At 41.4% G+C, this 144,179-nt stretch overlaps 3 protein-coding genes and 2 long non-coding RNA genes across 9 annotated transcripts in view; 3 read left to right on the forward strand and 2 right to left on the reverse strand.

The window, feature by feature from the left end:
• Nucleotides 1–21,289: 21,289 nt before the first annotated feature.
• NDUFA9 (NADH:ubiquinone oxidoreductase subunit A9) lies at nt 21,290–39,341 on the forward strand. 2 transcript variants are annotated; one of them, XM_068654252.1, is made up of 11 exons: nt 21,290–21,446; nt 24,511–24,681; nt 25,442–25,539; nt 25,727–25,818; nt 28,707–28,848; nt 29,975–30,077; nt 30,626–30,693; nt 30,840–30,916; nt 34,841–34,936; nt 36,894–36,960; nt 39,069–39,341. In XM_068654252.1, exons 1-11 carry the CDS (start codon nt 21,389–21,391, stop codon nt 39,237–39,239), a joined length of 1,143 nt encoding a protein of 380 aa, XP_068510353.1. In that variant the 5' UTR covers nt 21,290–21,388; the 3' UTR covers nt 39,240–39,341. The 2 variants fall into 2 exon arrangements, with proteins under 2 accessions (XP_068510353.1, XP_068510354.1); XM_068654253.1 differs by lacking the exon at nt 21,290–21,446 and adding an exon at nt 23,535–23,571.
• Nucleotides 39,342–45,589: 6,248 nt separating this feature from the next.
• On the reverse strand, nt 45,590–76,372 carry LOC137841398 (uncharacterized). Of its 2 annotated transcripts, none has more exons than XR_011088603.1 (2): nt 75,851–76,372; nt 45,590–47,488 (listed from the first exon to the last, which is right to left on the reverse strand). It is a non-coding gene; the product is annotated as an uncharacterized lncRNA (long non-coding RNA). The 2 variants fall into 2 exon arrangements; XR_011088604.1 differs by having other exon boundaries at nt 75,799–76,372.
• On the forward strand, nt 47,484–86,116 carry GALNT8 (polypeptide N-acetylgalactosaminyltransferase 8). The gene is made up of 11 exons (XM_068654251.1): nt 47,484–50,779; nt 61,304–61,592; nt 63,180–63,346; nt 64,460–64,643; nt 66,186–66,383; nt 70,517–70,631; nt 77,912–78,097; nt 79,402–79,539; nt 80,444–80,539; nt 81,119–81,286; nt 84,314–86,116. The coding sequence occupies exons 1-11, from the start codon at nt 50,587–50,589 to the stop codon at nt 84,482–84,484; spliced, it is 1,905 nt and encodes a 634-aa protein (XP_068510352.1). The 5' UTR covers nt 47,484–50,586; the 3' UTR covers nt 84,485–86,116.
• A 44,795-nt stretch (nt 86,117–130,911) lies between these two features.
• On the reverse strand, nt 130,912–134,792 carry LOC137841470 (uncharacterized). Its single transcript, XR_011088625.1, has 2 exons — nt 134,654–134,792; nt 130,912–134,459 (listed from the first exon to the last, which is right to left on the reverse strand). It is a non-coding gene; the product is annotated as an uncharacterized lncRNA (long non-coding RNA).
• A 295-nt stretch (nt 134,793–135,087) lies between these two features.
• KCNA6 (potassium voltage-gated channel subfamily A member 6) overlaps nt 135,088–144,179 on the forward strand; it is a 25,817-nt gene continuing 16,725 nt past the window's right edge. For 2 of the 3 annotated variants that reach the window (XM_068654387.1, XM_068654379.1), the window contains exons 1-4: nt 135,088–137,143; nt 140,807–141,687; nt 142,019–142,103; nt 143,670–143,834. In XM_068654387.1, the coding sequence (XP_068510488.1) occupies nt 135,088–136,641 (1,554 nt within the window). In that variant the 3' untranslated portion in view covers nt 136,642–137,143; nt 140,807–141,687; nt 142,019–142,103; nt 143,670–143,834. Of the gene's footprint in view, nt 137,144–140,806; nt 141,688–142,018; nt 142,104–143,648; nt 143,835–144,179 lie in introns of all 3 variants that reach the window. The other variant, XM_068654396.1, reaches the window with a different exon arrangement.

Genomic DNA, 144,179 nt, shown 5'->3' on the forward strand with positions numbered 1-144,179 from the left:
TCAGGATTTTCTGTGGAGAGGAAACAGTCCATAGAGATTCTTTCTTAATTTTATGCCTTCTGTTTGCCACTCAAACTTGCTGGGTTTGGGGGTTTTCTTTGTTTTGCTTTCTTAGACACTAATACAGCCCAGACTGAGTTTGACAAAGTTACTGATTATAAATTCAGCATTCTTGCCACAGGGCTGGAAAAGGACCATTTAAACAGGCACTTGTTCAAGTAACTAAAAATCCAAGCTTTTACATAGTGACTTGAAAAGATCTTTCTTCCTAAGGTTTAGATCTTTAGTAGGAGAATACGTAGAAAAAAGGAGAAGGGAGAGGGGGAAAATCTCTCAGGACTAGTCTTGCAAAGGTGTTTTTCTGCATAGGCCTTCCTGGTTATTTCACAGCATGAGCTCATGAAAAAAACTCTTCAGTGGAGAGTTTCCACTAAAAGTTGAGGTGGCAGAGCTGGCAAAGGCCAGGCAAAAGAGGTGAAGAGGATAACTTCATCTATCCCTCATTCTCAAAGAAAAATGCAGCTCTGAAACAATGTATTCTAGAAATATGTTAGTTGCCGAGTTTTCCCAGCTGCCGTAGTGAAGCGGAGGGATGACTGATGTTATAGCTGTATTGTGAAGTGAGAAGGAAGGTTAAGCAGGCCAGGCTGAGTAACTTTCTATCCAGACAACTGGTTGTAATGAGGACTCCCCAGGTGTCTACTCTGCAGTTAAGCAAGCTGATCCCAAGATATGTAAATGGTATGGGTTGTGTTCTTTCACCTTATCCCCATGTTATCTGCCTTACGTAAAAGAGTTACAAGACATCTTGAGGAGAAGAAAGCATTCAGACTTTCCTCCTCCAGAGAGTGCCAAAAGATTATGAGGATGCCTGAAAAGTGGTGGACAAATCTGGCTTTGAGAAAAGACTCAGCCTTCACATACAGTGCACCAAATATTTCAAAACTTTGGAGAAAAGGTGGACGGAATTTCAGACACAGCATAGCATTTTTATTTGCAAATCCCATGAGGTGTCACAGCTCCCTCAGCCTTTCCTAATAAGAGAGATGCTCCAGTCTGCTAATTAACTCTGTAGCCCTCCACTGTACTCTATTCAGGAGCTCCATATCTTGTGCTGGTAAGCCCAGAACTGGACACAATATTCCAGGTGTGGCCTCACCAAGGCTGAGTAGAGGGGGTGGATCACCTTGCTCCACCTGCTGGCAACACTTTTCCTAATGCACCTCAGGATATCATTGGCCTTCTTGGCCACAAGGGCACATTGCTGGCTTGTGGTTAACCTGATGTCCAACAGGACTCTGAGGTCCTTCTCCACACAGTTGCTTTCCAGCAGATCAGCCCTCAACCTGTAATGGTGCTTGGGGTTATTCCTCCCAAGGTGCAGGACCCTTCATTTGCCTTTGCTGAACTTCATGAGGTTCCTTTCCATCCAACTCTCTGGCATGTCCAGGTCTCTCTGAATGGCAGTGCATTCTTGTGGTGTATCAGTCATTTCTCCTTGTTTTGTGTTATCGGCAAACTTGCTGGGGTGCACTCTGTTCCTTCATCCAAGTCATTGATGAGTGAGTTGAACAGGACTGGACCCAACACTGACCCCTGGGGGAAAGCACTAGCTACAGATCTCCAACTAGACTGCACCACTGCTCACAGGCCTCTAAGTTCTGCCATCCAGACAGTTCTCAGTCCACCTCGCTGTCCACACATCCCGCACTTCTGAGCTTATTTCTGAGGATGTTGTGGGAGACAGTGTCAAAAGCCTTGCTCAAGGAATACAACATCCACCGCTCTCACCTCATCTACTGAGCCAGTCATTCATCACATAAGGTTATCAGATTGGTTAAGCATGATTTTCCCTTGGTGAATCCATGCTGACTATTCCTCATCACCTTCTTCTCCTACACATGCTTAGAGATGACCTCCAGGAAGAGCTGTTCCATCACCTTTCCAGGGATGGAGGTGAGACTGTCTGGGTCCTTCCTCTTGAAGTTTTTGAAGATGGAGTGACATTGTCTTTCTTCCAGTCCTCACACACCCCTCCTGTTCTCCATGACCTTTCAAAGATGATGGAGAGTGGCTTAGTAGTAAGGTCCACCATCTCTCTCAGTACTCATGGGTGCATCCCATCCAGGTGCATGGATTTGTAAGTATCATGTTTGCTTAAATTATCTCTAAACTCATTCTCCTCAACCAAGGAAAGTCTTCCTTTCTCTAGACTTTCTCTCTCATCTCAAGGGTTTGGGATTACTGAGAGTGGCAGTAAAGACTGAAGCAAGCATTCTATAAATCTACCTTCTCTGTATACTTCATCACAAGGGCACCCACCCCATTCAGCAGTAGGCCCACATTTTACCTCATCTTCCTCTTGCTACTGACGTATTTGAGGAAGTCCTTGTTGTTCTTGACATCCCTGTACGCTCTGATAACATTCCTACATTCCTCCCAAGTGGCCTGTCCCTTTTTCCACATTCCACATACTTCCTTCTTGTGTCTGAGTTTTGCCAGGGGCTCCTTGCCATCCATACAGGTCTCCTATCCTTTTTTTGCTTGACTTCTTACTCATAGGGATCTTGAGAGTGGAGGAAGTGATGCTTAAATACTGACCCCTCTTGGACACCTCTTCCGTCTAGGTCCCTAACTTGGATTTCTCCAAGTAGGTCCCCAAAGAGGCCTACGTTTGCTCTCCTGAAGTCCAGAGTTGTAATCCTGTTTATTGCCCTGCTTTCTCCACTCAGGATCCTGAACTCCACTATCTCATAGTCATTGCAGCCAAGGCTTCCATCAACCTGTCTCCAACCAGTCCTAGTTTGTTTGTTCACACAAGGTCCATCAGCACAACTCTCCTCATTGACTTATCCACTACATGTCAAAAAGTTGTTGTCAGTGCTCTGAAGAAACCTCCTGGACTGTTTGTGACTAGCAGTGTTTTCTTTCCAGCAGATATCAGGGTGGAGAAAGTCCCCCATGAGAACCAGGGCCTGTTGTCATGTGGCTCCTTCTAGATGTCTACAGATCTTGGCAACTCCTCTTCCTGCTCAGGTGGCCTGACCCGCAACAGTGTCACTCATGTTAGCCAGCCCTTTTATAAGCTCTCAGTTCACTTATCATCCACCCTGAGGCAGAGCTCTATACATTCCAGTTCCTCTTTCACATAAAGAACAACTCCACCACCTTGTCTTCTTGGCCTGTAGCCATCCATGAGAGCATTCTGGACATACAGTCTATCCTACTACGTTTCTGTAATTGCAATGACACCATGGGGTCAGTCCTTCAGGAGTGGACTGATCCAGCACAGATCCCCAACAGGTGGCAGCTCCCCCCAGACCCCCTGCTCCTGTGTGGGCTCCTCTCCACAGGCTGCAGCTCCGGCCCGGAGCTTTCTCCTGCGGGGGCTCTTCATGGGCCACAGCCTCCTCCAGGTCACATTCACCTGCTCCACCGGGGGCTCCTCCATGGGCTGCAGCGTGGAGATCTGCTCCATGTGGGACCCATGGGCTGCAGGGGGACAGCCTGCTCCACCACGGGCCTCTCCACAGACTGCAGGGGAGCTTCAGCTCCGGTGCCTTCTGCCCTCCTTCTGCACTGGTCTTGGGGTCTACAGAGCTGGTTCTCTCACATTATCTCAGTCCTCTCTCACAGCTGCTGTTGCACAGCAGTATTTTCCCTTTCTTAAACATGCTCTTACAGAACATCGCTCATTGGCTCAGCTCTGGCAAGCAGCAGGTCCCTTTTGGAGCTGGCTGAAACTGGCTTTTATTTCACATGGGGCAGCTTCTGGACTCTTCTCACAGAGACTCCCCCCTGCCGGCCCCCTGTGAGAAAAGCGAGAAAAGGAAGTAAACAAGCGGTAGAAGAGAAACTGAATCCAGGCGGGCAGTCCTCATTTTGAGATCAGCTGATGCAGTTTCCCACTGCCCATTCCACCAACCCAAACAGAGAAATGGGTGAACTTGCTAAGCAAAATTTTCCCTTGAGCCCAGCAAGAGAACTAGTGCTAATACTATCGTGCCTTTCACTGGGTCTCTGTTAAGCCTGGTTCCTTGTTTCTGAAATCTTATGAAGCATTTAGAAATCCGAAACTGTAAGGGACTCTGTTAAAGGTGGTGTTAAATCTTCCTTTAAAGACCCAGCACAACTGTAACCCCAGCACACTGGTATGCCATCATTCACTAGTCCTTGAGGTGTCATCTTTGACCCACACTAATGAAATTCTGCTAAAACCATCTGGTATGTCTGGGGTGCAACTGCCTTCAGCAGTACACCGGAGTGAAATACTTATGCATTAAGATAAAATTAAAATACAATTTTCGGGCATGTTTAGAGGAAGTCTTCAGCTTCAGATGTGGCAAAATGATAGATAAACTTTAAAACTTACATGTAACAGTTAAATGGCTTAAAATATTGTGACAGAACGTGAAGCCTATGGAGACAGCCCAAACTCGTGCTTTTTAAAGTCGATGGAAAGATTTCTCTGTCTCTCAGAGTGTTGAATCGGTCTGTGAGAGACTGGATGAGATCCAATTGAGGCCCATAGTTACCAGAAGTTGCTACCAACCAATGGCTATTCAGTGAGTCAGTCATATTAAGTGAAAAGATGGTTGCAGTAACATGCTTAGTGACCAATGGCTGCAGACACAAAATATTTTTCTTTCTGCATAGAGGTCTGGGGTCAGAAGACCAGGAGGGGAAGGGCATGAAAGCAATAATTAATTTATCAGTCCATGTATGCCCCCCACAGAGGGATCTGGAAGAACAGCCAGACGAATGCAAACCTGTCAGTGTTTTCTGTAAGGTATTTATTTGATCCAGAGGGCTGCAGGCTGAAGTCACTATGTCTCTCAGGCTGACTCCTTTCACCAGCACTGAACTGCTGCTTTAAAATAAAAATCCAAGAATTGACCTACAACTGCTACATTGCCAAATAAAACTGAGATTTCTTAGAAACTGCTTTCACTGTGCCATTTGTGTAAAATATTTCCTAAGATGTCTTTATGTGGCTATTAGCTATTGTACTTGCTGCACTGTTAAATTTTTTAATGTCAAGTCAAAATGTTTCCTTAAGATCTCTTCTGAGATCTTTTGTTATGGACCACTCTCAAGGTAAACCTGAAAGCAACAAGCAAAGGAACAAACAACAACAACAACAAAACCAACCAAACAAAAAGTAATGAGACTGTTAAAGAATGGGTAACAGTAACATCCCTTTTTTTCACACTCATTGCAAATTACTCAGAAGTATATCTTTGAGGGGGCATGGATTTCAGGTGAACCTGAAAGATGACATTGGAATTAAAAATAATTCAAAAAAGAAGATATATTGGTTAAAATGAAGCACCGAAGTAATGATTATTCATCCACTTCAAATATCTCAGGGAATGGTTAAACTAAACACTGCAACATTTTTTTTAATAGGTAAGTCTGGTTAAGAGAACTGGACAATGTTACCTACAAGAATCATAGAATCTTTAATTTAAGAGACTTTTAAGCGGAGACCAGGTAGATATTTGCTAGGAACAATTTAGGTAGTGCTGATCCTATTGTAGAACAGAGGAATACACCATGAAACCTCTTTGGGTCTCCTGTAAACTGTAAATTTATTTTCTATGGTTCTGTGCCGACAAACAGAAAGGAGTGTTAGCCAAGAACTTGGGAAGACATATAGTAATGTTTTAAATCCATTTATATACAAACTAATGTTTAAGAAAATATACATACGAGATGAAGAACTGCAAATGAAAGATGACAGAAAAATAACACACAGGCATTTGAAATGTAGGCCGAAAATAAAACAGGATTTAGTTTGGAAAATGTATGCTAACATACTTGGGGAAATATAATCTGAATGAATATTCTCAGTGGGAAAGGAAAACCTGGAAATCATTTATGTTACAGAAGAGTCTTCTGGCTGATTAAGGACAGCGAATTAGATTGATGTGTTTGGAGTACCACTGTAATGGCTGGAGCTCAGCTGGGACTTTCAAATTTAAGTTTGCTGCTGCTACAACTGAGGCCCACAAATAAATCCTCTAGTACTCATGGTAACCTTCTGCAAGTTGATTTATACTTCCATTGAAAAATTGACTAGAAGCACTTAGGACTTCATACTGTTTTGCAATGTGAAATTAAACTGATCACCTGCAATGGGAAACAGTGTTGGTGTGAGCCCCTGAAGCTTCACCTGGAGACCAACAGCCAGCTCCAGATATATAGTCTGTGGCGATCTGTCTGCATGCTGTTTTTCAACAGAGCGACTAAGATAACTAGGGTAATTTCCTTAAAGTTCAGAAGCAACAATTTTGTTTTAGATGCTTTCCTTAATGCAAAGTTTTCCATTCTGTCAGTAGCACTCTCAGCAGCTCCTGACATAAACACAAGCCCAAGCACAGCATTACATCAGTTGATGGCAGCAACAGGGATGTCTCTGCTTACTTTGTGTGGTATCTACGGACTCCCATAGTGAACCTATTTGTACTTACATGCAGGAGTGAGTTAGTTAGTCATCTTTATCAGGTACAAAGATTAGCTTGGCTCTTTCTGCCTCTAATACTCACTTAGTGCTGTTTCTTTTTCTAACTATTCCAATAGGATGTTTCCTGTTGGCTCCTGACAGCTCTTGTTCATTTGGTAGGAAATAGAAGGTAATGTTTCCAAAGGAAGCAACCTACAATCTGAGGAGCCTGTCTCCCATCTCTGTTACAGATGATAGCCACAGAGTAAAACAATCTCTTCATTTCTCCCTGCCGCTGATACTATTTCTCCACCCAAAACAAGCTTTAATTAGACCTTCCTGTTTTAACTATGTCCTTTAGTTAAGATGTCTGAGATGACATCTAAGATGAGATCATCGGCTATAATCCGGCAAATGAAGTTGATCTGTGTGGTCCTCCAGCTGCACAGAGTGCTTTTTGCCATGAAACTTTTTTCTGCAAAAGGGATTTTGTTATCTGACATTTTTTCTTTCTCTCACTATATTTTATGAACACGTGGAAAGGATCTGATGGTGGGCTTCAGCAGAATAAACACAGAGAAGCTGTGTTGTGCAAGATCATTTATGTGGTTAATTGTGGAGGATTTTTACTGTGGGCCTTCAGTGGTGAAAAATACAGCACCACTACTGGCACAAGCAGTGCCAGATTTCTGCTGAGAAATATTGGATTGGCAAAGTCTGTCCAGTAAGGGGGCTGAGCCATCTTGCAAAATACAGCACAGATCACCCAAGAGTCATGCAGTCTCCACATCATGGTCCTAGTTCTGCCACAGAAGCCCATTAAGGTGCAGAGGGCCAACTCATTTACTGACTTCTTCCAGATTTAACACTAGTGCAAATGAGGTCAAACTGGGGCAAAATGCATGCAATGTCCTGCAAGGAATGGAAACATGTGAAAGCTCAATTCACTGACCTTCTTTGTAACATTAATGTATATACAATGTCTGTGTAAAGCAACACAAATGGCTGGCCAGGATCAGCTGTGAAATACACAGTTGTAAATCTTGGTGAAGTGTAGTGATTACTTACTCAATTACTTCACCTCTGTTATTTCAGTTGTCCTTTCTAGTATATTTCTAAATAATTTCCCTTCTTGCTCTAATATTTACAGATCTCTTGCACATGCAGACCTTATATATCTGTTCATATGTCATCTTGTAACCCAAGTAGATATACCTAATTATTCAAAAAAGTCACATCTTGTAGCCCATTAGCAATTTTCTGTCTGCTAAGTATGCTCCATTGTTTCAGTATTTTTCTGCTAGAGCAGTTTCTTGGACTTCATTTGATGTTTGAAGAGCAATCATAAGGGGATGCACAGTGGAGAACTATGGTATCCTTGCACTTTAACACTTTAACATATTTCTTTATATCTTTATTTCTCACAGCTTCTGTATAACAGTGTATTGAAAACACATCTCACATGATCTTCACTGTCATTCTGTGGTCTCCTTCAGAGTTGTTTTCCTGGCTTCTGCTTTCTATTGCATATTTGTATTTATTTTTTGTCACCTGCCTAGCATTTTCACAAATTCTGTCTTTCCTGGTATTATACATTATATTATAAATATTATATTATTCTGTCTTTTCTGATATGGTACACAGTCTCTACAGATAATATAAAACTATTTTTTCTGGGTCATATTCTATACTGTCAGTGGTAATTTTTGTCTCATTGGTATTATCTGGAATTTTCAATAATTTACTATTTTGTATTTTCCACATTATTTGAAATCCCTCTTAATATCCAGTCCCTAAATTTATGTCACAATGTTCTTTCCCTGGATCTCTGTGATTGTTATGATACCACTATACATCTAAATAAGGAACAGATTATGCATTAAAGAACAAAAAAACCTCGGTTGTTTAGACATTGATCTCAAACTCGCAAATGCTTCCAAGTGGATAAAGCACTAAGTCTGACAACTGCTAAAACCATAGTGCTTGCTAGGGAAAAAGGACTGGCCAGAGCGCATGAGTGATGGGCTGGTTTGTTGCAACCCCTGGGTCACTCCAGAGAGCAAGGGGTTTGTCTTTCCTCGGATGTTTTCACTTTCTCATGCTTTTCATGGGAAATTATCTGACAAATTGAGAAAGAATCAAGCTGTATTGCATTTGGTGTGTACAGCACAGTAAAAACTCAAGGAAAGGAGCTTAGTTCCCTGTGCACTAGGCTAAGCTTTGCCTGAAGAAAGTTACACAGGACGGACAGGAACTCTGTGGTGGATGCATCAATGAAGAGCATGTAAAATTTGTTTTGAGGAGGCAGACAAACAGCAGTATTTATGAGCAACTTTTTTTTTTTTTTTTTCCCAGATAGATTTTCCAAGGTATTTTGTATACTCTTTTTACTCATATGTTTGCCAGTCAGGAGCAGTAAAACTACTGGTTTGTAGTCATCTCCTACAAACCAGTGGTATACATGTATAAATGAGTCTGAAGTGATGGAGTTCTGCTAAATGCTTGGCTGGCATCAGCACTCTGCATCTTGCTGGCCACCATCATGCTGCTGGTGAGGACATGAGGCAATGGCCCTGCTCACAAGGTATTAACCATACAGTTCAAGACTGGCAATTGACCAAAGTCCCCTGAGCCTTCACTAGATCACCCATATTTCAGCATTGCTCACAAAATTTCTCCTACTTTGGAAAAACACAACACAACAGATGATGTATCGTGATGTACCAGATGCAGTCCTCTACTTATATTATGCTTATATCCTGCTTTTGCAGGCTGGACCTTCTCCATGTCTGGAGTCTGTAAGCAGCAGCCAAAGTGGGAATTATTGCAAGACGTGTAGAGCTGCAGTCTGCTAGGTGATCAGTACAGGGGAAAAGTCTACAAACACAACCCAGACAGCTCTTCATTGTCAAACTTTAAAATATATGTATATAATAAATACAGAGTGAAAAGTAATCTGGGATTCTGAATTATTTTGATATTCAAAGTCCATAGCAATTCAGCAACATGGGTAAAAATGTTTGTGAACACCTCATAATGTTTGTAAGGTAAATATTTCTTTATTAAATGTCATTGCCGTTAGAACAATTCTGAATGTAAAAATCTTTATATAATGTGCTGAAAGCAAATGTATTTTTTACCTTCAAAATTAGACCCCACTGAATTTCTGAGAAATACAGCATACAACATAATTTTGTATCGTTCTTTGTGCAGAGCTAAAGGTGCACATTTTTATATATATCTTTAATTCCCATAAGTTTACTACTTTGTAAGAAGTCAGTAGATTTTATATTACCACATTGCTAATCTGGGCACTAGAAAAGAGAAATGTCTAGAAAACATTTTCTTGAGAAAAAGTTTTTTGTTTTGCATCAGACTGGGGGATGGGGCAGAAACAGATAAACAGTCCAAGCACGTTCTAACTTCTGCTCACCAATTCTGATTCACCACTACCACCTGGTGTCCCAATACACTATCTTTACTGCATCCAAGGAGCACTTCCCATGCCCTTAGAAACTACTGATCCAGTGACATCTTCCCTGCTCCTTGACTCTGCCAGAAGGGACTCAAGGTTGCTGTATCTTAGCTCTCATAAGGCAAAGCTTTACCACTGTACCCACCAGCCTCTCAATAAATTGCGCACTGCTTCTGTCTTTTCTGCTCAGATTGAGTTGGTCAGTAAGCATTTTAGTCAGTCCAGGTATTACCTTTTCACAGGATTGCTCAATTTCTGAAAGGCCAGTGTATCCTTTTGCCAGCATTTTGGGTTGTTCCATTGATGAATGGATTTCCAGGCTGACCTTGTAGTTTACAAGCAGTTATTATTATTATTTTTTTTATTAACTTTCAGATTAGCTTTAATATAGCATTGGAAATGTCATTTTCAGGCTTCTGCCTGTCTGACCTCTGTGAATCTGACTCATTTTTTTTTTTCATAGATCCTGATACTTTTCTAACAACATTTGAAAAGTGGGTCCATAGGGCTCCCATAATAAGAATTTAAATGGGGATTTTCTTTGCTAGTATTGCCAACTTCTTTTATCTTCCTGTTGGTGGTCTCCTGCTAGACTAGATGATAAAGCATGAGCAATAATGCAGTCAAAATCAAGTCCATGAATCTCATGACATTCTGGCTATATGCTGAATTTCTGAACTCCAGAGCACATTATTTGGTGAATTTGTTTCAGTTTCCCTTCTTTGTTGTGATTTTGAGCATTGGCTATATCGGTTTTGGTTTTCATGCCAGAGGGTAAACCCTAATTTAATGATGTTTCACCACTGTGTCTGCACAGGTAATTTATTTTTCTTTCAGCAGTGTTTCTGTCCTTGCTGCAAACCTCAGCACCTGAGCCTTTGCATCTGTTCTCAAACCTGTCTTCATAGAAGCATATACTAGACTTTATCTCCTCCAGGTTTTTGCACTATCAGGGTAGAATACAAATTATTCAACATTGCTTGTACAGTTCCTGAGGCTTTTATGATTGCTGCACAAAGTCTGCTTCACTGAAGAAGAAAAAACTGAATTAATCAACAATTTGCCTGCTATGTCATGTAAGCTTTTCATACAGGAGTCTACTAATTAAGTCTGAAACGACTGCCTTAGAGTGCTTCAGCAACAAGTATTTGGCATGATACGAGATATATTTGAATAATTTGCTCAACCTTCTGTGGTTTTCATTACTGAGACCACCATGCCTGAAATCACAGTATTGCATAAATTAGTATTCTTTGCTTAAATTATTTGTAAATTTTTCTTGGCCAAAAATATTTTTGTGATGTCCTTTTCCTTTTCCTGTGTTCCTACCCTTCTCTTCCATTAAAGTTCTTTTCTACCAGAAGATTGGCTTATTTCTTTATTACAAACATCTTCTTGGAAGGTGGATTCTCTTTATATGTATCTTCTTTCAAGTTGACATGAGTGGCATTTTCTGAGAGATGATTTTTATCTGTATTTGTACAACAGATTTATGACTAGACTTCCAAAGAACAGCAAAATATGTCTTGTATATACATGGGCCAGAAGCATCTGACTTTTCATTAATCTCTTAATCTGTGCCATTGCAATGACAGGGTTAGAAATCTTACTTGCTTTCAAGTAGTGGCCTTGTCCTCTGTGGCTTTTGACTTCTTTGGATTTGGGGTGGCTTTCATCTTCAAGTGAAAATCTGGTGGTGTTGAATCTGATGAATGGTGTTGAATCTGATGTCCAAATTAGTATCTTCACCATAGAAATTGAATCCTCAAGGTGATACACTGCTGTGTTGGAAGCTCTGCCCTCCAGTAGATAGTTATCTTGAATTTTGAATATTTTTGTGACTTTCACCATATCCTCAACACTGGGTGTACAGCCTTCACACTAATGACTATTATCCATTACTGTTGTTTCATGTGGGGGCCAGTGATGCAGCCAGGAGCAGTCTGAAGATTATCAAGAGGGATTACAGAGCCCTGGGAGCAGCAGTAAGGGACTCAGTCATGGGCTTGGCAAGCTGGTGAAGAGGGCTTTAAACTAGAGTTGCCAGGGAAGAGGAATCTCAGTCTGTCACACTCCTCCCAGTTTGACGCCAGTGTCAATGATTGAGCATGGAGAAGGGTCACAGTTCAGCAGGAGAGCACCTGAAGAGCAGCACAAAGGTATTCCAGCCTCTCCAGCCAGTAACTTAGCTTCATCACGGGCCCAGCTCAAATGTCTCTGTGCTAACACATGTAGCATGGGGAATAAACAAGAAGAGTTAGAGATATACGCACGCCTGCAGGGCTATGACCTCATTGTAACTACAATCACTACCTGCAGGGCTATGACCTCATTGTAACTACAATCACTGTAACTACATCAGTGATAAAAGGAAGACTAGGGAAACTGTGGGTTCTCTCCAGAATGAAACAGGAGACCTGGTTACCCAGGCTATGGAGAAGGCTGAGGTACTTAATTACTTTTTTGCCTCAGTCTTCATTGGCAAGAGCTCTAGTCACATACCCAAAAAGTTGCTGTCAACACTTCAGTCTCCAAGTGGAAATCCCTGACAAGTCGTCTTCAGGAATTGGTGTAGGGACCGACAGTGTTTAAGGTTTTTGTCACTGACACAAACAGTGGGGTTGACTGCACCCTCAGCAGGTTTTCTGATGACACTAAGCTGAGTGGTGCAGTCAAGGGAGGTGATTCTTCTCTTTAGAGAAGTGATTCTTCTTCTCTACTCTGCTCTCATTAGATTCCACCTGGAGTCCTGTGTTCAGCTCCAGGGCCCCAAGCACAAGAAGGAAATGGACATATTTGATTGAGTCCATGGGAGGGCCATGAAGATGATCAAGGGGCTGGAGCACCTCTCCTGTGAAGACAGGCTGAAGAAATTGGGGTTGTTCGGCCTGGAGAAGAGAAATCTCCAGGGAGACCTTATAGTGGCCTTCCAGTATCTAAAGGGGGCCTAAAGGGAAGATGACGAGGGACTCTTTATCAGCTATCTCCTATAGTGACAGGAGAAGGAGTAATGGCTTTAAACTAAAATAAAGTAGATACTGTACTGGGGAGAAATTGTACTGGGGAGAAATTCTTTCCTATGAGGGAGGTGAGGCACTGGAACGGGTTGCCCAGAGAAGCTGTAGATGCCCCATTCCTGGAAGAGTTCAAGGCCAGATTGGATGGAGCTTTGAGTCACCTGGTCTAGTAGAAGGTGTCCCCGTCCATGTCTGGGGGGGTTCCAACCCAAACCAATCTATGATTCTGTACAGAGGAACCAGTATGTATACTGATGTCAGTGGAATGTTGTCAATGCAACTGGCAATGATATCAACTAGCACCACTACTGACATAAACCATGTGAATATTGATATGGACAAAGACTAGGTGTTTATGACATCATGCCATTAAACTTGTCTGATGGTTTCTATTGAGAGTGACTGTTGCTCCACTGGTGATGACAACCACTGTCTGACTGCAGATTACAGGCCTTATTGCAGACTCATTATTAAGGACACTTCTAATTTTAGGTTAAATTAAAAATATAGACTCTAAGCCCCTACTACTGTGTTTTTTTGTTTTGTTTGTTTGGTTGATTTTTTTTTCTTTTTTCTTACAATCAGTGTACAGTCAGACTGCTACTCTTACTGTGTATCTTTCCAAAGAATTAAGGACAACACATGGAAAAAAAAAAAACAACAAACAGTGAGTGATAGGAGAAGCCCAGAATACTGAGGGTATTTATGGACAGGCATGGCAGAATATTTTCTGTTTTCTGAACCTGTCTGGGGACTTGAAACAACTAGTCTTTTGCCTAGCTTACTGACCTTCAAGGTCAGTATCTGCAGTAAGCTTGCATGAAAAATTGTATACATGTCAGTATAAGCAGTGCAGCAAGTACTGGCATAAATGGGGGGATACAGCACATGGCTACATATGTTCACTCTTTGTTCCATTTCAGCATACAGCACTAATCCTAGTGGCAGAATTTCCTAGGCTCATCCTCTCTGAATGCTTATGAAGGACTCGTATCTGGAGAATGTATTCTACACTCAGTACTGACACAAGCATAAGTTTGCAGTAGACATCAAGATTGTGGGCATAGATACGGGCGTGCTCATCAAGATAGGCATGAGCTTATTTATGTAACTGTAGTTCCGTTTGGTAACAACAGAATGGCAGGGACTTGTTTTAGCCTGCTAGAATTTAGGATAAGCCATTTTAAAAATGGCACCTTCATCAGCACAGTATTTCCATTGCCATAGTACAAATGTGAAGCAGACACAGATTACAGCTGTGACACTCCTAAATGTCTGAAAGCTTCATTTTTTTTTTTTTTTTTCGCATTGGCATAAAACAATATTTAGGTCATTCTGACCACACTTAATGGCCCCCTCTTCTAGCTGGAACAGTCGATATGTTTGGCATCCCTTTCAATAAACAGTTGTGTCTTCAGCTAGACATATTCCAGCCTGTGGTTGTGCCACAAATGATGGCATTTTCCTTATGTTTCTAGGTCATACCTGGTTGTTTAAATGTAGTAGATCTGTGATTTACTCATACACTGGGGAACATAGAATAAAGAACTGCAGTCTTCAACTATGTTTTATTTTATTTTCTCACCGCTCCTTTTATAGTTACCCTTTGAAAGCTGTGTCCTTTCTCCTATCTTCCTCAAACAAGTTCCTTTCAAGCTCCACCATCTTTTCATCATTTGTGAAAGTTTTATGCATTGCAAGCTGAAATACCAGTGATTATCATAAAGATTTGGTGGAAAAAAAGAATTATTTGTCCATGGCTTCTTCTTTTCCTTTAACTTCCTTTTTTATCTCACTTGTTATTTCTTCTTTAATTTCTACTTAAAAATGGCATTGTCCGGTTATCCTGTATCTAGTCTATCTCTAAAACCATCTCAAACAATCCACAACGCAAAGAGCTTTGTGAATTTTTCCTATCATTCTTTGTCTTTATCAGTATTTGGAAGGTAAACAAACCTCAAACCTTTGGTTAAACCAAGTGTATGTCGCCACATGAAATTAAAGAGAGAGAAGATTGGTACTGTCACCAGTACCAGAAGATTGGTATCACAACTAAAAAGAATGCTCAGTTAAAATTTTAAATACGTGGTGGCTACACAGAGATGCAGACTGAACTATACATGCTGCTGGAAATATTCACCTTTGACATCCAAGCCCTTGCGTACAGGAAATTAACTTTTGTAGTTACTTTGGTAAGAAACCAGGGCAACTTTGTTCATGGGCTTAAGTCTTTACCCAGGCCTAGCTTCAAATTGAAATTACTTAGTTTGGATTTGCAGACTAAATCTTTATTAAAACTGTCCTGGCTTTTGTAAAGGATAATGTTATTAAGCACTGAGGAACATAGTCTGAAAAAAAGTACGCAGTGATTTATTTTGGCTGATAAGAAACATACATATATCAGATAAGGAATTCTATGCCTCAGTTCTCTGCATGTCTTTACCCAATTTGCAGTACAAGAAACTGAAGAATTTTGCTCTCCTTTATTTAGTCAACAATTTCCTTACTGCAAAGCAGCAAGAACTATAGTATGTAAGCAACAGATATATTTCTGTACTGATGGGATGGTAGATCTAGAATTAAGCTGTGAGAAGAACCCAAAGTTGTGTTGTGCAATCTGGTATTAAGTAGCAAAGAGCATTATTATTATTTTTTTTATTAGCAAATTTACCAAGGTAAATAGGTGTAACTTTCTTTAAAATATTTAACAAGACACAATCCTCTTTCTTGATTTCTGGTATTTTTTTTTTTTCTACATGCAGGTGCACATACAAAATCATCATAATAATAAAAAAACACCATACATTTTTTACTATCCCATTTTCTTCTTTCTTGCCTTCAGGAATATAACAATTTATTTTACAGGGTTTTCTGCTCTGTAACCAGACTGTATTACCAGATATTGGTGAATATCATAATAAAAATACAAGAAAGGAATGGATATGAAAATAAAATAATTGTTGACAGTGTGTAGTAGATTATGGAAATATGGGATTTACAATTTTTCACCAGAGAAAAGTAAGAATTTAATTTGGTAGCTTTACACTTTGATGTGCTTATAGACAGACTCACACTGAAATTGGGATTTTTCAAAGAAAATGAAATTCTTCCAAAAAATCTCTGTCTCAGTGAAAATATAAGCATAAAAATATAGGATGTTTCTGTAGGGAGAGCCTGCACTATTTTTTTTTTTTTAATTCATTCAGCTGAAAATATTACACTTACATTTATAAAGGATCGGGAAATCCTGATTCAATGTTTTAACTCCAAAAAATGCCTCTTTCAAATATGAGTTCTAATTAAGTTTTTGAAATAACTTAGTTTTGATGTTCATCTTTTTCCAGAGGAATTTTCTGGTTTGTTTGTTTTATTTTGTTTTTCATTTTCAATATAAATTATCCTGTAACAATTGCAATTATTACAAAATATATGCATATTATATATATATATATATATATATATATATATATATATATATATATATAATATATGCAATTATTATAAAATATAATTAACTGAGCAGACATTATATTAGTATTATTCAATAGTGTTGAGAAAGAGAATGCAAATTTTTAATGCTCCAAATCCTGCAAAGTTTTATGCAGGTGGTTAATTTTACAGTTCAGGATTTCTCTGTTGATTTCAGTGAACCTGTCTATGAAGTGCACTTCAGTAAATGTTCATGTTCAAAAGAGAATGCTATACACCACATGCTGTCTTATCCTATTGCATTTATTAAATCTTACATTTGTTTTTGGAGTATCACAAAAGGCTACAGAATTTCTAGTCCACAGCACTACTGCTGCAGAATGTTGATTAATATTCCTATGAAGGCTTGGCTACAGATGCAGTGAAATACAAGACTGTTGTCAACTACATAGATGTTCACTTTTCCATGAATGTTTTTTGTTTATTTATGTTACAAAACCCACATAAGATTACAACAGTAGCCACGAGGGGAATTTGAATTTTCTATTATGCATTTTGTATTCTTGACATATATTTTTATATCTTTTTCAATCACTTAATCTTCTTGTCCAATTTCCTAATTTGGTTGTTCCATATTGCTAGAAGTGGGAGAAAATGCTTCCAACTTGATGTACAAAATGCTAAGACTCAAGAACAGATATGGTACCTGTCATTCTTTTTATTTAATTTACTTTGAAAATTATTAATTTTCAAGTTGACTGTGTTTCTTTAAATCCGAAAAAAAAGCAGCTCAATTAATTCCACCAAGAGTGAGGTGCCTTGAAGCCTACCTTGCTGGAGAGCAAAGGGGACCAAGAAAAATAGTTCTGTCAGTACAATTCAGCAAGAGGATACATGGAAACGGAAGCCCCAGAGATGTTTTGTTGTCATTGGGCCAAACTGTAAAGGAATATTCATTCATCCCAGCCTACCCAGAGAGTCAGTCTCTTACCAGATCAGGTCATTGGAAGAGTTACTGGAAATTAAGATTTATGTATCAGAGATGAAATATATAAAGGGGGACTTCAATCATTCTGATATTTGTTGGATAAGCAACATTGCAAGGTCCATGAGGTTCCTGAAGATACCTTTCTGATGCAGGTGGTGGAGAAGCCAATGAGAAGTGTGCTGCTGGACCTTGTTCTTACTAACAATGAAGGACTGGTTGAGGATGTGAAGGTTGGAGACAGCCTGGAATGCAGAGATCATGAGATAATGGAGGTCAGGATCTGGATGTGGATCTGTTAGAGCGGGTCCAGAGGAGGGCCATGAATTTGATCAGAGGGCTGAAGCAATTCTCCTATGAAGGAAGGCTGAGAGAGCTGGGGATGTTCGGCCTGGTGAAGAGAAGGCTCTGGGGTGACCTCATTGCTGCTTCTCAATACATAAAGGCAGCTTATAAAAAAGATGGGGAGCAACATTTTTGCTTGACCAGACAGTGACAGGAGAAGGGGGAGTGGCTTTAAACTAAAGAAGGGTAGATTTAGATTCTACGTTATGAGGAAATTCTTCACTCAGAGGGGATGGTGAGACACTGGAACAGGTTGCCCAGAGAAGTTGTGGATGGCTCATCCCTGGAGGTGTTCAACACCTAGTTGGATAAGGCCCTGGGCAACCTGACAGCGGGGGGTGTGTGTGTGTGTGGGGGTGGGTGGAACTAGAAGGTCTTTAAGGGCCCTTAAAACCCAAGCCATTCTATGAGTCTATGATTCTATGAACTGACGATGCCCACCACTATGATGGTGAGCGTACTGTAGAGAGCCTTATTAAGAATCAGGTTTCTATTGTGATTCAGCTCTGTATCGCAAATATAATTTCTACTTGTATTGTGATTTAAGTACAAGGCTGTATCATTCTGCTAAACGAAAACCCTATGTAACTTCATATAACTTCAGCTAACTAAATCTGTTATTAAGCATGAAAACCTACACATGTGGAACATCTAAAAGCAACTAATTAGAGACTATTGGACTCAGGCACTGTGTCAAATATGCTGAGGGGGGTCCAGGCCAGTGCAAGTTTCAGCTATCTGCTAGCTTACATCCCATTTTTAGTTGAAGGACCGCAGGCTAAAAGATGTTCACTGTTTTCCCTGGGGTTATCACTGGAGCAAAGGAGCCGCAGATCCACATCCATGATGCAGGCATCCCATAGTCCCTCCACACCTTCTACCCAGCTCCAGAAGATGTGATTGCTGTGTGCCCTCACATTCCTCTTCCCCTTTCTGTCTCAGAGGCCCCACATCTAGATCTAACATCAATTTCAACTGAGGCCAAACTTAATATGCTGTATCTTTCAATTTATCTAAAAGCAGGCCTTTATGTCAACGCTAAAATATTTTGTTTATCTGTATCTTAATGTGAGATGGTCACATTTTTTTCTTAGTTATTTATTGTTGTATATTATGAGAAAAATTACCTCTAGGGAGCCTGGAGTAACTTAGGCTACCACTCTTCCAAAAAAAAAAAAAAAGCTCAAAATCATTCTAAAAGTTATAATTCTATATAAACAGAGGATGCTGTAGGACTGGGATATTAACCTCAAAAAATATGCTATCTACAGGAAATAAAATCAACAAATAACAACATAAATACTTTGTTCTAATATAGTGCTTTTCATTAGTCTACTTCTAAGTGTTTCCTTAATTAGATAGCATTATTAGACTTAATGGATGAGAAAGCTGAGATATGAGAATGCGACACCACTTCCATATGTCACAGAGCAGAGCAGCAGCAAGACTGGGAGCACACCCTAGGTCTCCAGTGTGCTAACCCTGCACTGGTTCCACTGGCAATGCTCTGATCCCCTTCTGCCATCTACAGTATATAGTCTAGCTTCCTCTCAGTCAAATTTATGTGCAGCATCACAGGAAACAACCTATTACACAAAGATCTCAACAGCATGTGTATGTTTACTTGCATACAGAAATGTAATGACATTTCTGACATTCACTCCTACGTATGGAGTGCAAGAGAAATTAACACCTTGGGGAAATTATGTAACATCTTACAAATCAAACAATTTCCAATGGAGTTAACAAATGAAACATTGAGCATTCAAAGGATAGTTTTATAGCTAAGGTGTTGGATTGTTCCCACCACACAGGCACTTTGGTCTCCCTTTTACCTTGCTCCAGCCAGAAGTCAAAGTGATAATAGTATTTCCCTAACCGCAGTAAGGCCACAAGGAGATCGAGGGTGCAGGTTTGTATAAAAATGGTGGCGTGCTATTTACACCTGCCAGCCCTTAAAGTCAGCACTTGCAGCTAGCCTGCCTTTTGGTGATGTGGGAGATTGCTGAGAGACACCAGACACTCAGTATGGGACTCTGAAAAAATCCTCACACATTTTAGGCGATCAGTAGCCCCGAGGCTACTTTTAGATGTTTGGCTCTAACCTCCCTGGGATTCAAATACAGTAAGATAGTCCTTAATCAGCAATATGATGTTCCACATATTTTTTATTAAATCAAATTCAGCTCTCTGTAAATTGCACATTTAACCTAGTTAACTTGTAACTGGAGATGTAACAAGTAGGATGTGTCCATTACCTTAGTGCTTTTTTTTTTTTTTTTTTTAAATTACATAATTGTAACACATGAGCATCTCTGCTCAACTGGCACATCTTATCCCTACAATAGCACTGCTAAGATAGGAAAATGTTCCTTCAAAAATGGAGAGTAGAAACCACAGAGCTCTGGTTCATCTCATCTCTCCTAAAATCAGAGCCAAAGGCAGTAGTAAGTCTGGAGTGGAAGACATCTCCTGATTTGTACTCCATTGCTTTAGCCTTAATTCATCCTTCTTTTTCTAGTCCTATCTTTGAATTTGTTATAAACTTACTTTCTGTGGAAGTGATTTATGTCACTGTACACAACAAGCAGGGGTCAAGTCTCCACAGCAAGAGTCTCTGAGTTATGTCAAGAATAACATGCCTGGGTGACATGCAGAAAGTAAATTCCCACTGCTTTCCATGGGCAAGAACTGCATTTGCAGATTGACAGTAGGCTTTTCTGTACCACAGCACTACAAATGAGATTTCCCAAAGGAGAAGAGGCAGGCTGGGCCACTCAGAAAAGCTGTGGTGAGACTGTCATACATGATGAAGGGGAAGAGGGCATAGTTTGGGGATAGGAGGCAGTCAGGACCTGCACTGTAATTCCCAGCTACCAGCAAAAGATGCACACACTCAGTTTGGTATGCACCTGGCTACTTGCTAGACATAAAAGTGCACTGTGGCTGAGAACTGGAGATGGCCAGTGTGTGCAGAGCATCCAGGTTTTTGCCCCAAAGCCCCAGTCACTTGCTACGCGCCATCTCTGGCAGAACTGGTACTTTGGATTTGTGTCAGTAGTTTGGAATCTGCATCAAATAATCTCCAGAAATAATCTCCACTCTTCCTTTTACTTTGTTGATGTTTTAAAACCATTTTAGTGAGTAGGCGCAGCGGTTACAGCGGCATAAGCCAGTTGTCGCAGTAACAGCCATTTGTATTCCATGCAGACTAAAAAGCAATGGGAGCTCCTGGGAAAAACGAAGCTATAATAGTGCAGGTGGCAGATTTAGAGTGCCCTGCGTGTGACTACGATGCAAGCTACACAGCGGCACTTGTTTAGGGGGGAAAATCCCTCAGTGCAACACTGAGGCGAGAGGAGGAGCTGGGAACTGCAGGGTGGTTGACTCTAATCACGTCATAGCTTAATCCCCGTTGAAGGCCAATATGAGGAGGCCAGGTAACTGAAGGTGTGAGTGATTATCACTGAGAATGTTTTCAACCGGCCAGCTCAGCGGCGACCGAAGTTACAACGGCTCAGCTGCTGCCCTGCCTCATTTCCCCCCTCGCGGGCTCCCCGCCCCGCCGCCATGACAGAGCCCTGCGCATGCTCACAGGGCACCGCGCAGCCATTTCTCCCCCCCTCCCATACGGAGCGCTTGGCCCTGCCCGCCCGCCGTCGGCCGCGGGGGGTTGTGGGCTGAGCGGCAAGATGGCGGCGGCGGCGCTGCGCCCTCGGTCGGCCCGCGGCCTGTGGCTGCCAAGGGCAGGTGAGCGCGGCCGGCGGTGGGGTATTACTGCATTACGTTTTTGTAATGTGGTAGTAATTGGGCGTGTGGCCATAGGTTATGATATGTTATGATGGATCCTGAATAATTACGGAACAAGAAAAGGTGTAGGCTGCTAAAGAGCTTACAGTGTAAGGCAAGCACCAACAAGTGGGAGAATACAAGACGATAAGGGGATATTATTTACAAATATGACAGTGATAGTACCGTGAAGAGCCTGTCGGCACGTATTTTTGCAGAAATAACAGCAAAGAACCCATAAAAACGTTGGAAGACACGCAGAAATTTTTCAGATTGTAAGAAGGAAAAAAAGACGTGGGTAGAACTATTTAATAATATTCGGTTTGAAAGGTACTCGTAGTAGACTAGAATACTGTTGGGTTTAGGTTTTATGTTTTAAGGACTGAACTGTTCCTAGTGAACCATAACAGAGAGAGTGTTGGTTAATTTTGTAACTAGAATACTGTGCTCTTTTTTTTTTGTTTTTCCACTTAAGCCTTTGGAAAGAGGAGTGTGTGTGAACAGGGTATTGAGAAGGATGGTTGCTCATCAAGCTTTCTATTTTACAATCTCAGCAGGCTGTGCAGCTTTTTGGAGCTAAAGGAATCTGTTTTTGAAGAACCCATTCATTTTTATGTAGGTTTGCTTATCCTATAAATAAGTATCAAGAAGTTATTGCAACACTACAAGAATGAATGCAACATGTTCATCCAATGATCTGCCTCAGTATTATCCTTTATACTTGCACTTGTACTGGGCTTAGCTGGTCTCCACTTCTAGCCACCTGTTACTTTACATACGGGTTTTATTCTGTACAGAGTATTCAATACACACTCCTGTTTACATATGCAGATTTACTTTGTTGTTTAAAAGATTTTTTTTTTTTTTAAAGTCCCCTCCCCAAGTATCCGAAGTATTTTTGAGCATAAAAATGTGGGTAAATTTTTAGGCTGAGAGTTCAGTTGTTGCAGTTATCATCAAAAAAAAACACAGAATAACTGTATAACAAAACACTTTTGAAAATTAGTGACACCGTATTTTATACAGCTTTTCTTTGTGTACCAAGGAACCTATATAGGTTGCCTATTGGTGTATTTTGTGCCAGGTGACATTGTGTTGACAGCTTGGTAATTTGTTTATGATATGCTGTATTGGAAATTCACTGAAATGACTGCCTTCACCATCACTGTACTTCTCCAGAAGTGAAAACAGAGACTTTAGAGGGCAGTGTTGAATTAACTGTATAGTAGAAAAAGCAGAGAGTGAAGATAAGTGGGAATATGGCAGTGATGAATTGGTATGTTTCTTAGAAGTCAATTTGAGGCATTGCAAAGTTTAATATGAACCTACCATCACGTTAAGAACCTGAAATGAAGTAGCATATATGCTACTTTGAGCCAGGTACCATGCTGTTTAAGTGTTCCTGAGATCGGGCCTTTTTTTGTGTAGGAGAGTTGCTTTTCAAAAAGTCATAAACGTGAGTTTTATGTAGGTAATACATTATTTTGTCCTGTTTCTGTCAGCCAGTTGGGTTACAGTTTATAAGCATATTAGATTAATTTGAAAAGTCCAAATGAATGTTTGTGCTTTGTTTGTTTGTTTGTCAAACTGCCTTTCAGGACAAAGTTGTAGATGTTTGTGGCATCTTTATTTTTTTTTTCCAGTTTGTACAGTGTGAAGAGAGGAGGGATAGACAAACCTTTGGGCACAGGTCTTGCTGGATTTTTCGCAAGTCTTGAGCACTGAAGTCTTGCTGGATTTTCTGGTTTGAATGTTATCATCTGACCTAATAAAATATAATTCATCTCCAAGCATACCTTGTACTTTTTATCTTGTTAACATTGTGGCTGTGGCATCAGTGCCACTGTCTCAACTGGCAGTACCTAACTATATCTGATTAAAATTGCCTCCTTCAGTGTACAAGTGGATTTTTTGCCTCCTTCAGTGTACAAGTGGATTTTTTAAAATCCCATAATCATCTGATTCTGGTATCAACTACTAGTCTTACTGTTTTTACTGTGGTTCTTTTTGCATAGTTTTATGTGGGGAAGATGAAACTTGCTTACCCATGAAGTGCTTGTGGTCATGATTTATTTGAAGTTGGAAGGTCAGTTATTGTTTTTTTTTTTTTCTTTTCTCATTGACAGCTGCTGCAGTCTGCTATTGTTAACAGCAGGATGTCTGTGGTGTTCTTATATGCTCTACATTTCATCCGTTCCTTTCTTTTTATGAGCAGAGCCATGTAGTAGCACAACACGCTTCCAATTTCAAAAATCTTCTATGAGTAGATAGATTTCTTGTTTCTTTTGGCTAACCTGATTGAAGAGAATGAATGTATGTCCTCTCCAAACTTCCTTTTTGAGGTATCTTGTCAATTTATATCAATATTCTAGTGATCTGATGTTTCTGTGGTTTCAACTCTTTGTAGCTCCTTGAGAAAAGACTTTGAGTCAATATCCTATGCATCGTGGAACTGCCTCTTTGTATCTCTTCATTTCCTTGCACTCTAGAGCTGTGTTACAGCAGGACTGCTGCCTCTTCCAACGTTTGAGTCTGCTATATTTAGACTGAGATAAAAAGTCTGGTTTAAGCACATCTAGAATGAGCTTGACATCTTTGTCTCATAGATCTCAAGTCTAGGAGCAGGACGTGGATGTACTCAGAATGGACCTGCCTGTAGCAAGTAGTTTTTATTTGCTTAACCTCTGTTTCACCTCATACATCAAATACTAGTGCTAGCAAGTTAAGCTTTACTTGCTGTTTAGGAACCGATAGCCCTAGTCTGCTCCTTCTGTGTCTTAGTTTGGACTTCAGTTTTTATCCACGCCTCCCTCATGCTCCTTGTCCTCTGACCTATCCAGCTGTCTCTGAAATATCCTGGCATGGGAAACCTTTCAAACAGAGAAAGAGGGGAAAAAAACAAAAACAAAACCTAAAAATAATTAAAAAAAAATAGGTCTGTAATGAGAAAAAGTATTTTTAACTATGGTTTGACACTGATAAATTTTAGCTTGTATCACATGCTCTTTCCCATTTTGTGTTTCAGGCCCTGGGATTTCTGCCTTAGCTGCAGCTCCATCTGCATTGCAGCAGCACCGCCACGTTCATCATGCAGTGATACCTCATGGAAAAAGTGGACGATCCTCTGTTAGTGGCATTGTGGCCACTGTCTTTGGGGCTACAGGTTTCTTAGGACGCTATGTTGTCAATCGTTTAGGTAATGTTCTCCAGGAGTACTAATTAAAAGTTTAAGTGCTTAACCAAGCTCAATTTTTTCATTAGGTTACAGATTAATCTAGAAGGCTTTAGCATTTTGGATCTTAAAAATGCAGCAGTACAAAAGTGTTTTGCATCATTCCTTCATAGTATTTGGTTTAGTAAAGCGCCAAGATGCATCAATCAGTAAGAAGCATTTGAAGATAGTTATAGACATTAAGACCAGTCATTCTCATTCACATAGTGTTTTTCCACTGTAGAATACAGCTCTGAGAAGACGTACAGCATGCATTTGATTCTTCTGATTTTGGCATTGTTAGCACACCATAGTAAATAGCTTGCAGAAGTTTGATTGGAGTTCTTTAGAGTTGTCCTTTTGATTTTGAGTTCCAGAAAATAACTCTTGCATTTTGTTTTTCCGTCTCTCCGTCCGCCTTCTAAAAATGCAAATATCCTTAGGTGTGACACATTTTTACATATTGTACTGTGTTTATAGTATGCACTGCGTTTTTTATTTTCTGTCTTACTACATCATTAATTCACTCAAGTATTCAAGTATCTACCTGCTTAAGAATCGAAATTATGTGTTAAGTTCAATAGCTTCTTTCTTTGCTACTTTCAGTTTTGCAGATATTTGAGATAGTTATGTGTATGTGTTGTTCTTTAATGCCAGGGACAAAGAAAAAAATCTGTACGTTCCTAGGTTCATCTACTTAGGTATGTAGTAGTTTAAAATAAATTAAATTTTTTTGAATGCTTAGGTCGCATTGGATCTCAAGTAATCATACCCTATCGCTGTGATCAGTACGACCTCATGTATCTGCGACCAATGGGTGACCTGGGGCAACTTCTCTTCTTAGTAAGTCTTTTACTTTGGCTTCAGATCAAATATAATACCATTGCTATACAAGGAAGTCTGTTAATCATTCTCAAAGTCAGAACTCCTGCTATTGTTTAGCCTGTAAATGGAAATGATGGGAAAGAGCTTTCTTTGTGCCTTTTTACACATTATCTCATCTCTTTCCCATTTGATGTTCTGGTTACAGGAGTGGGACTGTAAGGACAAAGACTCTATCCGAAGAGCCGTGGAACACAGCAATGTGGTCATTAATCTTGTTGGAAAAGAATGGGAAACAAAGTAAATTTTTTTCACCTATATGCATAGATTTGCAACAGGTATTGGATATTGTAGCCACTTTTTACAGCACATGTACAGTATGCAGTGACACCTTATTTTTGCCTTACATGAAAAGGCAAAACTGAAATCCTGCATATAAAACTTCTTCCACTTTAAATGTTTAATGTTTTAAAATGTGGTTATGATCTGCTCCTGAGAAGTAAATTATTTCTGTAATTTTCTAGTGTACAGTTTTTGTTTTGCTTGAGTGTTAAACTTCTTTTGCACACCTTACTGATGTTTGGTGGGTCCCTTTCTGTATCTCGTGGAGGCTTCCAGTTTCTGTGGACTCATTTACTTTATTAAAGAAGTTGGCTTACATCCTGCCACTTTGTGGTAATAATGGATTGTAGCCTACTATAATAAGCTATGATCAAGGTTTTCCTATTCTCTGGTAAATGTTAATGAACAGGAATAGCTATGGAGAGTCCCTATTATGATTAACAGTTCTTTGACAGTTTGGCACAGATGCTTTTAGCTACATAAGCATTTTTGGTAATAATTTTTTAAGTAGCTCCTTTTTGAAATCCATTTAAAAAAACACCTCACATAATTCAGGTTGAAAATGCACATAATAGCCTGTTTCTGTGTTTTGTTGGTGGTTCTTTTTTTTTTTCTTTTGCATGCATGCAGTTTTCCAACTTTAAATAAAGCCTTGTTACAGCAGCACTGCCAGACAAAAACTCATTAACTATGTGGTTTCTTTTAACATGATCTTGCTGTCATGGCAGACAGAATCAATTGTAGATCTTGATTTCACCTATACTTAAAAGACTAATGCTTCTGTTGCACTATTTTTGGTTAATAGTCACTTGTCGGTGTTGCCCTAAGTTCTACAATTACTTTTCCTAAAATAGTGTGTCTCTTGGCAAGCACCAATTTCAGCTGTTTGTTGTCTGGTCAAGTATTATACATAACTTCTGGGAGACTCTTTGATTTTGTATTCAAACTCTTAGAGGTGCTTTTTTTTCTTTTTCCTGATAGTCACTTAGCTCCTTATCCCACTCTTGGAGTCCATAAAACAGTTTAGTTGGGGAAAAAAATCTAAACTAACTTAACTTCATGTATCTGACAAGGTTTTTTTTTTTTTTGTCTTCTTCAGACTTTGGGGTGTAGGTAAAAACATACAAAAACAACCTAAGACTATTACGTATTGTTTATTGTTGCTGTTCTAACAGCAACAATTTCTTCATAATGTGGAAGCAAAGGAAGAAAAAGTCTGTGCAGTTGGCCAAAGGACAATGTAATCTCCATTTATCATTCAGAAATGTTCTTTCTCCCTTAACATTTCTGGACTCATAAAAAGTATGGTTTGTGTATGGGAGAGTTCCTTTTTTAGTGAAAGTAAGTGAAACAACGACAAATAGTTTCATTCTAGTTTAAAAAAACAATCAAAACCAAATAAAAATTGTGTTGCTGTGGTCAATTTCAGCATTGTCAAAAGCAGAGGAGTCAGTACACCTTAAAGACTTCTGAGTGTTTCCAAATTTGCTACTGTGTTTCTCAGAGGTCCTTATGTCTTTATCTGCTATGTTGATATCAGTGGTGGTGCTGGAACCCTGTGAAAAATTCTGTGGCCTGTTAAACATGAGGTCACACTAACCATTGTAATCATCCCAAAGTCTGTGAGAAACATGAGCAGGAAAAAAAAAGAAAATTAAGATTAGAAGTGGAGATTGGAGTGGGAAGGGAGGAGGGAGAAGTAAAGCCTGCCATTAAATACTTTCCTCCTTGCCTTGTATTAGTATACAGTATGATCTGTGTATATTATGTTGTTTGAAAACTCCATAGTTACAGGAGGGATGTTGGTCATTCTTCTGTGTTTCTAAAATCTATTTTTGTGAGTAGAACAGGAGTAATGGTTCCCAGGATCAGATTAGCTATTGAGGGGTCAAAAATAACTTTTTATTTTTAAGGCTTTCTTTAGACTCCAGTGGGATCTGAAGAGCTGTGAGAGTAGATAAGGATAGAGGGAGAGGCATTTGAGAGAGGCATTCAGAGTAACAAAAATGTTTTTTACTCAGAATCAAATGGAAAAGATGGAGTGGGGTGCTTACAAGGACAATATAAAGACATGAGAAGCCAATTCTCTTCCTTGCAGTTTTGGTATAGTTGGAAGGAATTTTGGGATTGTTGCCAGGCTCTAGTGTCAGTTCTGCTTGGAGACTGAGCTTCTGTATTGTTCTTGATCAAATGCCAAACTAGATTACAGTTGAACCCCACTAACTTTGGCCCCTTGAATGCTATGAAGTGAGTAGAGTATATATTTTTTTCTTCCTTCACCCTTCCTTTTGAAGTCCTCTGTCAGCTGCAATGATGGAATACTCGTAACTGTTCTGTCAATGTAAAATTTTCCATTTGCATAAGCACCTGTGAGTTCTTTGGTCTGTTTTCATCCACTTTCTTAATGCCTAGCATCTATCCTAACTTAGGCTACTCAGAATTTGTGTTCCTTTTTAATACAATTGAGTGCATCAAACAAAGTCAGTTTTTGAACAGGTGTTGTAAAAAGACAGTTTTGCTCAGATTTTGAAATGCAGCAATTTTTCAAACAAAAGAACATGTTTTGTCTTGGGAAGGGTTTTCTACTTGTCCCAGATGAGTGGGCAAGAGTTTTTCATACTGATTTGATTTTACCAGATGAAGAAGGCAGTACTATTGCTGTAATTAAAGCTCACTGTTGCATTTCACTTCTTATGAGAAGAATATCTCACAAACTTAAACTTTCTAATGAGGAGCATTGATAGGTTTTTGAAATATATTCAAGTAATATGTAATGATTGCTCGTGGTCGGTAGGCAACCACTATTGGTCACTCTTAAATTAAAATTTGTTTTTGGCTTGTTCCAGAAACTTCAGTTTTGAAGATGAATTTGTAAATATTCCTAAAAGTATTGCCCAGATAACTAGGGAAGCTGGTGTGGAAACACTCGTTCATATCTCTCACCTGAATGCGAGCTTGAAGAGTCCTTCCAAATACCTGAGGAATAAAGTAAGTCTAGAATAATTTTGAAGATTTTTTCAGAAAGCCTACTTTTTGTCTTTTTTCCAACTGAGTCTGTTTGAAGGAAATCACTGTATGAAATTCATTCTTCTATGGAATTTCGTCTTCATCTGAGAAATTATGTTACTGTGCTTACTGGGGCTAGAAATCTTCCTAAGTTTTGCATGTACTTTGAAGGGAAATAGATCTTGTATTCCTGCAAACTACTCCTTTCTTCTGTCCTTGGGTATCTTTGCATCTACAATTATTGTTGTTAGGAAGGAGTTTGGTGGTGGTTTGGGATCTGATATTATGTTTTACATCTAAGGCTGACCTAGTAAATGGAAGTAAGTAGATGATGCCGAAATGAATTTTGCAAAAACAAAAAATCAGTTACAGACCCTTGTGCAAGAACAGATAATAATTCTACTGCTACGAAAAAAATCTGTTTTTGGTATCCTTTTGTTTTATCCTGTGCGCTGGACTCTGTTGCCTTGCTTATAATAGATGCTTTTTAAACACAGTTAAAATTTGGTAGCTCTCAGTGTGTAATGAGTTTATAGGGGATATATATATATATATATATATATATATGTATATGTATATATATATATATGTATATATATATATATATATATATGTATATGTGTATATATATATATATATATACAGGCCTTATTGTGTTGACCAGTCTCATGGGGAAAGCAGCTGCTTCTGAAGTTTTTTTTCAGTCTACTTAAGCAATTCTTTGAGTGTTTTAATAATACAGTAGGGGTTATTTAAACATTATGTTGTTTTTTGTTTTGTTTTCAATCTCTGTTCTGACATAAGATAGAGAAGTACTTAGATTAGGCTTCTTTGTTTTTGAACTTCATCGCTTTTAACATGCATTACTTCACTAATGAGACTGTTGTATCTCAAATGGAATAAGTTATCTACGTTTCTATGGGACTTCTGGGACAGTCTTTGAGAACTTAGCATCTCAAAAATAAATGACTCAGATACAAATAATTTTGTACTGCTGCTGATGAGTTCCTGAGTGCTATAGTCAGGATGCTGTAAATTCTGAAAAGGTATCATCTTTTGGTCTATCTGGAAGGGATCTAATTCATGTGATCACTTTAATTAATGACAGGCTGTTGGAGAGAAAGCAGTGAGGGAAGAATTTCCAGATGCTATAATTTTGAAGCCTGCTGAGATGTTTGGGAGGGAAGACCGTTTTCTCAATCATTATGCGAGTATGTATTCTTGAAATAATAAAACCATGTCAGGTATGTATACATATTTGTGGAGAACAGAGGGAAAATGCATTTTACTTTTGGGGAGTGGAGAGTTGATTTTTTTTTTTTTTTAAGTCAGAAATTTACTGTATTTTACTTTATTGAAGATGTGTAACAGAAGAATAATAATTTTTCAACCTATGGTGAAATGGTAGATCCTGGATTCTTCCTCAGTCTAATTAGACTTTGCTGTTTGATTTTATATGCTACTACATTTTTTTTTTTCTATTTAGATTGTCCTGACAATCTAGACAGCAGAGAGTAGAAGCTGTTTCTGGCTTGCAAAGTTGAGATATCTCTGAACCACTTTAGGTGAACAGCAAGCATAGCCTTCCCATGGTTGTTGATAAGACAGTTGAATGTGGGGGATAATTATTTCCAATTTTTTTAATCAATATTTTTCAGAAGAGATCCACACTCAGTGTTGTGCAACATGTATTGGTTATTTGCCTGCTGAAATGATTCACAGATCTTATTCTCAAGTTATATTTGTTTCTGTCCGTCAGATATGCGCTGGTTTGGTGGTGTGCCTCTTATTTCGATGGGCAAAAAAACAGCTAAACAACCAATATATGTAAGTTTTCCTAAAAGCAAGACAATCCCAAATCCTGTGTGTCTTTTTCTATTTTCCTTTCTCCCCATAAATCACTGTTGAAGAAGAGTGTGTGCATGCATTCATGTTTTCTGTTGGTAATTATCTGTTGTTATTGTTTCTCACAGGTGGTTGATGTAGCAAAGGCAATTATTAATGCAATTAAGGATCCTGACGCTAAAGGAAAAACATACGCCTTGGCTGGGTAGGTTACTTTTCTGATTTTAATTATCCGAAGTACTTCTTTTTGGTGTCATTTTTTGGCATGCTGCACAGTACATTTAATTTCTCTATCCATGCACACAGTTTGAGCTGCAATAAATTCCACCTCCTTTTTGGGAGGAAAAATGACTCAAGCTGTTGTTGTGAGTACTCTGAAAATCCTAGTTTGGGCCCCGTTGCATTTAATGTTATGTATGTGCACACACACAAAAAAATAACCCAGTCTTTTTAAAATGCACCAGACAAAACAACGTTAGAGAAAATGCTACTGAAACTATGTGGAAATCACCTTGAATAAGAATGGATAAAGCCAGTGGATCCCTTGGAATATTTATTTATAAAAGCTCCAAGTCAGAATAGGTCATTAGTAATAAGGAAAGATGACCTGCTAAATGCCAAGGTAATGGGTCCGTGTTTCAGTATGTGGCACTGAAATCAGTCGTACGGTTATTCCTGAAAACATACTGGACTTTGCAGAAGGCGTATCTGAGACTTTATTGTTCTTTCCATATTCATTTTGTGATGCTGTCACTGTAGAGCAGAGATTATTACTAGTTTATCTTTCACTGTTGTGATGTAACTGAGCTATTGAGGAAGATGCTGTTCTAGTAGCCAGTTTAGGTGTGTAGTATGCTGATGTTCTTGAAAAGGCAGCAGCTTTTTTTTTTTTAAATCAGGCTGAAGAACTTCTGTTTGAAAACTAGCAAAATAATTTTCAGCTTCACCCCTGTCTCAGCAGAAGTAACTACTCTAGCAGCAGGAGAAACTGAGAACTGCACACTAAATGGAACAATATTTGTAACAAAATGCAAGGGCAGTTGGCTAAACTTTGTATTCTTGCGGTTTCAAAGTCTCATTTTTTGGCAATTTGGAGAAGGCCAGGGGTTCAACACCTAGGTTTCAGAGGCAGGAATTTAAGCAAGGATGCCAGGCTATTGCTGCAAGGAATACAGAGTTTCAGGCACCTAACAGTGACTGAAAAGCTTTTGAATAAGTGATAGTCTAAACTGAAGACTCAAATCAGTGTTGGAAAACCAAAGGAACTCTGCAACACAACCCTTGATTAAAGCTGTGTGAAGCACTTTTTTTTTTTTACGGGAGTTAACAGCTTGAGTTTAAAATATTAATTTACATGTAGTAAAAGAATGCTTCTCCCTCTCCTACTATATGGTGGAATAGAGTTTCAACTATGGCAGCTGGTGGTAGCATTGCTACGCCTGAACAACTGAAGATTTTATATGTTTTTTTCTCTGTTCTGTTCTTCTCTGTTCCGTTCTTCTTAAATGTCACTGTTTTTTCTTCATCCATTTATTCAATCTTTTGTCTTGGATGGTAACAGCTTGCTGTCAGCTGGTTTTGTGGTTGGTGTAATGACACTTGTAGTAACTTTTTTCTTGGTAAAGTTGCATTGTTGATGTTTGGGAATTTATAAAGGAACAAAAGCGCTAGGCTTTATTTTTGCATTTTATTATATAGAGCTACTTTACGCATATCTGTGGATTTTAACTATCAAGACTGAAGTAAATTTGACTTATTTTACTAGCTTTGGATAGGCATTAGGATGTTTAAGTATAAAGCGAAAACTTGGTGTCTGGTACTCCTGTTTAACTTCATATAGCCTGATAAAGATCTGGATTTATAATTCATCCACCTGGATGAAGTCAACAAGGAGTTTGGAGCGTTGAATTCATTTGAATTCTCCCAAATATGCTGGCCTACCTTTAAGGTATATACAGTAGATTGTTTTGCCCTAATTTGCCTTCAGAAACTATAGTAGTAGTAATTTAGCATTTTTCTCTTTTCTAACACCTAACAACAAATTTTGTTTATTTGCATTTGTATTCTCTCCAAAGAACATTGCAGGCTGTTGAGCCTGAGCTATTGAAGGCTCAGTTTTCATTCATGCAGCCTCAAACATTGATATCCTTGAGATACTTGGTTTATCAGAGTGAAATTGATGTTTTTCATATCGTAGCCAAGGGTTTCTGGAGTTTTACATAGTCTTACTCTAGCTGTTACTTACTCTTCATTTATATGGGATTTTAGATTGCAGCAGTAATTCATTTTCAGATGAAAAGCTACAGAGTCTTATTTTTAGGATGATTCTACCTGTGAAGGAGTCAGTCTCAAGATGGTTGTCATTTCACTGAAGTCTCTGCCTTATCTGAAAAATACAGCAAAACATTAGGAGACTCACAATTCTGTTTGTTCATTATTTCTTTGAATCATCATCTGCACCATGTAATTTTGAAGGCTGAAACACAAAATGATACATCAGAGCTTAGTAGTATGTACTTATGAAGATTTTTCAAAATGTATACTGGCAAGTTGCCTTGAAAGCCAAGGTAGGTAATTGTTTCAGTCCAAGGCATCTAGAAAAATGGAGTATTTAAATGCCAAGGTGAAGTCTGAACAAGAAAAGAATAGGAACTCCCAGTGGTATGTGTTTCTCTTAAACGACTGCAGGTGTACAAGAGCCTGACTGTTTCTATCCCTCCATTTTGAGAGGGCAAATGCATTCTTTTGGGGAATTTACCTTGGTTTCTTCCTCTTGCTCTCGAAGAGAACAACATGTTCTTAGTCTCTCAAAGGCAAGCGAATTAGTTTCCTTGCAGCTATTTGCTACCTAAGAAACCTTTATTAATTTTTGGTGTTTGCTTTCTAGCTTTTTGGCTTTCTTCTGTTACAAAGTGTTAACTGGGCTTCTACAGATTCAATCTTATCCAAGTGCTTAGTGTATTGCAATCAGAATTTGAGTCACTTGTTACATGGAGGAGGCGCGTTAAGAGTGTGATTTAGAAGCACACAGCATACATTTTATTCAGTACGAATGGTGGGCTAGCCTAGTCCTGCAACCAGATACCCGTATACCTGGCCACTTACTCTTCCTCTTGCTCAACAGGACAAGGGAAAACAATAAAATGAAAAACCTTGTGGGTTGAGATAAAGACAGGGAGACAGTTTACCCAGTTACTGTCATAAGCAAAACAGATTTTACTTGTGGAAAATTCATTTATTGATAATTAAAATAAATTTGGGCATTGTGAAATAAAGACAAAACAAACAAAAGAAACCCCATCTACCCTTTTCCCTGGCTCTGCTTCACTTCTGACTCCTCTATTGCATCTCCCTGAGTGGTACAGAGGGTTGGGGAATGCCATATGGGTTCAGTCTGTAGCAGCTCCTTTCTGCCATTCCTTCATCTACACATTTTTCTCCTCCTTTATGATGATCTTCCCCATTGGTTGTTGAGTAATCTCTGCTCCAGTGCCTAGAGCCGCCACCACCTTTGATATTGGTGTTCTCTCTGCTGTTTCAGACACACTTCTTCCCTTCACAGATCAAACGTGTGTTTGTGCTTGGGACTGCCCTGACCCAGATGTAGGACCTTGTGCCTTGTTGAATCTCTTGAGGTTCACACAGGCCCATCTCTCAAGTCTGTCAAGGTCCTTCTTTAATATATTTTCACAGAGGCACCACCAACTTGTCTCATGGGCTTATCTGTGACCTACAGTGGGTCTGTTAGAGATGAGTGTCTGGGCATGGGGCAACGCCTGAACTCTTTACACAGAGGCCGCTTCAGCATTTCCCTGCTACCATCACCTTGGTAGGGACATCCAAAACTATGATAAAACAGTTTTGTAATTCATGATGTGTATAGTTACCATCGCTGACATCTGATTATATGTATTTCTAAATTAATCTGCTTATTTCAAACAATATGGAATTTTAAGAACAAAAATTTTTTCACTTCTTGTGAGGTAACTGACAAACCTGACAAATAACTTGTGCTGAAGAATATAGGCCATTGGTAGGCTTAATGTATGTGTAACTTGCTAATTTTTCTCTTACTGCAAATGTTTAAGTACACCTAATTTAACTATAATGTTATTGCTCTTTCTTTCAGACCTAATCGCTACCTTCTTCATGACCTGGTAGAATATGTATACGCAGTTTCCTTCCGAACCTTTTTTCCATATCCACTTCCACGTCCTCTGTATCAGTAAGTGGAACCCTTCCTTTCCTAAGAACTTTTCAAGCAGCATAGAAGTGTAAATAACTGTTGCCTTGGTCATTTACTATTAGTACTGTTAATTGCTACTTAACATTGTAGGATTGTAGAAACTGGCTTTCCCCAAGTACACATTTGTTAATTTTGAGTCTTCTGCTCAGGCACAGGCTTGACCTTGATGAGCTACTGAATAAAAAGTGGAGTTGTAGTAAACTTAACTATTTATCCAGAGTTATTGAATGGCCTTGCTTTTTCTGAGCCACAGATTAGTAAAAGGTCCAAAGTGGAGACACTCAGCAGCAAATTGAACAAACTTCTAATAGTACCACAGGGAAAAACTGTGTATGCTGCTGACCATAGCCCTGACAGATGCTTTGTACAGCACAGCTACTGTCAGCTGTCCCTCCAGTCTGTTGAGCACTGCCACACTGGAAATAGAATTAAGATAGGGGTGTCTATTGGTATTGACTTGACTTTCTAGTTCAGCCCTTGGTATTCATTTCAACAAGTGATGGAGGTAGGTTTTTGTTGAGTTGATGGCCTGGGAATTTAAGCAGTGCATTCGAGCAAGCTTTTTTTTTTTTTAATATGAGGAAAGGAACATCTTTTAGAAGATAGTAACAAATAGGAAAATAGTAAAAGAAAGCTGTAGCATGACTTCAGTTGACTACAGTGGATGAGTTGTAAAGATTCTGCTTGCATGCACAGAACAACCTGTGTAGCTGTGTGTTTTGTCTCTTTAGAGCACTCAGGAGAGAAGCTGATCTGCAGAATCATATCTACAGAGTAATAGTGCATGAAAAAGTTTAGTCCTTAAGGTATAATTGGCCATCCTTTTACAGAGCTACCTGCAAACAGGAAATTCCATTTCAGAATATAATCCTCTGCTTGGTAGATGTGTCAGTGTTTGGGTGCTGATCCTCCCTCATTTTAGTGCAATACAAGCTAAATAGCTGAAGAGAAGTCTAGAACCCTTTTATCAATCTGCTAATGAACTATTAGGTTCATGTAGCAGATGATGAATAATTCTAGAACATCTTCAGCCAATTCAGAAATAGATGCAACAGTTGTAGAGTCCTCTAGTTAACATGGCTTAGATGACATGGAGAAGCTTGTTAAAAAGTAGCTATGTTGGTGTGTGTTATTCTTATTAGCTCACATTAGCTGCAGTCCATGTTATACGTTTTTCTTTATGGGCTAAACTAAGTGGTATTTCATATTTTTGAGAAAAGAGCATGTCTGTAAGGCAGATAAGCCTAGTTATGTTGGTGTAGTAACTTTATACTATCCTGGTCTGCAAGCTGAGAGTTTCAGTAAGAGGTTCTACCTTGGAATACTCTTGGTCCTGAATCATCAAGCAAGAACTGTAGTATTTTTTTTTCTCTGCCAGATTCACTTGCTTTCAAGGGAAATTTGATTTCTGGAAACTGCAAATACTCTAATACTCATCCTTTTTATAGATGTAGATTGTTCCAGATTCCGTCATCTTGTTTATGTGGCTGTTAAATCATTTAGTTGTCAGCAAGCATGTTTTCCCATGGAGGCATTGAATCAAACTTTGTGACTAATTGGATTACTGCCTAAACTATTAGGGAAAAGAGTTTGGAGGAAAGGCAGGGGAAGGACTGAACCCTCTGGTGTGTAACAAATTGGATGTGTTTACTTTCTCCACCTACTAACAACACTCAGTTTTACTTCTAGATATCTACTCTTCCATCCCCTTATGAAGTAGAAAAGTAGGAGGTTGAATAATTCAGTAGCAAACAGTTAAAGTTACCAGAAACACAGCTAAGAAATAGTTTGCTGACATGTTCATTGCGTTAATGATTTTGTAGCTTTGCACAAGCAGAGCACACTATAAAGTGTGTAATATTCTTCCGAGATCTTGGTTTTTTTCTTCTGTGTATTGGCATAATGACTATAATTTTGCAACTCTTCCTGATTACAGTTTAGTTGCAAGGTTCTTTGAGCTCAGTCCATTTGAACCATGGTTAACACGAGACAAAGTAGACCGGGTAAGTGAAGAACAACTTTCAAATTTTTTGGGGGGAATGTTTGTATTTGTAACTTCCACTTTGTAGTTCTATGTTCAAGGAGTGCTGAAATGTGTGTACATCGTGTGGTACAGTATTTCAGTCAGTTCTCTAGCTAGAGTTTGATTGTGAAGAATTAACTTCAGGCTGTTTGAATGGTATACAACAATTTAATACTTGTAGTTTTAAAAAGGCTAAGTGAGAGAGAGAGAGAGACTAGCTGGATTTTTTTTAAAGGTGTCACTAGGATGTATTTTTTTCTGATAGTATTGGTGGAGAAAGAATAGTTAACATTTTTCTTTAAATAGGTTTAAGAAAGTGGTCAAAACAACTGGCAAAGAGTTATATAATCAGTGGTAGTAACATGGTAATGTGGTGAAAAGTGAATGCCCAACATTCATATGTGTTAAATGATCAGGGCTGCATGCATTACCTCTCCTCTTCTTTGCCCAGCAAACACTATTAAAATTAGGTAACAGTGAGTTTATGTTCCTATATCTGCATTAAAATCACTTACACCACCTAGACAGTGTCATTTTTTTAAAAACTCAAGTTGAACTACACTAAATACAGACAAAATTCTTGCTTAATATTTGAATGCATTTCTAGTGGAGGTGTTGAAACTTTGTGTTTATTCTTAAGTTCTGAGATTATTAATATTCCTAATTCTCAGAGTATGTGAATGGGGTTGGACAAAAAGCTTAACAGTAGCCTATTATAACCTGATAGTACACTGGGACAACTAAGAATCTGGAAGAGTTTGGTCTTGTCATTAGAGCTGCTTATTGAATAGCTGTCAGGAATTAACTTTCCTCTTTGCATTTCTCCATCTGTAAAATAAACAGTAATTTTCTATTCCCGATGGAAATTAATTGTGAAAAAACGTGGACAGTGTATATAATTGAGGAAATAAGCTTATTCATGGTATAGATAAAAGCTTTTTTCCACTTTCCAAGCCACTAACACAATCCCTGTGTCAGAGGGAGTTGGCACTGTAGTTGTATTGACCATATTGACACAGGAGGTAGACATACTACCTCATGAAAACTTTAATTCTAGCTGCTTTCATAGTTCATAGTTAAATTTTTGTGAAATAAGCCTGTACCAGTTGACTCAAAATACTGCAATTCAGCTGTAGTATGGGTAATATAAAAGGTTCTCTGTTTCCCGTGTCTGATCGTTCCCCTCTTTTCCAGCTTTTCACCTGTAAGTGATCTGTACACAAAAATAGATGATTGACTTAGACCTTTTAAGAAATAGCACTGTAAAAGAAATCTCACTTTTCTAAGGTACAGGTCATTTGCATTGAAAGTAAGTTAATAGAATTAAATATTTGTCCTGTATAGGACCCTGTTCTAACCATAAGCAGAGAAAAGCAGATACTAAAGACAGTAATTCAACACGCATTTTCTTGAGAAAGCAGAATGCATACTTGCAGTTCAAATATACGTTTACATACAAGTTTGGCCTAATTTCATGGTTTCAATTCAGTAATCTTACTGGTATGGAGAGAGAATGAAAAACCTTTCTGCATATCTCATTTATCCCTGAATCTAAATCTGAAGTCTGAAGGATTTATTTTTTTTTGGCAGCAGTACAGAGCATCTGTATCTCCTAGCTAAGTACAATAGGTACTTCATACATTATATGATTAGGCCATAGTTTTGTAGGGCCATGTTGATTCTTTTCATCCTCCCAAGAAAAAAATTGTGCCAAAATTACAGTTGGTGAGCAGGGAATGACACAGAGGTGGCTGAGTCCACATTTCTTTAAATAGTTCTTCAGATCTACTGCAAGATGTGGGAATGTATTGTAATGAAGTCTTCTTTCTTAGGGGAAATAGCCCTTTATCAACAGCCTCAGAACTGCAGTTGAATCTCTGAAGAGCTGTCGTGTAGAAATTTGTTTTGAGAGGTATTAAAATGTTTCTAGTACTAGAGATTCATGCTAGTATGTGTTTAGAAAAGAAAAACGGTAACCTCAGGTGTGAATACACAATACTTCTCTTCTGCATGTTAAAAATTGCATTGGGTGTTAACGCTATTCATTCTGTTAATTCCCACTCTTTTTTCCCTTTTCATTTCTTAAAGTTTCACATAACAGACATGACATTTCCTGACCTTCCTGGTTTGGAAGACCTGGGTATTCAACCAACACCTCTAGAACAAAAAGCAATTGAAGTTCTGCGCCGTCACCGCAGATACCGCTGGTTGGATGCTGAGCTGGAGGAGGCAAAACCAGCAAAGACATACAACATGTAAACAGTTGCTTAGGTGGTTACTTAACACTACCTAAACTGTCTTTCTATGACCTAATTTGTTTGGAGACCTGTGTATATACCAAGTAAAATATGGTAATCATAAGCTGTATTTTGCCAGTGTTTTCTTTTTAATTATGGAAGACTGTAGCACAATTCTTATCTTTAAAATGTCATGGTAGCAAATTTGCATATCATTTCTTAGATAGTGAGCACTGAAGTATTTTAGCTGGGATAAGTTGAAATTGGTGGGGAAACTGAGTGGGATTGAGAACAGGGATATAACAAGTGACAGCACCTTGTATTTTCACCTCAATGCTTGCTTCCTACTATTTGCCTTTGTTGGGTGTGGCAATAGGAGAGAAGGAACTGGGACAAGTTGGACAAATAATCACGGCATCAAAGGTAGAAGCCTAATGGTGGAGGAGAAATTTGAGGTGGAGATTGGGACTGAATAGTTTAAAAAAAAAAAAAAAGGAGAATAGAAAAAGAATGGACAAATTGAAAAGAAAACAAAGGTCAAGGTTAGGAAAAGCATTTAAAAAGTCTCTTGATTAACTCATAATGATTGCTGGACCCAAAGATCAGAATCTTGGTGTTTGTGTTGTTGCTGAAGTACTGTCAAATTCCTGGACAAAGCGTTTCTTTAATTTCAACAGCTGCTGCATTTTGCTCTTCCACGACAACCTACTGCTGCTAATGTTTACTTTGTTAGGAAGAGTTAAATTCTTGTAATAATATCTACTGATTCTGCCTACCACATGTTTGATTTGGCTCTCATGCGTAGTTTACTTTTTCTTTTGATAACGTAAATTCATTCACTTGAAAATAAACCTGCCAATTAAAACATTCAAAAGGTAGACAAAGTGGAAGTGCATGTTGTTAATAATTTGATCCTTATATTATTTTTATTTACTTGAGTAAATCCTTTTTTCCATAACACCCTAGCTTTAAATAAATAGCCTTGTTTGTGCTCATTTAATATGTATGGCTTATGCTTTATTTATGCATGTTATTCACATCCTGCTGGGAAAACTAGTATTTCAGAGCTGTTTCACAGAAGCCATGTAGAGTACAGACAGAGATATGCAATTATCATGATAGTCCTGCACAGATAATTAGCAGTTTCCATTTTCAGATGGCAAACAGGCATAAAATGTTCTCAAAGGTACTGCTGTAATGATAGATGCCAGTTCTGAGAATGGGGGGGGGAAAAAAATAAACATTACAGTAAGCATTTTAAGTACAGCTTTTCCAGTGGCTTCAGTTGCACCAAAGACCACTCCTACAGGATCTTAACTCGGATACACATTAAATAGAGAACATGCACCTGATCCATGAAAAGTTTGTTTTAAGCAGCATATTCCACATCAGGTAAGAATACCAGAGAAGAGGAGCATCATAGAAGTGCTCAGCTATTGCTGCTGCAAGTTTCTGTAGGACACATAGTTTCTGAATGTATTAAAAACAGCAACAACAAATAAAAACTGACCAAAAAGAGGGGGGGGGGGAACTAATACAGATCAGAACACAACATGGAAGGGGAACAAATTAAGATAGTGTATGAAGCCTTAATTCTGACACTTTTCATTTCTGAGAGTCTGATATTGCAGCCTCAGTCACTATTATTTTCTTCCATTTATAAGGAAAAACTGGATAGGAGCTTCCAGTAGTTCCCCAGTTGTGGACTTCAGTTAGCTATATATCTCTTGTTGTGAATGAATGCCACTAGGTGGCCTCATACCTATGGTTTCAGGCTGTGTGAGCAAGCCACACCTGTAAATTTAATAGTATTAATCTCTTCCATGCTTTGTATTATGCAGCGTATCTCTCTTCCACTACTTCCACTTCTTCAATAATTTTTAATCTGGTCAATTTTTTTCCCAGTCTCTGTATGGCTTTTTGGCTGTCACTTGAATTTAGAGTAATGTTTCTTGCCAAGGACTATAGTGCAGAACTACTAAGTACCTTTTAAAGACAGGGAATCATTAGCATTTGCTTCTTCTTATGTTTTTGCTAGAATATGACTAATTCCCCGGTTTCAGATCCCCATCAAGGGATCTGTTCTAAGAAATGCCCTTGCTTTGATATACAAGCACTACGGGTTAGAAAATCTCAGCTCTTTTTATGGTGTTTCTTAGACAAAGTTCTTGAAATTTTTTTTTTCCTCCCCTCTGAAGTGAACCTATGTGAGAAGGGGGTGATTGCAGAATAAACATGAAAGTATTGAAGTTTTTTTTCTAGTCTTCCTCAGAATAAATCATATCCTACACAATACTTAGGTGGTAGGTAGCTTTCATTGATTTCAGTGGAAGCTGACTAAGAAGATTCCTGTGAAAAATGGAGAGGGCACACCTTAGGTTCTTTTGCTACTAAATCTCATGTAGGCGAGCAATGGACTAATCGCACTCTGAATTTCCTGTCTGTTTTAGCTGCATATCCTGTGGTAGAAAGGCTGATGACATGAACAGATCTATTTCTGTGTTGGGTGAGACAGTGAGATAGAGCCTAACTCAATATTTAGTCACTGTTAATAGTATATACATAGAGCAACATATTCAAACAGAAAAACGAGAGTGATAACTTGGGTACTCTCCCATCTTCTAGTAATCTACATGTATAATTTGGAAGTTTTCCTGAGGTAGATCTCAGTGCACGATCACTCCATTAATTGGCCTAATTATTTTCTAAATCTTAGGAAAACTTGTGTCACCTATAAAACCTTATGGTTCTGCAAGTTCAAGGGCATACAGCAGGATGAAACATTTCCTTGTTTTTGATTGTCTCATTTGATTTGATTAAATTTTGTGATCCCTTTCTCTTACATTCTCATACTCAAGGAAATACTGGCTCCCTACTAAGTTTCCCTTCAACTGCTGAGAATTTACGAACTTTTGTAGTCTTTGCCGCTTTTGAAGTTCTGTTATTTTGTTGGTCTGTAGCAGCTGCTGTGTACCTTTTTGCCTTTTGCAATCTCTTGACCCGTTGTATTCTTTCTGTTTGGTGGTGGATAAGAGTAACTGCATATACAGCCATCAAGGGTTAGGCTTATTGTGGCTTTCCGGAGTCCTTCAGTGGTGCTTGCCTGTTTAGTTTTGTATTCCTTTTTTTTTTTTCCTAATAATTCCAAACATCTGATTTTTTTTTGTTTGTTTTGATGTCTGTTGTATAATGATATTAGATGATATCATGGTATGATTCAATTTCATCTGTGATTTTTATCCCTGCTCATTTATCAGTGAGAGAGTCTTCCTTCGTATCCCATCTCTACTGTCTCTGCTTCTGCAATAGTTTTTTTCCTGCTAATCTTCAGTTTGCAGGTACTGGAGGTTCTTTACGTACCTAGAATCTAGAGGCACAACTTTTAACACCGTTGTGAAGGGGAGCTTTTCGAAGCAGTATGAAGAGGGACGTGTTATTTGCCACTGTGTCCACAAGAGGTCACTGGTAGAGCAGAAAGCGGCAACGGTCTTCAAAAGCATGCAGCTTGCCTCTATTTGCATCTGGCTCTTGCTCTGGCCTTTTCTTTTCTGGTCTCTGCTCTGGACGGAAGATCTTTTCACTGGGGCCACAGGGCTGGATGCTGTAGTTCTAGACGGGGGTCTTATGAGGGTAGAGAGGGAGAATCATGACCTTCAACCTGCTGGCAACACTTGTGTTTGTGCAGCCCGAGGTGTGATTTGCCTTCTGAACTGCAAGTGCACGCTGTTGGCTCGTGTCCAAATTTCCACCAGCTGGTATCCTGCTGTTCCTGGCACGGCTACTCCCAATCAAATTAGCGCCCCATCTGTACCGATACTGGGGATTGCTCCAACACAGGTGCAGGACTTTGCACTTGTCCTTGTATTTCATGAGGTTCACCTGGGCCCATTTTTCTAGCCTGTGAAGATTTGGGCTTTAGATTTCTTCAGAGACTATGTCTCCTAAGCAATAAAGATTCTGGTTTGGATTTGCTGCTAATTGCACGTGTATTTATGCAGAAAATGTGGTAACTCTTAAATTACAGTGTAGTGCTCCACGTTGGAACAGGTGACTTGTATAGAATTAAATGTTCCCATCTGCTTCTTTTTTCTCACCTCTTCCGTTCCATCTCACTAAGTGATGTGTAGTCCAGTAAAGGTACTAGAAGAGATCAGTTCTATATGGAAATAGGAGATCAAAGAACTGCTATATTTAAAATAATTGGAAGTTCTGTATATACAAGTAATCTGTGGCAATGTTATTGCAGCCTTTCTGAGGTATGGAGGCAGAAGATGAAGGACACTAAAAACAAAGGAAATCTGGTGGGAGAACTGATAATTTAGTGGACAGCATCCTGCTGTGGCTTCCTTCTTTCTTTTAATGACTAGTTATAGCATGAAAGTCACTCTAAACAACATTCTTTCCTGAAAGAGCTTACAACGTTGGTAACATTGAAATTTTTATAATAAAGAAATGAGACCTTTTGAAGAAAGTTCTCAATGAAGGTAGTGCTCTCTTCCTGTGTGTCTCTATTTATTTATTTTTTCTTAGGCCTGTTTTGACACACATTTCTATTTTGGCTTTTATATAAATCAAAAACCATAAATCACAGCTGATCTTCTAAGACTGCAGAATTCTGGAAATTAAGTCTTTCTCGTTGTCCCTAAGGAATCTCATTTAGATTCCAGGGATTTTGTTGCTGGAATTCTGAGTTGGAGCAGGGCATAGAGCTCAGCTGAGTGCCCATTTGAGGAGAACACATAGCAATACATGTCTGTTGGTTTACCCCTTGTGTTGCAAGTGCCTTGGTTAGAATTTAGTCAGCCAGTAGTCAGTGCTACTGCTTCGCAAATGCTTTTGTAGGTTTCCCACCTTCACTGTAACTTTCTTGGCCAGTAGGTATCTTTGGGGGGCTGATAAGACTGATTGAAATGACCTTAAATAATTTCCTTCAAAGTTTTCTGATTTGTGATTCTGTGTGTGTGTATGAGAGAGGGCGTGTTTGCTTTTTATTTATTTTAAATATATTCTTCAGTATGACCTACAAGGAGGAAGGGAGGAGACAGATTAGTGTCTTCTGCAAAGCAGTTAGAAAAATAGGAAATAAATTGTTTTGGACAAGGTTTATCATGGCTGTATTTGTGTTCTGTTGTTCATCTTCCTATGCCACTATTTCTTCCTCTGCCTGGAGGGAGAAAAATACACAAGATATGGGGAGGTTAAGGAAATCTTGGGCACCCAAACATTTCTATTTCAGTTGAAAGGTTCCTTCATAAAAGTAGCTAAAAGTTTTGGATCAGCTCTGAGGAACTGGGAGTTGGGAGTGTGCAGGAAACAATATTGCTCAATTTTTATTTACTGAGACTAACCACGTCAATTTTGAGCAACTATCAGATTATGAGTGCTGCTTTAAAACCTGGGTGGACAAATACAGATAATTGGGGGTGGGGGGGAGAAGCCACCAGATAAAAGAACCTCATTGAGTACAGAACATATGGAGAACACACATGATAATATCCTCTATTTTAATTACAAAATGAGTGAATCCTGGCAGTGTTCAATCACCTTGTCAGCAGAACTTCTACATGTCTTCCTTCTGAGAGGAAAACGTGATTCATACTGATGGAAGTTTCAGTGCTAATATGGATTTAAATGCATATTTAAATGCTGGAGAACCTTAAGGCTTGTAAACCAAATACTGTGATGATAAGTGTGTCCATTGATAGTGTGGGGGCTTAGAGAAGTAACGCCTCGCTGATTTTTGGCTTAATGCAGTTTTTTCCTGGCTATTGGAGGACTGTGGTGTCAGAGAACTTGAAATCGTGCCTATTTCTCACAAATACAACATGGAACACCATTTGATGGACAACGGTAATTAGTGCTGAGTTGTGTCCTTTGTGACAGAACTGTAAAGTGTTAAAAACCTCAACCAGGAAACAAACTCCGTAGCTTCTTGGAACTGTTTGTCCTTTATCCCTCACCGTTTTCTTCCCCATAGTTTTGTGAGTTTGAAAGTAATTACATTCTACATGTGAGCAGTTGCATTTTTAACAGCAATACCCCATTGATATTTCAGAGGCAACAGAAGAATCAAAATAGAGCTCCTTTGGTAAAGTGTGACTCAACTTGTTCAGAACTTTCGAAATAGCCCTGCTTTTTCTTCCCCAGTTTCACATTCCTGCATTACTGTGCTGTTGTATGTATCCTAAAGCCTTATGTAAGTCAGACGCTTATAACCTCTTCCTTTTAACAGAATTTTAATATTTCCAGAAGTGTCCAAGTGGTGTGAGAACCCAATTCCAATAGGAACTTCACTTATGTTGTAGGTGTTCTTGAAGTAGTGCAAAGATACTGTCTTTGAAGAGCTGAAAAATATAGAAAAGGTACAAAGTGTTTTTCTACATAGTATTTAAATCATATTTATTGAATGAAAGGAGACTTACGCTCCATGATACAGAATTACCTTCTTATGTTTGAAGTACACAGAAGGATGTATGACTCAGTTCTTACGTTTTGTGATAAACTAGGAAGTGGTTGATGCAAGTACTGGTAAATAAGGAATTTTTTAACACCATATTGGTATGGGATCTGTAAAAGATTATGGTGGGATTTCTACTCTGTTGTACTGGAGAGAAATTCTGGTGGTTTTGCTGAAGAAAAACTCACTGGTAAGTAGTCTGGGGAATGGAATGTGCAGTTTGTTTAGATAAGAGTGCTGTATAGCACATATATACGTAGAGAGTGTGTAGAATGATATAAAAGATGAAATAATGCAATGTATGCAGTGCAACTAGGTAAATGATGTGATATCAACCTCTAATCCAATTGAAAACAATTTCAGTGCCTAATTTAAAGGAAGTAGGTTTGTAAAGTGTCATTACACTGTTTAAAATTAAATAAGGAAAATCAAATAAACCAACTGATAGAAATATATTAGCACACACTTGAACATTTATATGGAAAGATATAATTTGCTGTTATGAATGTTATCATTATGCAGTCTGAATATGAAGGTGAGCTTACTAGTTAGGCGTTCTCCAGCTAATTCAGCCACGTAATTCAAATGCAACATGCAAAATGGTGCTCTCTGAGGCTGCAGAGGCTGTCTAGTGGTAGCAAAGTTCTTGTAGAAAAGCAGTAGTTATTGATGGCTTTCCAAAGACATATGGAAAAATCTTTCCTGTCCCACACTGTTACATCGGATCTTAGAAACTATGACAGCTCACTGCTCCAGGACATTGAGAGACTTCTGGGAAGTTTTCTAGGCCTGAAACAAGCTGTTTTCAGCCAATGGATGGACTCAAAGTAGCTCATAGAATTATATATCTGAGTTGGAAGAGACCTACAAGGATCATTGAGTCCAAGTCCTGGGTTCCTAAAGTCTGTCCATATATCCAGGGTTGCCACTTCCCAGGTGTAGAATCCAGCACTTGCTCTTGTTAAACTCCGTATTGTTGCTGATTGCCAAGCTCTCTAATTTGTACAGATCTCTCTGCAAGGCCTCATCATCCTTGATGGAGTCAACAGCTCCACCCAATTTGGTATCATCCATGAACTTGCTCAAGCAAACTTCTTCATCCAAATTGTTTATGAAAACACTGAAGAGTATTGAAGTGGGAACCCCATTAGTTCCAGCCTGATGTAACCCCGTTTACAAGAACCCTCTGGGCCTGACCCGCCAGCCAATTGTTCACCCATCTTATTATGCGTTTATGTAACTGCATTCTTGTCATTTTGTCTTGAAGGACACTGTGAGAGACAGTATTGAAAGCTTTGCTGAAAATCAGAAAGATTAGGCTGATTGGCTTCCTTTGGTCAACTAGTTGGGTAATCTTGTAAAAGGAAATTAAGTTTGTTAGACATAACCTTCCCCTAGTGAACCCATGTTGGCTCTGACCAATGACTGTGTTGTCCTTCAGGTGTTTTTCAGTAACTCCCAGAATAATCTCCTCCATAATTTTACTAGGCACCAAAGTGAGATGGACAGGCCTATAATTGCCAGGATCTTCTTTCTTGCCCTTCTTGAAAACTGGGACCACATTTGCCGGCTTCCAGTCAACTGGGACCTCTCTGGATTCCCAAGACCATTGAAAAATAGTTGAGAGGAGTCCTGTGATGACATCAGACAGCTCTCTGAGTACTCTGAGATGAATTCCATCAGGCGCCATGGACTTATATGCATCCAGATGGAGCAGCAAATCCCGCACAAGTCTGGGGTTAACTGGGAGTTTATCATTTTCACAGTCATGCTGCTCCAACTCAGGGCAGGTGGGGTCCCAGGGCCCATCGCTCCTGTTGAAGACAGAGGTGAAAAATGCATTAAATGTCTCTGCTTTGTATATGGCCCTGTTTAGGTGACCATCCTCATCAAATATTGGACCAATGTTTGCTCTGGTCCTCCTTTTCCCACTACCATACTTTAAAAAGCTTTTTTTTTTTTTTTTTTTTAATTTTTTTATTTTTATTGTCCCCCCACACTGCTGGCCAGCTTTAGCTGTAATTGGGCGATGCTTGACCATGTCCTTGAAGGAGGGCCTCAACGCACGTAGCCATTGTTCAGGAGGAGAGATGTTTTCGCAACAAGAGCCCACCTCTCTCCTCTTCTTCCTTTTTCCACCTTTTATTGCTGAGTGTGACATCAGATGGTATGGAATATCCCTTTGGTTGGTTTAGGTCAGCTATCCTGGTGATGTTTCTCTTCTCACTTTTTGCCCACCCCCTAGCAGGGTTAGAGACAGTTGTGATGCTGTGCCAGCACTGCTCAGCAGCAGACACAACACTGGTGTGATACCACTGCTGTTCCAGCTACAAGTGCAGAGCACAGCACTGTATGGGCTGCTGCAGGGAAAGTTAACATCCCAGCCAGACCCAGTACACCATGTTGCCCAACCTCATTTCCAGTGGCCATCCACTTTCTTTTTTATAAGCTCATGAAGAAGACCCCTGCTCAGCCAAGCCAGCCTTCTGTATCTCCAGGTTGACTTCCGACATTTTGGAATTGCCTGTTCCTATGCTCTTAGGAGGTGGTGCTTAAAAGCCAACCAGCACTGATGGACCCCTTTATTTTCATGTCCCTTGTTCCTTATCCAGAGTCTCTCAACCCCACTGTCACAGACTGTAAGCTCTGTACGGTCCAGTGCCTACCTTATATTGAGTGCCATCCCCCTGCCTCACCTGCCCTGCCTTTCCCTTCTGAAGAGCCTGTAACCATCCATCAAAACACACCAGCCACAGGCTTCTTCCCACTGTGTCTTGCTTATGCCAATGATGTTGTAGCTCTGGGACTGGGCCAAGGCTTCTAGCTCCTCTTGCTTTTTTTTCTCATGCTTTGTGCATTTATATAGAAACGTTTAAGATCTGCTTCACTGGACCCAGCTCCTCATGGGGCAGACTGAGGGGTCTTACTAGCACACGGTCCCTCAATTTTTGGCATGCGGTCCCACAGTTTATCACTGGAGGGGCCTGTTTTTGTCCCTTTCCCCCTTCAAATCTAGTTTAAAGCCCTATCAATCAGCCCTGCTAACTCCTGGGCAAAAATCCTTTTTTCCCCTCTGAGAAAGGTGCTCCCTATCAGGAGCCAGTATGCTCGGTGTCATGTAGATCCTCCCATGCTCAAGAAACCCAAAACTGCATCGGTGGCACCAGCCTCAGAAACACATCTTCTGGGTCTGCCATTTCCTTTCAGTATTGATCCCGACTACTGGAAGGATAGAGGAAAATATTACCTGTGCATCTGATATTTCAACCAAAAGACCCAAAGCCCAGAAGTCCCTTTTGATCACTGCTAGACTTTTCTTTGCTATCTCATCACTGCCAACATGAAATAAACAATAAGGGGTAATAATCAGAGGGCCGTACCAAGCAAGTGACTTTCCCAGTGATGTCTCTTACCTGAGCCCCAGGGAGTCAGCAGAGTTCCCTATCCCTATGGGTAGGGTCTGGACAACAAATTGGGCCCTCTGTTACCTTCAGAAGGGAATCCCCTATGACTATTTCTTCATGGGAGTTGTTGTGGTGTAGGGCATATGTTGACTTTCCCTGGGCAACTTCCCTAACGTGAATGGACTTTTGTCCACATCACTTGCCTGCCCATCCAGTTCCCAGTTCCAGAGCCTCATAACTGTTGTGTAGGGGCACCTGGGAAGGTGACATATGCAGCAGGGGGGTTTGCCTGCTGTGCCGAACAGGAACCTGCATTTGACTTCCCCCTGTCTCTTAGATCCCCTTCCTCTGCCTGGTGGTGAGGTGATATGGGAAACTTAATTTCTTGTGTAGTGGCTGGCTGAGGAGCCTGTCTCAAGGAAAGCAGAGCTCTACCCTACCAGTCAATCTCCTTCTCTGACTTCCTGATGCTCCTCAGTCTGCCCACCTCCTCACAAAGCTCTGCCACCTGGCAAAGCAGTTCTTCAACCTGGCCACACCTCCCACAGATGTGCTCACTGCTGCCATCCTGTACTGACCATAAGGGCACACTTGGCAGCCTGACACCTTGGTGGCAGTGTGTTTCCCCCCCCAGCTCTGTCTAGGATGCTGCATTGGATGTGGTGGGTGCCAAAATCCAAGAGGCCACTGCCTTCTGCTGGGTGGATACCATCTCCCCCTGGTTGGGCTGGCCTAGGTTCAGCACCTTCCCTGCCCATCCTGCCTGTGCCAGCTGCTGTGCCAACTGCCATGCCACACCCTGTTTGCCTGTTCTGTTCACATGGAGTCGGTCACCTCTCCTTGCTTGGAAGACAGTCACAAAAGCAGCTGCTTGCATTTCTGATGGATCTCAGAGGATTATTGCTTTTTTTTTTTTTTTTTTTTTTTTTCTGTAGAGAAGAGAGCAAGCTAGAGCTAATGTCCTGAACTGATTCCTCTGCTGAAAATCATCTATTTTTTGGTGAATTGGCTACCTATGAAAAAATTCAACTGGAGAAGTTGTATGCCATCCAGGTGTACACATGCTAATCTCATAGCGTTCTTTAATTACACATAATATACAACATTTCTAGATGATAACAACGAGGAAATATTGAAGTGGCTCATATTTTTTTCCAGACTTCCTTGTGTGATCATGTGCTTTGTTGCACGATAGACTTTGACATATATGCAACAGCCCTGTTCGGACAGCATCCTTTCTGGTAAGCGCTCAGTGAACTGCATTCTCTCTCTGACAGTGATTATGTGTACAGTTGCCTAACAGCATGAACAAGAGAACGCCCTTAAGCTATACTTTATTGTTATTAGTTCTGTGACTCATTAGACTTGGTTAATTACTTCTCAGCAGTCCTTGTTTTTATTTGACTCAGAGGCATTTGAAACAGGAAATTTAAGAGGAAGACTCTCTGCAGACCCAGAACCAGGTACAAACTTCCACCAGCAGAACTCAGAGTTTCTCTACACTTACAATGGCACCATGGAGAAGACCGCATAAAGTTGCACTGTTAATCATGAATGCAGGTTTTGTGTGTTATCTTGTGCACTTACTGCAAGATCAAAGACAGGGAAGACATGATTCTTTGGAAGTTAATCCTCGATCTCTAAATGGAAATCTCATCCTTGAGAGACTAGATCGTTTGGACTGGAACATTTATAACCTATGTAAGTAAAATGCTATGCTGCTTAACTTTGTTAGAGTTAGGTAGCTAGATTTTCTGAAGGACAGAAAAATAGGTAACATAGAAAATATTTATCTGGATTTCCCTGGATGTTTAAATTTTTCTTTCTTGCAGTCTTGAAAAAGATGTGATAGTTTCTCAATTTACATGCAACACATTAATGTCTTTCACAGTCATCACTGTGTTCTTTATTTTTGCATATTAGACAGCTTCTTGCCCTGAAGTGTTAATCAGTTTTAAAGCAATTCTACCAGTATACTAATCTCGAGTGACGAACCAGGAAGATGAACTTTACATCACCTGGTCAATTAGATTATATTTCAAAGCAGCATTTGCTAAAATTTGTGGTCAGGGTTATTTCTCGCTTATAGTATTACAGTACAAGACCAACAGCATCCCAGCTGATGTACTTATACATGAGGGATATTAATTGATGATGGCCTCTTCTTTCTCACAGAACGGTTTGTGAATTTTGAAGAACTGTGTTTTCAGATATTTGTTGTTGGACTGCTGGGAGGTGGGCACAACAGAGCCATCTGAATGACAGCTTGTAGTAGGTTAAGTTTGTCTGGCTTCTATGTGCCCACTCAGCTGCTCTCACTCCACCTTGGAAAGACATGGAAGGAAAAAGCTCATGAATCAAGACAAGAACAGTGAGATAACTCACTAATTACTGTCATGGGCAAAACACACTCAGCAAAAGGGAGATTAATGTATTGCCTACCAACAACAGTGAGAAACTAAAAGCAAACAAAAAAACAACTCTCATCCATCCTCATCCGCCCGAGTGGTGCAGGGAAATGGCGAAGGGGGGCTGCGGTCAGTCCCCGATACTTTGTATCCACTGCTCCTTCATGGTCACTCTCTTCTGCTCCAATGTGGGATCCCACTGGAGGCCATCTATCTCAAACTGATCCTGTGTGGGCTTCCCACAGGCAGCAGCTCTTCAATAACTGCTACAATATGCCTCCATACCACAGGGTCTATCCCCCAGGAGCAAACTGCTCCAGCATGGGTCCCCCATGGGTGGCAGCTCTCCCCAAGCCTCCTGCAAGTGCCGGGTCCTGCACCTGGGGCACAACAACCCCAAGCAGCGCTACAGGATGGGAAATGAGTGGTTGGAAAGCTGCCTGGCAGAGAAGGACCTGGGAGTATTGGTTGATAGTCAGCTGAATATGAGCCAGCAGTGTGCTCAGGTGGCCAAGAAGGCCAACAGCATCCTGGCTTGTATAAGAAACAGTGTGGCCAGCAGGGCTAGGGAAGTGATTGTCCCCCTGTACTCGGCTCTGGTGAGGCCGCACCTTGAGTACTGTGTTCAGTTTTGGGCCCCTCGCTACAAGAAGGACATCGAGGTGCTCGAGCGAGTCCAGAGAAGGGCGACGAAGCTGGTGAGGGGCCTGGAGAACAAGTCCTACGAGGAGCGGCTGAGGGAGCTGGAATTGCTCAGCCCGGAGAAAAGGAGGCTCAGGGGCGACCTTATTGCTCTTTACAGATACCTTGAAGGAGGCTGTAGCGAGGTGGGGGTTGGTTTATTCTTCCACGTGCCTGGTGACAGGATGAGGGGGAATGGGCTAAAGTTGCGCCAGGGAAGGTTTAGGTTGGATATTAGGAAGAACTTCTTAACTGAGAGGGTTGTGAGGCATTGGAATGGGCTGTCCAGGGAAGTGGTGGAGTCACCATCCCTGGAGGTCTTTAAAAGATGTTTAGATGTTGAGCTTAGTTATATGGTTTAGTGGAGGACTGGTTAGTGTTAGGTCAGAGGTTGGACTAGGTGATTTTGGAGGTCTCTTCCGACCTAGATCATGATGGTTCTGTGATTCTGTGTGATTCTGCTCCTGTGTGGGCTCTTCTCCACGGGCTGCAGCTCCGGCCTGGAGCCTGCTCCTTCGGGGGCTCTCCATGGGCTGCAGCCTCCTCCAGGCCACATCCACCTGCTCCACTGGGGGCTCCTCCATGGGCTGCAGCATGGAGATCTGCTCCATGTGGGACCCATGGGCTACAGGGGGACAGCCTGCTCCACCAGGGGCCTCTCCACAGGCCGCAGGGGAACTTCGAACCATAAGCATCTTCTCCAGGCACCTCCTCCCTCTCCTTCCTCACTGACCTTGGGGGTCTCCCGAGTTGTTTCTCCTGAATTTTCTCACTCTTCTCTCCCAGCTGCTGCTTTGCAGCATTTTTCCCTTTATTAACTATGCTTTCACTGAGGTGCAACCAGCATTTATTTGCTGATCTTTGGCCAGTAGCAGGCCCCTTTCTAGCTCAGCTAGAACCAGATGACATGGTGCCAGCTCCTGGTCTCGTCACAGAAGCTTCCCTTATAGCCTCCTCCACTACCAAAACCTTGTCAAGTTCACCCAATTCAGGGCTGAAGATTTCAGATCTCTATTTTGTTTGGACTGCTTTTGATTTCCTACTTTTTTTTTTTTTTTTTAATTTAATTTGAATCTCGTTGTAGTCTTAAGCTGAAGAAAACAAGGAAACCTTGGAGAATACAGGGAAACTGGTAGCCTTTAGCAAGCAGAAGTACGAGAGAGAAGAGATGAAAGCTAGAAAACAGGAAGGAGGAAAACAACTAAAGGAAGATTCCAGACTGACCTATGGTAACCTTTTGTCCATTACAGGGCATACATTAATAACTGCCATACATTATTTGAGTAGTCGACGCCAGCTGCCTTGGAGTTACTGCAGCCACAGTGCCCAACATTGCGCCACAGGGGTACCTCAGGCCCTTGCTTCACCAGGGGAGGCCTGGGACAGCAGTGTGACCAGGCTGTACCCACCGGCTCTCAGGGAGAGGCTAACAGGGAGCAGATGCTGCCAGGGCAACAGCAGCTGCACCCCCGCCCTCTGCCCAGTGATGAGGGCAATGGCTGCAGGTGCACACTGTGAGCAGAGTGGGCTGGCAGTGGCGTGGTGCGCACTGGTGTGCCACTGGTGCGGCAGGGCGCAGGGCTCAGCACCAACTTTTCGGCAGTCTGTGAGATCATCCAGCTACCATGGTGTCCACTAGGCAGAGAGCTCTCTCCAAAAAGGCTGTGGTGACCCAGACAGAGGGCCTGCCCAGAGACGTGGCTGCTCAGGTCTCTGGCTGCAGGGACTGCCTGAGCCTGCCACTGCCAGGGGAGCAGAGCAGCAGGGAGACCTGTTCTCAGGTGGAAGGTCCGCTCACCATGGTGGCTGAGCTCAAGGAGGAGGTAGAAAGACTAAGGAGCATCAGGGCGTGTGACCAGGAGATTGACTGGGGGAGTAACTCCCTGGTGCGAGAAGGGTGCCGGGGGGATGCCCCCCGGAGGGTGATGAAGCCCCTGTGCTGTCACTGTCAGACAGAGGGAGGGAACCAAGAAGACAAGGAGGATTGGAAGCGAGTCCCAGTTCAGCGCTGCAGGTAACCCCCCTCTCTCCCTACCTCGATTCCCCAGGTGCCCCTCCACAATAAGTCTGTAGGCCCTGGATCTTGAAGGAGAGATAGGCAAGGATGTGGCGGAAGGCCTGCCTACAAGGTCACACAGGAAGAGGCAGTTGACACCACACCTCAAGACTACCTCCGAAAAGAAAGAAAGAAGGGTAATTGTAGTAGAAGACTCCCTTCTGAGAGGAACAGAGGGCCTGATATGCAAAGCTGACCCTCATTGAAGGGAAGCCTGCAGTCTACCTGGAGCCCGGCTCAGGGATATCACCAGGACACTCCCCAACCTGGTGTGCTCAACAGACTACAACCTGCTACTGATCTTCCAGATAGGTGGGGAGGAATCTGCATCCTGTCATCTGAGGGGAACGAAGAAAGATTTTCAAGACCTTAGGACAGTTGGTGAGAGAGTCTGGAGCACAAGTCATTTTCTCTTCCCTCCTTCCGTTCCGGGGTGATGATGTGGGATGGAATAGAAGGATCCAGTCCATAAATGGTTGTCTGTGTGACTGGTGCTACAGGCAGGGCTTTGGGTTCTTTGATAATGTCTGGTTTTATAAGACACCAGGCCTGGCAATAATACATGGGAAAGGTTTATCTCACAGGGGCAAAAGAGTTCCGGGACAGGAATTAGCAGGGCTCATTTGGAAAGCTTTAAACCAGATCCAAAGCAGGAGAGGGTTGTAGCTGGGCTTGCACCAGTGGGGCAGTGCTCTAGCAGTGGTGAAGACTGGTAGACCTTCCACCCCCTAGGGTGAAATTGGCATGCTCAGCTCGCTCTCTGAAGTGTCTGTACACCAGTGCATGTAGCATGGGGAATAAGCAGGAGGAGTTAGAAATCCATGTTCAGTCAGGAGACTATCATCTAGTGGCAATTACAGAGACATAGTGGGTCAACTCACATGACTGGAATGTGGTCATGGACAGGTATGTCTTTCTCAGGAAAGACAGGCCAGCAAAGCGAGGTGGCAGAGTTGCTCTTTACGTGAAAGAGCAACTACATTGTATTGAGTACTGTCCAGGGGCAGATGAGGAGTAAGTTGAGAGTCTGTGGGTGAGAATTAAGGGGTAGGCTGGCATGGGGGATACTCTTGTGGGTGTCTGTTACAGGCCACGAGATCAGGATGAGGAAGTTGATGAGGCCTTCTACAGGCAGCTGATAGCAGCATCGCGATCACAGGCCCTGGTGATCATGGGGGCTTTTAACTACCCTAACATTTGCTGGAAGGCCTACTCAGCCATCCATCCGCAGTCCAGGAGGTTTCTTGATTGTATTGAAGTGGTGAAGATTGAGGGCAGCCTTCGTTGCAGTGACCATGAGATGGTGGAATTTGGGATCTCATGTGGCAGGAACAGAGTACTGAGCAGAATTGCATCCCTGGACTTCAGTAGGGCTGACTTTGGCCTTTTCAAGCATATGCTAGGGGAAATAGGGAAATCCCATGGGACAAGGTACTTGAAGGAAAAGCCCAAGACAGCTGGTTAGCATTCAAGGACTGCTTCTTCCAAGCTCCAGAACAGAGCATCCCAACAGGTAGGAAGTAGGAAAGAGAACCATGAGACCTGCATGGTTAAACAGGGAATTGCTGGGCAAACTCAAGTGGACAAGGAGAGTCTATAGATTTTGGAAGGAGGGTCTGGCCACTTGGGAAGAATATAAGGCTGTTGTCAGAGAATGTAAGGAAGCAACTAGGAAAGCTAAGGGCTCCTTAGAATTAAACCTTGAAAGAGGCATCTGGGACAACAGAAAGGGCTTCTTCAAACACATTGTGGATAAAACTAACACTAGAGGCAATGTAGGCCCACTAATGAGTGAGGTGAGTGCCCTGGAGACAGAATAAAGAGAAGGCAGAGTTACTGAATGCCTTCTTTATCTATAATGCCAGAGGCTCTTCTAAGGAGCCCCATAACCCTGAAATCCCAGATAAAATCAGAATAAAGGAGGAGTTTGCCTTGGTTGATGAGGGCTGTGTTAAGGACCGATTAAGCAAGCTGGACATCCGTAAGTTCGTGGGTCCTGATGAGATGCATGTGCGGGAGCTGGTGGAAGTCATTGCTAGACTACTCTCCATCATCTTTGGTAAGTCATGGGCACTGGGAGAAGTGCCTGAGGACTGAAGGAAAGCAAATGTCACTCCAGTCTTCATAAAGGGCAAGAAGGAGGACTCGGGTAACTATAGACTGGTCAGCCTCACCTCCATCCCTGAAAAGGTGATGGAACAACTTATCCTTGGCATTGTCTCTAGACATATCAAGGATAAAAGGGTTGTTAGGGGCAGTCAACATGGATTCACCAAGAGGAAGTGATGCTGGACCAACCTGATAGCCTTTTATGAGGATATAACTGGGTGGATACATGATGGAAAGGTAGTGGACGTGGTGTATCTTGATTTCAGTAAAGCCTTTGACACTGTCTCTCACAGCATCCTCTCAGCTAAACTGAGGAAGTGTGGTCTAGATAATGAGGTGGACTGTAGACTGGCTGGAGGGAGGAAGCCAGAGGGTTGTGGTTAATGGGATGGAGTTGAATTGGAGTCCTGTATCTAGTGGAGTCCCTCAAGGGTTGGTACTGGGACCAGTGTTGTTCAATATATTCATCAATGACTTGAATGAGGGAATGGAGTGTGTCGCCAGCAAGTTTACTGATGACACTAAACTGGGAGGAATGGCTGACGTGCCAGAAGGCTGTGCTGCCATCCAGTGGGACTAGACAGGTGGGAGACTTGGTCAGGAAGAATTTAATGAAATATAATAAGGGCAAATGTAGAGTCCTGCATCTGGGCAAGAACAACCCCAGACACCAGTATAAGTTGAGGACTGCTCTGCTGAAGAGCAGTGAAGGGGAGAGGGACCTGGGGGTCCTGGTGGACAACGGGATGACCATGAGCCAGCACTGTGCCCGTGTGGCCAAGAAGGCCAATGGCATCCTGGGGTGTATCAGAAGGGGTGTGGTTACTAGGTTGAGAGAGGTTCTCCTCCCCCTCTACTCTGCCCTAGTGAGACCACATCTAGAATATTGTGTCCAGTTCTGGGCCCCTCAGTTCAAGAAGGACAGGGAACTGCTTGTGAGAGTCCAGCGCAGAGCCACAAGGACGATTAAGGGAGTGGAGGATCTCCCTTACGAGGAAAGGCTGAGGGAGTTGGGTCTCTAGCTTGGAGAAGAGGAGACTGAGGGTTGACCTCATTAACGTTTTTAAATATGTAAAGGGTGAGTGTCAGGAGTAAGGAACCAGGCTCTTCTCGGTGACAGCCAATGATAGGACAAGGGGCAGTGGGTGCAAGCTGGAACATAGGAGGTTCTGCTTAAATATGAGACAAAACTTTTTTACAGTGAGAGTGACAGAGCACTGGAATAGGCTGCCCAGGGGGATTTTGGAGTTTCCTTCTCTGGAGACTTTCAAAACCCACCTGGATGTGTTCCTGTGTGACATGATTTTGGTGTTCCTGATCCAGCAGGGGGATTGGACTAGATGATCTTTCAAAGTCCCTTCCAATCCCTAACATTCTGTGATTAAGGGTCATTAACATATTCAAAAACACACACCAAAATGCAAATATATGGAAATGTGGGATCTTTGCAAAAGATCACCAAGCACCTGATTCTGCAGAATTATTTAATTAACTATGTAATTAAAAGACCTTTATGTGGATTTCAACTCTGTGTGCTTATTGGCCATGTGCACTGGGCATAAACCTATGGATAACATCACCTCATGGCAGTGGTTAGAGGGGTAAAGCAGCCAGAACTATGCTGGCTGCCATTGTTTGAACAGTCATGTTGTCTATGTCTCCTCACATTACAGCTAGATTTCATGCTAGGTAAAACAGAAGAAGAAATTTAGAACGCCCCAGTCATCAAGCCTGAAACTAGCTGTTTCAAATGGTACGTGGGGAACCTTGGAATTTAGTGAGGAATGTGTCACATACAACTTGGTCAGCTTTAATATCCCATATCCCAAACATTAATATCCCATAATGCCATGCTATTGTTGACACTTATTCTTATGGACACCAATAGCTACATATATTTTTGTAGATGATTTTAGGGCCATTTGAAAGAATTGAACTGAAGCCTTCACTTCAACACTTAGCCATAAAACCACAGATTAATTGAGGTTGGAATGCACCTCTGGAGATGGTCTGGTTTTATTTCTGGGCTGAAAGCATGACTAGCTAGAGCAGGCTGCCCAGCACATTGTCCAGTCAGGGTTTGAAATTTCCAAGAAAGGAGGCTTGGAAACCTGACTAGATTAATCATTCTCATTTTCAGTCACTCTAGCAGGCAAAAAAAAAAAACAAAAACAAAAAAACAACACTATTTTAAAAATGTTTAAATAGAATTCCATGTACTTCAGTTTGTGCCCACCATCATGTCCTTTCACTGTGTCCTAGGAGAAGACTGACTGTCTTTGTTAGTCCCTTGCATCAAATATTTATATTCATCAATTCAGTCAAGCCTTCTCTTCTCCAGCTCTCTTAGCTTCTCCTTGTAATACATATGCTCTATTTTTTTAGTCATCTTACTGGCTCCTTGTAGGATTTGTTTCAGTGTGTCCATGTCTCTTGTTTTGGGAATCCCAGTACTGAACACAGCCCTACACATGTGGTCTCATCAGTCCCGAGCAGAGGGAAGAATCACCTCCTTTGACCTGCTGTCACTGCTTTTCCTAATTTAGCCCAGGATAACATTGACATTCTTTGCCACAGTGGCACTTTGCTGGCTCATGTTCAACTTGTCCACCAGGACCCCCAGGTCCTTTTCTACAAAGCTGTTTTTCAGCTAGTACTGATTTATTCTCTTTGCACTTGGCTTTGTTGAACTTTATGATGCTCTTCTTGGCTCATTTCTCCATCCTGTTCAGATCACTCTGACTGGCAGGATGGCTCTCTGATGTATCAGCCCCTCTTCCCATTTTGGTATCATGTGCAGTCTTTACTGGTGTGCAATCTGCCCCATTGTCAAGGTGGGATAGTACTATCTATGTTTAGTACTATCTAACCATGTTAAATAGTACTAGACTGGTGTCCATTTTGAATTTCTGCCACTGAACACAACCTTCTGAGCCTGTCAGTTCAACCCCCATTGCCATCCACTTATCTAGTGCATATGTCCTCAGCTTGTGCATGAGGGTGTTTTTAAAGACATGTCAAAAGCCTTACCTGAGTTTAAACAACATTCACTCCTCACCCCTCATTCATCAAGACAGTCATCCCACTGTAAAAAGCTTCAACTCACACAGGTTACTTGTGCCTTTTCCTTATGTCACAGTGTAATATTAAAACCCCCTTTTAAAAAAAAAAAAAAATAATAAAAAAAAAAAAATAAAAAAACACCAGCAAAACTTGAGAGATTAGGGATCCACTCAGTTCAAAGGTTTCTGATGGAGCAGAGGTCAAAGCATTCAGTATGCTTTTCAAAAGATACAGCAAAGGGTTTGTTGATTGTATTTGTCTTCAAGACCAATATTTGCTATGTAACCTGACTCACCCAGGTTATCTGTGCCTTATCTTTATGGCACAGCCCTATATTGTAAACCTAGGGAAACCTTGACAGAGAAGGATCTGCTTAGTTCAAAGGTTTCTGACAGAGCAGAATGCAACTTCTTTGGGTAAGCTTATTAATGGAGATGACAAAGGGTTCATTTACAGTTCATTTACAGTCTTTGTCTTCAAAATCAGTATGGTATAAACAATTGGACTTAGGTAAGAACCTTGTTATGGATTCTTAATACATTTATATAAGCCAAGCATAATTGCATAAAAATGGTTTGGGCCTCATTAAAAAAATTATGCATTTTCCCTACTTCCAGATTTCTTGAACTGTGTATCTTGCTCTGTGTTTGTATAGAATCTGATGCAGGATATGTGGAATGTAATGTTTCAAAAATGATCTTATGTAGAAGGGAGGGTGTGATGCTACTCTCATGTGAATATCATTTTAGCTGTAACTTCATGGATCACTTCACCTATAGTACCATGAGAAACATTTGGCTTACTTATAATGGGGTGGTGGTTTCATATTGGTAGGAAGCTCAGCACCACCATGCAGCTCACTCTCACTCCACTTCCTCAGAAGGACAGGGGGAGAAAGTATGATCAAAAAAGACCCTTGTGGGTTGTGATATGGACACAGAGATAAGTCACTGATTACCATCATGCGCAAAACACACTCAGCAAAGGGGAAATAAATGTAATATATTGCCTACTAATAACAGAGCAGTGATAACTAAAACCAAACTACAAACACCTTCCACCCCATTCACCCTCTTCTACAACCTCCCCCAGAACAAGGCAGGGGAATGGGGAATGGGGGCTGCAGTCAGTACATAATGCTTTGTATGGAAAGTGTTATGGACCTCCCTCCTTCTTCACTGACCTTTATGTCTTTAGGGTTGTTTTCTCTTGCATTTTCTCACTCCTCTCTCCCAGCTGCTGTTGTGCAGAAGTTTCGCTTTCTTAAATCTGTTTTCACTGAGGTGCAACCATCATTGAACTGAGCTCACTGATTCAGCTCTGGCCAGTGGCGGGTCCCTTTTGTAGCCAGCTGGAACTTGCTTTTATCTAACGCAGGGCAGCTTCTGGACTCTTCTCACAGAAGACACCCCAGTAGCCCTCTGTTACCAAAACCTTGCCATGTAAGCACAGTACATTTTACCTCTTGCATCTGTAAAAAACTTATTTAAAAATTATGATGAATATATATATTCATCACACAATCTTCACACACTTCACAGAAATCAACAAAAAAAATTATCCACACCAAAGTGAACATAACATCATCACAACACCTACAGAGGTGGACAAGTACACACAGTCTACCTCTTGTCCCTTTACAATATTACAACAACACAAATTCACCACAGTTATTACACTCTTCGGCAATATCCCCTCTGTGGTTTGCCTGTTAAACTCTCCCAGTTACTGTCCTAACCTCAAGTTCCTTACAAACGACATGTTGGTAGCCAGAAAGGGCTGTGCTGCTTTATCACCGGCAGGTTTAATGATTTAACACTGTTATCAAAACCTTGCCATGTAAAATCAATATAAATGGACAGTGTTCTCAACTGCTGTTATAATGAATCCTGTTTCATTTTCAATCAGCTAAATCACTGGAGAAGGTCCATAAGAAAGTAAAACAAATAGAACATGATCAGAAGCTGCAAAATATCTCCAAGACTGAAGTACGCCAAGCTGATAATATGAAAGAGGAAAAGAAGATGGTACATCGTTTGCTGTACCCAGACTCAGCTCTGTTCAAACGGTGGGGTGCAGATTTAAGTGAAGAGGAACAAACTGTTGCACAGGAGCTGTTCTTAAAATATGGGTATAATGTATATATCAGTGATCATCTGCCTCTGGACCGACCTATCACAGACACCAGATCTCCCAGGTACAGTAAAAGCCCTCCCAGCATTCACAAGGTGACATGAAATTAAGGAGAAAATCTGAATTGCTTTGGAATAAGTTATTGTAAGGTATTTTTCTAGAAATTAGTTGGTTCTTGAACTCAGTAAATAATATATATTTTAAGCAGACCAGTGGTACTATGGGAGCTGGTGTAAGTAACCATTAGAAACCTTATTAGGAATGAGTATCTGTTCAAAAAGGAAACACATTTTTCTGCATCGTATGATAAGATACATAATTTGTTGCAAAATATACTATTAAACTTCACTGGAGTTAACTGGTATAAATGTGGAAGAATGTCACAAATATACTGAAAGCCTACATCTTAGTACCTATAGATCCTTGTATGAAATCTGACAGACAGTTTCAAATAATGTGACATGTAAAATGGGTTGCAAACTGGGCCTGAGTTAACCATGTCATGTTGTTGGTTAAAAGGGAGTTGTCTTACTGGCAGCCCTCTGGAAGATTTCAAGAGCAGGTTAGTCTAACAGCCACCAGTAATGACATAGACAGGAATGATTCTGTAAGGAGGTAAATGGGGTTCCCCTAAGCTCCTGTGTAAGAGAAGGACAAATCCCTTTTCTCAAGGTGAATAGTGCCACTGGTTCCTGATCCTGTTGCTTGGAGCTGGTTCCATCTAGGGCAGACTGTTGCCCTTGATTGTGGGTGTCCTCTGAGTCTTGCATCAAGCTTTAACTCTGATGCATAATGTCAGTTTCACATGTGTTTCTCAGTTAACAGTGACTGAAGTAGTGTGAGGATTGTGTGGTAGCTTCTCAAGTGAGTTTTGGGGGTCTTTCTGTGCAGTGTCTCTTGGAGTGCTCAGATTGTGGATGTGTGGAATTGCATAAGGGGAAAAAGCTGCCGTGCAAGTGGTGGAGAGAAGGACAAGGGAGCCAGACCTCATTCAGCGTTGTGCCAACCACAGATCTTTTTGAGGCAGCCCCAATATGAACAATGCTCACCCTGCTTGGGGATTGTTCTGGGGAGAACTAGCTGGAGCAACCATTGCAAAGCTGTGCTGCAGCAAAGCAAGCTCATGATTGGTCTGTGTGGTCCTAAAATCAGGTGCAGTGCCTGGTACTCTTCTGTTTAGTTAGGAAGACATACTTGTGAAGACCTCCTTTTGAAGATGTTTTTCACCCAGGTTTTTGTACTAATGGACAGTAAAGCTAAGGAAACTACAATAAAAATGCATGATTACCACTTCAGAGGTCTCATTAGAGCACGAGCCTGGCTCTCAAAGGACTGTATTACATAACTACACAGCTCATGCAGACTGTGTTTTCCCCTCCAACATCTTAAAAGAAGGACTTTGTGTTAGTCTCATGAACATGTTTTTAAGGGGATTAAACAATCAGTTTGAGAATACAGATATGCTCTGTTGTTTCCTCTAGCGGGAATGAGCAGTTAGCACTATGTGGCTGAAACAAATAATGAATCTTGGATTTGGGTCTTCCTTTTTTCATTCTTATGGTTTAAGTCCAATATCGCAGGTCTGACTTCCTGCAGATGTCTTTCTCTGATTTTCTTCAGAAACTGTATTAAAATTGTTCTTCTATTACAGCTGTAAAAAGAAGACATACCCCAAAGACCTTCCAACAATTAGTGTTGTACTTATATTTATGAATGAAGCACTGTCAATCATCTTACGTGCAATTACTAGTATAATTAATCGAACACCTGCTCATTTATTGAAAGAAATCATCCTAGTAGATGATTACAGTTCAAATGGTAAGTGACCCGGGGAAGGCAGGAGTCTTGCAAATGTATGCTGCTATTGTGTCACATGAATGTTGGTGGCCGTTAGTATACACACAGGGTAGGCTGCTCAAAATTAAGACACAAATTGAGTATGTGAGAAAAAACACACCTCCTTAGTAGCCTGGAAAATGTCAACTAATAAGGAACAGCATGATGCTCTGCAAGTATTTGAAAAAGGTTAAAAATTGAAGTTAAAAATTTGTTATTGTGGGCTCATAAGACAAATTACAAAAAAAAAAAAAAAAAAAGAGTATGTTAAAATAGCTATTTCTGTAGGCATCTGAAATAACTCCTTGAAGAGTGGTATACTGAGTTATGGAAAATAGTCCTAAGGGAAGCAGAGAATGCATCATTGCTCTTAAAATTGAATTGAGCAAGGCATTGTAAGATTATCTATAAGAAATGGTTATGCCCCTTGTCTTAGGGGTACTTTTTCTTCCTTGCCTAATGAGTTGTGTGTGATTTCTCAATTTTAAGGTTTGTAACTGCTAGAAAAACATGCCAGTTTGGATGCAGCAAGAATTCAAATGAATTTCAAAAACAATGCTAAGAGGTTCCAAATTTTCCATCCCTTTTCTCTAACACTATATACACATGTATTTTTTTTCTTTTGGTAAGGGAGTTGGCATGCCTTTTGCATGGACCATTTTGCCTTTTGCAGGACCATTTCACATTTTCAGGACTGTTTATTTTCTCTTTTCCTTTCCACAAGCAATACGATACACACATAAATTACTGCACAAAGACAGCTAGTTACTTGCTTTTATAGCATGTGTCTAATAAAGTTTGTACATACTGATGCATTTGTGTAAAATTTAGAAACCATACAATACCACTCTATGTAAATTAAATTTAGGTACATAATCATACTCCTGGAACTAAAACTGCATTTTAAAATAAGCCTCTTGAAATCATTAGTACCTGAATAATTTTAGCTATTCTACTGTAAAGAACAAATCAGTTTTCCATCTGGAACTGTGAGAAGCTAAAAAGCTGTTATGTACATGATCTTCTCCATTTTTAAATATTGATGACCCCTGTTATTATTTTTAAAAATCATTGAAATGTGTGGGACATTTTTAGATGATCTGAAAGGACCTTTGGAAACACAGATAAAAAATTACAATGCAAAACATCCTGGACTGCTGAAAATTGTCAGACATGAGAGAAGACAAGGACTAACACAAGCCCGGATTTCTGGCTGGGAGGCATCAACAGCAGATGTTGTTGCAATTTTGGATGCCCATATTGAAGTGAACATGGCTTGGTAAGACTACTAAGAGTGAGGGGTTTCTGACATGGGGAGATAGTGGTGGACAAGGAGTTCAAGTGTGCAGCTGGGACAAACATCTGTATATGGCTCTCCTTTCTGGTCTGCCACATGTTAATTAACAGCCAACAAGTTATCTGTTTTTGAGAGGGAGAGAAACACTGGCTGACTCTTGTCCATGTTGCTTCATTTCCTGGTAAAAAGGTTTTTCTCTCAGTCCTTCGTGGGCCAAAATGGCTTTGGTCCAGATCTTTCTTTCTCCCTTGATAACATGCTAACTGATATTCTCTATTTCTTACAGTCTTAAAGGTAATATTGAAGGCCTCTAGTCATGGCTTTAAGAACTCTTTTGGACAGGTTGGGGTGCAAGAGTACAGAGGGAAAAATAAGGTCAGTTCTTCCAGGTCTAGCAGTAATTGAGACCCAGTAAAAAGGCTGTCTCTTTGTCAGATTATAAAAGTCTCTGACCAGGTTCTTTTAGATACTAGACATGAGACATGTTTAATGTTTTAATTCTAAATTTACTTATTTGAATGTTTTTGGCCTTACACAGAATTTTGTTTAGAAAAGTGATACTGCACTATACTGAAGTCACAACACAAGCATAATATAGCGATTTCAATCGAACTTCAAATTCAGTTTCAGTTGAATCACAATATGAACATGATTCACATTACTAATCCCTATATGCCCACCATCAAGATGCTAGATGGCCCCATCTGCTTGGAAAGAATGCATGTGTTGAAGACAACTCAAGTCAGTTACTCTCTTCAAAGTTAATTTTGCTGGGTGTTCAATTTTCACTTTCTATGTTGGCCTGAGCCACATATGCACTTCCCTGATATTGATCTGGCTGGCTTGGGAAGATAATACTTCCTACTATTATTTTAGGAAGGACCTGTACATAACCAGTTACCCCACTCTACTGATACTGCTATTTATCTACAACAAAACTCATTCATACAAAGGTCCTTGATGTTGAGATAAGTTTAATTTCCTTTGCAATCACTGTGATCACTCCCTATATTCTTCTCTGAGCTTTATGTCAGTCCTTGCCTATCTTCTGTGAGATTTCTTCCACTGTAGTGGTTCATTGATTGGTCAGCCCTTCCATCATACAGCAGCTATGCCATCAAGGCACAGGGAAGGAGGGGGAATGATCAGTGCTTTACAGCATCTCTCAGGGTCTTTTTCTCTTCTTTTTTTGTTTCTTTATGCAGATAGTGAAGACTCTCTAGAACCTGTAAGATGCAGTCCAGGATAGCAGTAAACCCAGCAAGTTGTGTGGAACTTATGTTTATTATAATTAGTGACAGTCAAATTCAGAAGTTGCCTAATGTAAGGGAGAACTGAGCCACAGCATTAGGAAATCATGTTAGTAGTGCTCCAAGACTGGTACATAACTTTTCTTGGAGGCCAAACTCAATGGCTTAAATAAATTAATTAACCCAGTTTTATTGAAACAAGTTGTAAAATGTAGTTCTGTTCAACAGATTTCATCTTTTTCAAGCTGAATAGACTGTTCATTCATTTTGGTAGGGCTGAACCTATTTTGTCTCGAATAAAAGAAGATCGCACTGTTATAATATCACCGGTATTTGACAATATTCGTTTTGATGACTTTGAGCTTCTTCAGTATTCAGTGGCTGCAGATGGATTTGACTGGGCACTCTGGTGCCTTTATGAACCTTTACCAGATGAATGGTATGCTCTTAAAGATGAAACAGCTCCAGTCCGGTAAGTATAAACAGCATTTGAGAGGGTTGTTTCATAGGTGGTGGGGTAGAAACTTACAAAGCACATTGTAACTAGATTGTTCGTTTGTAACTGAGGATTCTTCAGCAGACCTAAAAGTCTCAGTATACCGGTTTGCCAGACAAGCACATATCTGAGCTGTGAAGACTCATATAGATTCAATTTATTTCTTTCTTTGAAGTTGTTGGAGTGATGCACAACAAAAATAATCTTCGGCAACATTTTTCAACCCTTACTGTTCATGCATCACACAAAACCAAGAAAAAGACATGAACACAATGCATATAGCTGTTATACCTACTCTTACTGCTAGGCTCCAGTCTATTTCCTTGTGTTTCTCACATCTTCCTTAAACACTCAGATTAGTTTATGTATTCAACAGAAGATGGTCACTAGTACTGTGGTATCAGCAACCAGCTTGTGATGAATAATAGAATCGCAGAATGGTTTGGGTTGGAGGGGACCTTAAACATCATCTAATTTCAACCCTCCTACCATGGGCAGGAATACCTTCCCCTAGATTAGGTTGCTCAAAGCCCCATCCAGACTGGCCTTGAACACTTCCAGGGATGGGACATCCACAGTTTCTCTGGGCAACCTGTTCCAGTCCCTCACCACCCAGTGAGTAAAGAATTTCATCCTAATATGTAATCTAAATATCCTTTCTTTTAATTTTAAGACATTACTCCTTGTACTATCACCACACTCCTTGACAAAAAGCCACTCCCCATCTTTCCTTGCCCACCTTTATGTACTGGAAGGCTGCTATAAGGTCTCCCCGGAGTCTTCTCTTCTCCAGTGTGGACAACCCTAAATCCTTCAGCCCGTCTTCATAGGAGAAGGACGGGCTCCATCCCTGTGATTTGTGGCTGAAAGCACATATTTCTGGCTCATGTTGAGCTTCTGAGCAGCCAGCACCCGCAAGTCCATCTCAGGGCTCCTTTCATAGAATCATAAAATCATTAAGGTTGGAAAAGACTTCCAAGATCATCTGGTCTAACTGTCCCCCTACTGCCAATATCACCCATTAAACCATGTCCCTAAGCACCAGATCCAACCTTTCTTTAAACTCTCCCAGGGACCGTGATGCCTCCACTTTCCTGGGCAACCCATTCCAATGCCTGACAACTCTTTTTGAGAAGAAATGTCTTCTAATTTCTAACCTAAACCTGGCACAACTTGAGGCCATTCCCTCTAATTCTATCAATAGTTATCTGAAAGAAGAAACTGAGCCTGAGCTCCCCACATCTTCCTTTCAGATAGTTGTAGAGGGCAATAAGATCTCCTCTGAGCCTCCTCTTCTCCAGACTAAACAACCCCAGTTCCCTCAGCCACTCCTCACAGGACTTGTATTCGGGACCTTCACCAGCTTTGTAGCCTTTCTCTGGACATGCCCCAGGGCCTCGATATCTTTCTTGCACTGAGGGGCCCAAAAATGAACACAGTACTTGAGGTGTGGCCTCACCAGAGCAGAGTACAGGGGGACGATCACCTCCCTGGTCCTGCTGGCTACACTGTTCCTGATACAAGCCAGGATGCTGTTGGCCTTCTTGGCTGCCCGGGCACACTGCTGACTCATGTTCAGACAGGCATCAATCACCACCCCCAGATCCTTTTCCTCTGCACAGCTTTCAAGCCACTCTCCCCCATGTCTGTAGTGCTGCATGTGGTTGTTTTGGCCAAAGAGCAGGACCCTGCACATAGCCATGTTGAACCTCATCCCACTGGCCTCTGCCCACTGACCCATCCTGTCCAGGTCCCTCTGCAGGGCATTCCTATCTTCTGGCAGATCAACACTTCCCCCAAATTGGTGTCGTCTGCAAACTTACTGAGGGTGCACTCAATTCCCTCATCCAAGTCATCAGTAAAGATATTAGAGGATGGGTCTCAACATTGACCCCTGGGGAACACCACCAGTGACTGGTCTCCCACTGGCTTTAACTCCATTCACCACTACTCTGGGCCTAGCTGTCCAGTCAGTTTGTAACCCAGCAAAGAGTGTACCTGTCCAAGCCATGGGCTGCCAGCTTCTCCAAGAGAATACTATAGGAGACTGTGTCAAAGGCCTGGCTGGAGTCTAGGTAGACTACATCAACAGCCTTTCCCTCATGCACCAGGCAGGTCACCCAGTCATAGAAGGAGATGTGGTTGGTCAGGCAGGACATGCCTTTCATGAACCAATGCTGGCTGGGTCTGATCCCCTAGTTGTCTTGCACATGCTGTGTGATTCCATTCAGGATGACCTATTCCATCACCTTTCCTGGCACTGAGGTCAGGCTGACAGGCCTGTAGTTCCCTGGGTCCTCCTTACAACCCTTCTTATAGATGGGCATCACATTAGCAAGTGTCCAGTCATGTGGGACCTCTCCGGATGACCATGACCGCTGACAGATGATGGAAAGCAGCCCAGCAATCACATCCCCCAACTCCCTCAGCACCCTTGGGTGGATCCCATCAGTCCATTCTCCACTCAGCCTGTATTTGTGCTTGGCATCGCCCTGAGCCAGATGCAAGACCATGTACTTGGCATTGCACAACCTCATGAGGCCTGTCAGGTCCCTCTGGATAGCATCCCTTCCCTCCAGTGTGTTGATCACACCACACAGCTTTAATGTCATCAGCAAACTTGCTGAGGGTGCACTCAATCTCACTGCCCATGTCACCGACAAAGATGTTAAACAGAGTCGGTCCTAATACTGACCCCTGTGGAACACCATTCATCTCCACCTGAACATTGAGCTGTTGAGTGCAACGCTTTGAGTATGATCATCCAGCCAGTTCCTTATATACTTGAATACATCTGTCTCCTTGTTCTACAAGGATTTTGGGTGGTCTTGACAGTCCCTTAGCTCTTAACAACCTTCTGTCACACAATATTAAAAGAAAAAAACAACTGGTAACAGTTAAGATATAATCATGGCAGATGTTTGTATGCTACTATGCCTTCTAACTAAAGGTTGGAGATAAAACTGCACGGATACCTAGACAAAAAGCTATAGGTGAAACTGGTTTCTGTAATGTGTTAAAAACATTCTATAGTAAACAGTAATTGTTTGACAGGAGAAGGGAAAGAAAGAAAGCCAACTGTAGCATTGGAGATTTTTTGTTGTACTGCTTGAGACAAATTAAACATGCTTCTGTTTAAATATGAAAAGATTCCATGAACAACGCATTGGAAAAAAGTCCTACTGCCCTAAATGGATTTACAAAGAGTCTCCAAAGATGCAACACAAGACAATTCCTTACATATACCTTCACCAGCATGAGCCATAGGAGTGCTGTCACCATGCACCTTAACCTGGTATTTGGTTCATCTCCCTGTACCAGTTCTGTTTGCCAAAAATGGTTCCTGAGCATTGTTTCCTTTCTTAATGACAAGGGAATCTTCCCTCCTTTATGTAGAGTTGTTCTGACCCTGTAATTCCTACTTCCATTCAATTGAACTCATTCTACTGTCAGGCCCTCTTGCACTCCATGTCAGATCATTCCCTGGTCACAACTACAGAGTAATTACAATTTCCTCTTTGGTAGCTTAAAGAATGGTTTGGTGTTGGGGAGCTCGGAGAGGAGGTCCACAATTTTTGGATGGGAGAAAATAGAAATGGGTTTGGTCACAGTGGATGGGAATATCAAAAGAGGACCAAATCCACCTTCGGTCCCCTTTTCCCTAGTCTCTAGGTTGGATTCATCTGCAGTGAAATTGTTCCTGCCACACAATTGTCTCATTGGTTTCAAAACCTCAGTTGATAGCAATTTCATGATCCCCCTTAGCAATGTGTCTTACTGTGTAAGTTTTTTTAGTGTAACGTCTAACCTTACTCTTCCTCACTCCAGTTTAACTTGATTTCTTTCTTCTTATTTTAACTGCCACTACATCTCTCCTCAAAATAGAACTAATTCTTTAAACAATGCTAGATCATGCTTTTTAGACCATTGATCAAAATTATTTGTTTTCTTCTGGATTCCTCTCTGCTGATCCACATTTTGTTTTGAGGCTAACCTGTTACTCTCCTTTGGATATTTTTGGAAGTTTAAGCTTTGATTGATGGCCAGTTGACTTTATTTTGTTTTAATCACTGTTGCTTCTTTCCAACTGTGCTTGTTTTATACTACAGGAGCCCATCTATAATGGGGATTCTTGCTGCAGACAGAAAATTTCTGGGTGAGATTGGTGTACTAGATGGTGGAATGCATATATATGGAGGAGAAAATGTTGAACTTGGCCTGAGGGTAAGCCATTTATTAACCTTTTGCTGAAAGAAGCAGTGAAAATTAGTATGCAATTTTTTGGGAAAAAAAATATTTTCTTACCCCTATTGTTGTTTTTGCACTTCACATCCTCCACTCTCAAGTTTTTCCAACATTTGCCATTATTACTATAGTACTAACAAATAGTTGCTTGAGCCAACCCCAACCAGGCAACAACAAAATCAAATTTTCCCCAATGTCAAAGTTTCCAGTACTAACTTAGTACTTACTTCTTTACTGTCTGATTCATCCGCTTCACCCTTCCAGAAGAGGAAGGATGCCAAGGAGTGTGAAATTCCCTTGTAATTCCTAGAGTCCACATTAGCCCTTGGAATATTTGTGATGTAAAGTGACATCTTGATCAGAGTCAATATTTTAAATGATTCCATACCTGGAAATTATCTGTTCTAGAATTACGTCAGCTACCGCGTTCGCAGTGTAGCAGATACTGAAGGGAAAGCTTCCACCCATCCTGACAAATGATCGACCAAGACTAATAAGTATTTAAATTTACCTACTCTAGGGAGTTTAAAATCTATCTGTACACTTTTGAAGGGTCAAATACCTGGTTCTTGCCCCCCTTTAAGCTGGCTGCCAATAATTGTCATGTTTATTTACCCTGCATACTTGGTTAGCCAGAGTATATATTCCCTCACATACATATTTCCATAGCACAGTGCTACACATTGTTTGAACTCCCCAATGACTCCCTTGATGTAAAACAGTTAATATTTCTCCTGTCCTGACAATAGAAGATCATCCACATATTGTAACTTTAGCATCCCTTCTGGTGGTTGAAATTTCTCCAAAGTCTGCTCTAGAACTTTCCCAAATAAATTTGGTGACTCTGTAAACCCCTGAAGTATAACTGCCCATCTGTACTGTTGCTCCTGCTCCATTTCAGGGTCTTTCCACTTGAAGGCAAATATATCTCTACTCTTGGGGTCCAATGGACAGGCTCAGAAGGCATCTTTGAAATCTATCGCACTAAACCACTTACAGTCATGTGGGATCTTGCTCATCAGTGTGTATGGATTTGGAATCACAGGTGCCACTTCTGCATTATCTTGTTGATTTTTCTTAGATCTGTGTGGTGGTTTTACTCAGGTGGGCAGCCAAGCTCCACCACAACCGCTCTCTCACTCCCCCTCTCCTCAGGAGGAGGGGGAGAAAATACAACACAGAGAACTCGAGGTTTGAGATGAGAAAGGTTTAATTAAAGGGAAAGGGAATGGGAAGGAGAAACAGATACAAAAGAAACAATCAGTCCGCGCGGAAGCACAGAGAGAGAGAAAAATTATTCTCTACTTCCCATCAGCGAGCGGTGTTCGGCCACGTCCTGGGAAGCAGGGCCTCAAACGCGTAGTGGTTGTTCAGGAGGAATAGCCCCCTCCCCCACGAGAGCCCCCCCTTTTATTGCTGAGTGTGACATCCGGTGTTATGGAATATCCCTTTGGTTGGTTTAGGTCAGCTGCCCCGGCAATGTCCCCTCCCCATCACTTGCCCACCCCCAGCCTGCTGGCTCTTGGGGGCTTAGGAGTCCTGATGCTGTGCCAGCATTACGCAGCAATAGACACAACACTGGAGTGATATCAGTGCTGTTCCAGCTACGAGTGCAGAGCACAGCACTGTGCGGGCTGCTGCAGGGAAAAGGTGACTCCAGCTCAGACAGACCCAACACTGTCAGCCTTCCTTACCATCAGGATAGGAGTGTTAAGGGGAGACAAGAATGGCTCCAATAACCCATCATTAATCAGCCCTTTTGTTTAATACCAATTTGTCCTTCTATTAAGATAAGGTATTGCTTCTGATTTGTTGCCTTATATCCTCCCCGCATACCTGTCTTCAGGAGAGTGATATTAAGCCTTCCTCTATTTCCTTCCTTGACTCATACCACAGGGTCTCTCTTTTTTTCATCAACCTCTGTCAATAACTTAATTGATACTGTTATTCCAGTCTAAAAACTTACTATTTGAATGCCCAATTTCATCATCAAATCTTTTCTCAACAAGTTAGTCCCTGCCTTGGGTACATACAATAATTGCCCAGTAATCATTTTATACCTTAATCTCAGCTTGGTGTCCCCAAAAAGTGGCACTGTTATCCCAGTCCCTTCTGCCCCTGTCACCTTTAGGGTTTCATTAGTTAATTTAAGCTCTGATACTATGGGCCAGTGATGACCTAGCTGCCCCAGTGTACTGGGTTTATGTAGCAAGGTTTTAGTAGCGGGGGGCTGCAGGGGTGGCCTGGGTGAGAAGAATCCAAAAGCTGCCCCATGTCAGAACAGAGCCAGTTTCATCAGGCTCCAAAGGGACCTGCTTCTGGCCAGAGCTGAGCTGACAAGCGTTGTTTGCGCTCCTGTGAGAGCAGATTTAAGAAAGGGGGCGGAAACAAACAAAAAAATTGCTTTACAACAGCTGCTGGGAGAGTGAGGAGTGAGAACCAGCCCTGCAGCCCCCAAGGTGAGTGCAGAAGGAGGGAGGGTGGTGCTCCAGGCACCACAGCAGCAGTTCCCCTGCGGCCTGTGGAGAGGCCCCTGGTGGAGCAGGCTGCCCCCTGCAGCCCATGGGTCCCACATGGAGCAGATCTCCACGCTGCAGCCCCCCCATGGGTGGAGGAGCCCCCGGTGGAGCAGGGGGATGTGGCCTGGAGGAGGCTGCGGCCCATGGAGAGCCCCCAGGAAAGCAGGAGCTGGCGCTGGGCCGGAGTTGCAGCCCTGGAAAGTAGCCCACGCAGGAGCAGGGGTCCTGGGCGAGCTGCCACCCATGGGGGACCCGTGTTGGAGCAGTTTGCTCCTGATGGATGGATTCTGCAGCATGGACCCATACCAGGAGCAGCTCACAAAAAGCTGCCACCCATGGAGAAGGCCACACAGGACCAGCACCCGGTGGGAGGGACCCCACGGCGGAGAACAAGAGATAGCAACCCTGAATGAGCTGCAGAGAGGAAGCGTTACAGACCAACCACAGCCCTGACTCCGGCCCCCCCATGCCAGCCTGGGGCAGGGGAGGAGGTGGAAGAGGGTGGGTGGCGAGAATGCGCCCCCAGCTTGTTTCTTTTTTTTTCTTTCTTTCTTTTTTTTTTTTTTCCTTTTTTTGTTTCGGACTGCTCCAGCCCATCATCAGCAATAGGTAATAAATTTTATTAATCTCCCTATTCTGAGTCTGTGTTGCCCATTATGATAATTGTTGAGTGATCTCCCTTATCTCAGTCCTTGAGAGCTTTCCACTGTATTTTCTTCCTGTTTCCCTTTGAGAAGGGGGAGTGATGTAGTTGTAGTGGAGCTCAGCTGCCCAGCTGGGTAAAACAACACCCAGTATCTACTTTAAATACAACTTCTTCATTAGGTCCCACCATTACATTTATCAAGGCCTCTCGATGTGGACCAGCTTTCTGAGAAGCCCTGACTCCCCTACTCTGAATTTATAACAGCAAGCAATCTCTCCTCCTTCTTCCTTTCTGGACACTCCTGTTTGAGGTGACTGTCCCAGCCACACTTAAACATCTTCTCAAAGCCTGTCCCTGCTAGGATTTAGGCTGTAAAACAGGTAGCTTTCCTTGCCTGCCATTCTTTTTTCTCTCTTCCTCTCCCTTCCATCCTGGGACCGACTTCCCTGAAACTTTTCTTCCTCTATCTCCAACCCTCTTCCTCACTATCTGGTCCACTGTGAATACCATTAGTTTCGCTCTCTGCGTTTCTGTCTCATCTACCCTCCTGACAAACACCTCCTGGGCCTCCCACAGGAGGGTCTCGAGTGACTGTTCCATCCTTCTACCTTCTGGAGCTTTTTCTGTATATCCAGTCAGACTTTAGTCACAAGATGAACTTTGAGGAACCCTTGGGCTGCTGGGTCCTCGGGATTCATCCCCAAGTGTTCTCTTATTCCTGCTTCCTTAATTCCCATTATTATTATATCCCTTAAGTCTCCCATATGATTTCTGTGTTGTGGGATATTATCCCAGTCGGGGTCGGCAAACAGATATTTCTTCTCTTCTGGAATTACTCCTTGTCCTGGGGGTTTGGTTCTTCTTTCCCATTCTTGCATAGCTGCCTGCCTAATCATTCCCCTCCTCTTCTCTAGTGAGTAACATACTCAAGATCAATATTCTCCCCCCTGCCCCAAATATAAATTAGACCCTAGAAACTATTGTAACTGTACTGCTAGTCCTGTAGAGCCCTCAGTTAAAGACTTAATTTCCTTCTTAAATTTCCTAACCTCTCTGCTGGTGGTGTGTGTGTGTGTGTGTGGGGGGGGGGGGTTCACATAACCTATTTGTCCTTGTCCCACTGGGACCTCCCTAAGACAATACATAGGAGTGTTAGTACTGTTAGTATCAGGGAAGAGGAAATTCTTGATCTCTCTTCTATGTTGTTCTAATTCTTGACAGAGACTAGAGTGCACTTTTTGTCTAGGGACAGGATTAGGATTGGGGGGGTAAGAAGGTGAGGGTGTAAATTATCCAAGGTTTCCCATCGACTTGTCCTTCCCTCTGACTCCTCTTTCTCCTGGTCATGGCCCTTTTTCATTAAAAACTGACTTACCCGCTGCACACAGCAAGCAGCGTAACAATTCCTCCTCGGAAAAAGTCTTATCATTTGTATAAATTCAAAGCCTGACAAACCCAGTTTTCATCAGACACATATTTAGGCCAAAATACTGCTGTTCTGTCAATTGGTTCCTTTGTTTAGATTAATACACAGTATTTAATCATTTTCTTTTTATCATTTCCTCTAGTTTTGGGATTATTTTTTTCCAATTTCTCACCATTCTTCCTGGAGGACTATTGGTAGGCACTGTCCTAGGGATATCTCCCTGTCTCCTGGAACCCTTATTTCCTATTTTTCCTAGCCGTTCTCAGTGTGTTGCTGCAGAAATTTTTCCTCCTGTAGGGTACCACACACTAATGTGCCAGTTCTAGAAAATGGAAGTGTACTGCTGAGCACTTTACCATGCACGGCAGTACTGTATACTAGATTTCCACAAGACTCTTCCTTTCTCTCTTTTAACTCGCACTTTGTCTCTGGCCATACCCTTTGTGGAGCTACAGAACTGCGGATTGGGACTCCACACCCGCTTCTTATCGTACGTCTCAATCACACTTCACGCAAGTCTTACCCAATCCCCAAGGCAAACTTAGTATTTCTTACCTTGGTCTGTGCACAGAGTTACCTGGTCAGTTTTTGAAACTGGAGTGCCTACCTTCCTTTCTTCCCCAATTCTTCACCGATCCTGCCTTTTTAACCAGTCGCAGTTCCTTTGTCAGCTCTCTGCAGAACCACCGTCACTAAGGCACAGGACTGCTGAAATCAGTGGGGCATGGCTTCCTGCTGTAGTGGTAATAAGGCTCTCCTGAAGGCTACTGGATCCTGGGCGAGCCCCCAGTTTGTGAGAAGCAATCTGCAGCCAATAACACAGGCTCAGGAGAGGATCTCAGTGAAGTAGCATTTTCATTCATGATTGCAATGGTGGGCGTTCGGCAAGGAGGAGCACACAGCGGAAGTGTATCAAGGGCCTGTATTCCCTATTATCTGACGCTGGATTCCTTCCTTGTTTCCTCATTGGCTGAGTGCTACAGGTTCATGAACAATGCACTGCTTGTTACAATGCCCTGTATGTGCAATTTTATTTGACCAACCTTAATTTCATCTATTTCTATTTTTTTTTTTTTTTTGAACTGGAGGGGCCCATGATTTTGTAGCTTCTTGTTCTTGATGATTCTGCAACTGCTTGTCTTGTTTTTTTTTTTTTTTTTTCCTTTTTTTTTTTTTTTTTTTTTTCTTTTAAGTCATCCTCCTTATTTTGGGACAGTGGGACCTTCCACTGTCCCCTTATCTGCTTAATATAGTCCCCACTGCTATGTCTGTGCAATCACTTTTGAATATGCAAGGTTAGTGGATTTTTCCACTGCAAGAGCACAACTTTAATTCTTAAAACAACAACAGAAAGGTCCATGTCCCCTAGAAAGTAATGTATTCTTCAACTTCAGATGTCTTCAAATCAAGAATGTATGACTTCCCCCCCCTCCCCAATATTGTTATCTGGAGTGTCTTCAGCTATTAGGGAACATGTTACAGAACTAAAAATTCCATTAGGAAGTATTTTTGAAAAGTAATGGTGGATGGAGATATTCTAGGAAACCTGAGAAGATTAAAAAACACCATAGTGCTTATCTTTCTAAAGAAATATGAAAGCTAGGGGGCTTTGAAAGACAGTAGTAACCAGGTTCAAAATGAACAAGAGAGAGGAGTAACTTGACTATCCCAGCTGAAGATCTGTGGATCTCCTTCCAAACAGTATGGTGGGTCTTAAAAATTTTCAGTCATTCATGAGAGTACTGAAGAGCTATTGAAGAAAAACCTAGTCAGAGTCAGTAAACACCAGTGAATCACAGGAATAAGCAGAAAGTCCCCTGGCCTGAAAATAAGTGAGGACTGTGAGCGGTAACATGTATTTGGTTTGTTCTTACACTTTTCCAGGAGTAAGTTTGTAGTTTTTCCTGTATACAGAATAGGTTAGATGGACCTTCAGTCCAGTATGGACATATTCTCATGTTCTTACAGTTCTTTTTATTTTTAGTTCTGAATCCTAATTAGTAAGCTTGAGTTTGGATTAGCATAGCTTCTGGCCTCTTGAGGAGCTTCCATACTTTCACTGGTTCTTATATAGTAAGGCTGGGTATGTTTGCGCTGGATACTTTGATACTTTTGATGTGTTGGCTGTTGCCTGCTTAGGTATCTCTTTGAATGCCATGCACGTATTTTCCAGGAACCCACTGGATTTTTTTCTTCCCCTTTAATTCTTCCTAACGTACAGGATGAATTTTGTTCTCAGGATGTTCCAGGCAATGTCACTGCTCCTGAGAGTTCCTGATTCAGACCCACATCCACCACAGTATTTAGCAGTCTAGCTTCTAATGAGACTGTTTGGAGGCATATACCAGTTTTCCTTAGAGTATTGAAGTGGTTCTGAGTGCCTTGCAACAGGAAACTTGTGAGCAGTTCTGTTGATGATGATGGCAAAATAAAAGTAAGAAAGAATAGTCCTTTGCTCTTCTGGACTTGTGATAGGGCTACACACAGTAGAAATGAGAGGTATTAAAAAATTGTCATTCGCTCAAGAAATAGAACTTGGAAATGTTGAGGTCATGGCAGTTCATCTGGTGAAAGAATAGGGAGATCAAAAATGGGAACATTTTAACAAAAATGCATACAGCTTGAAGAAATAGGCAACTTTACCTGACATTCTCTCTTCTTGATCCAGGCCTGGCAGTGTGGAGGTAAAATAGAAGTACTGCCCTGTTCGAGAATTGCTCATTTGGAAAGAGCTCACAAGCCTTACTTGCCAGACTTGAGTATTGCATTGAAACGCAATGCCTTGCGAGTAGCGGAAGTATGGATGGATGAATACAAGTACATGGTCTACTTTGCATGGAATCTTCCAATTGAGGTGGCAATGTTTTCCTATGTTTCAAACTGATAATGAGGGTTTAAAAGTGGTCAAATAAGAGCATATGGCCACAAGAAAAGAGACAAGCTATCATGGTTATAAGAGTGGTTATTAAAAAAAAAAAGTTATTAATATTGATATGGTGCTAATTATTGGTATGGATGACATTTAAGAGCCATGATCATAGACTTGTTCCTCTTTTGCTACGAAAGCAGTGTGAATTACATCAGGCACCACTCATAAAGTGGTTCATTCATGTTAATCATAGTATATTGACTTCTCATTTGGCTTGATGTTCTTAACACTCACTGAAATCTATGAAGTAAGTCTTATAAAAGTAGGTCCCTGTTTGATTCTTTTTCAAACTTTCTGGTTCCCTCTCACTTTGTGAAGTCATTTACTGTTCAAGTTTTTTTTCCTTCTGTTCATGAAAAACATTTTTACGCTGCTATTTTTCCTTTAATAATAATCTGTCCTTTAATTATGTTTCTTTTACTTGTTCATTTTATATATATATATGTATATATTTAATTAACTTCAGTACTTCTGAATATGATTTAAACCTGTACAAACTGTTGAAGATATGGAATTGTCAAGTCATTTGAGTCTGTACATCTTTGGTTAATAACAAGAACTGTATGAATTTTCCCAGTCTGCCCTTAGTGGGTTTATGAATCTTTAACAAAGGAAGAATAGCTTCCCATCTACTTGTATTTTCCTTATATTAAAGAAACGAATCAAAATATATAGTCATATACTATAAATTAAAGCTTCAGAATAATTCATTTCCCTTTCCCATTAATTAACCTTTACAATAAATAAATGGATTTTTTCATCTGAATATGGTAGTCATCAAAAACTAAGCTTGTAGTTGTAACATACATAACAGTTTTCACAGTGAATGAAACCTGGGTGAAAATTGTTCTTTTTTAATAATCACTTTCCTCTGGGATGTTGAAATTCTTAAGCTAACTGATTCAGGCCTCAGACTGCATTTTAGAAAACTGCTGAAAGACTGGATATAAATTCTTGTAGGACTTATCTCTGTCAAACTTTACTACTTTGATATTCTTTATATGTATGAAATCATAACATGTTTGTTTTTCATCAGTGTATTGGTACTTCTAGTCAAAACAAGTTCTGAATTTCTGAAGCTTAAAAACGTGCATGGATTTTTTTTTTTACATGACCTTTTGAATATAATTTGTATGTCATTAGTAGAAAATATGGGGAAATAAATCTGTGTTTTTCCTGGTTTCTCAGATGACTTTTATGTTCTGAAATTAAGTATGGTGTTCTTGCAGAATTCTGGAATAGACTATGGAGATGTTTCTTCCAGAAAAGAGCTAAGGAAAAAACTGAACTGTAAAGGCTTTGACTGGTACATAAAAAATGTTTACCCTAATTTAAGATTTCTTCCCAACATTGTTGGCTATGGAACAGTAAGTACTGAATCTATTTCAAGTATGGAACAACACATTAACTCTAGTGTTAGGAAGAAGAGTTGCAAACATTGTTTTTCTGATTGTAATATATTTCCCTCGAAACTTTAAAAAGTCTTTTAACATGTCTTTCTAGACACTAAAGCTTTCAAACATCTTTTTTCATATTAGTTGTCAAACTAGAATTTCTGAACTGTGGTTATTGCATATGTACTGATGGGAACACAAAAGTAATTTTGGAAAGTGCTTAATATGCATTGTTCTTAAAATGCAAAATTTACCAACTGATCAACAAAAATAGATCAACAACTTCTTGTAAGTACCTGCATTTTTCCATGAAGTAGAACAGTAAGGATTGGATTGTATGGATTTTTTTCTGCAGCAGTTAGCAGGATAATTTGAAAAACATGAAAGTATGAATTGAGATAGCAAATAGTTTAGCAATAGTTCTAGAGAATAGCAATATATATAATTGCAGTAGTTCTCCCTCTTTGCAAAAGGGAGAACTAATCATCCAGGCTGCAGTGGCTTCTTAATATAGCTAGACAGCTTCTAGACCCAGGCTGGAGCTGGGCAGTGGTACCCACCTGTTTGGAGCTGCCTGATGACTTCTGAGATGGAGCAACATTACACAATGTTAATGAACCTTTGAAGTACCTTAGAATTTGCTTTTGATTTTTACTCTTATGAATAATTACTACAATAGTAATTCAAAGTGTTTTTTTTTCTTTTTTTCTTTCTTTTTTTTTTTTTTTCCTAAAACCATATTACATTTCCCACTTCAGGATTCAATACTGAACTCTGAATAAAGGAACATTACTCTTAGGACAGTTTTTAAAATTTGTGATGAGGTCAAAAATAGAATTGCTGTTCCTCATGGTAAATTTTGTATTTTATTCTGTAGATGAAAAACACATTGAAAGAAGACATCTGTATTGATCAAGGTCCGGTCCCTGGAAACACACCAATTATGTATCCCTGTCATGCATACTCACCACAGGTAATGCAAACAAGTGAACAGATATTCACATGTGAGGTATTGCTAACTGTTCCTTTTCAGCTCTCAAAGGGACATGAAAAAGGTACTGCAGGACTATTCTCTCTATGCTTTTGAAAGGAAAATATTAAACTTTATTTCATTAAATTCTGATCCCCAATCCAACTGGTAGCAGAGCAGGCTCCTGCAGATATCTGAGTGAATTAAAGGTTTTTGATTTTGCCTTACTGAAAAATGTGAGACCTTATGTTGATACTGATCCTGTTAATTGACAGAAGATCAGTGCATTAAAAGGGAGAGAGATGGAGCTCTTCCACACACCTCACTGCATATTCTCTCCATGGGTAGGAAGCTGAGGGTTACCATTCAGGAGTAAGCATATGGCTTTTTTTCATTATCACAGGAGAAAGATATTGTATGGTGTCACATTTGTCCTAGTTTAATTACTGAGATATCAGTGAGTACTGGTACTGTACAGCTGATGTCGCTCAATATCAGTTTGGGAACTGTATTCTATCAATGTGCTGATGACATTTCTTTAGTACTTTAATTCACTGTCAGTGGTGTCACCTTGCCTTTCAGCACCTGTTTTATCACAGCACAGGAGAAATGTACATAGGAGGTTTACATGCCCGACTAAATGCAGTTGATCGATGTGTAACAGACCCTGGGAGAGGGGACCTGCCAATTTTAGAGCAATGTGACATAGCTGTGAGTAAAGGTCTGAACTTGCACTGGGATTTTAAGCAGGTAGGTGCATTTCTATGCTCCCACATTTTGATAAGCTTTCCCATTATGAGGAACCCTTAAACACATTCATTGCAAAGCAGCTTGCCTCTGAATAGTGTTGCCTCAGTTTCAAGACTTGCAGGTGTCACTACAAGAGCTAAGGTGAAGTTGATTGAGTCCTCAGGGGTGTGTGAATGGTCACACAACAGATGCTGACTGAGTTACCAGAATTTAACCAGTCCTCACTTGTTATCTGAACCATAGTCACTTACATTTGTCCATCTGTCTTGTCTGTCTGGGTGGAATCAGCTGGCTTAAGCCTGTTACACAAAGGTTAAAGAATAAAGGTTTTTAATTTTTAGCTGAGAAGACTAAAAACATTCACTTGCTCACAGCTCAGCTGAAAGGTAGGAAATATGCAAGCCGAGGAATCTCTATTGCTTTTGGTCTGACTGTGCATCATGAACCCTCTCCACTATCCACCATCTGTCTTCCCAGTCTTCTCATGGGACCTGTTGGTCTTAAGGGAGAAGACACCACATCCTGCACCCTCTCCAGTACTTTCATCTGTAACAGTGTCTGAGCATGGATGTCCTAGCCAGAGATCAGGCTAGGTTTATCCTTTCAGTGCTCTGGTTACAGCTGGTCATTAGAGTCTTCATGCTATGAAAAGGTCAGTTGTCTCCATTTGTGCAGTATTTATGCTAGCTGATGCTGACACGCTTAAGAGCCTCAGTGATATTTTCATCTTCTGTACTCAGTACCTCTTCCTTCTGCTTAGTCAACTAGTCTAGGAAGAGATACAGCCATGGCATGTCATGGTGCTGGGGGAGGATAAACTGGCAGCAACAGCAATGATGGAGGGAGAGGTGGGAAAGGAAGCCATGCATCTTCACCCTTGTCAGGCAGTTCAAACCTTATTAGCTTATGTAATTAGTACTTAATTAATTTTACATATAATGTACGGGCAATGTCTACTATATATCCCTCTCAGTGAAAAATTAAACAGGAGACAAATCCAGTAAGAGTGGTAGAGAATAGAGTTGAACTGATGAAAGACAAAGTAAGTTCCAGTGAAGTATAACAAATAATATAGATCTACATGTTCTCCAGAAATTCGAATACGGAATTTCTTTTATCTTTAGTCTGGGCTGTAGCCATAAAACTTAGAAAAAGTGCAGGTGTGTTTCTGGAAGATTTAGATCCACCTTAAAAGTAAACTTTCAGTTCCTCGTATGTGTCAAGCATTATCGTAGTGCAACAACTGGCAAACAGTAGCCAGTTAAGATCCTGTTGGTCTGGAGCCCAGCTACTTGTCAACATCCTCGTTTCCAGTGTTATGAGATGACTTAATCACACCCCACTCCACTCACAACAGTTAAAACTGAAATATTAACTTAGAGATAAGGGATGACTATTCTTTTATCTGTTATTAGTTTTGTTGAGAAATAGGATGCAGTGTTACGAGTTATTTAGAAACAGGATACAGTGTTAAGAATTGGCAGTCTGTTGAAGTTCCTGCTGACTGGAAGAGGGAACTTCATAACCCCCATTTTTAAAAAGAGTTTTTATCTTTAAAAAAAAATATTAAAAAATTCTCTTTTTAAAAGGGAAGATCCAGGGAACTACAGGCCAGTCAGTCCCACCTCTGTGCCTGGCAAGATCATGGAGCAGATCCTCCTGGAAACTATACTAAGGCACATGGAAAATAAGGAGGTGATTGGTAATAGCCAACATGGCCTCATTAAGGGAAGATTGTGCTTGGCAAAGCTTGTGGCCTTTTGCAATGGGGTTACAGCATTGGTGGATAGGGGAAGAGCAAAAGATATAATTTGTGTGGATTTGTGCAAAGCATTTGACACTGCCCTGCATGATATCCTTGTCTTTATATTGGAAAGATATGGATTTGGTGGATGGACCACTCATTGGGTAAGGAATTCATAGGATGGTCACACTCAGAGTTGTGGTCAATGGCTCAATGTCCAGGTGGAGATCAGTCATGACTGGTGTCCCTGAGGGGCAGGTATTGGGACTGACACTGTTTAACACCTTTATCAGTGACCTGGACAGTGGGATTGAATGCACCCTCAGCAAGTTTGCTGATGACACCAAGCTGAGTGGCACAGCTGACATGCTAGAAGGAAGGGATGGCATGCCGAAGGACTTGGACAGGCTTGAGAAGTGGGCTTGTATCTACATCATGAGGTTCAAAAAGGCCAACCATAAGGTATTGCATCTGGGTCAGGGCAATGCCAAGCACAAATACAGGCTGGGAGGAGAATGAATTGAAAGCAGCCCTGAGGAAAAGGACCTGGGGGTGTTAGTTAATGACAAGCTCAACATGAGCTGTCAATATGCCCTTGTAGCCTAGAAAGCCAACCTTATCCTGGGCTGCATCAAAAGAAGTGTGGCCAGCAGGCTGAGGGAGGTGATTCTCCCCCTCTGCTGTGCTCTTGTGAGGTAGATTGAGGTTACATATTAGGAAGGTAGATTTAGATTACATATTAGGAAGGAATTCTTTCCAATGAGGGTGGTGAAGCACTGAAACAGGCTGCCCGGAGGAGCTGTGGATGCCCCGTCCCTGGAAGTGTTCAAGGCCAGGCTGGATGGGGCTTTTAGGAACCTGGTCTAGTGAGAGGTGTTCCTGCCCATGGCCAGGGGGTTGGAACTGGATGGTCTTTAAGGCCCCTTCCAATCCAAACTGTTCTGTGATTCTATGATTCTATGATTATGATTCTATTATTTTATAATGTAATAAAATGTTTATTTGAAGTGTAAAAGGAAAAACAAAAACAAAACAAAACAAGAATTAAAAACTCTGAAAAGCAAACACAAAATAAATTTCTAAATATATTTAATAGGCATTGAAGGGTACCAAAAACTGTCATGTGTCATTAGCGTGAGGCAAGTGTAAAATTTTTCTTTTATATCTGTCTCCTAGCAGTCTTTGTCAGACTCATTTGTAGAGGCCAAGACAATTACTTTCTGACTAAGCACTAAATTTAAATGCCCACATCTTCTCTCATATTTTCTTTTTTCCTTTTGTAGGGATCAGCTGTAATCAACAGAAACACTAAAAGATGCCTTGAAATCACAGCAGACAATACAGGTACATACAGACTTGTAATGCAGACCTGCACGGGACAAAGGTGGAATATTCAACACACAGTAAAGGACTGGGGAAAGACCAAAGATGTGGAACACAGGATACAGCAGTGACAGTGTTCAACTGAGGATCTTTTTCTTTGAAAATTGCTATGTTCATAACACAGCACTGAAAGCAGTGAACTGAAGAGTTTGATAGCAAGGGTTTTTACAATGTGTTACTTACTATAATAGCTGTCATCTACTGATGCAAAGGTACATATTCATCTCTCTGTGTTCTTGGCATCCCTTGCCAATCCCACTCCTACCCATGAGTTTCTTTGGCTAGGACTGGAATTGTCTTTGCTCTGTTTCGTCATCACCAGAGAGAAGCAGTTACTCCTAAAAGTGTTTCAGCCCACCTGAGTTATTTATGTCATTTGGAAGTGCTTACCTCTGCTCATTAATGTAGAGCAGGTGCAAGGTCTCTCACTTTGTAACTTATGAATATTCAGAAATAAAAAATATGGGCCTAAGGCTTCTTGCTTAATCACAGTTTATGAGTTTATCTTAGGCTGAATTGGACAATTTTTCTTGGGTGATGCAGATAATGCAATACTTCTTGTCATGATGTGTTCATGCTAGTTGGTGAAATGAAGTGCATTTTCTTTCTGTATAATTTACCTGGACATTAATCATTTTCTCAGTAAAGTTTATTATTTTCAGCAGTGTGCTACACTAAGGCTGTTTTATGAATACCTTCATGAAGCTGATTTATGTGAGCCAGCTAATAGCGTGGATTAAGGGGGATTTAATTCAGTAGTTTCTGCAAACTAATATAAGGCCAGTGCAGTAGTGTATGCCTGTTGAAAAAAACAAGTAAAATACAGTCAGAGTTGCTAATGAGAGGCAAACTCCAGTAAGAATTCCTCTTCTCTAGTATAGAAATAGGGGTAGGAGGAACTGGCTGTCCTACTTAGAGTAACCACTCCTAGGACCTACGTTTATTTGTTAAAGGGAACTCCTGCAAAACAAACTCACTGAAACTATACACAGTTTCAGCCTGAGGTAATTTCATTATCAAAAAAGTGCCAAGCATTTTATTTGATTAGAAAATGTGTTCAGAGTTTGTTTGAATATAATCTCATGAATTGATATGACTGCTGTTTTCCGATTTCTCTGTAAACTTGGTGTGAACCATCTATCCCTGATATTCAGGTCTGGAATTGGAGAAACTCTTAAAAGAAAATCTTTGGTGGCTTTTTTTTTTTTTCCCCTTGAAAATTGATTTTTAAAAGTGATACATTTTATCCAGATTGGATTTAACCTACTAAAATTAACTCTTACTCCCATGTTTTGTGTCAAAGCCAGACACCAAAGAAAATGTTTTATATGTGCTCTGCTGGTTTTCTGCATCTTCAGCAGTGTGTCTGACCAAAGCCAAAGGATTTAGCAATTTGGAAAGCACAGTGAAGATTGTGGAAATTTTGCCAGCGCTACTGAGAATATAATCTGGCTTGCTGCTGGTGGTGATAGTAAATAAAAAGTGTTCACTTAACCATTTCTTCATCTTAATATGCCACTTTAATACAACCAAAATGTAATAGGCATTTGAACAATTTTGTTTTGAAATTAGAGTTTGGAAAACATCAAAATATTCCAGAAAGTCTGGATATTCTGTTTCTTAATGTATGGCCAACAGTTATACATAAGAATCAACAACAAAACAAAACACTTCAAATGTACTAATATATTGGTTTCTCTCAAGTGTGTGTTGTCTTGTTTTTTTGAAGCCCATTCACAAATGAAACTGTTTGGCTAATTTAGCAGACAGGAAAGACAGTAGCCACAAGAGAATAACTCAGTTTTCTGACTAGTGCTTTCTGGTGATGCTTGGTGAGACATAAAGAACAATTTAGTGTTTTTTTGTTTGTTTGATTTTTGTTTTTTTTGTGTGTGTGTTTTTTTGTTTGTTTTGTTTGTTTTTGGTGCTACAGCAGTAATACATTGCTCTCACTAATAATACTTTGATATACTTTGAATACTTTTGCATGAGGGTGGAACTAATGCATGATTTCTCAGCAAGTCAAGAGTAGGTGTAGAAACGGTATGTCATGGTGTGTCATGAGAAGGAACCTATGACTGTAGCTGTGGTGGTTTCAGTGCAATGGCTAGCTAAGCTCCCACCAGACCCCCTGCTCCTGCGTGGGCTCCCCTCCACAGGCTGGCCCAGAGATCTGCTCCATCTCCCATCCATCCATGGGTGGGACCCATGGCCTGCTCCACCAGGAGCTTCTCCACAGGCTGCAGGGGAACTTTGTCTCCAGTGCCTGGAGCACCTCCTGCCCTCCTGCTGCACTGATCTTGGTGCCTGCAGGCCTGGTTTTCTCACATGTTCTCAGTTCTCTCTCCAAGCTGCTGTTTAACAGCCGTTTTTCCCTTACTTAAACATGGTCTCAACAGAAGTATTAGAAGTGTCACATATCGGCTCAGCTTTGGCCAGTGGTGGGTCCCTTTTGGAGCCAGCTGGAACTGGCTGTTCTCTAACATGGGGCAGCTTCTCGGCTTTTCCTATAGAGACCCCTCCTGCAGTCCCCCCTGCTACCAAAACTTTGCCACAGAAGTCCAATGAGTAAGTGAATGGGATCTCTTCTTGATCTGGTAACCAGTCATTAGCTGAATGTTCAGAAATGCAGAAAATCACCTCAGCTCCTGCAGAATGACACGTGAGTCATGTGTTAAACAGAGGAAAACAAGTAATAAATAATAACATAGAAGTTTTTAATGAGTGTTCAGATGCAAAGGAAAGGGAAACTTTAATTCAAAGGAAATATCAACAAAATGACTGAGATTCATACCACTGTGAAGTAAGCCATAGCAGCACATACAGAATAAAGCTTTTCTCCTTGGTTTTGCGCTTAAGCAATCTTGACCTTACTGCATATTTGCTGCATATTTTGATATAAATACAGCTTTGGAGGAAGATCTAGAAAGGGATAATAAGTTTTTCTGCAATATTTGGTGGAACGGGGAGAAGAGTCAGTCTAGAGGCAGGAGCTATTTAATGGACTACTAACCAACAATCTCTTTAAATGGAAAATAAATCAGAGAACAGAACATCCTTTCAGCTTGCACCAGGGGATTTGTTTAGTTCTGACCAACAATGTTGTGGGGAACTGTGAAAATAACATTTATATTTGTTTTCATTTATGTTTTTGACTGATTTTTCCCACCTAAAATTATTTCTTCCTTTTCCCACTCTCACTGCAGAACTAGTCCTTTTGAAATGTCAAGTACATGTGTTACCATTGCAGTATAATACTCTTCTTGCATCAAGAGCAATCCAGTCAGAATCAATGATCAATCTTTAACTAGATGATAGATTAAATTTTATCTGTGAGAAATGTATCTGTCAAAAGCAAAAGTAGCCTCATTAGGTATGAGAAACTTTAGCAAAAGAATTTGTATTTTCAGAAAGGTAATTTACTACACATTTCACTAGTTCACCACTATGCATGTCCCAGTCAGAACACAACTTTTCCATTCCTGCACAAGACAGAAATAGCTCACTTTGTTTGTTGGTTTGATTTGATATTCCTGGGCTTTATTCATCCTATTTAAGCTGCCATACATCTATTTGTTTTTCTGCACATATCTTCCAGCACTTTGTGTTTTCTGTCCCCCTCCTCCCCCACACTTATTTTTTTTTCTCTGCTAAGTATCCTGTGAATGCTAAGTATCCAGTCAGCAGACTGTGAATCTGAGCTTTTCCTTCTGCTGAAAGAGGCAGATGAGTTGAGGACATCCACCAGTTTGACAGGTATTGGGGGATCTGAATGATTGCCGGCAGAGAGAGGCAGAGCTGCTCACAGACAGCCACCCAGAATCTCTCAGTAACCAAAGCACAAGCCTGAAGATTGCCAACAAATTAAGGAGTTCATCAACTACACAGGGTAGGACAGGGTAATGTCCTGTCCCTCACTCCTGATAAGGATTGCACTAGGGCTTTGCATAAATGTTATTTAAGCAATTACCATCAGTATTTAAAACTAGAAACATATGGTTTAATGGCAAACATTATCTTGAGGGAAGACAGTAGTTTGATAAAGAGAAAATATTCATCTTATACAGGTAACTTTGCAAAGATGTTGTCAATTCAGCATATTTCCAGGAAAAGAGGTGCAATATTAGAGTGCTACACTGACAGCCATATTGAAAAAGACTGTGATAAATATGTGCAAACCTGTGATGCAAGGAAACTTCATCTGATAGTTATCACACACTGGAGCCATCCAAGTTTGCCTCTGCATCTCCTTTGGACTTGAATTTCTGTGTGTCTGACCACACCACACCTTCTCTTCCAAGGTGCTGCCTGTCTTGTTGATGTTCTTTGTCTTCTAGTCCTTGGAGATCAGGGCTCTAGCAATTATCCATGCAGTGCTACAAGTATTACTCTATTTCTTGTTCCCGTTTCCTAAAGCAACATAACCTGCCGACTTCCTCCAGCAGCTACTCCATCTGCTGCCTACATAACTCCACTAGATCACATCTTGCACAGGTGGAGCACCCCATACTCCTCCACCCAAGAGTGTGGGCTGCAAAATCTCCACCTGGACAGCAGCCTCCCTGAAGCTCTGTCTGGATGGCCTCCACTTGTCCACGGCTGGCATGGCTAGGTTCCTGGCTGCTGCAGAGCACAGCACATGCCTGGTCTCAACTACTATTCTACCAAGAATCTCAGAGCACAGCCTATAAGCACTGATTATTGCCTGAAGATCTTGAGCTTCTCAGTAGGTTTGCACAGACTGCAACATGCCAGAGAGACCATCGAGGCACACGCAGTACAAGAGTGTTGGGACTCAGGAACCCCCTCAGACACCTCCTGGGACTTCACAAGCCTCGCGTGCTTCTCAGCACACTGAGACTGCTGCTGACCTTCAGAAGCTACAGAACAGATTAAAACTGCAGTAATCCGTGTTTATTGAATATCTGTGGTTAAACATCCTGCCCACTCCACCCCCAATCAATAGCATGCCTTTAGGGTTGCAAGGAAAAAGCCCTTTAAACAAGGTGATGATGACACACACTTTCTGCTGTGAGATAAGCAAAGAAGGAAGTTTCAGTGTGTCAGTTCTGGGACATCTGTCTGTGAGATCCTGAACTACACTGTGAAGGAACCTACATCTCTGCCTCCAAGGGATGATTTGCCTCCTACTTGGGCAAATATGTGGTTACTCACTAGTCTAAATTGTATCTTACTTCAAGGTATCTTAATTGTGTAATTTTCCTTCCTTTTAATCTGTCTTAAGACTGTGTGTACAATGGGTGTGTAATGTGTAGGCAAACATGTAATAGCCTTAATTTATCATTGTTCTCATAAAACAGTTTATTTTGTAATGAAAGGATTGATTTTCTGCGACCTTAAAATGATTTTCACCACTGCTTCTTGGATGGTCTTTCAAGCCTTTGAAGGGAGTGCAAAGGATGTCAGACCTTTCTAAAACAAGGGAACAAAAGATACTCTACTTCATTTACCTTATTCTGGCAGCTATAGGTAGAATTTTAAGGAAGTAAACGGGAATGTTCATTGCCATTATTTGTCTGGTAATTTTGGACAAAAGATGAAAAATTATTTTGCAATTTGGCAATTCCATGCAGCTTGAAATTCAAGTAAGCTTGTGTTCACATACTTTGGCAGTAAGGGAGCAGGTGATTTTGTGATACATCTGAAAATTCATTATTTTCTAGAGAAAACAAATCACCAAATCAAATAATTTGCTTGAAACAGAGATCTCTCCACATACAAAATCATATTAGTATTTTGGATAAGTGATACAATTGTTAGGAGCTATGATTCAGAGATTGAAAACTGGCAGGTGTGCTGACAAAGGCCAGGCATGGCCCAGCACCACTGTATCAATCTTCAGCTATTATCATCAGATGAGTGTGTTGGCTGCAATGGGATTATCAAGATTCATCTAAATGAATCTTATTTGCGCTGGTGGAGTTCTGCAAAGATCCAAGGCAACTGGAAGGTAACTGAACAGCAAGAGTTTCTATTTTCCTTCTCAGTAGCTGGGAAGATAGTGAACTGAAATTCTTAAAGTCTTGGCCACCTGGGCACCCTGCCGGCTCATGTTCAGGCAAGCATCAATCAGCACTCCCAAAATCCTTTTCCTCTACACAGCTTTCGAGTCACTCTACCCCAAGCCTGTAACGCTGCATGAGATTGTTGTGGCCAAAGTGTAGGATCCAGCACTTAGCCATATTGAACCTCATCCCATTGGCCTCTGCCTGTCGACCCATCCTGTCCAGGTCCCTCTGCAGGGCCTTCCTACCCTCCGGCAGATCAACACTTCCCCCCAGCTTGCTGTCATCTGCAGACTTACTGAGGGTGCACTCAATTCCCTCATCCAAATCATCAATAAAGATATTAAAGAGGATGGGCCCCAACACTGCCCCTTGCAGAACACCACTGGTGACCAGTCTCCTGCTGGATTTCACTCCATTCACCAGCACTCTCTGGGTCTGGCCCTCCAGCCAGTTTGTAACCCAGCAAAGAGAGTACCTGTCCAAGCCATGGGCTGCCAGCTTCTCAAGGAGAATACTGTGGGAGACCATGTCAAAGGCCTTGCTGAAATCTAGGTACATCAACAGCCTTTCCCTCATCCACCAGGTGAGTTACCTGATCAGCTCCCTCAGCACCCTTGGGTGGATCTCATCTGGCTCCATGGACTTGTGGCAGTCCAGGTGGAGCAACAGGTTTCTAACTCTCCTCCTGAAGTGTTGGGGGTTTATCCTGCTCCCTATTCCAGACTTCCAGGCTGAGGACCCCAAGGATAACTGGTCTGACTATTAAAGACAGATGTAAAGAAAGTATTAAGAATCTCAGCCTTTTTCTTATCCTCAGCAGTTATGTTCCCCACCACATCCAGTAAAGGATGGAGATTCTCCTTGGCCCTCCTCCTACCATTAATATATTTGTAAAAACATTTTTGTTGTCTTTATGTGGACACTTTGATCTCTAGTGAGGGACATGAAGAGAAGACCTCACCTAATTTGACACGTTTTACACCTTGTGGACATAGCCTTGTAGTGTGCAGTTTTAAATGTGTGGAATAGTAGAAGCAGAAGCTACTTAGCATTTTCCCTTTGGTTTTGAGCTCTGTAATACTGAGACCATCCATGGTGAATTTCATGCTTTTTCCAACTCATCTGCAAGTCCCAAGAGCTCAGTTACCAAAAGGGAGAACACTACCAAAAAGTAGCACAAGGTGAACAGAGGAGAGTCAAGCTTAAAATGTCTCAAAGAGAGCTATCATTGTGCAGGGGTGAACCACTGGCTTTTGAGGTGGCTTCTTTGGCTACCCAGTAGCATGCGCATGTTGTGAAAGAAAAGAGGCCAGTCCGCATGTAGAGATTGCCTTTGCCGTCCACTGTCTCCAGCATCCAACCCTCCTGTTAATAGCAGATAATGCTCTACCTGTTCCACTGCTGTTCTTATTACTCCAACCAGGGCAGTGGGTAGTGCTCTGAGATGCAGGGCACAAACCAACATCCAGCGGAATAGTCTCCTTCTATTCTTTTGTCATTTGGTCCTTCATAGAGAAATCCTTTAGTGTCTTCCTGTTTGAAACAGGATGAACAACTCGGGATAGAAATTATCTCTCTCATATCATGCTTCTACTTTCTTCCTATATAGAAACTGTAAAAGTGTCTGTCTGCTTGAAGCCTCCACAGATGAGGTGTTTCCCAAAGCATGGTGCTGTAATGAACAATCTCTCAGGGACCATGACAAAATCTGCAGAGTATTAAGCATATCTGAAATATAAACCAACGTTTCTTGCTGTAAAGAATGCCTTTATGAATGTTGCTAAAGGAAAGGCATAATCTATTACCAGGAGCCTGTTTAACTGGTGCTGACCCTTGATTGTGTGATAACTTTATTTTGAGAGGCTGTGTACATCCAGGGCTGGTTGCTGCTGGTATAATTTGTCTAATGGGCAGCAAATATGAACATTGTAGGCAGGTTGTGGTCTTGCCCTGCAATAGGACTGGTCTGCCACTCTTGTGGAGTAGTGTTTTCTGGCTTAAAACATGGCCAGGTTACTAAGAAAGTGCTATCCATTGTTTTCAGACAAGTGAAATGTGTTCCTTGGATGACAAACACAGGGAGGAAAAAGATGTAAGGAATCTTCTTGATATGGACTTTCTCTTTTGCTATATCATCCCAGTGTAGGGGCTGACTGATCTTATGAAAACCGAGTTCACTGTTAACATAACAGACAGTTCAACTGTAGCAGAGACATCCGAGAAGAGAATATATAAGATGACAAGAGGTGGTAGCCATTGTTTCATGCCATAGATTCAGGTACTTCTGTTTTGAGGGTGATGATGTGGGACAACATATCACAAATACATACACCTGTCGTGGTTCCGCTTGAGTGGGCAGCCGAGCTCCACCACAGCCGCTCTCTCACTCCCCCTCCTCAAAGAGGAATGGGGAGAAAATATGTGAAAAGGGCTCAAGGATTGAGATAAGGACGAGAAAATCACGCAATAATTATTGTAACGGGCAAAACAGACTCAGCATAAGAAGATAGTAAGATTTATTGCTCATTACTAACAAGCTAGAGAAGTGAGAAACAAAGGAAAGAAACCAAAAGCACCTTCCCCCCCATCCACCCTCTTCCACCTCCTCCCCCCGAGCGGCGCAGGGGAACGGGGGAATGGGGGTTATGGTCAGTCTACAGCGCTTCTTCTCTGCCGCTCCTTCTTGGTCACTCTCGTCCCCTGTGCTGTGGGGTCCCACCCACGGGATACAGTCCTTGATGAACTGATCCGGCATGGGCTTCCCACAGGCAGCAGCTCTTCCAGAACTGCTCCAGATATGGGTCCGTACCACGGGGTCCATCCCTCAGGAGAAATCTGCTCCAACCTGGCTCCCCCACGGGCAGCAGCTCCTGCCAGGTCACCTGCTCCTGAGTGGTCTCCTCTCCACGGGCTACAGGTCTGGCCTGGAATCTGCTCCGGCAGGGGTCTTCCACAGGAGGCAGCCTCCGTTGGTGCAGGGCCACCTGCTCCACCGTGGTCTCCTCCATGGGCTGCAGCGTGGAACCCTGCTCCACCGTGGTACTCCATGGGCTGCAGGGGGACATCCTGCTTCACCATGGTCCTCACCACAGGCCGCAGGGGACTTCTGCTCCGGCGCCTGGAGCACCTCTCCCCCTCCTTCTACACTGACCTTGGCACCTGCAAGGCTGTTTCTCACTCCCATGACTCTCCCGGCTGCTGTGTGGTGCAGTGTTTTTTTCCCTGTCTTAAATATGCTCTCACAGAGGCACAAAACAACATCGCTTATTGGCTCAGATCTGGAAAACAATGGGGCCCTTCCCAAACATGGGGCGGCTTCTAGATCTTTCTCACAGAAACCACCCCTATGGCTCCCTGCTACCAAAACCTTGCCACGTAAACCCACTACAACACATCTTCTCCAAACTGTAATTGAAATGCTTCCTTCTCCTTCATTCCTTGTCCCCAGAACAAAATTACAGAGATGTTTTTTTCCCCAAAATATGCATGTGTGCATGTGAATGCAGGGAATTTCCATGCCCATTCCAATCAGAATGTTTATTTATTTATTTATTTATTTTCTCCTCAGGAAAGCACAAAATATTTTCAAAGACATAAAATAATTATTTACCTAAAAAGTAAATATACCTGTAGGAGAGAAACAAATTTTCAGTCAATCCATGCAATTTTCCTTGCTTCCCATGGAGAGAGCTAATAAAATCAGTCTGTAAGTGCTTTTGTTACTCATTGTTTATTGGCCCTGCAACAGACATCACGTAGAGGAACAGAGGTCTTACAGTGAAGAGCCTTCAATTCATGTGAAAGCAATCAGGTACAGAACAGGGGAGAGATGTGCCTCAATTGAAGGCTCAATGTCCAGGAGGAGACCAGTGATGAATGGTGTTGCACAGGGGTCAGTATTGGGACTGACACTGTTTAATATCTTTGTCAGTGACATGGATGGTGGGATTGAATGCACTCTCAGCAAGTTTGCCAATGACACCAAGCTGTGTGGTGCAGTAAACACACTGGAGAGAGAGGAAGCCATCCAGAGGGATCTGGCCAGGCTTGAGAGGTGGACCTGGGTGAACCTCGTGAAGTTCAAAAAGGCCCAGTGCAAGGTCCTGCATCTGAAGCAATCCCCAGCACAAATACAGGCTGGGAAGAGAATGGATTGAGAACAGCTCTGAGGAGAAGGACTTGGGGGTATTGGTTGTTGAGAAGCTCAGTATGAGCCAGCAACGTGTGCTTGCAGCCCAGAAAGCCAACAGTATCCCAGGCTGCATCAAAAGCAGCATGGCTGGCAAGGTGAGGGAGGTGTTCTCCCCCTTTGCTCTGCTCTCATGAGACACCACCTGGAGCACTGCATTCAGCTCTGGGATGCACAGCAGAAGGACATGGAAGTATTAGAAGGAGTCTAGAGGAGGGCTACGAAGATTATGAAGGGGCTGGAGCACCTCTCCTATGGAGAAAGGCTGAGAGAATTGGGGTTGTTCAGCCTGGAGAAGAGAGGGCTTCAGGGAGATCTTATAGAGGCCTTCCAGTACCAAAAGGGGGCCTACAGGAGGGCTGGTGAGGGCAGAGTCAGGAGAGCTGACTCTATGTCAGTAAGTGTAGTGATAGGACAAGGGGTAATGGCTTTAAACTAAAAAAAGGTAGATTTAGATTGCATATTAGGAAGGAATTATTTCCTATGAACATGGTGAGGCCCTGGAAGAAGTTGCCCAGAGAAGTTGTGGATGCCTCATCCCTGGAAGCGTTCATGGACAAGCTGGATGAGGCTTTGAGCAACCTGGTCTAGTGAGAAGTATCCCATGGCCAGGGGGTTGGAGCTGGATGATCTTTAAGGTCCCTTCCAACCCAAATCATTCTATTATTCTATAAAATACATGAGGTGATAAAACACCAGACCAACTTGTGGCCTCCTGACATTGTGCAAGTGCTCAGTATTTCCCTTGGTCTTTCAGCAGTCTGCTTTCACAGTGAAGCATTTTCATGAATTTGCAATTTGTAAAACTAAACTTAAATTGTAGAATCATATAACTTCTTTTACACTGTTAAATTCAGCTAAGACAAAAGATCTTACCTACCAGGATTGCTGAGAAATGCAGGGGCATCTGTTTAAGGCTAAAGAACAAATTAGATACTTTCAGTACACTTCTCCCTTTCCCTTTTTTAGTATGTGTGACATTTGCCTCATTGTCCATGTGGATTTTCTGATATATTGTCTTTCAGTTTCTCAACCCTCTTTGTAGTAGAGATGAAAGAAGGATTTTGTTCCTTGCAGGAACACCAGGACTTCTTCCTAACAAGGTAATTTTTGGATGGCAGGGTGCAAGTTTTATAGCAGAAGATAAAAAAAAAAATGCTGGTTCATTCTTTTTACTCTGTGTATTATGCTTTTGCAAAGAGATGAGAGAATTTTGGGGGCCAGCATGGCTAGAATAAAACAATCAAAAAGCTGTGAGATGATGTGAAGTAAACACATGTTCAAGGTTGAAGTTATCAATTGCCTCTTTCTTTCTATATTTGAGAAATGTCTAATATATTTTAAATGCTTCACACATGCAAGTTTAACAGTAATCTTATTACATAGCTATTGATAAGTGCTAATGTTGAGGCATACTGATTGCCAATGTTCACTTTATAGCTTTGGTTTTACAGATGTGACACTATCACAGGCCTGAATACTCTGTTGGAAATTCTCTTGTTCTAAAGAAAAACATGCTTTGTTAAAGCAAAAAAAAAAAAAAAAAAAAAAAGAGGTTTAGAAAGATAACTGCTGTCATCATGTTCTTCTGTCTTAGTTCACCTGATGGCAAAACCAGTTTGTGTTGCAAAGAGTTGAGTGTATTCACTCTCAAATAAAATATACCTAAATTTTATGTCTGCTTTGTTGTTGTTGCCCTTTACAGAGTCTCCTTTGCTTCCTATGCAAGAGTGTTTGGATGGGTACAAAAGGTAATGTCAGATCCTCTGGTGTGTTCAGTTGTTCTGTGCTAGCTCAGAAGTAATTCAGTCATGTCCTTCCTCACCACCTCCAGAACCACAACTCTGCTTTCATGTGTGCTGAAATCACACGTCTCCAGAGTTCATCTGTCTGTGATCCAAAGTCTTGTGCAGTGTAGCACAAATCTTGCAGCACTGACCTTAGCTCAGTTTTACTAATAAAAGTTGTTTTCTTGGGTACAGTGAACATACTGATGCTCACCTAGGAGCCTAGTTATCTACTGTGCCAAATATTGTTTTATAGTCTTAAGTTTTATGTATTCAGCTCACAGAGTCAATTTTGCCTGAATGAAAGGGCCACTAGCAGAGAAGGTTGTTGCTTGTTCTATCTAGAAATCATTAATTTTCCTTTTTTTTTTTTTTTTTTCCCCTTGCCAAGATATATAAACTATAAACTATATAAACTATCTAATATAAACTATGATGCACTTCAGTGCATGTGGAGAACTAGACAGAAAGCTGTGATGTGGCAAAGAAGTCTCTCTGGTTCTGTACAGTCTATAACAATTGCAAAACCTTCATGTTCCCAGAGAAGGTAACATGAGGGCAGTGAGAACACCAAACACTTGGGAGCTGGAGGTTCTAGCTTTGGGAAAATTTTAAAAGGGCTTGTTTAATTAGGAAGATTTGTTTTGAATTTAAGGAAAAATGAGCATATGTAAATGTTATTTTTTTCCCCTCAGAATTAATTCAATGTTTTGGTGAATAGTAATTTATCATTAGCTTGAGATTTTTGTTTCTGAGGATTGAAATGTACTGTCCTAGTTCTTGTTCGGACAGTGCTGTGAATAGAGTTATATTTGTTGTATATGTGGAATATAAACCACATTAAACCATTTACATATTATTTATTTAAGTGTGTAAGATACTTACTGCATAGAGACTCCCCCACGTTATTCTTCCTGAGCACCAGTCAGTCAATTTTCTTGCTTTATAATTAATATATGATGAATGCATTATTAAACGTGACATTTGCTATTGCTCATGTTTTCTGTATGCTCATGTTTTCTGTACAGGGTTAATTCAGACAGGTTTATTTTGTATTATGTAGTTAAACAAGTCTGTAGAATGAATCATATACCTTGGTCCTGTGAAAATATTTCTTATTGCCATGGAGACAGTTTCTCTTTTTGAAAGTCTTAACTTAGGTTCCTTTGGAAATCCCGCCCTTATGGTTTGCTAGATGTAACCCAAAATAAAGTGTTAACAGTAATGGACCTGATAACACAAATATTCATGTGTTCACACCTGCCTCTATGATCAGACCATTCTTTTGCTATTTTCTATTTTTTATTATTTATTGATATCAGGAGAGATAATATGTTCAAGAAGGGGCTATTATTCTTTTCTCTGGTATTCTCTATTATTTTTAACTTGTTTGTACACTTTCCATGTGACCCTTTTCCTGATCCTGTATTCCCTTTCAGGATATTTGACTGTTGCTTTTATGTATTGACTTTGTCTTGCTCCCTTTCTCTCTTTCTCTCCATGGAAGGTGGGACAAAAGGAGGAGCCATACAAGGAACATATGGTGGTCATAAGCCCTGTAAAGTCTTGGCATGTCAGAACTGAAAGGCAGTTGCTATTTCCTGACTGCAGTAATTCATCAGGATGCCATGTTTTTCCCATGCATGACTTTCATCCACAGTCAATGATCTGTGTGAGAAAGCAATGGCTTGGAATGGGGTCTTCAGAGCAAAGCATGTTGTTTTCTTTAATGGAAGGAATAAAGCATGGCACAAAAGAAAGAGGTACCTTAATTCAACATCAGACCTGCCCACACATTAACATTATCTTGGCAGGTAAAGGCAATTTACTCTAGGGTCATCCCAACCCCTCAGGCAGTCCTCCATGATTCTTTAGGAACAGTTTCATATTTGTTTTCTTGCCTGTGTTTATTCTGAGAAGAGCAGAGTTACAAGGAAATGAAAAAAAAATCATTAATGAAAAAATTGAAACAAACAAACAAACAAAAAAAATAAAACATTAAGCAGATTGCAGGAAAGCTGACTTAAAAATCTAATCTTTTGCGGGTATGCCTAAGAGAGGAAGAAAACCAAAATATGATCTTCAGGGGCATATTCAGGAGCAGGAGGCATGTATATATGTATATATGCATTTCTGTACACTGCACCATTAAATCAGTGATATTTTTGTGACATAGTAAGAGCTTGTCAGTATTGAAATTGGAGCATCGCAGTAGTATCTTTGAATTCTTTTCTGTTGAAGCAAGAGGAGTGGACATTGACTCTGGAGGCCTGAAGACACTAAGGGATTTACAAATCCTTTGTTAAAAAACATAAAGCTATTGCATAACAACATGAAGACATTATATAAAAACATTAAATATCATATTTATTCTACACACTATTACTGCATTTGAGTTGCAGCCTCTGTCCTTCAAGAACATAAAATAAGGTTAGGAAATGTACTTGTCCTTAGTCATAGTGTAATGTTTAAAACTGGTCTGCCTCCCACACAATAAATCCTATAAAAAGTCTACAAACGTTTTTTGTAGTGGCTATATTCACTTCCTTCCTACATTTGTCTCCAAATTTTATACTTCAGCCCAGAGGGCTTCGTTCTTACTGCAGAATATGGACTGTTTGCACAAACATGCATTCACTCCATATCTGAATCTCCCAAACAAAGAAGCAAAGCAATGATTTTCTACTGCACAGCATTAGAAAATGGGAAAAATCTCCAAAGGGTTTCCTACAGAGTACATTTCCCTCTTTTCTTTATGGAAATACTGGCAGTTTCCACTTAGTTTTCTCTTTGTCACCTGCTTTCAGAGGTCAAGTCTTCATCACTCTGTCTGAATCCCAAGCATGTGAATCACCAGTGTGCTTAAAAAAAAAAAAAGACAAAAAAATAAAGACATTGAACCCTTCTGTAGGCACTGGGGTGTTGTCATAAAATTCCATTTCCATATTATGCTTTTGGTGGGTCTGCTGACTTCTGTGTTGACACCTGAGACCTCAACATGCAAGTTCAGACCTGTGCTGGGGAAAGAAACTGCTTTGTTGCATTGCAGATAGGAAAGAGAGTTTGAAGCAGGGTTCTGTCTCTTCCCTGAGGAGATGGGCAATTCTTCTCTACCAGTATGCCAAGCATGGCTAATTAGAAGGTCACAAAAGATGCTGGTTTGTTGTTGGTGGTTTTTGTTTGTTTGTTTCATTTTGTTTGTTCTTTTTGTTTGTTTTGTTTTGTGGCACAGGAAAGAGGCAGTGATACCTCTCCATTGTGCATGGAATATGGGTGTAGCTCTGAAGATGAAGAAGTGGGAGGTATTTCTGTCACTTTACACATCTTTGGTTTGTAGAACTTGCTGGGCATTTGCTGGATCTTTAGGCTATATTCTGGTGTCTCATACAGTTATTACTAAAGCAGTTAAACCATTCGGTTCAGACAGCTGAAGAAATAAGGTCTATTTAGCCAGAGACATTAAAATCCTTTCAGGGAATTAAGATAAAATTTTAACAGTTAACACTGTAATAGTTATTTAAAATGTAACTCTTAATCACCATAGTTCAGGGCATGTTTTGCCTTACTGGAAATATTAATACATTGTTTGATATTCCCTATTTTAAAGCAGTGCCAATAGTTTTAATGAGATTTACTTGCTTTCATTAACAGTGTAGACACTTAATCCTTAAATCCTTTCAGCTTGAAGGTATTTGTTTTATCACTTTGCTTCAGCAACTACTTCTTTCATCTCTCAGTCTGACTCTTCTCCCTGGACGGACTGTCCCAAATTACCCTTTATGCTGCTTTAGGGTGATTGGTGACACATAAACCAGCTCATTCCTTTGTGGTGCTCTTGGTCTCTGCAAATGCTTTAATGCTCCTTTCATGCAATGGATCATGGCTTGTTCCTGCATTGTTCTGTGACAATATCTCCCACAGCTTTCTAAAAGCTTCAGTTCCCTGACTGTTCAAACCATCCTTGTTTTGTGATGCACTAAGGGACATCTAAAGTGTGACCTATCCAGAAAGGAAACATTGAGACTGCTTGGCCTTTCCATCTCTTTCCAGGTTGTATCCCCGGAAACACTAAGTTGGATGGCAAATATTTCATGGGGCAGCATGTCTGAGACCAGCTCTGTATCTCTCCAGAAACTGTGTGGTCCTGACAGGAATACATCCTTTTGTTTCTTAGACTGTTTGCTCTGCCACATCACCAGCAGGGATTCAGAACAGAACAGAATCACAGAACTGTTGAGGTTGGTAATGCTTTGAACAGCATTGCAACCGTATCACAGAATCACAGAACAGTTGAGGTTGGCAGGGACTTCTAGAGGTTTGTCACGTTAAGGGGTGTAGCTGATTAACTGTTATGGGCCTGGTTGGATTCAGGGTACTGAACTATCACGGTCACAGACTCACCAATAATGTATTAACTGTTATGGGTCTGGTCAGATTCTGGGTACTGAACTATCACGGTTGCAGACTCACCATCAATATAGCATGCCCTCACTCTAGTCACATTCAATTAGAACTATCACAGTTAGGAACAATGCAATTAACTGCAATTTATTACAGCAACAGGTACACAGGTTCTTTGGATTGCTGGTGATCAATTCACTGTCTAGAAAATCAAGCTAGCATGCATGAGATACACATATACACAGCCTGGCTATTAACATGTTAAAAGGCACAAAGACTCTACAGAGATTTCTAGGCTTCTGCAGAGACACCCAGTATAACCAAGTGTTCAAATCTCACCCAAAGGTGTCCCAATGAGGGGGGAAGAGAGGCTCAGCCCATCAACTTATCCCAGAAGTCAGGATGGTATCTTCCCTCAGGACAGTATCTTCCCTGACATCCCCTTTCTTTTAAGCCAATTTATATTATTTTCTACCTTTTAGGTGGAGCTTGAGTGACTCTAGTCAAGCATATCTTTTTTATGAGTGGTTAAAAGCTTTCTCGCCTTTGTTTAAAGGTACAGGCTCTGAGAAATTCAGAGCGCATGCTCAGTGAGGGGTGGTTGCACCTTGGAGGTGAGTAGCTTTTGGGATGGAGGTGTGTTTTCATATTATAATGATATTATAATGAGCAAAAGTTCACTAGAGTACAGCATTTTGTCAAAAACATGACAGGTTGTTGGCTCAGGGTAGCAAATGTTCAATTTATCAGTCTCGGTGTGCACAAGAACAGTCGAGATGAGACCTCATCTCATCACAGAACCTAGTCACGGTGTCTCCACTCTGCTCTATGTTCCATACTGTTCCTTAGAGTCAGCACACCAGGTTCCCCTAGCGCAATAGCATCTAAGGTTGGAAGCCTAGGGAACGTTCAGGTAATTCAGCTACACCCTAGCCTGAAAACCTCTTCAGTGTTGTATATTTTCTTTAAAATATGAATATTAGTTTTGTTTTCCTAATTACTTTAGGCAATTACTCCACAAGATTGTCTGTTCCAGTGCACCTACTAAAGCAAGGACACCTAGAGAAGATTGCCCAGGACCACGTCCAAGTGGTTATTGAAGATCTCCAAGGAGGGAGAATCTACAACCACTCTGGGCAACCTGTGCCAGTGCTCCATCACTCACACAATGCAGAAGTGCTTCCTGATGTTTCGACAGAACCTCTTGTGTTCCATTTTGTGCCCATTGCCTCTTGTCCTGGCACTGGTCTGATTTTTTGGGTGGTCCTTTGGGGACACGTGAGTTGGACTCAGTAATCCTTGTGGGTCCCTTCAAACTTGGGATACTCTATGATTCTGTAGCAAGGTGGGGATTGGTCTCTTCTCCCAAGCACCCAGTGATAAGCCAAGAGGAAATGGCCTCAAGTTGCACCAGGGACAGTTTAGGTAGGATATTAGGAAAAATTTCTTCACTGAAAGGCTTGTTAAGTATTGGAACAGGCTGCCCAGGTAAGTAGTTGAGTCACCATTCTTTGACATCTTCAAAAATGGTGTAGATGTAGAGCTTAGTGACATGGTTTAATGGTGGACTTGACACTGCTATGTTAAAGGTTGGACTAGATGATCTTAGAGGTCTTTTCTAACCTAAATGATTCTATGGTTCTATGACCTTTCCAGGGATTGAGGTAAGACTGACTGACCAGTAGTTCCCTAGATCCTCCTTGAAAATGTATGACATTTGCTTTCTTCCAGTCCTTAGAAACCTCTTCTAAATGCTATGACCCCTCAAATATAATTGAGTGGCCTCACATTTAAATGTGTTCACTGATCTCTTAACAGTTGTGGGTGTATCCCATTGTGTCCCACGGTCTTGTATGTCCCGTTTGTTTAAATATTCTCTAACTTGATCCTTGTCCACTAAGGGTTGAAGTCTTCCTTGCTCAAGACTTTCCCTCTCACTTTAGGGGCCTGGGATTCCTAAAAGTCAGTCTTACCAGTAAAGACTGAGGTAAAGAAGGTGTTGAATACCTCGGCCTTTTCCATGTCTTTTATCACTAGGACCCCTGCATCATTATGTGTTTGGGCACTATATTTATATTGTCGGGGGTCACATATCCCTGCTTCCACTTTATATATTTTTCCTTTGTAGCTTTGTCAGGAATTCCTCATTCATGTGTACAGGCTTTCTGCTGCCTTGAGTAGGTGATTCTTGAATATAAACTGGATCACTTGGACCCCTTTTGTCTCCAGGCTCACATCCCATTGAATTCTTCCAAATGGATCCCTGAAGGGGCCAAAGCCTGCTCTCTTGAAGGACAGTGTTTTAAACCTTTTTTTGCTCTGCTCCTTTCTATCAGGACACAGCCAAGGCTGCCCCTAATCTTCACACTGCTGATCATTGCTTCCTCTTTTTTTAAGTGTGAGATCTGGAAGAGTGCCTTTCCTCATTGTTGTCTCCTCAATCACCTGTGTTAGGTAATTGTCACTGAATTGTCACTGACGCGTTCTAGAAACTTCCTGGAATACTTATGCCCAGCTGTGTTGTCCTTCCAGCAGCTATGGGATGGTAAAAGTTCCCCCAAGAGGACCAGAGCCTGTGAATATGGGGCTTCTTCCATTTGTCTGAAGAAAGCCTCATATATTCCTTCTGCTTGATCAGGCAGTCTGCAGCAGACAACCAAAACAATGTTACCCACATTGGTCTGCCCAAGAATCCTGACCCATCAACTGTTGTTTGGCTCATCATCCTTTCCTAGACAGAGCTCCATGCATTCCCAATATACACTCACATAAAGGACACATCCTCCTCGCCTTCCCTGTCTGTCCTGCATAAAGGGCCTGTATTCATCTCCTGAAACATTTCAATTATGTGAGCAATCTCATGATGTCTCTGTGATCCCAATGATACTGTAGCTCAGTAATTGGACATGGACCTCTAATGCCTCCTCTTTGTTCCCTGTGCTGTATGCATTGACATACTGGCACATGATAAAAGTGTGCTGGCATGGTGATTTCACAGAAGAGGTATGAGAGCTTTCCCATAGATGTTACATAGACATTTCCTTATTTAAGTGCATATGCTTAAGGTGACCCCACTTCAGCCCCATGTTGTTGACTACTTAATCATTCATTCTTTAGAGCTCTTCTTATCAGGTTAGCCAGCCTGTTGGTGAAGATACTTTTGACTCTCTTGGTCATATGGATCTCGTCTCTTTCAAAGAGGACCTTGCTGGAAAAACAAAACAAAACAAAAGGACCCTGAAGCCAAAACCCTACTGCAAATACCAGATGTACAAACAGTTGTTGACCTGCAGAATCTGTCTACTCCTCCTCAAGGCCTTCCACCTTACTGAGAGAATCCACAGGAATACCACCTGGATCCCCATGACCTTGACTATCACCCCCTGAGCCATGCAATTATGCTTGATATCCTTCAGATCTCCTAAGGCAGTATCATTGGTGCCTATGAGGAAAATCAGAGTCTGAGGACTGGACAAGCCTTGGCAGCCTCTCCTTCAGTAAGCAGGGTCATAGTGTTGTTACTCCTCAGTCCTTTGTGTTATTTAAGTTCATGTGAAGAGTAGCCTTTGTGTTCTGTACTCAAAGAAATAATTGTTCAAGTTTGCAGAAAACCTGCTTCCGATAACAATGTCCTACTGTATTTGTGCTGTCTCAATATCCTTGCACAGGATAATATAATATGTTAGTAATGTAATACTGGTACTATAATACCGACATAATGATGACCTGGAATGTGTTCGTCTGCAGGTACAACTATGTGTGTACAAAATATCTTGCTTTTCTTGTCCAAAATTCTTTATCATGATGAAACCACAGAATCACAGAATCATCTAGGTTGGAAGAGACCTCCAAAATCACCTAGTCCAACCTCAGATCTAACACTAACCAGTCCTCCACTAAACCATATCACTAAGCTCAACATCTAAAGGTCTTTTAACAACCTCCAGGGATGGTGACTCCACCACTTCCCTGGACAGCCCATTCCAATGCCTCACAACCCTTTCAGTAAAGAAGTTCTTCCTAATATCCAACCTAAAACACCCCTGGTGCAACTTTAGCCCATTCCCCCCCATCCTGTCACCAGGTACGTGGGAGAATAGACCAACCCCCACCTCGCTACAGCCTCCTTTAAGTACCTATGGAGAGAAACAAGGTCACCCCTGAGCCTCCTTTTCTCCAGGTTGAACGAGCCCAGCTCCCTCAGCCGCTCCTCGTAAGACTTGTTCTCCAGGCCCCTCACCAGCTTCGTCTCCCTTCTCTGGACTCGCTCGAGCACCTCGATGTCCTTCTTGTAGCGAGGGGCCCAAAACTGAACACAGTACTCGAGGTGCGGCCTCACCAGAGCCAAGTACAGGGGGACGATCACCTCCCTAGCCCTGCTGGCCACACTATTTCTTATGCAAGCCAGGATGCCATTGGCCTTCTTGACCACCTGAGCACACTGCTGGCTCCTATTCAGCCGACTATCAACCAATACTCCCAGGTCCTCTCCACCTCTCAACCTCTTCACCTCCTCCTTGAACCCTGCCACCAGGCAGACCAGGCCATCCACCTGCTCACACCCCCCCCACACACGGTGTCTCCACCACCCTCAGATGACAGCAACAGGCTCAGGCGCTCCCTGCATCCAGAGACCTGAACTGCCACATTGCTGAGTAGGCAGTCAGTCTGGGTGGTCACAGACTTCCTAGAGAGAGCTCTCTGCCTGATGTAGGCCATTGCGGCTTAGCTAGGGAAAGACAGCCATTAGAGGATTTGTTCTTATGGGCGGGGGGCCCTCCCTGCTCACCCTGCCTGTGCGAACTGCCGTGCCGCACCCTGCCCTGTTTGCTTGTCCTGGTCGCTTACGCTCACTAGGTGCTGCCTTTGAACATCAGGGTAGAGGGGCATTGCCGGCTCCTGAGTGCTGCTGGCCCTTGGCTGCCTCGAGTGGCCTCGATGCCGGAAAAAAAGCCCTGCCTGTCCTGTTCCCCTGCTCCGCTGAAGAACGCTTCTGCCCCGGAGCCAATCGCCTCGACAAGTCATGCTTTATGGTTTATGAAATGTCACACAATAAATACTTGCACATTATGGAGCTCCACTGTAATCTACACTGGAGACTGAATACTTTGCTTGCTTCCTACTATGTTTTTAGCCAAAATGTAGCAGTTCTGGCAAAGGGCCTTTTTTACCTTTGTTTAGCTCTGGTGATTACATTGCTTCAAGATCGGTAGTAACAGGAAAAATTCAGTGAACTTTGACTGATAAATGGTGTGGAAAAACCTTGCAAGTGTTTCCCAGCTCTGCTCTAGAGTAGCTTCCAATAATGTTGTTTAGAGCAATTTCTCATTCACACACAGTCCGCACACCCTGTAGGCCTACATTCATCTGCTCTAGTCTTATGATCCTCTCTTTTTACCATATGAGTTATGATATCTTTCCCTGCTCCCAATTTCTTAACAGCAAAAGCAGACCAAAAGAGGAAAATTCCAAAAGACAAACCCCATAAAGAAAAAAGGTGTAAAAAAGAGATAAAAAGAAGCAGATGGAAAAGGGAATGACAGTGGAAAAAGCTGAGAGGAAAGAGAAAGATGGCTTGGCTGTAGGCTCTCCACCATTTCTCTTACTTTCCATCCACTGCTAGATTGCAGAAGGTCGTTTGCAGTGTTAGGAGTGTGCAGTAAAAGTGCATCAGGTTATTCTTGAGATTTGCTGTTACAGGATATATTCAATTTTTCAATTTTCAGTTTTTCCACTTGGTCAGTCAGTCAAAAATAAATAAATAAATAAATAAAAAACATGTAGCCCATACTAACAGTAATTAAAAAGCTTTATCTATGCTCTCTGACACATTTTAACTTGCTGAGCAACATTATTTACAAAACAACCCATCACTAAGAAATACTGGTGACTTTCAGAGCATCGCTTTTGAAAATTTAAAGCATTCCATATTCTCAACCCTCTCTTTCCTCCTCTTTTTCTTCTCTTCCTCCCCAGCCCTCTTTTTAAAAACTCCAATACAATGTCAAGTCCAGGGCCTCCTATGACTACTTTAACATCATATCTGTATTCCCAGAATTGCAAGCAGTCCATTAAATCCTGCAATTTCAGAACTGGTCAAGTTTTATTCCAAAAATAGTGTTTTTTCCCCCGTATTCCTGAAAGGTTGTTCTAGAACTTCATAGTTTGGATTGTTAGAAATTTCTCCTTTCAGCCCACATCCTTCCTTGGAGAATATAAATAAACAGACCACATGCTCTTCTGTCAACGTTGTATTTTAGCTTAAACGTTCCTCCTCCTTTGTGTTTTCCCTCCTGGGGAATAAAAGAAGCAATCATATTCCTTTTTCAACTTCACTTTTGTCAGGCTAAATAAAGTAGACATTTTTTTTAGTCTCTTCATATGATAAAACATCTCCTTCCTGGATCATCCTACATGTGTTTGCTCTGCATCTGTTACAGTTATAATTCATCTTCTTCAAACACTGGCATAAGAGTCATACACAGTATTTCAGAGGAAAGCATACTGATACCCAGTGCAAAGTAATTTGTATTTTACAATTTGCATGAAATACTATTCTTGATTCATACTGGGATTTTAAGTGTTTTCATAAGTTTGTCCTACTTTACACTATTGAATTTCACCACAATTCTATAATTTCAGTCCTCTAGCTTATCCGTTTTTATTCTTTTTTAATTTATTTTCCTATCTCTTTCTGCAAAATTCAACATTTCCTTTTTGGCAATAGGAAAAAGAAATTAACAAAGCAACTAGATCCCTTTGCCCTCTTCACCTAACGAAAGAATGTTTTAGGCAAGACATGGTCAGTAAAAAAGTTGAAAAGGTACTAAAGTGCTTAAAGAAGGAAAAGGGCAGGAAAAAAAAAGGCTTCATTTGAAGCGAGAATATTGGGTTTACATCAGCTTTGAAATTAAGGCTGTGGAGGCAGGTAGGTTGTGAAATGTACAAATTCACATCGATCTGAGCCAGTTGTGGAGTATAGGGAAAGTTTGTTTCTGTTAGGTTGAATGAAATACGTTTTGAGTCCACAGGCAAGGACATTACAATTGATTGTCAATAGCACTAAGAAACCTTAGAAGGAATCATTGATTTTTGCAAAATTAGTTTTTACCCATGTAAACACTTGAGCCTGAAGCATTCCTGTCTGCCATTCCTGTGCCAGTGTAGCTAGAGTTTCCTGAAGTGTGGAAGATTGACCTTTCTCTGTAGAGGAAATAGTAAGAAGATAGCTCTTGGTATTTTCCAAGGAACCTTGCTTTCACAGAAAAATAATAGCTTTGCAACTAAAGCATTCAATTGCATTTTGCTTTCAGAAAGCTCCTGAGAAAACATAGGCAGAAGTTGGCTTTGCTTCTTGCCAATCTCAAGGCTTAGAGTGCTCTGGCTTTTGCAGTCCATGGCTTTAGAACAAACTTTGTATCCTATCTCAAGGTGAAAGGCAGAGGGTTTCCTGATTACTGACTGTAAACTCTCCACAGCAGGGGCCATAGAAGGGTCTGCGTCTCTTCTTTGTGATCCAGAAGATCTGTGCTATGCTTGAGCAGATGAGGCACTTTAGAACTGAGTGAGGCGCAATATTCATACTCAGTGTCTGAAATATTTAATTTCAGAATGAAAAAAACTGCACAAAATGACATTTTCCAGCTGGGGAATTTGGAGTTGTGACAAACTGTAGTGAAGCAACATGCTCACTTTGTTTAACATGTCCTCTACAAGGCTCTCCTTTCTTTCAATATTAGCACAACCATCCGTTGTAGTACTGCAACGTACTTCATGCTGCAGCGTCAGCTACCACTGCCACTGAAGGGAGAAAATGGAAAGGTGTGTCCTGTCAGGTGGGTACTGCATATCTGAATAAGTAGCCTCAGACAGCTCTCATTGGCAAAAGATCCCATGGAAAAAAGGAGGTATTTCCATTCCTTAGGACTAACAGGCACTGCATGAAACAAGTGTAGAAAAAATTGTCAGAGCAAGGACCCTTGTAAGCTAGCTGGTGGAGTCTGTTAGTGGCTGAAAGTGACAGAAATGTTTGGAGGTCATTAAGGAAATCAGGTGAATTCTAGCACTGATGTAATGCTACAGTTCAAACCAGATGGCCCAGTGCAAGTGGATTAAACACAAAATTAAACACTTAATGTTTGCAAAACTTAAGGAAGTATTCAGAAGTCAGAGGAGTTACTGCTTTGCATCTGCAACAGCTTCTGTTTTAATTGCATAATTCTTGGATAACATAGAGATTTATAATTTCTTCTCTGAATTGCTCCTTTGTGTTCCTGACAGCTTTAAAATTGATATTATCAGACACACACCCACACATGCATACACACACACACACAGAAAACAAATAACAACAAAAATAAAAAACTAACCAAATAAAGGAAAAAAAAACAAAAAACAAAAACAAACAAACAAACAAAAAACAAAAAAAACACACAAACAAACAAACAAACAAACAAAACAACAAAAAACAACAAAGGCAGTTTCCAGGTTGCCTGTTTTATCAATAGTTATACAATTTCATTGGTTATGTAGTGTATTAGCAGACTTCAGGGTATAAAGGGGAACCTGAGGCTGGAATAGAGAAAGTGTATGGAGCCGTAACACGGCTCAGGTACTCAAAGTATGGTTAGAATCAGGTAGTGCAGTAGAGTACAAGTCAAGACGATGGAAGGAACATTTGAGACCAAAATTAAAGATCAGCTTATATGCTATGTACAACCAAGAAATTGAAAGAATGACAGTCTTATCTGGGATACGGAAGTTCAAAGTCTTAAAGGGCTAGTATCACACATTGTGGAAACACTACAACCAAATCTTTTGCAAGCCAAAGTACATTTTTAAGCACACAATAACATTTTTAGGGAAAATTTTTTTGAGCTGTTAAGTCACATGGAGCAAAAGAGGATCTCACTATGGAAAAAGTTACCTAGTAGTTTAGCGTCTCAATCTTCAGAGCACACATTTGGAAAGATTAAAAAATGATGATTTTGCTCACAAAATTTTAAATTCCTGCTTTAGAAATGTTAGTTCATAATTTTTTTGTGGGCTAGCTTTCAAGAAAGTAACAGCAAAACATTTTTTGAACAATGCACTAAAGAATATTTTATCATATACAGGGTCTCCAGAAATCAAGTGTTGATTGATGTTGTCTCTGAATGAAATATTGATGTAATATTGAAGGCTGTTAGATGAATAACATTCTAGGAGTCTTCATGAATCTTTTGGTATTTCTTTTGATACTTGCAAAGAAATTCATAGAGCATTTTTTTGTCCTGGAAGAATAGTATTCCATCAGGAAATACAAATTTCATGGCATCAAAATATTTTGAAGGCACATAATGAAAATCCATTCTATTATAAGTTCTAGCAGCTTCTAAGAGGCTTGGTCAGCTGTCCCTGACCCAAGGGTGCCTGGAGCTTTGTTGCATCTACCCCCTGATTAGGCAGGGTTGGCAACAGGGTTTGGGTTTCTATCACCATGAGACTCTGTCTGAAGATTACCTGGGAGATATGGGATCTGTGTCACTAAGCAGAAAAAGAATCTTTTCCAGCAGGATGGCTGACCTGGTAAGATGGACTTTTAACTAGGAATGATGGGCAAGGGGGATAAGCTACCAGTAGTGCTATGAGGGAATGAAGGCAGGGTTGATGACCAAAGGGCCTGTGATGATGATAACAGAAAGGAACACAAAATCAACAAAATGGATCTTAAGTGGGGTCACCTACAGCATTTGCATGTGAGTAAGCAAATGTGGACAAGGCATCGTTATGGAACAAAACAAAACAAAACAAAACAAAACCACCACGAACTGTTTCTGGGAAATCAGCATACTGGGTTGCCTGTTTGAAGTGCCTGTACACTAATGCACGCAGCATAGGAAATAAGCATGAAGAGTTAGAGATCTGTGTGTAGTTGCAGTTCTGTAACACCACTGGGATCACAGAGATGTGGTGCAATGTCTCCCATGACCGGAGTGTTGCAGTGGAAAGTTACAGGCTCCTCAGGCTGCGAAGATGAAGGGGTGGAGCTGCCCTTTGTGTGAGAAACCCGTTGGAGTGCCTGGAGCTCTGCCTGGGGATGGGTGGTAAACCATCTGAGAGCTTATGACTGAGGATTAAAGAGCATACAGGTAAGGCTGATACTGTTGTGGGTGTGTCTGTGATAGGCTGCTTGACGGGGAAGAATAAGGAAGTGAAGTTTTCTACAGACAGCTAGCAGCAGTCTCATGTCCACTGGCCCTAGTCCTCATGGGGGGACTTCCTCCATGCTGATATCTGCTGGAGGAGCACAGCAGGGCACCAGTAATGCAGGGGGTTCCTGGAGAGCACTGATCACCCAAGTAATAAAGGAGACAATGAAGAGAGGTGCTCTGTTGGACCTCACACTCACAAATAATGTACTTTTTGGGGATGTGAAGACTGAAGGAAGCCTTGGCGATAGGTGAATTCATGAACACTGTCTCACCTGGAAGGAGTTAAGACCAACCCCCTATGAGACTGCCACAGTAAGTGGGTATGATCAGATTAACTTCAAAAGCACAGTTCTGATCCAAAGTAAGCAAACACGATGAATTTCCCAAGGTTATGAGTAAATATATCATATCATAGCAATGATCTGTGTATTACTACACTAGACCTCTGTGCGAAGGAGCTTTTGCAGGACTGCAACTAGAATGTGGTGAGCAGATAAATTTTCAGTGTTCAAACTAGTCAGGGCCTTATCAGGCAGCTCATGAGGAATGAACATCTTTAAAAATCAAGCTTAAAATGAGTGAGGTAACATTGCAGCTACTGTGCAGGTTTATGAGGCTGAGACAAATTATGTTGGTACAGCTTCTGACGACAGCAGCACAGAAGTAGCTGGTGAAGATGCTTAGGCTAGAACTGTAGTAGAACTGTACATCCCAGTGTTGCCAGCAAGCAGACCTAACTGGGGAAACTTTGCTTCTGTCAAGCAACTCAGACACAACTCAGCTGAAATCAGATGCACACATCCCTCTCATCCTACTAGAGGAATGTTTATACTTCCCTTTGTGAAAGCTAACAGGGGGCTTGGTGGTACCGTGCAGTATGGCTTTACTGTGCAAATATTTGGTTCCTTTGCATGTACATTTGCAAATACTATTCTCCTTAGAGTATCACCAGCATTACACAGCGTTTAAACAAATATCAGTTTTGGAAGTATATCTCAATGGGGTTGTTTAAGGCTGCAGGAAACTGTAGAAGAAATGCAGCATGTTTTTCTTAAGGTACACGACTGTGCATAGCTCCAGTCTAGGTCTTCTGACATGGGTAATACAAAATTCTAAGCCTGCAATTTCAGGTTTGCTATGATGACTCCTGTATCTTCTCTGACCCAATGTAAGGAAAAGCTTTTTCCCCATCAAAATGATTCAACACTGGCAAAGCTCCAAGGGGCAGTAAAATCTCCATCCTTGCAGCCTTTCAAAACTGGGTAAGTTTTGAGCAAGCTAATCTAAATTTGAAGTTATGACCTAGGAAATTGTCCTAGATGACCTTCTGAAATTCCTTCCCACCTTAATTCCCACAGAACTACTGATTTTGTTTGTAAAGACACTCCCTCTAGCTCTGGCATCTTCTCCCTTGACCATGCTATGATCTGTTCTGTGGGGTGTGTTCTTACAGGAAGAAAGGTACCACCCTGTGTACTTTTTTTTTTTTTTTTTTTTTTTTCATTTGAGAAAGCTTAACTAGAATCAAACTATTGTGCTATATAGAGTGATGGGGTGGTTACTCTGACTGCTGGTAAACAAAGGAGTTATGTACCAAACCATGACATCTCCATCTGTGCGCAATGGATGGCAAGCACCCAGAGCTGTTAACAGAACTTGAAGCATTTTGAGACCACAATTTAGGCAGCTTTTGCATCTTCTTAGTGTACAGTTGTGGGACAGCCTGGGAGCTGAAAAAGTGGGGGCAGGATCTGGTACAGGTTTTAAATTGGAGGATGGTCTACTGCAATTTATCACTGGGGGTGTCTGAGAGAAGAAACTATGCTTAATAAGCCCATTTTTTTTTTTTTGTCTTAGACTCCAGGTGCAAGATGCTACTGGATGACAAAACAACTCTTCCATGTGCAGTACCTTTCCTCATGCGAAGCAGGGAAAATGAGTCCTAATGAGTAACCAAACTGTCCTAAAGAACTGAAATGGTAAAAAGTAAGACCCCCATCCTAGCCCTGGCTCCCAGTGAATTTCTCTTACTTGTGAATTCTTGTGAAAGTTTTCACAAAGCTTGCTCATGCACCTGCCCAGGCTCACGTTCGTCCCAGGGATGCTCTTCCCACCCCCAGACCCCCGGACCCAGCTCTGGCTGCAGGGCAGCCTCCGGAGGGGCGCAGGTAACGCAGCTGCGCCCAAAGTCTCGCTGTCCTCTTCGTTTAATGGCACAGAAATCTCAGACCCCAGAAATTCGCAGACCCCGGAGCCGAATGTACCCGGCAGCCGGGTTCTTGCGCCTGCTGTGCCACCCACAGGCACGGGCGCGAAATGCGCCCTGTCTCCGTTTCTTTTTTTTTTTTCTTTCTCCTGGTTAATTACTTTATACCCTAAAACCTCTCTGCCTTGTCTGCTTATCGTCAGATTTCTGCGGTATCAGCTGGGTATTAGTAGTGCTTAGTGTTGAAGGTTTTTAACCTGTTTTTAACCTTGTGGTTTAGTGCACCTGGTTGCACTTGTTGATATATCTCCTGTATTTCCAGCACTATGGCTTATTGTAGGTACTGCGAAATGCACTTGCTCCTGAAAGTCTAGATGAACCTCAGAATTTATTGACGGCAGGTTTTTTTTTTTTTTTTTTTTTTTTTTTTTTTTTTTTCGATGCAGAAATGCCATCTTGGTTTTCTAAATTTCCATTACATTCTGCATGTGTTTTTGCATGTCAGACTTTGCATTTGAAATGTTTTTTTTTTTTTTTCCTCTCCTTAAACAACCCATGAGATACAAGTACTATCACATAAAAATTGAACTGTACTTATACTTCAGAAATTGTTCCTACAACCTTGAAATATGTGTGTGTGTGCTGGGAGAAGGGATTTCACCTTCTCTTTCTTCTCTGGGACAAAGCCATAACAAAGCTTCAGATCTTTTCAGGTCAAGAAATGCAGCTCCCATCCGTTCCTTGTCAGTATGTTTTGAAGCCTATACATGAAAGCTACACAGTTCATCAGAAGAGTCCTGGTTTCCAAATGGTTGAGTTGTATCCCACTCAGTTCTGTCTAGATTCACCGATGGTCTAAAGCCGTGAACATGCAGTGAAATAGGTGGGCAGGGATTTAGCCCCAAATGTGTCTGCCCCCAGCTTTTCACAAGCTTGCAGTAGGCTGGGCAAGCTGACTAGATGCTTGCCTAATGACCAACCTTATATTTTTGTAAGGAACACCTATACAAACATCCCACTATAAACATGTTAGGAGCAGTCTGAGTGTGGGAATAAATAAATAAATAATAATAATAATAATAAAAACTACATTAATTCCTATGTATTTGTGTTTCAGGGATTAATTCTATAAGAATTCATCTATGTTAATAGAGTTGAGGCTTTTCCCTCTGGCACAGAAATTCCCATTTTTTCTCTCTTCTGTGTTTAGCAATTTCTGTGAAAAAGTGGGAACTTGCTATATCAGAGATCTAAGCCTTTCTGTCAACTTTCTGTTGAAATTGGCTGTGGTGGAAGTGATGGCTGCCAGAGAGACACAAACAGTCATTTGGTCAGAGAGAAATCAGGTGGCACTTGACTAAAAAGCAGTTCTTGGACAATTTTAGCATGACTCCTGTCCTGAGGCTACATTTTATGACCTGTTTGCAGTTGTGCTGGCATGATAGCTTCCAAGAAGTGAGCCAAGGAGGGTTTCTAAACCTGATCTTGTTCAGATTCTGTTCAGCTTCTTACTGAAGCTCCCCCCATCCTCCATGGGTGTAGTAGTGCTCCTGGGAAGCCATTCTTATCTCAGATATGAAAAGTTGCTGGAGCTTGGCTGTAAGTTGTTGGTGCCTTGATATTCTCAGAAAAATGATAATTTCTCATATGCTCCTATTAAATTTGCAAAACTAGTCTAAAAATAATGTAGACAGATTCAATTATTGAAAAATGAGGTTTAAACCAACAGAAAGTATGCCAGTTTCAAAGTTGGACCTATCTTCTCTTAAAGCTATGCTACTTAGAATGAACTTGAAGAATCTGTGGTTTATTGGATCATCTTCACTTTAATCTTAACATATAACTTCACAGATTACCACATTTCAGTTACCAAATAAATCTGAATGCCTGTTGAGTATGGTAGTTTTTGTACGAGGACATCTGTGCATTAAATGATACTTTTTGACAACTGTGCAAGTCAACATGAAAGAAATGTAGCCTTAGCTACAGTCCGTATTTCTGTAGTGATAATAATAATGATAAAAAGGAATAGACACTTCTATAACAGATACTATGTCTTAAAAAGATTTCTTTGACACTCTGAGTAATAAATCTGGCTTCATAACAGTGGTTATATTGAGGCTACAAGCCTGCAAACATGCACTGGTATGGTCTCCTTCTCCTAGATGAAAGAGCTCCAGGATTTTGTGGAGTAAAGTTTCATAACAGTGTTCTTAGTATAAATCCTTGGTCCTATGATTTTCTCCTTTGGCTAGGAAGGTTCATTCCAGGTTGACAGCTGGCACAAAAATGTTGGTGTGACATCATGATCCAACTTTTGTTTTTGATACATCTGATGGGAGCAAAACAGCTAATTGAATACTTCTCATCAGTAGACAAATTTCTAAACAGGAGGATGACAAACCCCTGTAGCATGGGATTTAAAACTGAATGATTCCTTTGGACAGGAGTGCTGTCTCTCTCAGTGTTTGTACAACAGTGAAGTATTATAGCCTGTATATCACCAGGTAACTTTGCCCAATATTTTAATATGTTCTTGAAATACCTACTTGCTTTGTTTTTACAAATGCTGTAGAATAATTCATCTAGTCTAACATGCTTAATTATGGGGGAGAGCACGACTCTTCATGTATTTTTTAATAAGTGGACATAAGTGACGAGTTGTGAAGTTTCTGTTCAGAAAAAGCCATGAAAAAATGTGCTCGATGCATTGTGCATTTTGGTGCATTTTCCATGACCAACGTTGATTTAATGAAAATTGGCTGGGTGCAACATCATCCCATGCTGATGCTGTTATTTGTACTCACCTGTGTAAGGTGGCATACTACACACAAAGACAACATATGGGGTAGACTTGGGCATAGCGTTGCAGTGGGAAGATTTTCCAGGTACCCAAATGTACTTGGAATTTCCAAGTACTTTCATGTAGATAGTCAGAGAATTTTGGATAAAGCAGCTCCTCACAAAAATGTAAGGAGTGTCCTACTTTCAGTTTTAAAGAGCATCCCAACCTGGACAGTTTCTGATTCACTACAAAAATACAGGCTGTGTATCACAAGGTCTCAGTCTAGAGTGTAGCATGGCAATGTACTTTCTGGCCACCTGATAGAAAAAAAAAAGATGCACAGGTATTGCTGTCTGTTGAACATTAATCTATTTTTTAAGAGATTCCCTGAAATAGCTGTTTATGGTTTAAGTTTTTTTTTTTAATGTTTCCTCTGAAAGGATGGATAATAATAGATTAAATATTTTAATTGGATGTCCTATATGCCTGTGTTCAAATATGTGAGCAGAGCATCTGCTTCACATTTCCTTGACATTCTGTCTGGGTTATCTTCTTTTTGTGTCATGTCTCCCCCTCCCCCATCATCCAGGAGTCCTGTTTTCTTTCCATGAAAAAAACATGTTTTTTTACTTTGGACTTAAATGAAGCTGAAAACTAGGTTCTCAAAGCTTTGTCCTACTCCTACTGCCTGTTTCATCAATTAGGCCAAACAACAAGGGAGTACTGCTTAGAAATCTACGATTGTGTTTTGTCAGGTAGAAAAAAAAATCTGAGTATTGCTGTGTATGTCATATCATCATGTTGAGTGTTAAACAATGCAAGTAATTTACATTAATAATACAATTGAATGAGCTTTTCTGTCAATTTATCTGAGCATATTATATATAAAGCCAGGCTTCCCCCACACACCACTACAAAAGAATGTTCCTTCCCTTCTCAGACTTGGTCAAGAAAATTATTTCAGGAATAGAAATGAATTATATAAGGCTATATCCTGGCCATCTGACAATCTTACATCTTCCCAGTAGGCACAGTACTAACTTTATCCCAGCACAATGCTCAGGCTAATATGAGTCATCTGATAACCTCCTCATTGTGCGTTGACCTCAACCTTGGACCAAAATAAACATAAATTAAATTACAAACCTATACTTGGTATCCTCGCACTCTTTTTTGTGTCTCTGAAGCTCTGAGAAGTGTGGCAGACTTGGAGGCTTCACTTTCCTTCCATCTGGCTGTCCTGAAATGGGAGCCGAGTCTCAGAATATATTGTTGCCTTTGTCCTTTGAAGAGCCTCTTGGGCTGATCCTGTTTTCACTGGGTTCAGCACTTATGCTGCTGTGTTCATTTCAAGTGAATTTCTTCTGGCTGATGTTTCTGTAAGTGTGAGCAGGTATCCTCTGTCATGGGAAAAACACTTTGTCTTCCTCTGAAGACAGGACCTTGCTTCCACTATCTAATTGACTTTGTGTCTGATCATATTAATGGATTTGAAAGGTCTCTGAAGCTTTAGTTTTTTTTGAATTGGATTTTACCATTCTCCCTGCCGAAAGACACATGCAAGTTGAGCAGAAAATAGCCTTTTTTTTTTTTTTTGGTGGTGGTGGTGGGAAGGGGTTAGACATGCTTTTTGAGACAGACAGTTCTCTGAAGCAAACCTATCTAAATCTCTGTCCATCCTGGCCCTTTTAGGTAAGGGTCCCTTAGCCAAATGCTGTATCCAAGAATGGGCAGCTGAGAAGATGTCCTCTGAGTGTGATGGCACATTGCCACATGTGGATATGGGTTTATTTAGAGCTCTGAACAAAAGTAACCTCAGCTCTAGGGTTTGGTCTGCTACTGACTCACTTTGTGTCCTTCGGTAAGCCACTTGGCTTGCTTGTTTTTTTTCTGCAAAAAGGGGACCCTCAGTAAGACTGACCCATTCTAAATATGCATGCTTCATCTGTTTTTTGATAGTGCATTTGGAGATGAGAACAATGTATAAGTATTGGTGAGCATCCCTCCAACAAAATATGACTGCTCATTTTCTAAAGCACTGGTTTAAAGCTCACTAAGCTCTTTTCAGTGAGTAAATTATACAACAAATTAACTTACATTTAAGCCATCCAGTCCTGATTTATTTTTAAATGAATATTTTGAAGCTTTGCACTGAATAGTGAAAGTGAAGTCATCTTATTATGAAGGCTGTCTTTGAACTCCTTGCTTTAAAGTAAGCCTTCCTCCCTTCACTGGTTTTCTTGGTAATTTGCTCCCCAATGTCTGAAACTTTAAAGCAGGAAAGTAATTAATGAAGAGAGAATAGTGAATGTAACACTTTTTGAACATACATTTCCAGATACATTGTAAAAAAGTTCCCTAAATGATTCAAAAACATATTGTTGCATAAATTTACAAGGATACATATTTTTATGGCCCGTGAATAATTCTGCAAGTAAGCACAGACCTGCAACCAAACATATGCATATAAACATGCACATGTACACATAAACATATGTACAAATTTCACCATTTTTTGTTTTTAATAACTACCTTAATATCTGGAAAGAATAAAGCGATTTTAAAGGTGAGTCGAGAAGTTCGGGTGGAAGATATTACTGAAATATCAAATAATTATTTCTAGAAAGACCCTTCAAAAATAGAGACTTGCAGACAGTTCCAGTAAACTTTCAGTAACTGAACATAGCAGAGGAAGAAAAGATTCCAAGTTCCAAAAACCAGCCTACTCACTTAACTTGTACCTGAGCTATCCCGGAATGAAAGGACTCTTTCATTTGAAGCATTCAGACTCAATGCACCTTTTATTCTACATGAAGCCTGAAGTATTCACCTCCTGTCACTTTACTGGTAAAATGTTTTACATCCTTTAGAACTTGATCAGAAGATCTTTGTACTCAGCAGAATGTTCCCTTTAAAGTCAGTCAGTTAGGGATGATTTGTGCATCTTGGTTTTGAAAAAAAATGGCTAATGATTCAGAAGAGCATTTATTTTGAATACTTCAAGGCATCTTAAAAAACGTGATCCTAAGAAGTGGTAAGAAGCTATTTTGCAAATCAGACCTTCTTTTTCTGTGTGTACAAAGAATACACAAACACAGCAGTTACTTGTGGAAATGTACTAATGAGCTCATGCATAAGCTAAATCTTTTCTGTAAGCAATGTTCATCATGTGGGATAAAAATTTGAAATTGAGACTGAGTGTGGTGCCTTTGTAGTAAGCACAGAAGAAAAAAATATGTTCTTTTTCTTTTTCTTTTTCTTTTTCTTTTTCTTTTTCTTTTTCTTTTTCTTTTTCTTTTTCTTTTTCTTTTTCTTTTTCTTTTTCTTTTTCTTTTTCTTTTTCTTTTTCTTTTTCTTTTTCTCTTTCTCTTTCTCTTTCTCTTTCTCTTTCTCTTTCTCTTTCTCTTTCTCTTTCCTTCTCTCCTCTGGAGAGCATCAGTATGCTTCTGAATAAATCAATTAGATGTTTTGCAAATGCGTAGTGCTTGGAACTTCCAATGGAATTCCCTGGTGTGGTTCTGCCCTTGCAGATAATGGCATTCATTTGGGAACAGCAGAGAAAGAAATACATTTCATGATAATCTGTGTTTTTTCCTCCTCACCCAATGACCTGAGTCACAATATTAATCTGTGACTCTGATTTTATATGCACTACATGCATTGGTATGATTTCGAAGCACACAAATGCTGACACTCAATTGTTTAGGTTTTCAGAACTGTACCTGTTATAATACCCTTAAAAATATCAGCTGCTGTGGCTGGGCTCTAGAGAAAGCTCCCTGTCAGGCTTTAAAAACTATCTATGTTACATTTTATGTTTAAATTTGTGTCTGCTAAAAGAGTCTAGTTCATTCATTTCCATTTCTGATCTGATTTGGGACCAAATGCTGCACACCACTATCATCCTGGGACTGAACAGTTTTTGCTAGCTGTCTGTGGATCTCTTGGACCTCAGTTACCCTGATCTAGACTCACAATAATCCTGATGGCTGCTGTGGAATTTCTTGTTGTTTACCCAAAGATAATCAATAACAATTAGTAAGAAACTGAGTACTTTATTGTTATCCTCTTCACTGTTCTTACCCTGAATTAAAAGATGGAGATCAGACATCATTTATTTGAAGCAAAGAAGATAATAGTCCTTCTTTATTTATGAGGATTTAGGAATTACATTTTAAATAGGACTAGCTGGGAATCTTTTACCTGATCAGTTTTCCCATGAAAAAGACGTTGTCAGACACTCAGATTTTATACAGAGAGAGCTTCCCCACTCTATCACCTGCCCCCTCTCCTGCGATGACTGGAGAGAAGGATCCTTGATCATGTGTTCTGAAGGTTTGAGCTTCAGAGGAACAGTGAAACTCAGAAGCACTTACCAAGTGCAGCACAACAGCCACCTCCCTGCCTGCATCACTCAGGATCCTCTCTGGCAGACAGGGACTGGGAAAGGGGGGAAGCAGAGAATCACAAAACTTTGGTTCTCAGCCTCACGATTCCTATAAAGAACTACTGGTAAATTATCTTTCTCCTTAGAAGTACCCAGGAAAAATGGGGGAAGAAATAGATAAATAAGGCAACAAAACCCTTAATGACATGCATCTAGTTAGTCAAAATTTCCACTAGTGTATTTCTCATGCAGAGAGCTAAGAAAAAGTGGAAGACAGATGCATGGTGTTCTTTGGGGTTATGATTTGAGTAGGTGCAAAGGTCAGATGAATTCATCTGACATGAGGCAAGATTAGTGTGTACAGCTTGATACTGTTTTCTTGCTACACTTCTGCCTCAGCTAGATCTGTCTACAGTTTTCTGCATAACTCAGAAATAAACAGCTGATGAGACATCTCCTCATAGCAGTGTATAGAATGGCAACTGATATCTCTGAATCTATCAGTGTAAACTGGATATGTTTACATGTAATTGAAGGAGCACTGGAAGCAAATCCATTTAATGGGTTTTCAGTAGCACTGATGTCCTTCTAATAATGTAGCAGAGGAATGAATCTCAGGTCAGTATTGCCCATAGTAAATGTCAAGGAGAGTGGAGAGAGAGCAGTCCTGTTTCAGCTTGTGTAAATGCATTACCCTGTAGAAACATCTGCCAAAGATGCCTGCTGGAGTGGAAAACAGTCTGATCCTTGAACAGTGTTCACATGGGAAATGGATATTCCTGCTTGGTAGAAGTGGTTGGCTGCAGAAAGAAAAATCTGTGCAAGAGCCCTCCTCAGAAGGCTCTGGGAAAATTTGTCTTATTTAACCTTCCTAAAACATTGTTGAGGAGTACACACAATATTTCACTGGACTAAAATCACCAGAGCCTGGGCATCAGGTATCACGCATATCTCAACATCTTTGTTTGAAGAATTATTGGTCACTTTGGGCTCACAAAAATAGAGTAGATCCTTAAGGCTTCATTCCAGTAATTGGCTCTGATGACAGCTCAAAATGCCTTACAAAATGAAATACAGTTAATGCTATTTCTGTCCTCAGCTAATCTTTTTTTTTTTTTTTTTTTTTAATTCTTAAATATTAATAGCAATGTCTCTACAAAAGATTTTACATTCAGAATTCCACATTTACCAGTCATTTAGTCAGACTATTCCTCACATTAGGGGTTATTTATGCTAAAAAGGCTAAAGAAATTCTTCTAAACTGTGTAAAAAGCTGCAGGATTAGGATTACTATCATTATGTGAAATGGTTCCCTTGGGAAAAGTCCTAGAGAATATGCTCCTGAGAAACTACTGGAAATGAGAGGGATTTTGTTTGTTGTTAAAAGCTTGGAATATTTGATTTATTTTTAGATGTCTGGAAACCAATCTGGCTTCTTTAAGGATGTTTAAGCTCGTCATTTTATCAAATGATGTTGCTTATTTTTCATCCAACATCAAGATGTCAACAATAGTTTTGATTACATAGACCTGTCAGTTCAGTTATATTTGCTTCATTAGCATTGTTAGTTTGACGGAGTCTTGTTTGCAAATACTTAGTTTTAAGGGATGAGGTGGCCTATTGCACAGACAGGATACAGCAGAAAAAAGTTAGGCGATTACATTTTTGTAAAGACAGCCTAATTTGTAAAAATCACAGGCTACTTAGTCCAGAGTTTTATAAAGGGTTAGTATGTGATGATGTGTACAAACAGAAACAAACATTCCTCTTTTTCAGGGCTGTGGAACTGAAATGTGACAATGCATTTATGAAGCAAGTTCAAAAACAGTTTTCATGACAAATTTAAGGCTCCTGTTAATTTTTTAACAAATAGTTTTTGTTTTTTCCCACAGGGGGTAATTGACCCCAGTGAGGAAAAAATCAGAAAGAAATTCTGCTCTGAACCGTACTGACTAGAGTTTTAAAACATTGCTGAAAAGCTATGGGAGAGATGTTATGCATTTTTCATAGAAAGAAATAAAATATTAATTCCTTTTAGTGACTTAGATGAACACTATAAAAAAGTATCAGAACTGGGGCAAAAGAGTTACATTATTTAACCACAGCCTCTTCATTATATGTTATTAAAATGATGTTCGATATTTTGAGAGGAAAAGGACTTTTATAGTTCTGGTTATTAGAGTACTAAAATTAAAATCTATTCAGTCTTGGGACAGAGAATAGAGACTGCAAGATGTTTCCCCTCCTTTTTTCCACATCTTCTAAAGAAGCAAGAATCAAAATTGTAATTAAGTATTTTGTTTGACACATTTGTGGTCACATACCCTGTGCTGGAACAGCATTTTGCAAGTTTGCTCACCAGAAATAAAACAACTCAGGATAGTTAGAGACTAACTCCACAAACATTGACATGCGAGGATAGCTCTACTGACTTTGAGCAATCTCAGAGAGGTTAGCAGGATTCCACAGGCCAATTACAGTTGCTCCCATGCCTGTCCCTACAATAGTACCTAAGTGACTATATAAGGCTTCTCATGAGTACAGGATTGTGTAATATTTTTTTCTTACAACCATAATCCATTGGGTGTTGACATCTTCACAGCAAGCTGTGACTCGGCAAGGATATGCAAGGTTAACTGTATGTATATCTCATTAAACTTTGAGAGATGATTTGAGGAGGTCCATGTTTTATGCACAGGCAGATTTTGCCTGTTCAGGCAATTTTAAAAGAAGAGCGGTTCTGCTGCTATTTTTCCTCACTTAAGATCGTGTCTGTGGAGCTGAGGCTTGGTTTGGCAACCATTAAGAAAATTCTGGATATAAGTGGATAAGACAGCTCTAATTGTAGAGATGTCATGGAAAAAGTGTGATTCATTGCTTTGAGCTGTGCACAGAGCTTGAATACTTGGTTTAATTCGGTATTAGGTGCCAAACTACATCTCTGGAATTTGACACCAGGACTAGGAGAGATCACTATTTTCCTTTGCTCTTGTTCTCTGATCCTGAAACTCTTCCTCCTCTTTTGAGGAGGCTCTCCTGAATGTCCCAGGTTGACCACATTCCAGTTAGATAATTATATTTCAGCACTATAGACACGCTCTGCAAGGAGCAGTTGGAGCTTGAAAAGGGCACACTTTCCTTGGAACTCCTTATTCTTTAGGAAGTTTTATACCAAAGATATTGCAGGTCTGCTTCCCAGATTATTTGATACGGCTTTAAACTGCATCTAGTGCTTTAAGTTGTGATTCTGCCAAGATTGTAATTTTGAAAAATCATGAAATTGGAAGACCTGTATCAGAAATATCTGCAGTACAGTTCTCTATTTCCATTGCTATTTAGCACATATTTCAGGATTCATTAAGTTGTAGGATGGTGGCAGTATACATAGTGTGGAGAAGGTAATAGCTTTTGTTTCCTATATTGGTGCACATTTAAGTACCAGTGGATGTTTTATGAGACAGGGCAACACTGGTCTTACAGAGATGCACAATTCTCCTCTTTGCCCTTTCCTTTCCTTTCCTTTCCTTTCCTTTCCTTTCCTTTCCTTTCCTTTCCTTTCCTTTCCTTTCCTTTCCTTTCCTTTCCTTTCCTTTCCTTTCCTTTCCTTTCCTTTCCTTTCCTTTCCTTTCCTTTCCTTTCCTTTCCTTTCCTTTCCTTTCCTTTCCTTTCCTTTCCTTTCCTTTCCTTTCCTTTCCTTTCCTTTCCTTTCCTTTCCTTTCCTTTCCTTCCTCTCCTCTCCTCTCCTCTCCTCTCCTCTCCTCTCCTCTCCTCTCCTCTCCTCTCCTCTCCTCTCCTCTCCTCTCCTCTCCTCTCCTCTCCTCTCCTCTCCTCTCCTCTCCTCTCCTCTCCTCTCCTCTCCTCTCCTCTCCTCTCCTCTCTCCTCTCCTCTCCTCTCCTCTCCTCTCCTCTCCTCTCCTCTCCTCTCCTCTCCTCTCCTCTCCTCTCCTCTCCTCTCCTCTCCTCTCCTCTCCTCTCCTCTCCTCTCCTCTCCTCTCCTCTCCTCTCCTCTCCTCTCCTCTCCTCTCCTCTCCTCTCCTCTCCTCTCCTCTCCTCTCCTCTCCTCTCCTCTCCTCTCCTCTCCTCTCCTCTCCTCTCCTCTCCTCTCCTCTCCTCTCCTCTCCTCTCCTCTCCTCTCCTCTCCTCTCCTCTCCTCTCCTCTCCTCTCCTCTCCTCTCCTCTCCTCTCCTCTCCTCTCCTCTCCTCTCCTCTCCTCTCCTCTCTTTTTCCTTTTTCCTTTTCCCGTATAGATTTTGAATTTGTTCTTTGTTTCCTGCTAAATCTTAGAATCACATACTCATGTAGGCTGGAAGAGTCCTTTGGACTGATGTGGTCCAGCTCCCTACTCGAAATAGATCCATCTGTGCCATGTAGCTGAGGGACTTGTTCTGTCAAGTTGCTAATATCTCCAAGGGTGGAGATTCTTCAGACTCTCTGGGTATCTGTTTCAGTGTTTCACCACCTTCTTGGTGAGTTATTTTTTTCCATATATCAAGTTGGGATTCCCCATGTGCCAGTGTATATCTAGTGCACCTTACCCTTCCATTGTGCAATTCAAAGAGTATACATTCTTCAACTTCCTCATACTCTTCCATAGGGCAGTTGAAAACAGCAGTAAGATGTCCCTTAAGTCTTCTCTCCTCCAGGTTGAACAAAGTTAGCTCCCTCAGCCTCTTATCTCTCATTCTCCAGTCCTCTCACCATCCTAATGGCCTTTCTCTGAGCTTACTTCAGTGTGTGAACATCTTTCTTCTGCTGGGAAACCCAAAATTAGGTACAGTACTCCAACTGTGATCCCACAAATGCCAAAGGGAGGAAAGAACCAGTTCCCTTACCACTCTCTGCTGATATATACTGGGATGTGTCTCACATTCTTTTCTGCAAGGACACCCTGCATACTCATGTCTTATTTATGTCCCATGATGACCTCAGGTCATTTTCTGAAAAGCTTCTTTCTATTCTGTGTATACTCAATCTATCCCAGTAACAACAAATGCATATATATATATATATATATATATATATATATATATAAATCTTTTATTGTCTTTTTCTTGTCCTTTGGTCCCCTGTCTCACTGAGCAATGGGATCTTTGAGCAAAGGGGTTGGTTAGCCTTCCTTTTTCTGGCAGTTTACTTATAAAGCCCATTCCTGTTGGCCAGAAATTTGAATGAAACTGAAAGCTTGTGGTTCTCCAGTGGTTTCTAGAAAGCCCAGGAGTGAATGGAGATTATTTTGCATGAATAATTCCTACCAGACATGTCATTCCCACCTTATCAGCGGGCTTTTACGCAGTTTCTCTGAAATTCCACACTGACTTTCCCTTTCATCCAAGAAAAGAGATGGCTCATGTTACTAGACTGGTGCTTACATCTGTTTCTTATTGCTTCATATTTGGAGATCATCTTATTGTCCCAGTGGTCAAGAGTAGGGGAAGTTACATTTGTTCTTTATAGGCATTAAGATGGCAGCAATGTGTGAATTAAATTAGCCTGAGTAGTGTATTTTCATGTATCAGGCTCCTCTGTTGAATTTTAATTGGCTTTAGTGCTTATTTGGTCAACATTTAGTGAAAAAGGTTCTAAAATATTGTCAGTATGCACCATGCACATGCTACTTTTATCTTAGAAGAATCTGTCTCTTCCTGCTCCTGCTGGAGGGTTTCTTGTTAATCTTAAGTCCGTTCAAATTGCATTTTTTTCATGTTGGTTTTCTACCTTGGGGCTAATTTGTTTGTTTTTATTTAGAAATCTTCTGCTAAAACAAACAAACTAAATATTATTTGGCCGCTGCTGAAACAAAGTTAGTGGAAAATGTTTTGCTTTGCCTGTCAAGATTTATTACACTCATTTTACTGCAAAGCTTTTTTACTTTTTGAGCAGATATGGAATATTTGCCAGGGAGGTTGTTCTGACATTATGATTTCATTTTTGCCATCCTTGAAGAAATCTGCTCAGATCTATTCCTTTGACGTGTATTTCCATAGAGACTTGTCAGAGATTTGCCACAAAATCCCCGAGGATTTCCTTGCATGGAGAAGACCAAGGGTTTTCACATCAGTAGGAGGAGCTGTGCTATCTAAGACCTTGCTGCTCCTGTCTGTGCAGAATGGATGTGATGACAGGCAGCAGAACAGAGAGCTGTTCCTGAAGTGCTCCAAGTGCCTGCAGGCAGGACACTGGGGAAGTTGGAAGCTGTGTGTGTCAGGTGTAGAAATGCAAGGAGTGGCAGAGGGAGCTTGAGATGGGAGTAGGAACACAGTATTGACAATTTTGTCTTCATGGGTAGTGACATGTCCCATTTTGGTCAAAGAAGCTCTAGAAATCCCATAATTTCTATTCCAGGAGTGAAGAGAAATCCCTGTGAAGAGCAGCTAGGCAGGGATATTGCAAAAAAAAAAAGCCATTTTTTTCCCCTCCCCTTCTCAGGTGGAATTGGGATAGACAGGGAGAGTGAGCAGAAAGATCCATGTGTCTCTAGGGTCTCTCCTTCCCCTCTTGTGCACAACTGGTCAGTCTACTGCCTACACTTGCCCTAGCAATACCTTGGGGGAGAAATGGAAAGACATCCCTTTATAGAGACCCTCCTCTCAAAGGCAGCATAATGAAGAGGCCCCACATACCTGGGCAGATCTGGGTTTGAGAGACACTGCATTTATATGCACAGAGGGATTCTCAGTCAATGGGATGAGGACAGATGCATTATTTGGTGGACAACTGGGTCATATGGAACCATGACGGGAAAGAGCTTTGTGCATCCAGGATATTCCTCACAGCACCATGTTTGTGTGTTGGTGTAGGGAAGTGGATGGGACAGGATGAAGGCTTACCCTGGGTTTTCTTCCCATCAGAACTACACAAACCTCACTTAAACATGTCTTATCATTCTGTTTTAATGATGATTTGCAGTGCCAACATACAGTAAAGGAGCTGACATTGAACAATACAGGCAACACGTAACGCATAATAACATGCAAAGAGTAACAAATTTAAATATGTTTCCATAGTTGTTTATGTTGCTGCTGCTTTTTTTTTTCTTTTTCTATTTTTTTTTTCAAAAATAATGTTTAAACACACTTAATGTGCATGTGTCTGCAGAGACTTTCTCAGTGGAAATTCTGCTGCCTATCCCTAATCTCCCATTGATGGGTGTTAAGGGATGCTATATCTATGCATATGTTAAGGCCTATAAGTGACCTCTGAAGAACCCAGAAGCTCCTCACAAAGAAGTTCCTCATTCCTGGGTGTTGGTGCTCAATCCTGAGCCCCCAGAGACCCAGAGGTCTCTATTCCAGGTCAATGGACATATGTAGGTTGAAAGAGTAGTGAGGCTGAGTGTGCATCCCAGAGACTGATGCACTGACATAGCCAGCTGCACAGACTGCCTCAAAACAGGTGCTGCCTTAAGCAACACCCAGATGTAACAATGCTAGGTTTCATGTAACTACAGGCAGACAAGTCCCTTTCCTCCTCTCTGGCTGCTCAGGACTGCTGTTCACTGGTGACGGCCAGCACAGGGCCCTGCCCTCACCTCACTCAGCCCAGTTCCCCAGAAGCTGTTTTTTGGGATGCGCACACTTGTCCTGACCCAGTGGCAGGACTGAGACCCTTGCCCACCCCAGTCTGGCACCACAGGTTGGTATGCCAGCACCCTGACCTGGCTCCAGCCACAGGCACCAAACCAACTCACGCAGCTCCCAGTTCGTGGCACCTCGTCCTTACAGCACTCACACACGGGTGGTGGTGAGAGCATGTGAGAGGTAGCTGAGGCAGGCTTTGCAGAAGAAGGCAAGTCAAGCTACCAGGCTCAATCAGATGAGCACACTGACTGTCAACAGCTTATGTGTTCCCTGTGTTGTTATACAGCATCTATTCACTCTTTTGTTTCTGCCTAAACCCCTTCCCCTAAATGTTCCTTAACAGGTTTTGTGTTAAGGAACACAAAACACAGGCCCTCCTCAAATATTCTCAAATAACCTAAATCCTCCTGTTCCTACGTTTTCCCCATCCTTATCAGTTACAAAGCCCAGGCTGGCCCTCTCCAAAGCTGTGTCTTGAGCTTTGCTACATTGACAAGCAATGTAGCAAATACCACAGCATGATTTTAAAGGATTGCTTCTTCATTCATTCTCCTGCATGGGAAAGGACATCTGTTGAAATACTTGGAATTTGAGGAACTGAACCAAATTTAAATATAACGTTTAGGAAGGATGAACTAGAAAATGAGATAGGATAAGAGCAATGAACTGAAAGGACTGGGAGAAATAATAGAAGGTGGGAACAGAAGGAATGAGCATGGGGAAGAGCCAAGGTACAGGATGGCAGGGTAAACATTTGGGGCCAGCTCAGGGACTAGAATATATAAATAAATTAAGAGAATGAAATTGGATGATGGAATCCAGAAACAAAAGAAGCTGAACAGAACCAAAAGAAGACAAAGTCAAGCTGAAGGGTGAACAGACATCTCAAAGGAGCTGCATCTCTGACATTGCAGAACCTGAATTTGGACAACACATCGCAATAATTCTAAGCTGTCTATCAAACAGCTATGAAACCCCCACTTTATATATATATTTATATATATATATATATATATATATATATGTATGTATGTATGTATGTTTTTTTGTTGTTGTTTCTTTGTTTGTTTTTGTTTTCTGGTGATAGGTCTGCATGCTGTTGTTACCTTCTGTTTCACTGATTCACATGACATAGGGTTGTGTTGTGAGCCTAAATACCATGGCCGTCTGACAGGCCAGCATGTTTTTTAACTGGTAATAAATATTGCCTGGCAGTTCCTGTAATAATTCTAAGGTATTTCTGAAACGCTATTAAAAAAAAGTGTTTTCATGGAATATACTTGCTTATTTAGAAATAGCTCATGTTTAAACGTTACTCATCTGTGGGACAAGTTTGGGGATTTTCTTTTAAATTTTAGTTTTTTGAAAGCCCAAGATAAGCACAACTTTAACAGCACTTTTAAGGTTAACAGGAGTAAGTACTTGAAAGCTAGGAAGTGCTTGCACAAAAGTTTCTGATGCAACCTTGTTTCCCTTCCACTTCTCCCTCTATTCCAGCATTGTGACATGCTTTTTAGTTACATGGTGGCATATTTTTCCCAATACTAGAACCTATCCTCATTGAAGGTACAGAAAAGATAGCGCTCCCGGAATATTGCTGATGTAGTGAATGAGGCTATCACCTCCAGCTTATTGTGGAAGTGTACTTCTTCCTTCCTCACTTAATGATGGCATAAGCATTCTATTCAAAGTGTAGTGTAAAGACAGCCTGTATTGTATTCGATTTATGGGGCAATGTTTAGTAGTGGGGTGGTAGCTAGGGTGGTCTCTATGAGAAGGGTACAGAAGCTGCCATGTCAGGTCAAAGACAGTTCCAGCCAGTTCCAAAAGGGACCAGCTGCTGGCCAGAGCTGAGCCAACAAGCAGTGCTCGTTGCACCTCTGGGAGAGCAGACTTAAGGAAGGGAAGAAATCTGCTTTACAACAGTTTCTGGAAGAGTGATGAGTGAGAACCAGCCCTGCAGACCCCAAGGTGAGTGCAGCAGGAGGGCAGGAGGTGCTCCAGGCACAAGGCAGCATAAGTTCCCCTGCGGCCCATGGAGAGGCCCCTGGTGGAGCAGGCTGTCCCCCTGCAGCCCATGGGTCCCACACGGAGCAGATCTCCATGCTGCAGCCCCCCCATGGGTGGAGGAGCCCCCGGTGGAGCAGGTGGATGTGGCCTGGAGGAGGCTGCGGCCCATGGAGAGCCCCTGCAGGAGCAGGTCCCCGTCCGGAGCTGCAGCCTGTGGAGAGGAGCCCATGCAGGAGCTGCTGCCCACCCGTGGGGGACCCGTGTTGGAGCACTTTGCTCCTGGGGGATGGATGGACCCCGTGGTACGAAGCCATGTGGGAGCAGTGCTTGAAGAGCTGCTGCCTGTGGGCAGCCCCCGAAGGCTCAGTTCAGGAAGGACAGCATCCCATGGGAGGGACCCCACGTGGAGCAGGGGCAGAGAGGGACCATGAGGTAGCAGCAGAGACAAAGCGCTAGGGCTTGACCACAGCCCACATTCCCCTGTGCTGCTTGAGGGGAGGATGTAGAAGAGGGTGGTTGGGAGGAAGGTGTTTTGAGTTTGCTTTTAATTTCTCACTGCTTTAGTCTGTTATTAATAGGCTATAAATTATATTACTCTCCCTATGATGAGCCTGTTTTGCCCACGACAATAATTGATGAATGATCTCTCTGGCCTTACCTCAACCCTTGAGCCCTTTTCCATCATATTTTCTCCGCCTGTTCCAAAGAGAAGGGGGAGTGAGAGCACTTAGCTGTCCATCAGGGTGAAGACACCGCTGTTGCATGTTGTAAATATAAGAGCACTGGAAACTACATAGCTTTTTGATATGCAATTACAACCGTAATCTTACAGCAAAAGTTCATTCAAATGTGCACGTGTGAATGCATGTATGTGCATGCATGTGTATTCACTGTGCTATGGCTGATGTAATATCCATATAACATATCCACTGAGTTTTCTGTTTTATTTATTTATTTATTCATTCATTATTTTTTCTTCATATGTGTAACTGCTGGGGGAAGGAGGGAACTTAAAAGGACGAATTAAAGGTGACAGCACCTCAGGGATCTGGGATAGATGCACTGTCACAGAGTAGTTGAGGTTGCTTCCATTGTGGGAAAAATTGAAGTTTGATCACTGTCCATTGTGGCAGTTGTAGAAACAGCAACATGACTGATACATGATGAGGGTATTGTTAAACGCCTGGACTCTGTTTACCTTGTTGCCTTCAGATACTTTGAGATCTGCAGATGTATGAACTGAGAATTCCTCATAATTTCTTCCAGTTCACAGTGTAACGTGGATACAAAAGCCAATGTTTCATTTCTTGTAGTCAGTGAAGTTGCTCATCTTTTGTAAGTGTACCTAGTGTTCTATCAGATGAAAAGAGTATCATTTTGGACTGATGCAGTTCTTCCCTCATCCTTGTTCATGTCCACAGAGCCAAACGCTTGATAAACAATCCACCTCAAATATAAAGGTGAACAGTTGAACTCCTTGCTGGGGTAGTCTCTGGCCCACATTAACTTTCTTAACTGCTCTCAGGACTTTTATGGACGGTTTTAGTAGTTCCAGGCTAATACCATGCTAGGGAACAGGCTAAACAATATTGCTGGCCATGCAATTTGCTGTTACGAACACCATTTTAAGGTCTGTGTTACAGTGTTTCTAGAAGTAGGTTGTTATTCTTCTGGTCACTCAGTTCTTCTAGTGAGTCAGGCAGTCAGCCACCATCTGTAGTGCTTACTGGGCAGGGTTCAGTTCCAGCAGGATTTTTGCAAAATGGATATGAAAATTATAAAATAAGTGAAAATATATAAATAAGTGAAGAAACTGGTAGGGTCAGAGGGAAGAGATACTTCATAACCAGGAAAAGTACATGAATGTGGGAAAAGATGACATTCAGGGAAGTCAGGGAGTCAGGGAAGCAGAAGATAGGGGTAGCACAGAAGCCATGGAAGAGAAAACCAGAAGCTTCAGGAGAACAAGGAATGACTGGGAAACACAGAAAGAAAAGAAATGGAGAAGTTCTGCATATGCGAGACACAAATCTAGATACCCATTTAGGATATCTCGGTTTTGGAGAACTTACCTTGAGGAACTCTGAATTTGTCTTTGCTGAGAAAATGCTACGTACCCATAATTCTGTGGCAGCTACAGTGCTGAGGACTTCAAATCCACTGAAAGGGATCCAAAGGGATTTCAGAGGGTTACCCAAAATGCTGAACCATGTTCAGGGGTGTGTAAGACATCCAAGCAACCAATTTACTTGTTGAAGCTCTACTGCTGTGCTACAGAGCCAGTCTCCAGGCAGCAATGCCCTTCCAGCTTCTCGACTTTGATGAGGGCTCAGAATCAGGTGTCTTGCTATGCTAGAACCAGCAGCAATTTTTTCTTTTCTCATGGATTTATGGAGATATTTTTGTGCACTTTGGGATCACTGATTGATACATCCTGGGCGGTTGCAATCATCCTTAACTCTTGAACTGTAGCAACCTATCATAGCTGAGCTAGGAGGGGTGAACATGGCCACCACCTCAGAGACATGTTTAGTGGCACCTTTAGCTGGCACTGATCTTGAGGTTTTGGCCCCAGACCTAGCAGCCAAATCACCCTTTGGAGTGTGTTATGGTATTGCTGTGTTGCATTCTGGAGTACTGTTGTGGGGTTTGCATCATGTCCTCCTCCTTGACATCGCTGGATCTCTCTTGCTATACTTCTTCAGCAAATTGTATACCACTGCAAGATGCTGGCCCAGCAAGATCCCTCACGGAGGCTGAACAGTGGCAGCCGGCATAGGATCTTAATATAGAAGTGAGGGGTGTGGCTGCACAGGCAGTGTGGTGCTGATCAGTTCGGGAACAGGCTGTGTGCTAAAAAGAGTTTAGTTGCATGTTGCAAAGGCTTATGGGGCTGATACTGAGTCTGAGGGGCAGCCTAAGTACTCAGAAAGAAGGGAATAGAGGGACTTCCTAAGGGCTTCCAGGAGCGAGTGCAGACAGGCTGGGTGCCTGCTCTAAGATGGACTGTGGTAGCAGCTGAGTAGACATGGCTGGATGGGACTGCAGCTCATGTGGAGGCACCTGAGCTATCTGCAACACCGCTAGCTCAAGGTAGTGTGAAGACCAGAGCTGTGGCAGCATGAGATGTCTGCCTGGGCTGGCAAATTGTCCTGCAAACCGTTGCAGAGCTCCACACTCTCTCTCCTGTGCTGCTTGAAGCTCTCTGGTTTAAACCTAGTACGTGGTGAGCTGAATCACAGCAGTGATTGCAATCTAGGCATGCCTTGTATCCTCTTAAAAACCTCAGGATTTTTTTCCATCCCTCCCAAAAGCTGTTTAAAAAAATATCTCAATAGCTAACCACGTGAATGAATAAATCATAATAATTATTCAAATAATCCTATGAATGAATTATTCATTGTAATAATTGAAAAGGAATCCCAGCAAGAAGCATTTTACTATTATAAAGGTAAATATTGATTCATTTTTTTTAGAAAGTATATTCTCCATCAAAGTATTTTTCATCTGCTTGCTATACCCTAATTGTGTACAATATGAAAGAAAAATATGCTTCCTTGTGTGTCAGCCATTTTCATATAAATGAAAAAATATGCTTCCTTTTGCAACAGCCATCTTCAATGCTATTCAGAGGGAAAGGAAAAAGGATTAAGCAATGTTTAGATTATATTCACCTCATTCTTGAGGACAGAGCCAAACAAGACACCTTCAGCTGGTCAAAATGTCCAAGCCTGAAGTAACTGAATATTATCAGCTAGTTATAGAGGATTTGGGAGGAGGGGTAAAAAGGGAAATATTTTGCTTCTAGTTCTGTGCTGCTAAGATAGTGTAGGCTAAGCATATGGCTTGCAGCCAGCAAAGGCATCAGATACTATGATGAGAAAAGCCTCATTAATAATATTTAGCACTGACAAAAGGCTTTCAAGGGAAAGACAGACTTTTGTTCTGGGAATGATGGATGCAGCCTTACCTGTTAGCCCTATTTTCAGAAGGACAAAGAGGACTGTCATAAGTTTCTTTATGCTTTCAGATCCCACGCATGACATGGATTGAGCAACAGGTTTCTGAAGGCAAAAGGACTGGAAGTCTAATTGCCTACAAAATGTAGTGTTGTCTCCCAGGGAGATTGGGTAATGTGTGGTGGTAAACAAACAAAGAGCAAGCTCAACTGTTTGGTACCTGGAGAAGGGACAAATCCTACGCACTCCAAATCAGAAAGTGTATTTACCTGTGTTTTTCCCCAGCTGCAGTTCAGTGTGTGACAGGTTGCCTCCATCTGTGAGCGGCCAGATGCCACTGCCGTGCTTGCATCCTGGCAGTGGCATTTATAAACGGAGGTCTACGAGCCACAGGCACGGAGCGCCTCGCTCAAGGTCAGCTGGAGAGCCCGCAGCGGGAGCAGGCACAGCACCGAGGGCTCCTGGCTCCAGCATCGGGGCACTGGTCGGAGCTAGCGGTGTCCAGTCCTCGTCGGGGGTCTGCCTGCAGGGGCAGGGGCAGGTTTTGACGGTGGATGGGTGGGGAGGAAGAAGAGCCGGGGGGTGCCACCGCTTAGGCGAGCTGCTGCAAAGCGCCCGGCCGGGGAGCAGCCCCCTGCAGCTGGTTACACGCGTGGGGACCCCAGGGCCGCCCCCCTTCCCTCCCCCCCGGGCTGGGGCTGCAGCATCTCTCCGTACCTAGGCGTGTGGGTGCCGGCGTGCGTGTCCCTGGGTGCCTCTGTCTGTCCCCGCGTGTCCGTCTGTCCCTCCCTCACCGTGTAACCGGCGGGGTCTGTGTGTGTATGTGCGCGCCTGCGTGTGCGCGCAGCGGGGAGGGCAGAGCCGGGCGTGCCGTGCAGCAGAGCACGCCGTGCCCGTGGCCGTGACAGTGACCGGGACCGGGACCGTGACCGTGGCCGGGACCGTGGCCGGGACCGGAGAAGGAGCTGCGGCGCTCCGGCAGCCCCGCGGAGCCGCCGTGCGAGCGCGCCGAGGCGCAACAGGCGGGGCGGCTCCTCCCGGGCGGTGAAGGGGAGGCGGCGGGGAGCGGGCACGGGCACGAGCACGGGCACGGGCACGAGCACGGGCACGGGCACGGGCACGAGCACGGGCACGGGCAGGGAGCGGGCGGCATGCGGGCGGAGGAGCCGCTGGCGCTGGCGGCCCCGCGGGCGGGCGGCGGCGAGGCGGAGGCGGCGGGCGAGGAGCGGAGCGGCGGCGGCTGCTGCAGCAGCGAGCGGCTGGTGATCAACATCTCCGGGCTGCGCTTCGAGACCCAGCTGCGGACCCTCTCCATCTTCCCCGACACGCTGCTGGGGGACCCCAGCCGCAGGGTGCGCTACTTCGACCCGCTCCGCAACGAGTACTTCTTCGACCGCAACCGGCCCAGCTTCGATGCTATCCTCTACTACTACCAGTCCGGGGGGAGGCTCCGGAGGCCGGTCCACGTACCCCTCGACATCTTCCTGGAGGAGATCCGCTTCTACCAGCTGGGCCAGGAGGCCATCGAGACCTTCCGGGAGGACGAGGGCTTCATTCAAGAGGAGGAGAAGCCCCTGCCCCAGCACCACTTCCAGCGCCAGGTCTGGCTGCTCTTTGAGTACCCTGAGAGCTCTGGGCCAGCCCGGGCCATCGCCATCGTCTCCGTGCTGGTGATCCTCATTTCCATCGTCATCTTCTGCCTGGAGACCCTGCCTGAGTTCCGCCAGGAGCCCAAGGGCTCCCAGCCTGGCTTTGGGGAGGCAGCAGTGCCTGGGGATGACACGCTGCTGCTGCCACCACCGCCGCCACCGAGTGGGACCCCACAACCCCTGCGACCTGCCACCGGTGCGGGCCCTTTCTTCACTGACCCCTTCTTCCTCATCGAGACCCTGTGCATCATCTGGTTTTCCTTTGAGCTCCTCGTGCGCTTCTTTGCCTGCCCCAGCAAGCCTGAGTTCTCCCGCAACATCATGAACATCATAGACATCGTGGCCATCATCCCCTACTTCATCACCCTGGGCACGGAGCTGGCCCAGCAGCAGCAGCAGAAGCAGCAGCCTGGGAGCAGCAGCAACAACGGGGGCCAGCAGCAAGCCATGTCCTTGGCCATCCTCAGAGTCATCCGCCTGGTCAGAGTCTTTAGGATCTTCAAGCTCTCCAGGCACTCCAAGGGGCTGCAGATCCTGGGGAAGACTCTCCAGGCCAGCATGAGGGAGCTGGGCCTCCTCATCTTCTTCCTCTTCATTGGGGTGATCCTCTTCTCCAGTGCTGTCTACTTTGCAGAGACCGATGACCCCGATTCCCTGTTCACCAGCATTCCTGATGCTTTTTGGTGGGCAGTGGTGTCCATGACCACTGTGGGCTATGGGGACATGTATCCTATGACAATTGGTGGCAAGATTGTGGGCTCCTTGTGTGCCATTGCTGGTGTGCTCACCATTGCCCTGCCTGTCCCTGTCATCGTGTCCAACTTCAACTACTTCTACCACCGAGAGACTGATCATGAAGAGCAGTGCCAGTATACCCATGTCACCTGTGGCCAGCAGCAGTCACCCTTCTCTGAGCCCAAGAAGGGGGACAGTAATCAGTCTCTCAGCAAATCTGAATTCCTGGAAGCAGAAGACCTGGAGTCCATGAAATATTCCAACTTCATTCCCCCCAACAACCAGGGTTTTAAAGAGAAGAAAATGCTGACAGAGGTGTGATTGGTTTTGTTGTCATGGGTCCAGACAGAGCTGCAAGCTGCTGCACAGCCGTCTTCCCACTAGCAGCTGGATCTATTCAGCATTTACATACCAGACTGTGAATTGTGATACCGTAAACAGAGTGATTGTGATAATGGGCTCTTCTCTGCTGATTTGCTGTTTCTCATTACTGTGTGCAGTCAGAAATGTTCTTGCTTTATTCTGTGGAGTGCTAGCTGTCATCCCCACTCCCTCATGAATGTCTTTTCCTTTTTTTTTTGGAGACTGCTGTAATCCAATATTAGCTCTGAAGCCTAACCTTTCTACTCTGCTAGCAAAGAAACCCTTGACACAACTTCAGCTGAAGGATTCAACAGGGAGTAAATAGTTAAAGGGGCTACAAACATCTGGCTCAAGCTGTGCCCTTCGTTCCTGTGCCAGTGCAGTGCCCTTGGCTGTGGGATCAGTCACGCCTGCCATGCCATTGCCTTTGAATAATGGAAATGCTGTAGCCAGCATCACAGTGAGTTCTGTAGCTGTAAGGAAAAAGTCAACAAACAGATGCCTTTCTTCTTTGCAACACTTGGCATGCTGAAGACCCTCTTGGTTTATGTTTCAAAAAAGGTGCATAGATCTAAAAGCTCTTTGCCACTCCTGACCATATACCAATTATCAAAAATGGGCATAAAGAAATCAACAGGCTTGTTGAAGTATCTCTGTGTTGTGAGCTTATTTCAGCCTTATTTGTTCCAGTGCCCTGATGTTAATTGGCTTTTATAGTACCAAGTTAATCTTCATAGTGCTAAGTGCCTTCTGATGCTAGGCACATTTGAGAAAATTCATTTGTTATCTCCGCAGTTTATCTCCACACAATAGTGTTTAATGAGATGTACTTTATGCTTCAGATATCCAGTTCTGTATTCAGGCATGTGAAAGCAATTGACATTGCTGCATTTTTATTGAAGTGTTTCTATAGCTGAGGGAAGTTTGTATGTTGGTATTTTGTTGGCATTGCTGAAAAACCCCAACCACCTGTGCTATCTGAAGATTGCACTGATATAGTGGGTCACAGTCACAAATTACCGCAGGGTAAGTGTGTCGACATTAGAGATTTAGACTGGCACTGATGCAAGTTTGCCCAAGCCATCTGCATAATCTCAGTACCCCAGATCTTTCAAATGAGAGGAAAAAGAGCTAACCTTGAAGAAATATTTTTGCTTTTTTTTACTGATTCAGCCAGTTCTGTATATTTTTTAAACAAAAGACAGAGAAATGTCTTTTGCATGCACTAGGTTTTATGAGAGCAACTTATAGTAAGTAGCATTGCAAAATGCATACATTGGCCCACAGTGCTGGGCTTGTCAAGGGACCAGAGATTTGCATCTTAAGATGCATGTTTTGCTTCCCAAGTAATTTCTTTTTCTTTCTTTCTTTCTTTCTTTCTTTCTTTCTTTCTTTCTTTCTTTCTTTCTTTCTTTCTTTCTTTCTTTCTTTCTTTCTTTCTTTCTTTCTTTCTTTCTTTCCTTCTTTCCTTCTTTCCTTCTTTCCTTCTTTCCTTCTTTCCTTCTTTCCTTCTTTCCTTCTTTCCTTCTTTCCTTCTTTCCTTCTTTCCTTCTTTCCTTCTTTCCTTCTTTCCTTCTTTCCTTCTTTCTTTCCTTCTTTCCTTCTTTCTTTCCTTCTCTTTCCTTCTTTCTTTCCTTCTTTCTTTCCTTCTTTCTTTCCTTCTTTCTTTCCTTCTTTCCTTCTTTCCTTCTTTCCTTCTTTCTTTCTCTCTCTCTCTCTCTCTCTCTTTCTCTCTCTCTCTCTCTCTTTCTCTCTTTCTCTCTCTCTCTTTCTCTCTCTTTCTCTCTTTCTCTTCCTTCCTTCCTCCCTCCCTCCCTCCCTCCCTCCCTTCCTTCCTTCCTTCCTTGCTTCCATCTATCTTTCAGTCTTTCAGTCTTTTGGTCTTTCTTTCTTTCTCTTTCAGTCTCTCTCTCTTTTTTTTTAATCAGCGGTGTCTTATACCCAACTTTAAAATGTTTCAAATGCTGCCAGTGTGTGAGAAGGGGAAATGGATGCTTTTAGATTCTATGGATGATTTTTTATGCGAGAAAATGTTTTTGTTTGTTTTTAAATATAAATGTATATTCTGTATTCACATGTGTGCATGTGTATGAAAGCAAAGGCAGCCATTAATGCCTTGCATCATACTGTATGATTTACATATTAGAATGTACTACATATTGCATGTGACACGTGTAATACGTAAAACACGTAATATCAAGATGCAAAATCTATAGAGTACATTTTATGCAAATGTATATATTATGCTTTTCAATCATAAGGCTGAGAATGCTAAAGACATATCCTTTAATATAGTCAGAACTGTCAGGGTTGTGAGATGGTATCTATTTGCATCTTTGTTACTCTGCTTGTTTTTCATTGTCTTGAGATCTGGCTCCATGCTTAGAGAGCTTTTATTGTGGCCTCTCCTCATCTGGGTCCTGATCATATGGTAGCAGTTGTTTGTGTGAGACCTAACTGCTGCATTTCTCCAGAGTCCCATTGTCTTCTCAAAGGGTTTTAGTGTACAGGGATCTCCCCTGGGGTCAGAGCACAGCCATTATATTGAAAACTCTGTTCTCTCTCTTGCTGAAGTCGGTAGCAAAATGCTACTTGTCTCGGTTACTGCTGGTCAGTCTGGGAGATGCAAGTGTTGTGTGGTGAGGGCTCTGTAGCTCAGAGGAGCTTGCCTGAAAAAAAGAGCAGAATGTGTCTTTCAGGACAGTCTCCACAAAGGTACGTAAGTGCCTAATTACTCTTTGGTTCTTTGGGACTGAGGCAAATGTCTGTGAAGGTCTGGGTCTTGGGAGTCATTCTGCATCCCCTGAAGCATGTAAGTGGTGGGTAAGTAATAAGTAGGACTGAGGAAGGGTCTGCAAGGTAGGATTTTGTATAAAAAGTTGTCTTGGTCTCTGAGTTAATTCCATAAAATGGTGTTCTTATCTGTATATCAGGTTCACTATAATGAAATATTTTTCAGAGTAAAAGGGAGTAACTTCAAATTTTATGTTGCTGTAGCAGATGCACTAAACTAGCAGAGTAACCTGCTATTTAAGAGGGATGTGTCAAGGCTGTTGCAGTCTCCTAGTAGTCCATGTTTGGTACTATTTTATGCCTGAGTGTATCAGCTGATATAAGTTTTCCCAAAGTAAGATATAAAAAACTCAGGTTAAGCACAAGCCACACTGAGCCTACGTCAGAAAATTCCTGTGCTCATTCTCTCCCTTGGGCCTGACCCCAGTGGCCCTGCCAGGCAGGAGCCATCCCTCCTAAGAACAGGTTGTTCTCCTGGCCAGTGTGACAAATGGCTGGACATGGAGGCTCCAACAAAAAAAGATGTGAGGCAAATTACCAGTAACATAATCCCAGCATGTCTTGCAGAGAGCTCATGTTGAGAGGTGAAGAGAGTTTCTGCTTTGAGGTGAAATTCAAAAGTGAGTTTCTAGCTGGAGTGCTGTGGCTTTGGGCAGTCTCCACTGGTGCAAATTAAATTTGCTGCAAACACACAATTTTTTGTACAGCTTTTGAGTTACATATTTTCCAGTTCTGGAAAGAATGTGCAAATGAAAATTTGTGAAATAGGACTGGTGGTTGCTCCCTGGATGTTCTATGTTAGAGCTAAGAGAAATTCAAAAGGAAACAGAAGCTTGGAAATGTAACCTAGGTGGTTTCATTCAGGCATGTAAATCCTTTTCTAAGCATCTCCTAAAAGACAGTATAGTGTAGTCCCACAGTCATCAACAATACTATATATTATACTACTTCTGGCATTCATCATTTTTATTAAGCAGCTTTCAGAATTTCTTCAAGTGAGTTAAGTGACATAGTGGTGACATAATGGCACCCATGCCACTGACTTTATAGATGGCTCATGCTGGCAAATCACAGATGCTTTCAGAAATCTTCCCTCAAGTCCTCAGCTGTTAACACTCACTCCTGGATGTTTGAAATGCAGTTCTGTCTGTCTGTCTAGATATTTCGTTCTTAAGGCAGAGCACATCCTTGCAAAGTAAAGTAGGCATCTCCAGGGACTTGTTTCCATAACAACCTCCCAGACTGTTTCTCTACCCTGTGACTTTGGCTACAAGCAAAAGCACTCGTTGAATACTTTCAGTTCTCAGATATTAGTGCACTATCTTTACAGCATTTTTCCTTGCTTACTGAAGATTCCATCACTTTATATCATGTACAACTGCCCTGTCCAACTCCGAACTGGCAGACCATTATCAGCATTTGAAAACTGACAGTGCAAACCAGGAGATGGGAAAGGACTTTGTATATCCTTGCACACAGAGAGGAGATGAGTGTGTGAAGGACAATCAACAATCACGGACAAGGAGCATTGCATTAAAAACCACAGAAACATTTTTTTTTCAACAATCTCACTATGAAATAAAGATTTTGCTGTGGATGAGACTTGCTTTCTCCTGAACCCCTGGGTATTTTGTGACAATCAGTTCAACAGAGAATTTCAACAATTAAGAACAGGGCAGAAATCATCTTCTTGTTGGAAGTGAGGAAGGAAGGAAAGGAATAATTTTGTTGAGGGCACCTTTTTTATCCCAAACTTATCTTTATGTGAAGGACTGTATGAGTGAATTGCATGAAGAGTTGGAAGAGTTGTTTTGCAGAATTTCAGAGTCTACATTACTGAAGGATTCCTGCACTTTCCTCTAAGATGAAATTTTTATTCTGTTCCTGTTTGGAAAATGTCACATTTTGAGATTTCTGAGCAATTTTCTGTTTTGGCCCTGTTCCTTCTGACCCAGAGTATATGGATAAAAGTCACTGCTACAGCAGCTGTAGAGGTGAAGGTGCCTGGACTTGGTGTTCTCTGTTAGGCCCACTCATTCAGTGTACAGAGATCCCTATGGAGATACAGAAGAATTAATATAAAGGATATTCAGGGCAGCCAAAGGCAGGGTAAGGACTGAAGAGTCTTCCATACTGTGATGGAAAGAACAACATCATCCCTAAAAGCAATGGAACAAACAGCTCCAGCTTCTGCTTTACCTGCAGAAGTAGGTAAGGTTTCTTTTTTATCTGTGAAATTAACAACTATGAGTTTCTTGCAACTAATGAGAAAGGGTTTCCTAATTAAGATTTGCAGCCTAAAGGGAGAATCTGGTTCTGGATGAAAAAAGAGAGAAAGATAATTATATACTACAAAATGTAGTATGAGCCAGATCCTTGCCATCTGCTGATACAAGTTGGCAAAATTCCATTTAGTACAACTACTTTTGTTTATATCTGTCTCCAACTTCAATCATCTACATAAAGTCAAAGCATGTGTAATATATGTTAAAATGCTTATCTTACTTTTTTTTTTCTTTTTTTCTTTTTTTCTTCTCTTGAGGTCCTGTTTATACTGGAAAGATCTACAGATTACAGCAGAAGTTAACCACAGCTTACCTGAAAACTCTCATCTAACTTGAGTCTAAGTAAGTCTAGTGAACTCTGAAAAGTTAGGCTTCTCTTTAAATTTATAGTGGCAAAAATAAGAGGAGTGGCATTATTATTATTATTATTATTATTATTATTATTATTATTATTATTATTATATTTTTAATGCAGTAGTAGAAATATGCCGGCCAATTCACAGATAGGTTTGAGACTAAATGAGATTCTGCCCTCAGCTGTGGCCATGTATGCATAAGATAGCTCTATTTACATTGTGGTAACTGAGATCACAGTCTGAGTTCTTCATTTTTGATTTTTGGAGCTTGCGTTCTAGACAAATCCCATTCTGACAACATTTGTAGCCATATTACCAACATGCTTATAGTAGAATACCTGATTTGCTGCCATCTGCTTTACACATAAAGTTAAGGAGGGGAGCAAGTGTCTGCATGCTCAGAAGATTTAATCTTCTGATGAAATGAACAATTGCCAGTGAATGCTGAGTGTCCTTAGCTGCCACAAGAGACAGTTGGTAGTGAAATTCAGTGATGTGCAGATCAGATCCTAAATAAGGCAAGACGCTGGCCAGGGACATAAACCCAGGAAAATGTTCGTTGGGGAAGCAGGCAGGGACAGCAGGCAGTAACATTGATTTCCAGTGTAGCATATGTTATTAGTACACATCAATTCTATATATCTTGGCTAAGTGTCTGAGTTTTAGCTTGCTCCAAGGTAGCCTGTTCAGGGCTTGCTGGCTGGCACAAGAGCTTGAATATTACAGCATGATTTTACACTTTGGAAACAAGCAACTGTGAGCAGTGTAGGTTTTACTTTCCTAAAGCACAAACATTGCTAAAAAATCTCTGTAGGAAATATCCATGTTGTCTGTAGTGCAAATTTGCAGGTTAATCTTTCCAGTGTCAGATTTTTTTCTTAGCATAAGAAAGGAAAAGATTTGCAGGAGGGAAATTTTACAGAAAATGCTCATCAACTTCTATGGTCACCCTAAAATACTGAAGCTGTGTTGCCTCTTCATTAGACAAGACTTATAGGAAACCTTGTCTTCATACAAAATATAATCAAAAGTTCAGTAAGTCCTTCGTTGGATTCACTAACACTAAGTGGATATAAAAATGTTTACTTGGTGGTATAAAGGTGTGGAAGAAAATTTGTCAAAAAGTGCAGTAAATCCCAAAGTATTTCACTGGGATTGTAGCCATTTTTGGTTTGAAGAAAACTGGGGTCTTGATTCAGCTCTCTAGCTGAGGTTGGGCAGATATATCCTTAAGGTTATGAATGCTGTTCCTTCTAATTTAAGTGACTGCGAGAGAAGAATCAAGCCCAAAAAAGAGGGCTGTAAATGCAGCCATCTGCAGCCATGTCTTTAGGTGTTGTAGATACATCTAGGTTCATTCACCTAAAAGGTTGTAAAGAATTTTATACCAACAGAAGATTTAGCTTTTAGAGCACATATTGGTTTATTCCCATACATTCTCAGGAGAGTAATGAAATGTTATTTGACAAGAAAAGTGGAACATTACTGTCTCCTCTTGCTGTTCATTGATGCATCTGTTGTTTTCAATTAGCTTGATGGTATCCATTTTCAGGAAGCAGATGCTGCCCTCTTTTACACCGGTGCAATTCTGGAATAACTCCACTGACGTCAGTGAAGTGAAATTTATCCCAGTTGAAAGCAGAATTGGACCACAGTCTCATCATCTGCTTATATGCTATGGTGCTCTCAGGAAGGTGCACCATTACCATACCATAAGGTGAGTGCCTATCTGCTGTTCCCTACTCGGCTCTTTTGTGCCCTTGACGGTCACATGTGTGGCAGAAGTTAGGCTGGTGTGGGTCTTGTGAGATCACCAGATTCCCCACATCAAATGGAGCAGATTTCCTTCCTAGATTCTTGTCCACTTCCCTATTTAATTTCCATCAGCTTCCTCTTGCTTAGATGTGATTTCCAAGGAGACAGAGTTTTTTATGGTAAGGAAATATAATTGCAAGTCTTAAATAATATAATAACAGAAGGGTAGCAGAGATAGACATGGAGACAAACTCTACCCTCCTACAGATTTTTGCTGTTTTGGCCATCTGTTAAAATTGCTGCAGTC

This window comes from Anas acuta, chromosome 1 (assembly GCF_963932015.1).
Source record: "Anas acuta chromosome 1, bAnaAcu1.1, whole genome shotgun sequence".
NCBI lineage: Eukaryota > Metazoa > Chordata > Aves > Anseriformes > Anatidae > Anas > Anas acuta.

What these genes read in the sequence shown, in the direction of transcription:
- GALNT8 (XM_068654251.1), top strand. Translation starts at nt 50,587, where the DNA reads ATGGCACCATGGAGAAGACCGCATAAAGTTGCACTGTTAATCATGAAT. An exon ending in CATGGAATCTTCCAATTGAG is followed by an intron (nt 78,098 to 79,401) that starts GTGGCAATGTTT and finishes GTGTTCTTGCAG; the next exon opens with AATTCTGGAATAGACTATGG. An exon ending in TGCACTGGGATTTTAAGCAG is followed by an intron (nt 81,287 to 84,313) that starts GTAGGTGCATTT and finishes TTCCTTTTGTAG; the next exon opens with GGATCAGCTGTAATCAACAG.
- NDUFA9 (XM_068654252.1), top strand. Translation starts at nt 21,389, where the DNA reads ATGGCGGCGGCGGCGCTGCGCCCTCGGTCGGCCCGCGGCCTGTGGCTG. An exon ending in GGAAAAGAATGGGAAACAAA is followed by an intron (nt 25,819 to 28,706) that starts GTAAATTTTTTT and finishes GGCTTGTTCCAG; the next exon opens with AAACTTCAGTTTTGAAGATG. An exon ending in CTTCCACGTCCTCTGTATCA is followed by an intron (nt 34,937 to 36,893) that starts GTAAGTGGAACC and finishes TCCTGATTACAG; the next exon opens with TTTAGTTGCAAGGTTCTTTG.